The 118,023-nt window shown below is 45.6% G+C and overlaps 1 protein-coding gene across 1 annotated transcript; it reads left to right on the forward strand.

Annotated features, from left to right (window-relative positions):
* Positions 1–21,547: 21,547 nt before the first annotated feature.
* Positions 21,548–112,227, forward strand: NOL10 (nucleolar protein 10). Its single transcript, XM_030311650.2, has 21 exons — positions 21,548–21,738; positions 24,468–24,513; positions 26,968–27,066; positions 30,326–30,403; positions 31,763–31,800; positions 33,001–33,137; positions 33,901–33,966; positions 35,791–35,851; positions 40,270–40,355; positions 42,843–42,921; positions 44,672–44,821; positions 46,787–46,853; positions 53,770–53,822; positions 84,895–85,021; positions 87,464–87,543; positions 87,724–87,822; positions 89,671–89,760; positions 98,154–98,327; positions 98,581–98,828; positions 107,946–108,048; positions 111,432–112,227. Exons 1-21 carry the CDS (start codon positions 21,673–21,675, stop codon positions 111,549–111,551), a joined length of 2,067 nt encoding a protein of 688 aa, XP_030167510.1. The 5' UTR covers positions 21,548–21,672; the 3' UTR covers positions 111,552–112,227.
* The last annotated feature ends 5,796 nt before the right edge of the window (positions 112,228–118,023 follow it).

A 118,023-nucleotide genomic window follows, 5' to 3' on the forward strand; every position in this document is an offset into this window, starting at 1 on the left:
AAAGATAAAAATCTCAGAATGAGTTGTTTTTTTTTTTTTTTTTTTTTTTTGGGGGGGGGGGGCGGGTGTTGAAGAAGGTTTGGTGGCTTCCTGGAGAATGAACTGTGCCTTCCTAGATAAAACTAGGGGGACCGTCATCCTATTGCCGAGAATGCTTTCGGGTCTTCGGAAGGGAAGGGAAGGTGTCACTCCAGATGCTGGCACGAGAAGCCCCAGATGCGGAACAGAAAGGTGGTTTCTAAGATCACAACATGCTCGCACTGCAATCCTGTTGTGGGTTTGGAACCGGCAGTTCGGAACTCCCAACACCTGCGCCGTGCATCATCGTTATTGGGACACTCGTGTGCATTAGTCAGTCCTTGCAACATCTTCCCGAGGGTGGACACCTGAAACCAAGGGATGAGGAAACGCCATGGGCACAGGGAGGTTAAATGGTGATTCCAAGCGAAGGAGTGGCCTGGTTGCACATTGAACCTGGGGTCTCCAATCTTGGACTTGACCCCGTGATGCCATTCTTTCCAGCTAGGCAAAACAGAATTGTAGAGCTGGGGGCAAACCCTAAGTACAGAGAAGAGTAAGGTTGCCCCACCAGTTGCATGAATTGCTGGGTGTCGTGTCACTGGCTAATGGCAAAGCTACGCCTGGGACCGAGGGTCCTTTGCCTTGCTCCCAGCAAGCCTGCAGGACGGGGTCGTAACTCTGGGGAAGAAAGCACGTTTTCCATTTCAGATAACATTCAGAGCCACTGACCTGGCTTCTTAGAGACTGGGCAACACATTTAGAGGTGTTCCCAACTTTTGCTCATGGAACCATTCTCTCTGTAAGTATGGTTTCCTCTAACGAGCTTGTTTCGTGGAATAAAAGACAAGTCAGACACAAAATAACTCCCGGACGTCTGATAAAGAAAATATTGAGGGCCTCCAGTGTTCCTTGTCTGACTTAAAATCTTCCTACTCAAAATCTAAAATCTTTCTGGTTATTGTACATCTTGCTTGGGCTTCTTGTTAAACATCGGAAGTTGTAATGGTTGATGACTACTGTTCTAGAGATAGCATGACTTTTTTCAACTAACTTTTTTCTGCTTCTCAAGGTAATTCTATCCTGCATATAGAGGATTTGGAAACCAGAAAAGTATAAAGAAGAAAGTAAAAAATTGCCTATGTTTCCATGATCTCAAAATAACCACTGTTAACATTCTCTTTGTTACTTCTTTTTCTTCCTTTTTTTTTTTCTTTTTAGGTAGTCTTCACTACCTCCCAGCATGGAGCCCATCGTGGGGCTTGAACTCACGACCCTGAGCTCCAGACCTGAGCTGAGATCAAGAGTTGGACGCTTAACTGACCGAGCCACTCAAGCACCCCCCCCTTTGTTATTTTTTAATGCATATTCGTAAATACAGGCATGGACTTTTTGGCATGACTGAGATTACATATTATACATAAGGGTCGGCACCCTTCTGTTGATTGTTTTTTAAAGATCAAAAAATTATCAAACCTATCTTATCAGCGAAGGATAATCCAATGTCATCAGCAATTTACTACAGCTCAGAATTTGAATCAGATGCTTTGGATTTCAAAGGTAAATAGAAATCTGGTTGGACAACTTACATCTTAAAGAAAAGGAAAAAAAAAAGAACAAGAGAGAATGAAGAGGGAGAGAGAGAGAGAGAGAGAGAGATGAAAACAACAGTATGTTGCCCCAGGGGGAATCTTTTGATTTGCAGCTTTCAAAGGCAACATCTGTACTCATCAGTTTTGAATGGACTTGTGTTATTCTCTCAAGTTCCCTATAATCAGTCTTTAACACAGAAAAATAAGGAGAAATCCACCAAAAGCAGTGTACAACAGCACTCCCACTAAGGAAAGTCGTTCCCTTCCATACATCAGCCTGAAACAGCATTTAACAACCCGTGTTCGGTTCCTCCGCCTGTCCCCACACTCCCAAAGTCTCTGAAATCTACAGCTAAGCGATTGCAAGTTTATGTGCCTTGACCACTGCTTTTAAAATACCCCCTGGTTACGAAAAGTGCTTCATAGACAGAATCCCGAAAGAACCCAGGTTATAAAGAATACTCGCTCTTCCTGGGAATAAAGCCGAGGGAGGAAATACTATCAGCCTGGCATAATCTCAAGCTAATTATGAATTTGGCTTTGGCTACCTAGTCCAGAAAGGTTTCTGCAGTTGGCACTGGTTACGCATTGAGCCAGCTGGAGTCTGTACAAGGGGGAACAGTCCCATCAAGTTTGGGAACCAGAAGGACCAGGCTGGCCTAGTTGGGCTGCTGTCCTCTAGCCTCTCCCAAATGATGGCCTTGGGATCTCTTTATTGCCTAGTGTGGACACAGCCCTCATAGGATGCTCTTACCATTAGCACAGACACACCATTCCACCTGCAGGTGGCTCAGGTGGACTTTTCTAGGCTTTTCTGAGAAGAACGCAGGGAAGTTTTTCTAGAAGGACAGCTCTCTGGTGGAGACAAAGGTAAGTAGAACAGCCTGTTGCGTCAGTACCATGTTGGAGAAACAGATTAGGCTTTGGAATTGGGCAATTGGGTAAGTTACTTAGGTAGCCTTGATCGACTGCTGGCTTCCCATCTGAAAACAGGGAGCGGGGGTGCGTAATGATGTCCACCTTTCAGGCTCGTCCTGCGGGTGGGGGAGAGCCTGGGGCACCAAAGAGGGGGCTTGGAAGCTGTGGTGTGCTCAGCGAATGTTCCCTGGACTTCCCTCTCCCTCTGTTGTCTTAGATGTCCCATAGGTCTTTATACCCTAAGTGCGGGCGATTATACCAGTGGCTCAGCGATGCCCAGCATATTTCCCCATGGGCTCATCTACGTCTTCCGTCCAGCCAATACCCTTGTGATTCAAGGACAGCCATCAGGACGGCTTTCACTCTTTCACTGGATAAACTAAGGCCGTGAATTCTCACGGTCTCTTTGCCCAAGTGCACACGATTCAGGAGAACGCCAGTCTTCCTTTGCCCATTTAACCGGTTGTTATTGTTGTTTTCAGTGTCTGCAAGGCAGTGAGGGGAGCGCAAACATACATGAGAGTTTTCAGTCCAGCGATGGAGAAAAACCAGCTTGGTAAGCAGAAGTTTGAGTAGTCCCAGCTCCCTACGGTCTGAATACGAAGCTCTGGGCAGGATGTGATACATGCATAAAAATGAGGTATGAGCGTTCAAGAATGCCATGATCCTCGTTTCACAGATGAAGAAACAGGCCCAGGGAGGTTAAGTGATCTAATCAAGGGCCCAGTTAATGGTAGACCTGGAACTTGAACTTCATTCTTCTACCCCTGAGTGCATATTGCTCAACAAGGTCTATGCCACCCTCCACTGCCCTGTCCCAAGAACCAGTCACTAGCATTCCATCTGTGACTATGTTCCTGGCGGTTCTACTCATTAGCTGAGTGAACTTGACTCTGGTGGGCTGCAAAACAGGGATAAAAACGGAACCTGTCCCCTAAGGTTTTCCTGGGGACTCCATGATATGGCACAGTGACCGGCCCCTATTAAGTAATTGGTCGAGGTTGCCATGGGTATTAGCCACGGCCAACACTCTCTGTGTCTTTTCCTTCCTTTGTCTCTCCTTTCCAAGTTCCTTTTTCCCCTCACAGGGTTCTTTTGCAAGATACCGATTCTGCCCTCTTGTAAACACATGGCTCATTTGTCACTCATGCGTTCAGTCACTTCAAACATGTCTTTGATGTAGTTAGCCTTGGAGGAAGCAGAGCACAGCAAGTGCTCCGGGACGAGGCTACAGCAAAGAGCCACGCAGGGGGTGGGGCTCTGGCTGTGGAATTGAGAGGATCTGACCTCACCTCCCAGTTCTGGCGTGTATTAGCTGTGCCCTTGCCGAGTACCCCATCTTCCCGAACTCCAGTTTCCTCTGCTATAAAATGGGGGCTCCAAGGTCTAGTTAGAGAGTTATAATAAAAATGGAATGGTGGCACCTGGGTGCCTCAGTCATTCGTTAGGCCTCCGACTTGGGCTCAGGTCATGATCTCATGGTTTGTGAGTTCGAGCCCCGCGCGAGGCTCTCTGCTGTCAGCGCAGAGCCCACTTCAGATCCTCTGTCCCCACTCTCTCTCGTCCCCTCCCCTGCTCACGCGCACGCGCTCTCTCAAAACTAAATAAACTTTTTTTTTTTTTAACGTTCTTAGTGCTGAGTAGATGCTCAGGGAATATTTTTTCGATCACCTAGAGCACGGAGCTTAAATGCCAGAGACTGCTTGGACGATCGGGGGAAGCTGAGTGAGAGTTGTTTTTCCTCTTCTTAAATCTATGCTGTTTTAGAAATTTTAAATGGTTGGAAAAGGTCACGAAGAGATAACGCCGTGAGGACGCAGTGGCTATGTATGTCAAACGTGAGTGACGTCGTGCTTGCTTCGTTCGGCAGCACAAACACTAAAGCATGATGACCTCCACCGTCATTTAATCGTACTCACAAGAATGAAAATTGGAGACAACAGAGATGCCCAGCAAAGAGGGTTGGGGTGGGCAAACCAATAATGGTCTGATCGTGCTGCCATTGAAAATGTTTTAGAGGACAGTGAGCGACGTAGTCAAGATTCCAACTTTGTAAGAGATAATACGACAAATACCATGCATGTGTATATATATCCCTTTTTAGAGGAAATAAACACATTTCCTCTAATGTGTTTATTAGAGGAACACATTAGAGGAATGTGTCTCTTTTCCTTTGACCTTTGTATTTTCAACTTTTTAATAGTAAACACACCATTTTTAAACTCAAGAACAATCCTGAATGATATCGGGGTGAATGCGCAGCCATCCACCCCACCAGACATCAATTACTAAAGCGCAATAATGTCTCCACATTTTCTGCCTCCTGTTCCGAGCTCTGAAATCTCCCATCCTGTCCCGTCCCTGCCCAACTCTTCAGCTCAGAAAGTCAGAGAGAGACTGCCTTCTTTTTCTATTTCTTTCTCCTGATCCTCATAATATTCTTTTGGGCATCTGAATATTCCCATCCTATCTTTTAAAATTTTTTTAACTTTTTTTTTAGTTTATTTTTGAGAGACAGAGACAGAGCATGAGCAGGGGGGGAGGGCAGAGAGAGAGGGAGACACAGAATTCGAAGCAGGCCCCAGGCTCCAAGCTGTCAGCACAGAGCCCGATGCAGGGCTTGAACTCACAAACTCTGAGATCACGACCTGAGCCGAAGTCGGACGCTTAACCGACTGAGCCACCCAGGTGCCCCTGAAGATTCCCATCCTCTGTTCTTGGAAATGCAGTGCGTGATCCACATTTGATTCCGGGAGGCCGGGCATTTAGGCAATTTTTATCAGCTACATTGTTTTGTTTATTAGTAGTAGTAGTATTATTAAACCTTTTATTATGATTAGTTACGTATTTATCTCTTGAGAGCTAAAGTTTATGTGCCCTGAATTACCTTTTCCCGACTTTTAAAAATTGAATTTTATTTTATTTTATTTTATTTTATTTTATTTTATTGTCTTTCACCTCTCTGAGGAAATTAGTAAAGGCCTGGCATATAATAAACATTGAAAGCTTGTTAAGCAAGTATTTGTTATCACCAAAAAAGGTGCTCCCAGCTTTGCTACAATCTTTAAAAACACGAGGCAGAATATTTCCATCTGTTCTGTTCTTCAACCCTTCCTTTAAGCAGCTTTCTCACCACCAGTCCAAGGCGTGCCCTCCAGGTTCTACCTCCAGAGTGCACCTTGCACCTGACCTCTTTTCTTCTTGTCATCTCCCTGTTCTGGGCTCTCATCCCCTTTACTCCCGTCTCCTGTAGTGGTTGAATCACACTTGTCTCCCAAATGTGTCCACCCAGAACCCCAGAATGGACCTGATTTGGAAAAGGGGCCTTCGCAGATGTATTCACAGATGTGATTCGTTAAGGATATCAAAATGATATCATATTGGATTTAGGGTCGGCTCTAAATGCAACGACCGGGGTCCTTATAAGAAGAGGGGAGGAGACAGAGACACAGGGAAGAGAACCAGGCAAAGACAAAGGCGACAAAGGCAGAGATTAGAGTGATACAACTACAAGCCAAGGAAGACTGAGGATTGCCGGGGCCACCAGAAGCAGGGAGAGGCAAGGCAAGGTCCACCCTAGAGACTTCAGAGGGAGCACGACTCTGCTCACACCTTGGTTTGGAGCTTCTAGGTTCCAGAACTTGAGACAACAAATCCCTGTTGTGTTAAGCCCCCCAGTTTGTCGCACTTTGCTAAGGCAGCCCTAGGAAATGAACACATCCCCTTAGAGCCCAGAGCTGTGGTTCATAACACGTATCAGATCACATCATCACATCTCTGCTCAAAATCCTCCAACCGCTTCCCATTGCTCTTAAACTCCAAAACCCCGTTTCTCATACAGAAGGAAAAAGTTATAAATATGGAAAAGGAGAAAACTAGAAGAAACCCTGTGTTGCTGAATTGGGACTGGAAGTGTCAGTAAAGAGCTCCTAGATTGTAAGGTGGATGGATGGATGAATGGATGGATGGATGGATAGATAGACAGATAGACAGACAGACAGATTCTTTCCTAGCTCTGTTCATTGAGAGAGCCTAGAAGCACTGAAAACATCAATAGTCCAAACCTTGGCTTCTAAATACCGTTGTCCGTGAAAAGGAAGCGGGGAACCGGGGAGGAATGGGTGATTCCAGAGCTGGAATGGGGGGCAGCAAAGGGACATAACATCTTCAACTTACTCTCAAACTCTTCAAAGTAATAATAACATATATATTATATATACAGATACAGGTATATCTCTTTTTTTTACATATAGTCTCACCATATAGCTACATCTATGGAGATTCCGTGGGCTATTCTATCATTTTGAAACTGTATTACAATAAAAAGAAAATCTCCCTTTGCAGGCCTCCAGGTCTCCAGTCGGTGGAAGTGAAGAGAGAGGTCCTGTTCCCCACCTCTACTCACAGCCTGGCCCTACTCTGTGCCCTGAGGCCACTATCCCTCTATCCCTGTTCATTGGGTCACCACAGGAAGCCAGAGACCCCCAGGTCAACGTTCCCTTCTCACCCCTCCTTCTGTCCATCTTCTTATCCCTCTTCAAGGGCTCAGCCCCTGTACCTGTGCCCCCAGAAACTCACATCCCTCATCAGCAAACCCTTGGTGTTCCGACTCCTTTCCGTCTCCCTCACTTTCTTATGCTGCCCTCAACCTGGCTTCCCCTGAGGCCGCTGTTTTCCTCAGAGCTCTCTCAAGTGGAGGCTTCTTTTTGACCCCACACCTACTAGCACGGGGTCTCTAGTGGGAAGTATCCTCTCTGCTCCTTCTTGCCACTTCCAGCTGCTTCTTCCTTGATCCCCCCCCCCACACCTCTCCCCAGCTTTGAATCTCTGGGTGCCTCATCCAATGGAATTTTTCTGCGTCCAATGGAATAGAAACATTTTCTAACTGTGCTGCCTTCCCTAGGTGGTAGCCACTAGCCCCGAGTCTGTTGGGCACTTGAAATGTGGCTACTTATACTAAGGACTGGAATTTTACATTTTATTTAATTTGGGTTAACTTTAAGTTAAACAGTGACACATGGAGGGTGTCCGCCATATTGGACAGTGCAGCTTAGACGTACCTCCTGCTTCCACTTACCATGGTGATCTACAGACCCCCAAGGCACATCCTCTTACTTCCTGAAGCGTTCAGTTCCTCCCCTATTCTCTCCATCTCTACTCATGTCTTAACGCCTCGTGAGGCCACCATATACTGAAATGATTCTGGCCACACCCTGGTCTCTTGTTTCTTTGAACTCTTCTCCTTCAGTTGATGGTCCATGCCATCAACTTTTACTCCATGAGGAGCCTTTTACTCCTGCCTTTTACTCCTGAGGTCTTTAGCCTTTGTCATTACCACTGACTGGGACCCCTCACTGGTCTCAACACCCTGTGTCCCACTCTCTGACCACTGTAAAAGCCAACGATAAAGGGTCTGAACTTTTCCTATTGCCCAAAGAGAAAGAAATCTTTCCCGGCCTCCCTCCCTTTCCTTCTATTAGAGCATTTGCTGGAGAAAAGTGTGTGTGTAAACCCTACCTCTATCCTTTTGACACGTATATAAATCCTGTTTAAAGCTACAGAAGCCTCTGGCCAACATTAGCACCCGGAGAGGCTTTTCTTAAGGCTTTAGGAGCCACCTCTTTGGAATGTAAATATCAAGATACCTTTCTGTTGCTGCTTGTCATAGAAATATGAGCAGTTTTATTTTTTTCCTTTGGATAAAGGCAGTTAAGAACACAGATGGCTACCTCAGTTACCAGGTGGATTATTGCCCCCCCCACCAACACTACTACCCTATTTTCCTAGTACCCTACCTGTCCACCCCACCGGGACCAAAATCCACCGGTCCTGCCATTGCCTATCACCCCCCACCCCCGGTCATGCCCTCACTTCCCTCCTTAAACTTTACAGTCCATATAGTATCTACCCCCTTGCTCACCCTCTCCGTGCTCTTGACACTTCCTTGCTGTGTTTTATTTGATCGCCCCAAATCCAACCCTGGGAAAATCTACCTCTGCACCAGCCCTGTGCCTGTATCCTACAGCAGTATGTGGCTGGAGAAAAACACAGGACCACACTGATTGATCTTGAAGGAAACCCAGAACATGTCACCCCAAGATATGCCACTTGGCTTATTGACCGTTTTGAATTAACGGGACTTAAGAAACAGCAGGTGCAGGAAAGACACTATGACCCTTCTTCTTCTTCTTCCTAAAAACAGGTGAGAAAACTCCCTTGTGAAAGGTGCCCTCCCTGTATCAGGAGGAAGGGAAGATATTCTTATCATCAGAGACAGAGAGCTGGGAGCCAAGAAACCTGTACCGACAAGCTACTTAAACTAACCCTTCTCTTCCTGGTTGCTTCTTCACCGCTTATGACACCTAGTCCGTCATTTACTATACTCCCTTGATCCATTTTGTCTCCCATTCTTCCAGACACCTATTCAAACTCTCCTCTCCGCCTATGTTCAACTTCCCTTCCCCCCATCTCCACCCTCAGCAGAGAACTTTGCTAATTCTCTGAGAAAGGGAAAAGCATCAAAAGACAGCCTCCACAAGCCCCCATTACCAGCTACAGAAATTAACTCGAAATGGATCATAGACCTAAATGAATATGCCGAAGCCATAAAATCTTCAGAAGAAAACATAGCAGTAAATCTTTGTGATCTTGGCTTAAGAAAAAGTTTCTTAGATATGACACCAAAATCACAAATAACAGAAGAAAAATAAATTGGAGAAGTAAAAATAAAAATAACCTCTGTGCTTCAAAGGATGTCATTAGAAAATGGAAAGACAACCCACAGAACAACAGAAAATATTTGCAAAACATACTCGATAGGGAACTTGTGTCTAGAATTTATAAAGGGCTCTTCTGAACTCAATGATGAAAAGACAACCGTGGGCAATGGATCTGAGTAGATATCCTCCGAAGGAGATATACAGAAGGCCAATGAGCATATGAAAAGGTATTCAGTATCACTAGTCATTAAAGAAATACAAAAAAAAAATCACTATGAGGTACCACTTCATACCCACGGCTGTTATAAAAAAGAAAGAAAGAGTGAAAGAAAGAAAGAAAGAAAGAAGAAAGAAGGAAAGAAAGAATGAAAGAAAGAAAGAAAAAAGGAAGAAAGAAGGAAAGAAAGAAAGAAAGAAAGAAAGAAAGAAAGAAAGAAAAAGAAAGAAAGAAAAAAGAAAGAAAGAAAGAAAAGAAAGAAAGAAAAGAAAGAAAGAAGGAAAGAAAGAAAGGAAGGAAGGAGGAAGGAAGAAAACCGGTGTTGGTGAGTATGTAGATGAGCTGGAACCCTCATACACTGCTGGCGGGAATACAAAAAGGTGCAGTTTGGAAAACAGTTTGGCAACTCCTTAAACATTGAACAGTTACCAGATGACTCAGCAATTCCACCCCTATGTACATATCAAAGAAGCGAAAACACGTGACCACACAAACACTTGGCCATATGTGTTAATAACAGTGTTATTCACAATAGCCCCAAAGTGGAAAGAACCCAGATGTCCCTCAGCTGATGAAGAGAAAAGCAACATGTAGTATATCCATGCCGTGCAGTACTATTCCGCAGTGAAAAGGAATATGGTGTTGACACAGGCTTCATTGTGGGTGACCTTGGAAACATGACGCTAAGTGAAGGAAGCCAGTCACAAAAAAAAAAAAAAAAAGTGCATTAAATGATTCCCTTTATATGAAATATCTAGAATAGGCCAGTCCATTGGGCAGAAAGGAGGTTAGAAGTTGCCTAGAGCTGGGGGAGGGGGGAGGCGAGGGGCGGGGTGAGACGGGTTGGGGAAAAATGGAAAGGGACAATGGATATGGAGTTTCCTTTTGGGGTGATGAAAAGGTAAACCAATTGTGGTGATGATTGCACAACTCTATGAATATACTGAAAGAAAAAAAAAACCGCAGTGAATTGTACAGTTTAACTGGTGAATTGTATGGTATGTGAATTATATTTCAATAATGCTATTTAAAAAATAATAAAGCAGCTGCAAATACCACATGCTAAAAAAGGTAGCCTAAAAACAAACAAGCCTGCTCAAGCATGACCTGCCCGTGACACCCTTCCAGGTCCCTGTTTGGGTTTCCATACTGCCTGGTATTTCTCATCCCTCTGTGACGGTTTGCAGCGCATGAGGCTGTGGCCCTTGGTTACTCACGTGTCCCCAAGGCTGCGCTGTGAGCCCCCGGAGGCCATGAATCACTCCTCACTCTTCTGTGGGTCAACAACACCCAGCACGGTGCCTGGCACAGAGTGGGTTGCCAGTAAATGTTTGTTTCGTAAAAGTGGATTCTCGTAGTTTCTCTTGAAAAACATTACATTTCATAAGTCTATCGATCAGATAGTTAATTATTTGATACACATATATTGTTCACTTGCCGCGAATCACACAGCCTCGATTCGTACACAGCTGATACACATTGCCGGAACTATCATTCCGAGATGCACGCTGCGCTCAACTTCCGGGGTCAGGGATGTCAGGCTCGGGATGCTTGACCTCTCTCTTGATCTCAACATCGCACGGCCAACATTCGATAAAATAGAATGAACTAACGTGCCGCCTTTTTAAAACACGTCACGGTTTTTAAGGTGTGTTCCTTTGGAAACTGAGCAGCACCACCCTAGGGAATTTTTCATTTGATCTTTTTAAATAAAAAAAAAATTTTTTTTAACGTTGATTTATTTTTGAGAGGCAGGGCGGGAGCAGGGTGGAGAGAGAGGGAGACCCAGAATCGGAAGCAGGCTCCAGGTTCTGAGCGGTCAGCACAGAGCCTGACACAGGGCTCGAACCCGCGAAGCACGAGATGATGCCCTGAGCCGAAGTCGGACGCTTAACTGACTGAGCCACCCAGGTGCCCCGATCCTGGGGAATTTTGAATGAGCACGTTCTAAAGGAACAATGGCTCTCCACGGGCATGGAGGAGCAGCAGGAAATTTCCACAAGTCTCTGCTTTATGGAAGCCTGCCGAAGCCCTGCGCAAAGTAAAACGCTTCACAGTCACACACCAACTTACAAAGTGGGGCTTGCAAGGTGTTAGTAAAACTAGGGGTGAAATCTCTAGGCAAAGCCCTTGTGGTCCAGGCTGGGTAGGAGCCTGAGCCCCGTGTCCATGGGCTTGGAGAGGCCCTTGGGGACCCTCATTTCTTTGACCAGCCCCGTCGCACCCTGCAAACTTCCTGGTCATCCCTGCTTTCTCCCACCCTGCTCTCCTCTCTCTGTTCTTTCCAGAATGCTCTGCGTCCTCCCTCTGGTCCTGAAGCGTCAGGGATCCTGGGAGCCATCTTCCAAGGCAAGTAGACAAGCCGCATGTCAACCATCCTCGTTCTCCCTCCGGGGCCCTCCCCTGAAAACATTCGTGGGGGAACCGCTGCTGCCACACCAGATGCTTCCAAGACTGTGACCGCGGAGAAGCCCCTCTACCCTGACATCCGGCTGCCCCCCCCCCCCCCCCCGCCCTTCCTAGGAAGGGACGAGAGAAAGCAGACATGTGTCCTATGATAGGTGCTCAGGGATGACGAGATCCACCAGGCAAAGACCCTTGTCTGCGTGCTTCACTGCAGGGTGAGGCTAACCAGCAGTATTTCCCAAATGAATGAGTGAATGAATGAATGAATGAAATGTGATGAGTGATGAGCGAGGGAAACGTCATCATCTGGCCCCTGCCCCTGCCTCCGAGAAAACTCGGGCATCTGACTTTGGTGCAGTATTTCTCTCCAGCCCAAGACAGGGTGGCTTGAGTGTCCCCAGGGACAACGTCCACCCCCTGCGTCTAGGCTCCTGGAGCTCCCCCACCCCAAGGCTCTTCCCTTTGTGTCTTTCAGCTCCCACTCCTGTGGCCACACCCCACCCCTTGTCATCACCTGAAACTGCCCCACCTCTGAAATCTTAGATACCACTGGCCCACACAGCACAGACTACGGTCCTCCCCGCTCCCCTGCCCTGCTCCCACTGCGTGTCGCACGGCACGTGGGCACACTCACATGCACACACATGTGCTCACATGCACACCTCCACCTTCTCCTGCGCTGTCACCTTCTTGTTTTGCTTCTTTTCCTGCCAGGCCTGACTGTCTGAACTTCCGTCACGTCTGCACCCTCGTTCTCTCCTGCTCTGCTCTTGCCATGGATCACCCCCTCCCCTCCCCAGGTGCTCAGCAAACCCTTGCCTTGCTCCTCTCTAACTTCTTCACCATCTCCACCTGGCCGCTAGGTGGCGCTGGAAGGGGCCACACAAATCTGACCCGCGCTGCCTTTGGCACCTGACGTTTTCCTCGGCTCGCTGGCCCCTTCATTTATTCCACAGCTATGCACCGAGCACCTACCACAGGCCAGGACAGGTGCTGGGGACCGAGTTGTCAACAAGACAGGCCGGGTCCCTGCTCTCAGGGACCCTACCAGCTTGGGGGGGAGACAGTAAATCGATACATAATTGTCAAGGAGATTCAGCCAGGCTAGGATCTTCGCTCTCCGGGAATCCCTCCCTTGGGCTTTGCAGCCTTCGTTGTGTACATGACCTTGCCTCTTACTTCAAGAAAAGTGACACCTATCCCTTCTAATTCTCCCAGCCTGTGGATGTTTCACCCTGCACACCCCTTGCTCCCACCCCCGCCTGTTTTTTCTTGTCTCCGAGGATGTGACAGGTCCCTCCTCTCGGAGGCCAGTGCCACCACCTGCCCACAGTGACAGACCATCTCCCCCATCAGTTGCCTCCCCCCACCTTTCCTTATCCTCACATGCTCCTTGAACCATCCTACATGCTTGTGAGATTCTGTGTTCTTGGGCGTAGCGATGGTTTGTTCGTCTCAATTGACTGTATTCATTGTCAGTCATAGACATCGCATGCCGGTGACCTCGTTTCAGATTTGGGGTTATTATGAAGAATGCTGATGTGAACATTCTTGTAAGTGTCTTTTGGTCCCCACATTACACACATTGCATCGAGTATGTGTCTAGGAGTGAAATTGCTGGGTCCTCGGGTTTACACGGGTTCAACTTATGTAGATAATTCTAGATGGTGTTCCCAAAGTGATTGCACTAATTCCCACCTCCCCCGCCCTGCCCCCCAGCAACGTGTGAAACTTCCTGTGGTTCCACATTCTCACTGATACTTGTCAGTGAGTATTGTCAGAATTTTTAGTTTTAGCCATTTGGATATGTGTAGGAGGACAGCTCATTGTGGTTTTAACCTGCATTTCCCTGAGGAATAGATATATAGAGGACACTTTCATGTGCTTATCGGTCATTACTAATATATTTTTATTAGATTTTTTTCATTATTGAATTTTAGGAGCTCCATAAATATACTAGATACCCATCCTTTTTGGTAAATGTGTTGTGAACATTTCCTCCGAACTTGTATTTTGCTTATTCATTTCAACTATGTCTTTTGACGACCAGAACTTTCTAGTTTTGATGATGTCTAACTTATCAACTTTTCTTTTATGATTACAGATTTTTTTGTGGCCTAAGAGAGCTCTGCCTATCCCCCAGGTCACAAGATATCCTCCTGTGTTTCCTTTTCAAATCCTAATGTTTTAACTTTGATGTTTAGCTATATGATCTATTTTGAATTCATATCTTTTGTATGATGTGTATGGTATGAAGTAGGACTCAAAGTCCATTTTTCCCCATGTGGAGATCCAGTTACCCCAACACTGTTTGTTGAAAAGATTCCCTCTCCTCATTGGCTTGTTTTGGTGCCATTGTTGAAAATCAGACGATTCTATAAATCAGGGCTTATTAGTGGGTTTTCTGTTCTTTTCCATGATCTGTTTGCTGATTCTTACTCTAGGAACTATCTTGATTATTATGGTACATCCTGAGATGAGGTAGTACAAGTCCGCCATCTCTGTGGTTTCCCCCCAAAGTCCTTTTTTAAAATGCTTATTTATTTATTTGGAGAGCAAGGGAGCGCGAGTGGGGGGAGAAGGAGGGAGAGAGAAAGAATCACAAGCAGGCTCTGCACCGTCATTGTGGAGCCTGACACGGGACTTGGTCCCATGAGCTGTGAGATCATGACCTGAGTCAAAATTGAGAGTCAGACGCTCAACCGACTGAGCCACCCAGGCAACCCTTTCCCCAAAGTCTTTTGAAGAAAACACTTTGCACTTCTACACATTTTACACATTTTGCAATCGGGTTGTCAATTTCCACTAAAAAAAAAAACAAAAACGAACGTGAAAAAAACAAAACCCCAAACCCGAAGACTCCGCTGGGATTTTGATTAGGCTTTCATTGAATCTATAGATTATTGTGATGAGAGTTGACATCTTCACAAAAAATTCTCATCTTGAATTATTTATCTATCTCTCCCATTCCCCTCCCACCTGTTCTTATACTACATACTACATACAGAAAAGTTGAGAAAACAGTATTTTCAACAACTCACATACCCATTCCAGATATGAACAATTGTTAACACCTTTGGGTAAATTTCTTTTTTGCAAACCTAAGTCTCGTCTTCTTCATTTGTGATATTGGAAAAAATTAAAAAAAATTTTTTTTTCTTAATGTTTATTTTTGAGAGAGAGGGAGAGAGAGTGAGAGCAGGGGAGGGGCAGAGAGAGAGAGAGGGAGACATAGAATCCAAAGCAGGCTCCAGGCTCTGAGCTGTCAGCACAGAGCCTGATGTGGGGCTTGAACCCACAAACCGCGAGATCATGACCCTAGCTGAAATCAGAAGCTCAACTGGCTGAGCCACCCAGGCACCCCTGTAATATTGGAAAATTTATACTGCCTCCGCCATAAGGTTTTTTTTTTTTTTTAATTTTTAAGGTTTATTTAGTTTTCAGAGAGAGAGAGAGAGAGAGAGAGAGCGAGCAGGTGAGGAGCAGAGAGAGACACAGAATCTGAAACAGGCTCCAGGCTCTTCGCTATCAGCACAGAGCCTGATGCGGGGCTCAAACCCACGAACCGTGAGATTCTGACCTGATCCAAAGTAGGACGCTTAACTGAATGAGCCACCCAGGCACCACCCCTCCTCCCCCCACCATAAGGTGCTGATAAAGATTAAAAGAGGAAACTTGGGTAAAATATTAAATTAGAACACTTCCTGTCCACGCAGTGAACTTGGGGATTTTATTCTTTTTTTTTTAAATTTTTTTTTTTCAACGTTTATTTATTTTTGGGACAGAGAGAGACAGAGCATGAACGGGGGAGGGGCAGAGAGAGAGGGAGACACAGAATCGGAAACAGGCTCCAGGCTCTGAGCCATCAGCCCAGAGCCCGACGCGGGGCTCGAACCCATGGACCGTGAGATCGTGACCTGGCTGAAGTCCGACGCTTAACCGACTGCGCCACCCAGGCGCCCCTGGCGTAGGTTATTCTGAACAAACATTTTATTTGGAAATAATGTCAGGTGTACGGAAAAGTTGGAAACACGCCACAGAGAGTTCCCACATACACTTTCTCCAGCTCCCCCTACTCTTACCATCTTCCTCAGCCACGACACATTCATCAAAAGTAAGAAGTTAATGGGCGCCTGGGTGGCGCAGTCGGTTGAGCGTCCGACTTCAGCTCAGGTCATGATCTCACGCTTTGTGAGTTCGAGCCCCGCGTCGGGCTCCGTGCTGACAGCTCGGCGCCTGGAGCCTGCTTCGGATTCTGGGTCTCCCTCTCTCTCTGCCCCTCCCCTGCTCATACTTTGTCTCTCTCTCTCAAAAATGAATAAACTTAAAAAAACACTAAGAAGTTAACACGTGGTACGATACTATTTGCTAAACTACAGATTTTATTCAGATTTTGCTAATTCTTCCATTAACGCCCTCTTCCTGTTCCAGGAGCCAAAGCAGGACACCGCGTTGCATTTAAGACGTAATTCTTCTTAATGTCTTGCTTGAACACGTACAAGTAAACCCGGCTAAAGTTTATCGTGGTTTTAGTTCTCGTGTCACTACCCAGCAAAGCAAACTTCCGCATTATTTTCAAGCAAGACGTTGAAAGTTCACACCAGTGTAATTCAAATTAATTTAATATGGTGGTTGATACCATTTTGGTGAAAGCCATCTGCCACTTTGCCAAATGAATACGTAGCGCTGCATGAATTCTTTTGCATTCCGGGCCGCTACCTGATGGAGTCGATTCGATTTTTTCCATCGCCGTTCTCTGTTTGAACGACCGTAACACCTTCTTTCCCACGGCAGGCCATGGCATCGTCGGACTTCTGCTTGGCTCAAACTTGTCCCTATCATGTTACTTCATACCAGCCACCTCCCCTTCTAATCACTGAGGCAAGACAATAAAAGGAGTGACACGTGGCACCAGTGAACTGTAAACTTAAATGCAAACTTGGCATTGACACTGAATGGTAGTACTCTCAGGAGATGGCCAAGCAGATAATCAGATACGCTCATGTCGGGCTGTTAAAAAGACCGTCATTGAAATACAAACCCCTCTATTTCTTTGAGAATACAACTGTAAGCCCCGGTTTAAGAAACACTGCAGTGAGATTATATACAATGTTCGATGAGAAACTTAGATATTTGAAGACCTCCTGGGGATGGAGAAGAATGAATGGGAGTTACTGAGGTTTGTAGAGGGAGGGAGTTGAAAGAAGTCAGAAGAGTAGATGTGGAGGCATAAAGAGGTGGGGGGGGGGTCTTGTACTTTTCAAGCTGTAAGTAATTCAGCTTGGGGAGTGCAGTGGGTGAGGGGCTGGGTGGGAGAGGGGCTGGGGAGGGGCAGTATGATGTATGGTGATAGGAAGGCCAGAGAGGCCAGCAAAGGTGTGCAGATGTGTTCTTCTAGGTTAGGGAAGAACTGAAGAGTTCTGAGTTGGAGTGTGGTATGATCCGATTCTCCTGTTAGAGATGATTTTGTCTCCCGTGGGAGACAGAGACCAGAAAAAAGGATTACGATGGGCCAGGTGAGAGAGGATGAAGGTTTGAACTCCTACAACAACAGCGGGAGTAGAGAAGAATGGGTCTGACATCTGACAAGTAGAATGGAAAGGATTTGGGGATCGATTGGGCGTGGAGGCAAAGATTGAGAGAGGGATCTTGAACGTTACTTGCAAGTTTCTGAAATGGCAACGAATAACAGGACATGTAAGTTATTTGGAGCCTAAATTTGGCTCCTTTTTTCTTTTTTTAAATTTTTTTTTTAACATCTATTTATTTTTGAGACAGAGAGAGACAGAGCATGAACGGGGGAGGGTCAGAGAGAGGGAGACACAGAATCTGAAACAGGCTCCAGGCTCCGAGCTGCCAACACAGAGCCCGACGCGGGGCTTGAACTCACGGACCGCGAGATCGTGACCTGAGCCGAAGTCGGCCGCTCAACCGACTGAGCCACCCAGGCGCCCCGGCTCCTTTTTTTCTTAAACAGTTCTAAATATTTTGGTTCCCAGGGCTAAGTAATAATAACTAATGCATAGTTTTTACAATGTCAGGCGCTGTTCCAAGTGCTTTATCTGTATTGTATTTTATTGAATCTGAAAACGCATTAGCGATAAGATGCACCATTACCTCAAGCATCACTAGAGGAAAAAACACTGTCAACTAAACACGCATGACACACAAAACACACTGATTTCAAGGATGTAAAAAATAGAGGTCCTGGACTCAATGATTTGTGGCTTATGCTCGTTTCATCTTTACGACAGCCCCCTGATGTAGGTTCTAATATTTTTCTTTAATTTTTTTTGACGTTTATTTATTATTGAAAGACAGAGAGACATAGAGCGTGAGCAGGGGAGGGGTAGAGAGAGGGGGAGACACAGAAAATGAAGCAGGCTCCAGGCTCTGAGCTGTCAGCACAGAGCCCGACGTGGGGCTCGAGCTCACACACTGTGAGATCATGACCTGAGCCGAAGTTGGCTGCCTAACCAACTGAGCCACCCAGGCGCCCCTGTAGGTTCTAATATTATCCTCATTTTTCAAATGGGGAAACAGAGGTAGAGAGAGATTAGATTAACTCTCTGTATCAAGGCTCTCTCTGGGTAGCCAGTGGTAGAATCAGGATTTGGACCCGGGCAATCTGGCTCTAGAGTCCGTTCTCTTAGCTCCAAGCAAAGGCATCTAATAAGCACTTCATTCAAAATTCATCACATCCCAGGAACCGAGTGTTTGTGTTATAGATGATCCTAGAAACACCAGAGAAACTGCACTGAGCTTTGCCCTTCTGTTCTCAGTGGAAAACAACCCTAGAGTGTGCAGGTCAAACCCTCAGGCCAGTGACTGTGGGGAAGGAGCGGTCTTGGCACTGAGGACCAAGAACACCTTGTTTTATGTTGCAGAAAACACCGTGTTCCCTCGCGTGTGGCTCCTGACTCTAAGCTCCGACATTTCTTGTTAGAGACACAAGATGTTTACTGTTTTTTAATTTATTTGAGAGAGAGAGAGAGAGAGAGAGAGAGAGAGAGAGAGAGAGACAGAGCACGAGTGGGGGAGGAGCAGAGAGAGAGGGAGACACAGAATCCGAAACAGGCTCCAGGCTCCGAGCTGTCAGCACAGAGCCCGACGTGGGGCTCGAACCCACAAACCGTGAGATCAGGACCTGAGCCGAAGCTGGACCCTCAACCGACTGAGCCACCCAGGCTCTCCGAGACACAAGATGTTTAAATGGATGTGTTTGAAACCATAATCATCTGGAATAGAGATCTGCTGTTTTTAATATTACCAAAGGCCAAGATGTAAGGATCAAAGAATTAGGACTTTGGGTCAGGATGAGCAGTGATAAATTAATCGATTCATTTTTATTAAGGAATACTTATTGAAAGTGTGCCACCTACTAGGCATTGGTTTGGGCCCAGAGAACCCAGAGATGAATTAAGGCTCAGGGTTGCCACCAGGTCTAGATGGAGGGGGTGGTCAGACAAGTACTTTACAGCCCGCAGAGATAATTGCCACAGAATTGCTTCAAAATTATTCAAAATCACCCAAGGATGAGGGAGTGGTGAGGGTGTAAATGAAACATGATGGGCCATGTGTGCGTTGTTGAAGCTGGGTGATATATACAGGCGTTTCACATACTATTACACTTTGGGGGCCCCTGGGGGGCTCAGCCAGTTGCTCATCCAGCTCTTGATTTCAGCTCAGGTCATGACCTCACAGTCCGTGGGTTCAAGCCCTGCATCGGACTCTGCGCTGAGTGCAGATCCTGCTTGGGATTCTCTCTCTCTCTCTCTCTCCCTCTCCCTGTACCCCTTTCCCCAGCTCTTTCACTCTGTCTCTCTAAAATGAAAAAAAAATTTTTAAATCTAGCAAAAAGATATAATGGCCATAAAGTTATTTATGCAGTACAGTGAACACATAGGAGACTGAGCAAGGTGTTCAAAAGGTGAGTTTTGAGGAGCTGGTAGAATCTGGATATAAGGAGAAATGGAAGGCATTCCAGAATCCAGATTAGCGCAAGCAAAGATTCAAAACTAGAATAATGAAACCAGTACTAATGAATGAGAAGGCAAATTTAGGCGTCAGTGGGAAATCAGATTGTCTGGTGAAATGGCCTTGGGCCCTTAATTATCAAAAATTAGTACAGTAGATCTATATATCTTCTAACACATAGCACTAAGTGAGATACTATTGTGTTTTACAATCAATGGGCTTTTACAATACATTCTTGAAATAATAGAAGTAATCATTTTTGCACAAAAGTATTCAGGATTTCTTGGAAATCATCCTGCATAGTTTGGAAAATAAGTGCTTTCTTTTTTTATGACTTGCTTAGCAGACCTATTTTACGATTCTTATGAACCCATGACCTTTCCACCGTGGCATACTGCCTCCCCAAGGAGGTTTCCTGCATATTTCCTCAAAGAAACTCTCAAGCAGAAGATAGAATCTGGACGGGAACTTTGAGGACAGTTACAACAAAAACAAAATTGCGAAAGCCCCACAGAAGCCCTCGCCTTGCCATGAACTTTTAATAAAGCCTGTGCCCCAAATGACCCACCTCAGCTACAGGTAAGGGACGTGAATACTATGTTACAATTTTAAACGGACACGTTTGACTGCTGTTAACCTGCATTTTCTCCTTAAGTTTTCCTCTGAGCGGAAAATTCTGCACTTCTCACAGCTAGGCAGCAGTAAAGGCAGTTCTCTATGCAGTTGGACAATCAACAGTCTGTGAACTTTCTGAAAACGATATGTAGTGAGGGGCTGTGTCTGTCTGTCGTTGCTGTCACACACCTGTCTCAAAAGACATCAGGTTCCAAAGCACTTCACCCTTGATGTCCACTCCTTTAAAAACAAAAACAAAAACACACTTTTAAACAATGTTTATTCACTTTTGGAGCCAGAGTGTGAGCAGGGGAGGAGTAGGAGAGAGAGGGAGACACAGAATCCGAAGCAGGCTCCAGGCTCCGAGCTGTCAGCACAGAGCCTGATGTGGGGCTCGAATTCACGAGCCATGAGATCATGACCTGAGAAATCGGACGCTTAACTCACTGAGCCACCCAGGCGCCCCGACTACTCCTTCTTTTATCGTTTTCTTTTTCCTTAGTTTGCCTTGTCTTTTCTTTCACTCCTTTGTGGATGAGTGTCGAACAAATCTAGACGAAAGTAACATTAAAAAAAAAAAAAATGTTTGAGAGAGAGGGGGAGAGAGAAAGGGAAATTCTCCTAAGCAGGCTCTCAGAGCCGGGATCATGCATGACCTGAGACAAAATCATGACTTGGACGATTAACTGACTGAGCCACCCAGGCACCCCCGCAAGTAACATTTTTATACGTCAACTTTAAAGAGCACTTATTTGTAATGTAACGTTGCTGAAAGAAACACGGTGGAGGAGAGAAGAATCCACTCTGAATACTCTGGATTCGCCCAGGGGCTGGATGGGTTCCCTTGACCCAGCCCCCCAGGCCACCGGTCGCCGGCCTGCACCGCCTGCCCGCCTCGGGCGGCGACACTTCGGCCAGGACAGCGACCCCAGGAGAGTGTCAACGCACGCACCGCGCAGAGGAGACTGCGCGGCTCCCCGCCCTCGGGGTGGCCTGGCCAGAGCCCCGCCCCCAGCCGCTCCATTCCATTCGGCCACGCCCCCTCCTCCGGGAACTGGCGCAGTTCCGGCGCCGCGAGTGCGTCATCAGCCGTCGCCGGCGCCGCACGCCGCCCAGTCGCGCCGGGGACACGCTGCGGTTCGGATGCTCGCGTGTGGCGCGGGGAGAGGGGCTCGCGGAGGAACGTGGGTCGCCGCTGCTCTGTCCGGCCATGCAGGTGTCCAGCCTCAACGAGGTGAAGATTTACAGTCTCAGCTGCGGCAAGTCCCTGCCTGAGGTGAGGCACTTCGGGGTCCCCCGCCTCTCGAGGCAGCCGCCCCTCTCCTCGGCCCTGGCCTCCGTGTTAGCCTGGTCCTGGCCGGCCCCTGGCTCCGGCAGGCCCGGGGGGCAAGTGTCCGTGCGCGCGGGAGCTGGTCGGTGCCGGTCGTCGAGGACACTGCTGTCCCCGCGCCAGAAGCTGGGCGGCGGGTGATCAGGGGCGATGAGCTTCGCTGGAACTTTTGCAGAGTTCTCTAGAACAGGCGACGCGCGTCCTTTGGGGCTTCTGGGGATGTACCCAGCTTCTGCCGCACCGAGGAGGAAAGCGTGGACAGATGGGTTGCGGGCTTTTCTCCCCCATTTTAATGTCCACGCATCAGGTGTTTGTTGGATTCCTATTGTACGGCAAGTTCTAGAGATACAGCAAGTGAGCAAGAAAACCCACACAGACTTTGCACCTGCAGACTTCTGTGGTGTAGAGGACAGTGTTTCTGAACCTTGCCGACCTTAACTTGATTTCATCGGGTCTTAGGACCTCAGAGTTTGAAGGAGCTGGGAAAATAGTGATTCTTTTACAGTCGTCTTCTCATGTTTAAGGTATGCAGCAGATCCAGCGATGGCAAGAGTGAGTTGTCCAAGCTCACACATCTATGATCTGCGGCTTGTTTTTTTTAAATTTCTTATAAGCGATGAGCAAGCCTCTGTCCAGGCACCGCCAGTGGGAAGAAACGTCTAGCAGAAGCTCATTTCCATTTTAAGATTACTTGCTAGATACTGGTGTTGCAACTTGTCATTTTATAGCATGCTGGTGTTAGTTCCACTCTTGCCCTTAGAAATCTGAATAAACGAAGAGCTGTTTCTTCTTCGCTGTGCCTGCCCCCGAAAAATCTGGAGTCTGTGATTAGAGTCTGCCTTTCTCTTCAGAATTCAGGCCAGCTAATTCCTCATCTTCCGACTATTCGTCACACAGCATGATCTTTCTCGTTTTGGTCATTCTGCGCATTTGTTGAGAAGTAACTACGTGCCGGTAGCCCTGTTCTGAGTGTTGGGATACATGGTGATAAGTTTCCCTGTTGGGGGAGAGGAGAAGTGAGCAAACAGGAAGACAGCTTCGATGAATGGACTAGAAGAGAGCGTTGTGAATTTAAGAAACAAAATACATGAACATATGGGAGGGGGAAAAAAGAGAGAGGGGAACAAACCACAGAGACTCTTACGATAGAGAATTAATTGGGGGTTGCTGGAAGGAGGTGGTGGGGGGATGGGCTAGATGGGTGATGGGCACTAAGGAGGGCACTTGTTGGGATGAGCGCTGGTGTTACATGTAAGTGACTGATCACTGGGTTTTACTCCTGAAACCAATGTTACGCTGTATGTCAGCTAACTAGAATTTAAATAAAAATTGGAAAAGAAGAAAGAGTGTTGTGGCGAAAGTGGTCAGAGAATGTTTTGGATAAAGCCTTCAGGGAAGGCCTCTCTATAAGAGGTGATATTTGAGCAGAAACTTGGATAATGAAAAGACGGGGAAAGAGTTTTCAGTGTTGAGAGAACAGAAAGCGTAAATGTCCCCAACTGGGAATGCCCTTGGCATGTTGGAGAAGCCGAAGAGGCGCGGGTGTGGCTGTGGCATGCTATGGGGAGACAGTGGGGGCAGGTAAGGCTGGAGAGGTGGGCCTTGGAGGCTCAAGTGGGAAGTCAGGGTGTCCCCGCCAGTGCTGTTGGAAGCTTTCATCCGAGCTGCTTTGTGCAAACAACTGTAGCCGGGGAGGCCTCACGAATGGGGAGGAGGTAGGTAGGCCTCCTGAAAGACTTGGGCTTTAGAATTACGCCGTCTGCTAAATTGAGCTACGTTAATTTCAGAAGAAAATCTGCTCCCAGAGGTGCCTGGGTGGCTCAGTCAGTTGAGCATCTGACTCTTGGTTTTGACTCAGGTCACGATCCCGAGGGTCATGGGATGGAGCGCGAGTCAGGCTCCACGCTGAGCATGAAGCCTACTTAAGATTCTCGCTCTCCCTCTGCCGTTCACCTGGTTTGCGTGCTCGCTCGCGCTCTCTCTCTCAAAAAAAAAAAAAAAAATCTGTCAGTGAGTATGACTTAAAAGCATCATTTCCATATTATCAAGTGTCAGCTATTTGCTTAATGATCTAGTTTTGTTCTTTGTAAAAAATATGCTCAAGAAACTTTCTCCTTTTAATGGTTTGCTTTTTAATATTTGACCTAAATAAAGTTGTTCCATATATTAGTGGTAACCCTCCTAATATTTGAGGCTTATTACTTTCCCAATGAATTCGTTTTCTCTTGGGTAAAACATAGTGGTTCTAAAATGTCTAGGGGCGCCTGGGTAGCTCAGTCGGTTAAGCATCTGACTTCAGCTCAGGTCATGATCTCATGGTTTGTGGGTTTGAGCCCCATGTCCGGCTCTTTGCTGTCAGCACCTAGAGCCTGCTTTGGATTCTGTGTCTCCCTCTCTCTGCCCCTCCCCTGGCTCACGCTCTGTTTCTCTCAAAGATAAATAAACACTAAAAAAATAATAAATAAAATGAATAAGATGTATTGTCTAATATATGTAAATATATACAAGAAAAAAAAACCCGGGGGATATGTTAACAGGGTTGGGATTATAGAATCTTTTCACTTCCTCTGTTAATATATTCCTGTAAAGTTTTAACTTTTTTAATGTGAACACTTTGGTAAGCAGGAAAGCAAAGTAAATCTGTTTTAAAATAAAGTCTCTTCATTTTCTTTAAGTGGCTTTCTGACAGGAAGAAGAGAGCACTACAGAAGAAGGATGTCGGTGAGTATTTTTTCCCCACCCTGGCTACGTGCACGACCTATGCAACAGTGCTTTCACACATTTGTTATCATATTTAAGTGGAGGTTGACAAAGATACAGGGCAGATAAAAAGTGGGAAATAAACTTTTTGCCCTTTTCCTTCCTAAAAACCTTTTGTTGTGGTTGATATGTTCCTGGTGGGTGTGAGGTTGAATTCTACCTACTTAAAATGAGTTAGCCTGTTAACGATTTCACGGATAGTAGTGGAAGAGACAAGATTCCTGGGTCGGAGATGAGAACCCCAGCTTGGCACAGCAGATGGCATGAGCATCAGCGTATCTCTGCCAGCTCCCCTTGCCCTGAGTCCCACAGGGACACTCAGCACGGCCCAGGTGGCTGCAGGCACACTGGGTCTGTGTTGCAGCTGAGCCACACCTAGCTCGGGAAGTCCGCTGCTTCTGTAGCCGCAGTGAGCAAGCCTGCCGTCTGTCCAGAGGAGACACGTTCCCTTACCCATCAGGGTTCTCGGCCGCGCAGACACCCCTGAGAGATGGCTCAGGCGAAGGCGCGACCGGGGCACGGCAGTCTTGCGGGACCTAGCAAGGTGGGCGGGGATGCGGGAGACCCGAGGAAGGCCGTCTCTCCTAGCAGGGCCATGACTGCTTTGTTCTCCAGCACGTCAGCATCTTTTTCATAAAGGATAATTGCAGAAAATTTACATTCTTTAATTTATACTGGCTGGGAAGAATAGGGAAAGATAGAAGATCAGTTGTTTTTTTGAGGGAGGGGCAGATCGCAGCTCCCGGGCATCCCACCGTGTAGGTGGGTCGCCTTGTCACCTTAGGGGCGACCTTTATGCGCTCGGACGTTCGTCTCACGTTAGCTGCCAGAATTCGGGTGTCACACTGAATCGTTCTTTTCCGGGTTCATAAGTTTAAGGCATTGATCAGTTTTGTTTCGAACAGATTTTTGGCAAATTTTCTCCATTACAGCTTGTCACATGTGAAAGATGATTTATCTTTCCATAGATGTTGTTTAAATTAGTCTCTAAAAATCAAAGACTAAGGTGTCGGAAAGGATTTCTGTGCGTGAGATAAATACCCCAAGGCAAGCATAAGCATCTTGGAAGAGGCGGCTTTGTGTAGATAGCTCTAAAGTTAGAAAATGGAAACTTTGAATCCAAGGAAAACAAGAACTGCTCCTTTAGTAATGTTCACTGATTCCGATTTCTTCTGACCACTCCCCCCTCCCCCACGTTCTACCCAGTGGCCTAGAGTGTAGAAAAGAGATTCAGGTTACTTAGAGGAAAAACTGTTCATCAACCCTTTCTCTCAGCCCATCTCAAAACTATCATGTGTCTTTCATATTGAGTGGGCCATTCCTACTCAGTTGGTTTGAATCTTATATTTGGGTTTAATTTAATAAGCAAGGCAGTAATGTGCCATGGAGTCATAAATGGTCCTTGCAGTAGACACTTGTGTGGATTGTAGAAGGCAACCAGGTTTTGTGAGAGTCCAGTGTTCAAGCCTTTTGATCCAGAGAGATTGCTCTAAATCTTAATCCAGCCTGGGTCCTCTTGGCTCAGAACCCTGGTGCCAACAGAGGCAAAGTCAGCTTGCCAGCAGTTTCTTACATAAACTTAGGATTTTGAAGATTTAAATTAAAAACAATTTTTTTAATGTTTGTTTTTGAAGGAGAGAGAGAAAGAGAGAGACACAGAGCATGAGTAGGGGAGGGGCAGAGGGGGAGACGCACAATCTGGAAGCAGGCTCTAGGCTCCAAGCTGTTAGCATGGAGCCTGACATGGGGCTCGAACTCACAAGCTGTGAGATCATGACCTGAGCCGAAGTCAGACGCCCCTAAACTTATTATCTAGGAGGAAAAAAATGGTAAGATTTTTGTCTTAGCCGTGACTGAGTAATGATAGTGGTATAATATTTGTTGTGTTCCCCCCCTTATCTGGCTCTTGAAACTGGATGTTTGATGTACCACTGTGGACATTTTTTTTTTTTCTCAATTAGCGATGATACTTTTTAAAAAGTAAAAAATACTGGGGCGCCTGGGTGGCTCAGTCGGTTAAGTGTCCGACTTCGGCCCAGGTCACGATCTCACAGTTCGTGAGTTCGAGTCCCGTGTCGGTCTCTGTGCTGACAGCTTGGAGCCTGGAGCCTGCTTCGGATCCTGCGTCTCCCTCTCTCGCTGCACCTCCCCCGCTCATGCTTGCACTCTGTCTCTGTCAAAAATAAATAAAAACTTAAAAAAATTTTTTTTAAAGTAAAAAATACTAAGCTTAGAAAGCTAAGGTATGAGCTAAGAAAAAGCCTTCCTGTGTGATGGGTGGGGCTGTATTCCGAGGCTTGGAGGCACTGGGACATTGTTGACCTGTTCAAGTGACTGTTCTGCATGCTGGGTCTTAGGAGATAAAAAAATGAGCACCTTGTCGTGAAATCAGTTCTTTACTTCCTGTCTTTGCAGATGTCCGTAGGAGAATTGAACTTATTCAGGATTTTGAAATGCCTACCGTTTGTACCACTATTAAGGTGTCAAAAGATGGACAGTATATCTTAGCAACTGGTAAGCATGTTTTTGGTTACGACTTACGTACATTTCCTAGCAGGAAATGCTAGTGTGGGAAAGGTCGCTTTTTTTTTTTTTTTTCCCAACGTTTATTTATTTTTGGGACAGAGAGAGAGAGCATGAACGGGGGAGGGGCAGAGAGAGAGGGAGACACAGAATCGGAAACAGGCTCCAGGCTCTGAGCCATCAGCCCAGAGCCCGACGCGGGGCTCGAACTCACGGACCGCGAGATCGTGACCTGGCTGAAGTCGGACGCTTAACCGACTGCGCCACCCAGGCGCCCCGAAAGGTTGCTTTTTTTAATCACCTTAACGTTTTAGTATAAAAATTTTCAAACATACGGAAATACTGAAAAAATTGTAAGGTGAACATCCTTTTACCCACCACCTAGATTCTCAGTAGTATATTGCTGGATCATATCTGTCCATCTCTGTCCATCCATCAATCCGTCCTTTTTTTTTAATCCTGTTTTTTTTTTTTTTTTTTAACATTTATTTATTGCTGAGAGACAGAGCATGAGCAGGGGGAGGGGCAAAGAGGGAGGGAGACACAGAATCCAAAGCAGTCTCCTGGCTCTGAGCTGTCAGCACAGAGCCCGACGTGGGGCTCGAACCCACAAACTGCGAGATCATGACCCGAGCCGAAGTCAGATGCTTAACCGACCGAGCCCCCCAGGCACCCCCATCCCGTTTTTTGATGCATTTCAGAGCAGGTTGCAGATACCAGTATACTTTTCCCATAAATACCTCAGCATGTGTACCATTAACCAGACCGTATTTATCTACGGCTTTTCTTTTAGGTAGATTTACATGCAGTGAAACGCACAGATCTTTTGAGGAGTTTTGACAGATGCATTCACCTATGTAGGCAAAACCCCAGTTAAGATCTAGAACTTTCCTCTCACCCAGAAACTTCTTTCATGCCCCTCACAGTCCATCCTGATCCCACCCATGCACCGACAACCACTGCTCTGTGGGAAACTTGATGTAACTGTAGTCATACGCTGCGTATTCTTTTTATGTGAGATCTGTTTTCTTAGGTCTTTGAGATGCGTCCATGCTGGCACAGGTGTCCGTGGTTTTTCCTTTTTACCAAATAGTATTTCTTCATAAGAACGTACTAGAGTTTATCCATCCATTCTCCATTTGCTGGACACCTGGACTGTTTTCATTTTTTAGTATTGTTAATAAAGCACGGTGGACAATGTTACACAGGCTTGTTTTGGAGGACATTGCTGGGCTGTAGGGTAGATGTATGTTTCGCTTTAATGAGCGGCCACCGGACTTTCTCCAAGGCGGTCAAGATCATTTTACATTCCTACCAACAATGAGTGAAAGTTCCGGGAAGGGTTGCTTTTAACATAATTTTCTGTGTAATGGACTAATATTTTTTATGCCACTAACATTCTGTGTTAGTAGTGTTTATTTGTTAGTATCAAAAAGCCCTGAAACACAGGTAACTTTTAACATGTTATAATTTAGAAGAGCATTATGCAGTGTGTGTTTTGACTGTGATCGTGGCACCTAAATCCTGTGTATTGTGCACTTTTTTTTTTTTTTTTTGCTGACTTAACATTATATCCATTTATATCTCCTTTCCAAACACTTGCTTATTTGACAGAACTTTTATACATGTATATGCCAGTCTCTTTTGTTCTGTGCTGATGATTGTCTCAGTATTAACACATTTCTTAGTCTGCAGTTCATATGTATGAATTATATATACTGTATATGGTTTAAATATGTAAACAGTTATATAACATGTGTTACGTGTGTGTATATTTGTATGTTATACTGCATGACCATTAAAAAAATTTTTTTTTTGTTAATGTTTATTTTTGAGAGATAGAGACAGCATGAGCGGGAGAGGGCAGAGAGAGAGAGAGAGAAAAAGAGGGAGACCCAGAATCCGAAGCAGGCTCCAGGCTCTGAGCTGTCAGCACCGAGCCCAACACTGGGCGAACTCACGAGCTGTGAGATCATGACCTGAGCCGAAGTCCGACGCTCAACTGACTGAGCCACCCAGGCGCCCCCTACTACATATTATTTTAAAAAAAAATTTTTTTTTTTTCAACGTTTATTTATTTTTGGGACAGAGAGAGACAGAGCATGAACGGGGGAGGGGCAGAGAGAGAGGGAGACACAGAATCGGAAACAGGCTCCAGGCTCCGAGCCATCAGCCCAGAGCCCGACGCGGGGCTCGAACTCCCGGACCGCGAGATCGTGACCTGGCTGAAGTCGGACGCTTAACCGACTGCGCCACCCAGGCGCCCCTACATATTATTTTTAAATGAGGTCTCGGGGATTCGAGAACTACCTCATTCCTTTTATTTAAAAAAAAAAAAAATTTTGGCTTTAAAGACCAGTCTTTTTCTCTTTTTGATTGCAAACACGATAAACTTACAAAACATGCAAACATTATAGAATTGCAGAAGACACAATGTGAAATGCCCTAGAATTGCACTTCACGGGGATCATCACCGTGCTTCTGCCAGCTTCTGTACATGGTGCTTATGCCGTCAGTGTTGACTTATACAGACGTGGGACCCTAGGCGCCGCTCCGGGGCGCTTCCCTGTGCTCTCTGCCCTGTCTCTTGTCCTCGGTGGCATGTTGTGGTGGCTTTCCCCGTTGGCACAGGCCTGGGCCATCCTCTCGTGAGCTATGTGATGATTGACCATCATTTATTGAACCATTTCCACGTCAGTATACGTTTTATTTGCGCTCAGTTTTTGGCCAGTTGTAAACAGCGCTGCGGGAAACACTCTTTGTGTCTCTGGCACACTTGTGGGTGTGTTTCTCTAGGATAAACTTGTATCAGTTGAAATACAGATTCAAGGTGTACAAACATCACATATTTTACAGATTTGCCAGATTGTCCTCCAGAGAAGTTTATACTAATCACCAAGTGTATGAGAGTGCCTTTTTAACACTCTCACCTACACAGATATTAACCGTCTTTTAATCTTTGCCATTCTGACGGACAGTAACTGTCTCATTGTTTTTGTCTACTTAGTCAGATTATTTGTGAAGTTTAGTAGTTACGTGTATTTCATTGTCTATGACCTGCTTGTTTATCTACTTTGCTGGTTTTCACCTTGGGATGTTGGGGAGGGCTGCTTTTAAATTCTTTTTCTTTCATGTAGTTATAATGAATCCTACTTACTTCTAAACAAAAAGTGTACTTAACCTGTCTGCAGGATATTGCCAGTGAAAAGTACCTCCTGTAGGCTTTACATCACGTTAATCTTTTTTATAGGAACATATAAACCTCGGGTTCGATGTTATGACACCTATCAATTATCCTTGAAGTTTGAAAGGTGTTTAGATTCAGAAGGTAAGTAAGAGATTAAATTTGAATTCATGAAAATAGCATTTTTATATGTGGATAGTTGTCTTCTTTTTAAATTTTTTTAAAATTTATTTTGAGAGAGGGAGGGAGAGGGTGCACACGTACTAGCGGGGGAAGGGGCAGAGAGAAAGAGGGGCAGAGAGAGAATTCCAAGGAGGCCCCACACTGCTCAAACTCACACACTGAGATCATGACCTGAGCCAAAGTCAAGAGTCAGACACCTAACCCGCTGAGACACCCCGGCGCCCTAACTCTTCTGCTTTTTAAAACGGGAATGCGTTGTGTGTTAGTTTTCTTTGCTGTGTAACAAATTCCCATGAGTGTGGCAGCTTAAAACATCCATTTGTTAGCTCGTAGCCCCGTAGGTGAAGTTCATCCAGGCTGTGCCGTGTTCTGTGCTCGGCACTGACCTCTGGGTGTCAGCCAGGCCCACCTGGCTCTTACTCGGAGGCCCTGGGCAAGAACCCGCTTCGCAGCTTTCCGCTTGTGGGCAGAATGAAGTCTGTTGTGCTTGTAGGGCTGAGGCTCCCGTTTCCTGGCGGCCGCGGCCTGTGTTCCTTGCCACCTGGTCTTCGCCGCTAAGCCAGCACCTGGTCGTTGGGTCCGTCTCCTGCTTCGAGTCTCTCTCCCACTTCCCCTTCTGCCGGCAGCAGCAGAAAACTCTGATTTTAAAGGGCTCACGTGATGATAAATCCCCCCTTCGCCATCTCATGCGATGTAGTCACAGGAGGCTCCCCGTATTCATAGGCTCCGTCCACTCTGCAGAGAAGGCGACTGACTGCACAGGGGGGAGGGCAGGAAAAAGCAGGTATTTCTGTCAGGCTGCTGGGGTTTGGGGTCGAGAGAAGACAGGTAATGGGCTAAGTATTCTTCAGCTTGTTTTACCCATTCCTTTTTAAAAACAGTACAAGCTCCACATGCCGTTTGTACTCTTTATGTTTAGTGGGTGAATGAGTAAAAAGCTGCTGTTCTCTTTTTTAAAGAAATAATTTTCTTAATGTTCTTCTATGTCTGTTTTGGGCATCTCAGACAAACTGGTAGAATTTAGAAGTCGTTATGTTTTGTGAGTTTATTTAATTAGCTTCAGTTCTGCAGAAAATCTGGTTGATCTGCGTTGAAAAAATTATAAAGCTTTTAATTTTCCATTTGGTGTTTTGGGGTCAATATAATATGGCAGCTTTCTTCTTGTTTTGTAGGACAAAAAAGGGGGGGGGGATCCGGTGTTTATATATAGTTTGTACATAGTTTTTGTGTTGAATTGGAATCTTTGCCTCAGGTTTGCATTGTTATGAAGAATGTGGATTGGTAATTGTAATTTTTCTTAACTGTTTTCTTGTTTTTCAGTTGTCACCTTTGAAACTTTGTCTGATGACTATTCAAAGGTACGCTTGATAGTATTGGGTCCTCAAGAAGTCATGAGAAGTATTTTTGTGATGTTCCTGTTGTTACATTAAAAATAGCTGTGTGGTAAAATAAAACCCATTATTTTCTATGAATATATTTTTTAGTTTGACACATGTGATATATAGAATATCTTTTAAAAGGACAGTGATAGCGATAGCCTTTGGCCAGTCTAATACCAAAATAAGTTTCCTGGATCGCATATGAAACTTCATCTGTGTTGTCAAGAATTGTTAGTGGCCATCTTTTTTAGGCCATGTTAGATTGTAGATTTGTGATTTTTAATTTTTACATTGACACTGGTGTTATTTGCCAAGCTGCTTTCGTATGTGAAAAGTAAAATAACATTGTTATATGCTTAATTTTCTTAACACTGCAAATAGGTAGTTGTGGAACAGTTCTGAGACAGCTCGAAACACAGCTAAATATATATATATTTTTCTTTTCTTTTTTGGTCCCATTAGTCCGTCTCTCAACCCTTAGGTCGTTTTCGGTAGTTACAAAGTTGTCAGTAGAGTGCCTCATTCAATTTAAAATTAAAAGTTTTTGAAAGTAAAATAAAAGCTTAGTGATGTCAGATGTCATCTGGAAGGAACATTGAATTTTCTGAGCTGACGTGGCTTTATGTATTGTCCTCAGTTCGGAGACTGGAGCCCAGTTGATTCTTTTGCCTGTGGTGGTCATTAATCATGTGTTCGGGGACATGCCATTTTATAGTGTATTTTTCCCTAGATATTGATGGATTTGCTTCTAAATACCGTCTGCAGTTTCTAAGATACCTTTGTAGTATGTTAACATTAGGTTGATACAGGGAGTTTGTCAAACCCTGAGTGGTAATTGTGAGATTATTAAATTGTGTTCTTCAGGAAAGTAAGAGATTACTCTCTGAAGTTGCCAAACATTGCTCTGTGCTCTAAAGTGCCGGGGCCAGGTGCACGAAGGGCATTTGTTTTCAGTCTCTCTCAGAGGGCAAGAAAAGCTTTCCTGGGGTGCAAGAAGGCATTAAGGAGGCAGGGCAGAGGTTTGATTCTTAGTCCCGGTCCTTGGTCACCATGGAGACTTGTGCACACAGAGCGGGTGGCAGAGATCACAGTTTCTCCTGCTTTGTCAGTTCTAGTGATGATGAAATAAATGCTTTTCCTAGAAACCTCAGCAAACTGATTTTCTTCTTTCATTTTCAGATTGTTTTTTTACATAATGATAGATACATCGAATTTCACTCACAGTCGGGTTTTTACTACAAAACCAGAATACCAAAGTTCGGGAGAGATTTCTCCTACCACTATCCGTCCTGTGACTTGTACTTTGTTGGCGCGAGGTATTGGGGCTGATCACCTTTGCTTTCTCCTTTCCACCTCCAACTTCTGTTCTTAAAATCGAGGAGAGGAATCAAGAGAGGGATAAGACATGGTCCCTCAAAGGGTATAGTTCCAAAGTAACTGCTCATTTAGAAATTGACTTTTATTAGCGGCGTGCTCTGAATCTAGAGCAACATGGGTACCTAATAGCGGTCTTAGTGGTGGTGGTGAAGTCGGTTGCGGAACCCCATCGCATGACATTTTGAAACCTCATTTTTAAATACCACCTTCTATATGATGATAAAAATGATAAATCATTTTAGAAAATTGGGAGAATATTTTCAAAAGTATGAAGAAAAAAAACCCATAATCATGTCGCCTTAATAGTGTTTTATTGTATTTTTTCTAGTCTTATATATACCTATAGATCCATTTTGGATCTTGGATTCTCTGTGTTTTTAAATAATATTCTTCTTAATAAGTTCGTAATATTTCCTTGTCACATGAGTTGTTTAAATCACTTTTATACGTGAACAGACTCACAAATAAGGTGATTATTGTTTAGGCTTAAGATACATTTTGGTGTTTTTGGAGAGAAGTAATGCCTTGTAAGCCAGAAATGTATATATGTATGTGTGTGTGTGCACGTATATATATATATATATATATATATATACACGTGCACACACACACATATATATATAGGTTTCTAAAATTTATATTTACTTGAAGCAGAGTTCATTGCCATTTACCAGCTTTCTAACTTTATTCATTACTTTGCAGCTCTGAAGTTTATAGATTAAATTTAGAACAAGGACGGTACTTGAACCCTCTACAGACGGATGCTGCGTGAGTGTCTTGTCAGAATCCGGGTGTTTCTCTCAGCCAGGAGGGGGAGCCAGACGCTCAAGTTATCAGATAGCTTGTTGCATTTAAGCAGAGCTCTGGGCAACTTGGTTAAAAAGTTTCAATTTGTCTTGAACATAAAATTCACCAGAAGACCTGGTGGTTTCTTTAAACTTTTAATTTTTTCGGCATACTAGAAAGTTTTTATAACTCACTAAGAAGTCCGGTTTATTGTTTTTTGCAGTGTTCTTTATTTTTTTTTTTAATTTATTTTTTTTTTTAACATTTATTTTTGAGACAGAGAGAGACAGAGCATGAAGGGGGGAGGGTCAGAGAGAGAAGGAGACACAGAATCGGAAACAGGCTCCAGGCTCCGAGCCATCAGCCCAGAGCCTGACGCGGGGCTCGAACTCACGGACCGCGAGATCGTGACCTGAGCTGAACTCGGACGCTTAACCGACTGCGCCACCCAGGCGCCCGTGCAGTGTTCTTTAAATTCTCATGATTTTGTTCTGTGATATTAATCTCTCGTGGAGACATTTTGAATTAACTTGGAGTTTCATTTTTAAAATTTTATTTTTTGTGTTTTTGCTGGCAGACGTTTTCGGTTTTTTCAAGTTTTCCTTTGATCATACATTATAGTCTACATTTTTGTCTTATTCAAAGAGAAATCCTTAAGAATACATTTGTCGTAATCATAATATTGAGTAACAGTAAGAGTGATAATAGTGAAAATACTCTGTGCCAGATATTAGTCAGCATTTTATATGTATTAGCTCATTTTAAACTTATAACAATTTGGGGCGCCTGGGTGGCTCAGTCGGTTAAGCATCCGACTTCGGCTCAGGTCGTGATCTCGCGGTCTGGGAGTTCGAGCCCCGCATCGGGCTCTGTGCTGACAGCTCAGAGCCTGGAATCTGTTTCACATTCTGTGTCTCCCTCTCTCTCTGACCCTCCCCCATTCATGCTGTCTCAAAAATAAATAAACGTTAAAAAAAATTAAAAACTTATAACAATTTTACGGTAGGTACTACTAGTATCTCCATCTTATAGACAGGACCGCTCAGGCGCAGAGAGGATAAGACCACGGTCACATAGCTAGTAAGGGGTAGAAGCTAGATACTTCTCCAAGTGTATAAAGAACTTGTTGGGTTTTCCTTATCGCTTTGAAAAGGTTTTTAAAGGTTGGAAGGACATGTGGTGACAAAGACTAGGTAGACTCTGGCTAATGTTTTCACATTGGCTTGCAGCGCTCTTATTTTCGTTAAAAAAAAAAACAAAACTAGAGTAGCTTCATGATGTGTTGTTGAATAATAAAAAGTTGTCTGCTCTTTCGCTGCACACTTCCCTGTTTATGGTAGCTATTACTTACTTGTTGAGTGTCTTGTCTGGATGCTGTGCTGCGCGTTTTGTAAATTTTTTCATGTAACCCTCACACAACCGAAAGAGGTGGGTGAAGTGTCCGTTTTAAAGAAAAAGAAAAGGAAGCCTCGATGAGTCTCCCCGGCCCAAGCTAGTCTGGTCTCAGGACTGGCTTAGTGGTTGCCCGTGTCCTTTCTGCCGGGGGAGAAAACATGGAGAAAGTCGAAGGAGCCTTGATTCTCATGGTGGGAGATAGTATTTCAGAGGGAATTCCTCTCTTGTCTCATCTGCCTGGCAGATTGAGTGTCCTTCATTTCTGGTGTTTTTTCACGCGCAGGTGAGTGAGGAAGAACTTGCATGTTTTCTTTCTGTACAAGACTGGGCTGTTTGTGTAGAAAGTTCACCGAGTGTCCCTTCCGCCTAAAATAAATAATAAAGCTTTCCGTTGTTGCTTTCCTGTTTTAGGGAGAATAATGTGTGTGACATAAACTCAGTGCATGGCTTGTTCGCCACAGGAACAATAGAGGTAAGCATATGTTGCCTTTATTTTTTTAAATATTTGTTTCACATTTGATGACGAGTGGAGTTTTACTCAAAGAGTTGCTTGTGGAGCCCGGGGGCCCAGTCAGTTCAGCATCCGACTTCAGCTCAGGTCATGATCTCAGTGGTTCATGAGTTCGAGCCCCGTACAGGGCTCACTGCTGTCAGTGTAGAGCCCACCTTGGAGCCTCTGTCTTCCTCTCTCACTGCTCCTCCCCCTCCCTCTCTCTCAATGAATAAACACCAGAAACAAAAAAAAAGGACCGAGTTACTTGTTCTCAGCAGGGTGCCAATGGAGCCACAGGCTACTGGTTGCTGCTTGTATGGAACATTGGTACCGCTCCACGGTGTTTCTGTTGCTGCAGACTGCCCCCTCGTGCATCTCGTCTGGCTTTGACATTGATCATCAGGAGCTAGACGAGCATCACCAGCTCCATGGGACCAGCGGCTGTGCGACAGCCAGCCTTTTTCTTAACTGGAGGCACTCTGTCCCGGAGTCCCGGCTCTCTGATACTTACTGGTTTTACAACAGAATCAGTTGCCCTGAGGCTTAGTTTCCTCATCGAAGAACTGGAGGTAACACCACCTTGCCAGCTTTATAGAGGTGCTGGTGAGAACCCCGTGAGATGCGCCATGCGGAAGCACCCTACACTGTAGAGGCGAATGGGATTGTGATTTGTATATCCTGCGTAGTAGCATTCAGGAAATACGCAACATTTTCCTTTTAAACTGCAGTGCTTTTGAATCCATGTTCTTCATGCTTGTCAAGAATTTTCCTAGATTTGCTTTAAAAAAATTTTTTTTTAATGTTTAGAGAGCGAGAGAGAGGGACAGAGCACGAGTTGGGACAGGGCAGAGAGAGAGGGAGACACAGAATCCGAAGCAGGCTCCAGGCTCCGAGCTGTCGGCACAGAGCCTGACGTGGGGCTCGAACCCACGAACCGTGAGATCATGACCTGAGCTGAAGCTGGACCCTTAACAGACTGAGCCACCCAGGCGCCCCTAGATTTGCATTTTTAATTACAATAGATACTCCTAGTAAAAAAAAGGTCAGAAACATATTATTGAAAAAATGTCATCTTGTACTTTCCAGTCACGAAATCCTACAGCCAGAGTTAATTCTTTAATGTTTCTTTCTAGGTATATGCAGGTATACGTACGTGTTAGGTATTTTTAAAGTTTTTTACAAAGATGAAAGTATATACTGTAGCTCTTCATTTGCTTTTTTTTAAACATAATAGTATAGACCATGCATCTTTATACATTTGTACTTATTATAATGCTAAACTAATTTTGAAAAACTGATGGCTAGGATTCCTTTGTTAGAATGTACTATAGTTGATTAACCCAATCCCATGTGGATGAAATTTAGGTCTCTTCTCAAGTTATTTATGTATTTATTTAAAGTTTATTTATTTTGACAGAGAGAGGGAGAGACAGAGCATGAGTGGGGGAGGGACAGAGAGAGAGAGAGGGAGACAAAGAATCTGAAGCAGGCTCCAGGCTCTGAGCTGTGAGCACAGAGCCCAACGTGGGGCTCGAACTCACGAACTGTGAGATCATGACTTGAGCTGGAGGCGGACGCTCAGCCGACTGAGCCACCCAGGTGCCCCTGTTTATTTAAGTTTGTTCGTTTTGAGAGACAGAGAGAGAGAGAGAGAGAGAGTACTGTGTGCAATCTGGGGAGGGGCAGGAAGACAGGGAGAGAGAGAATCTCAAGCAGGCTCCACACTGTCAGCGCAGAGTTAACCTGGGGCTCAATCAAACAAACTGAAATCATGACCTGAGCCTAAATCAAGAGTCAGACACCCAGACTGAGCCACCCAGGCGCACCTCTCGTCACATTATTTTTATGTTAAAAGATTAGGATTCGAAATGGACACAGTTGGCCTAATGAAAATATATAAAACTGTGTTGAATGTATTATAATAGTATTGTGCCTAAATCAGGCCAATGAAGCATTCTCTTGGTAAGTACTTTTCTTGAGATCACCAAGGGGAGGTTTTAAAAGATTTTCTTCGGAAAAATAGTTTTGTTTTTTTTTAATGTTTATTTATTTTTGAGACCAAGAGAGACAGAGCATGAACGGGGGAGGGGCAGAGAGAGAGGGAGACACAGAATCAGAAGCAGGCTCCAGGCTCCGAGCTGTCGGCACAGAGCCTAATGCGGGGCTCGAACCCACGGACCGTGAGATCATGACCTGAGCCGAAGTCGGACGCTTAACCGACTGAGCCACCCAGGCGCCCCTGGAAAAGTAGTTTTTAAATAGAGTCCTCACAGACCAGTTTACTCCTGACGATACTTGCCCTGTAAGAGAAGGTATCCACCAGAGCAGGCTACTCCCTCACCAGCTGTTGGTTAAGCCTGTCCCTGAGGGGAGACTGGACCCGCTCTTGCCTGAAGGCGGGGTTCCTGAAATTCCTGGATTACCGGGGGGCTTGACATTTGGTCTGCATAGTCAGACCAGACTTCCACAGTCACTTTTACATGAAGTCGGATATTCCATGTTGGGTTTTTATTTTTGTCTGTGACAGGTGTTATTACTGTCAGAATCAAACAATAAGGGCTTGCGTTTTGTGCTTTTTGGAGTACGTAAGAGTGCGGGCTTTAGCAACAAATATTCAAGTTTAGGTCACACAGAGCCGTTATGGTTAAAAAAAAAAAAAAAGTTTGTATTTACTCTGGAATTTATCTGCATACCTGTTTTTTTGTTTTTGAAACGTGATTTTTCTTTTTTCTGTCCATAAAGTCTGTTAACTCATTCTGAGAAGGCATGAAGACCAGACCACTTGGAATTGCTTGCTGCGTGATGTCTAAGATTTCCTCTATTTATCTTTGTGACAGACACACTTGTGATAACACTAAATGACTCACGAGGTCAAGCCTTTTAAGGATGTTTGAGGTCTTACTTTTTAAGGTGGTTGTTACAGTAAACAGTTTTTTAAAAAATCTTTATTTTTTTTATCATCACAAAATTAAATAAATACAGAAGAGTAAAAAGAGAGAAGCGTAGTTCCCTTTCTGCCTACCCCAATCCTGTTTCCTTCCACTTCCTAAACACTGTTAATGATTCGTTGTGTGTCCTCTCAGGGTTTTCTGTGTTAGTACGGTCATTTTTTTAAAAAAGACAGTGGGATCATACCTTTTTTTTTTTTATGAGACCGAGGGAGAGACTCTTAAGCAGGCTCCAAGATGGGGGGCTTCAATCCCATGACCCTGCGATCATGACCTGAGCTGAAGTCAAGAGTTGGACGCATAACTCCTGGATTGAGCCACCCAGGTGCCCCCCATACTGTTTTCTTTAAGTAAACTTTTTTTTACCTGACAGATTGTGGACGCATTTCTGGTATATGCACATCTAAGTCATTCTTTTCAGTGATCACGTAGTATTCTTAGATGGGTTATGCCACTTGTTCCCTTACTCTGTTGGTTGCAGTTCTCATTTTGTTTTTTTCATGTTTTGCTTTATTTGCTCTATTTGCTTAATTTTTTGCTTTTTATTTTTAAAAAAATCTGAAAATCTGAAAACTTCACTTTCTGCAAAGTTGAAAACATAGTTCACTAATCACTTATATACATTTTGCACATTTGCTTTCTTTTGCTATAAAAATGTGCATGTGTGTTATACGAAATACGTTTTTTGAGCCATTTGGAAACAAGTTGCAGACATTATGATATTTTAGCCCTAAATACTTCTGAAATGTTTTTCTTAAAAGCAGGGGCTTTGGAGCTCCTGGGTGGTTCCGTTGGATAAGCATCCAATTCTTGGTTTTGGCTCAGGTCATGGTCTCATAGTTTGTGGGCTTGAGCCCCAGCACAGAGCCTGCTTCAGATCCTCTGTCTCCCTCTCTCTCTGACCCTCCCCTTCTCACGTGTGCACTCTCTCTCTCTCTCTCTCTCTCTCAAAAATAAACATTTAAAACAAAACAAAACCCAAGGACTCTCTCCTATAAATCATATTACTGTTATCATCCCTAAGAAATTTAAATTGATACAATAATGTTACATATTAAATACTTAATGCTGATACAGTATTCAGATATCCCCAGTTATATACCAAAGTGTCTTTTACAGCTCCTTCCCCATCCACCCTCCCAAGCAAACCAAGGTCCAGACAGGGATCATGCATTGCATTTTGGACTTCTTAACCAATCATCCATTTTCTTTTTCTTTCTTTCTTTCTTTTCTTTCTTTCTTTCTTTCTTTCTTTCTTTCTTTCTTTCTTTCAATTCTAAAACAAACTCAGCTTATCATAAAACATTTGACAGTATTAAAAAGGGTATTAAGGTAAAAAGTTAAATTCTTATCTCCCATGAGACTGTGTTAATAAGGCCTTTTTTGGTGTTTGTCTAAAAATACCTGGCAGTAGCTATTGTGTAAAATTACCACTTTTTGTGTGTTGAGGGTCGTGTGGAGTGCTGGGACCCAAGAACTCGCAGTAGAGTTGGTCTGCTAGACTGTGCACTGAGTAGCGTCACGGCAGATTCAGAGTAAGTGGGAATTGACGTACTTTTTAAATATCCATTTGCTTATGGTTTAAACGCATGTGTCAATACCAGGTTAAAATCAGTAAAGGATGAAATTCTTCAGACTCATGTCTAAGGTTGTAGTTTTGTGACTATTTTATGTAAAAATCCTTCTCTTGGAAAAGTTCACTAAGTGGGAAAGCCAGACAGAATTCCTTTCTCAGGTGCGACATAGAATGTCTTTTTTGTTAGTTGCTGTGGAATTGTATTAAAATTGATGCACTGGAGAAATTTGTATTTCCAATTCTTTAGGGTCTAGTGATAGAACTGGGAGGTCGCCACTCCTGTCAGTAAGTGAAAAGGAAAGATGTACTTTGAGTTCTACCTTGGAGGGAGGCAAGTGTTTCTGAGATTTTCTTGTTCCTGTTTGCCAGTTGCTACATTTATAACAATCAGAAAAGTAACACACTTGGGCGCTAAAAACTTCTAAATGCCTGAATTAAGTAAGAACTGCAAGCCCCCTGTCCTTCACTCACCAGAGAGGTTACTGTTTGGTACATGTTTTCAGACATTTTTCTGAGCTCCCATTAGTATGCAGTCTTATACTCTCTTGGTCAGATTCTTAACATGGGATTATTTGCTATAATCGGTTCAGGAACTTCCTTTCTCTGGGCTCTTGATATTTGCAATAATGTAACTTTATTAGCGTTTATTCATTTTAGCTGGTCAAACATTTACCTCTCTGTAGCTGTATCATGTGGGAGGTGGGGTGTTTGATGCGTAGGGTACAGAGAGAACATGGACCCTCTAAATTACTGCTGATTTGTGTGTCATTTGCGTTTTTCTGGGGGAGAGAAGAATTTATATAGTTGTATCTTTTTAAAATTTTTTTTTATGTTTATTTATTTACTTTTTGAGAGAGAGAAAGTATGGGGAGGGGCAGAGAGAGGGAGACACAGAATCCAAACCAGGCTCCAGGCTCTGAGCTCTCAGCACAGAGCCCGACATGGGGCTTGAACTCATGAACCTGTGAGATCATGACCTGAGCAGAAGTCAGACGTTTAAGTGAGCCATCCAGGCAACCCTGTATAGTTCCGTCTTTTGAAAAATCAGCTTATGTAAAGCTTGACTTGGAGAAAAGTTAAGAATCACTGATCTGGAAAGACGTCTTTTTCTAATATATATTTTTCCTGATATAAGTAAAGAATAAGTTGATTTTTTTTTCATCTGTTAATCATGACACTTAAAGGGAGTATAGGAAATTTTTGCCCTCTTGCTGAGTTTTATTAAAGTAATACTAATGAACAACTTCACTGATCACAATATGGAGTATAGTAAAGAATTTTAAAGTGGAAAATTCACTCATTTTATATTCATTTTTTTTGTTCTCAGAATCAGACATTTTTGTTGTGAAATATAACACACATACAGAGAATCTCTAAACGTTAACACACAGGTTACTGAATTACTGTGAAGCTCTATTTGTCAATGGAAGAAACCAACAAAAATGCTTCTCAACATTTCATTATATTGGTATGAAAGAAAACGAATCCAATACCTGCTTATTTTTAGAAAGTAGGGAGTCAGTTGTAAGAGAAAGCTATTTACCCACTCCCTAGGAAGCAGAAAAGTTAATTTTCTCTTACTCATAAACATTAACTTGTCTTTGAATTAAAATGGAGAGACTTGGTTTCTATTTATAAGCTCTGTCATCGACGATTTCTTCTTAGAAAAGTCATCTGAGGAAACAGGCCAGCGTTCTTTGTATTATGATTATGTCTTAAGGTTGTTTTTGCTTTAAATTTATGACTGTAATAGAAGTGAACATAGAAAATTTAAAGAAGGGATATGAAAAGATAATCTCTCCTGTGGTCTTTAGAAATATTCTTTTTTTTTTTTTTAATGGAATATTGATTCACAAATAGTTTTTAGTGGCTTCATTTGCCCTTGGTGGGGCATTTTTTTTTTTTTTTAAATGTTTGTTTATTTTTGAGACAGAGAGAGAGCATGAACAGGGGAAGGTCAGAGAGGAAGACACAGAATCTGAAGCAGGCTCCAGGCTCTGAGCTGTCAGGACAGGGCCCTATGCGAGGCTTGAACTCATGCTGTGAGATCATGACCTGACCGAAGTTGGATGCTCAACCGACTGAGCCACCCAGGCGCCCCCTGATGCAATGATTTTTTTTAAACATAAGGATAGAAGTGTGATTTCTCCTTTAGAATTGAAGATTAATAGGGGCATCTATGTGGCCCAGTTGGTTAAGCATCCAGCTTCAGCTCAGGTCATGACCTCCCGGTTCATGAATTTGAGGCCTGCATTGGGCTCTCTGCTGTCTGCATGGAGCCCACTTCGGATCCTCTGTCCCTGTTTCTCTCTGCCCTTCCCCTGCTCTTTCTCTCTCTCAATAAGTAAATAAAAACTTCCAAAAAAGAGAATTGCAGATTAATAACGACTTTTTACTTGGAAAGTTTGACCATATATATATGGAACATGAATATTTTGCCTTTCAGGATAAACAGTTTACCAACAATCTCTGCTTTGAAATTTAATGGAGCCTTGACCATGGCAGTTGGAACATCTACCGGGCAGGTAAACATGTTTAAATTGAGAACTTCGTACTTAACGTTAGTATCTCAGAGACATGTATGTATTCTGGGAAATACTTTCTGTTCACTGTGGGAACAGGAAATGAGGCATTCTTGTTTTGACCAGAGTGGAGTGGGTTCTCCAGAATCCTCTATTTTAGTACTTTGAGAAATTCTGATTCTGGCCTTCACAGTGGGTCTGAGGGGCTGTCGAGCTGGAGGTACCATGTGGGTACGCCTCAGGCATTCTCTTGACCGTGGTTTAGAACAACATTTTCCAGAGTGTGTGGAACAGAATTCTGTGGTCTGCAGAATCTGGAATTCTGCCAGACTCCTGCTCTTGGAGGCTCACAGTGCTTTTCAATATGTATTGAAGGCTCTGAGATTCCCCTAGACAAGAAATGTGTTTAACAAGTATTTCCAAAACTTATTTGTACAAGGAACCTTTTTTCTCTCTGAGCACCACTGACCACATCCCAGGCAGTAACACACCTTAGCAGAGCTGGTCTGACAGGGATGGATTGAGCGGCTACAGAGGGTTAATTTCATCCTTTCTTTCTTCCCTTCTTTACTTCAAGGCAGAATTCACACACTTGTAAGTTTGTTCTCCAGAGTGGGTCTGGACCCTGCTTCCAGTGGAGTTCACCTGTGTCATCAGGGTCTACAGAGGATCTGTCACCAGGGACTGGCAGCGAGCTTCCCCAGCCCTCTTGCCTCTAGTGACAAGGCTCAGAAGAGACCTGCCCTGCCCACCCACTTCCCTCCCCTCCCCTCCCCCAACAGTCCTAACCTCGCTACCCCCATCTGTCGCACATCTGCCAGGATCATCTTCACTAAGCCTTTTATTCTTATTTCTGTCAGTTGTTGCGACAGCGCTTGGTCCTTAGTAGGCCCTCCGCATATATATTTGGTTCAGTTCCCAAATGGCACGAGTTCTTACGAATTTTCCTTTTTGTTCCTTTCTTAATTATAGCTCAGTAGTTCTCAATCTTAGTGTGCCAGAAACTTACTTTCCAGTTAAATCAAACCATGTACTTTGGGCACCTGGGTGGCTCAGTCGGTTGAGCGTCTGACTTCGGCTCAGGTCATGATCTCATGGTTCGTGTGTTCGAGTCCCACGTCGGGCTCTGTGCTGACAGCTCGGAGCCTGGAGCCTGCTTTGGATTCTGTGGCCCCCCCCCCCCCCCCCCCCCCGCCCACTCTCTCTCTGCCCCTCCCCTGCTTGTGCTCTCTCTCTCTCAAGGATGAATAAACATTAAAAAAAATTGAACAAAAAAACCCGTGTACTCTACAGGTAAACTTAAGGGATTTTTCTAGAGTATTTTTGCTGTCTGACTTTAAAATCTTTGTGCCCTTTGGGGCGCCTGGGTGGCTCAGTCGGTTGAGCGTCCGGCTTCGGCTCAGGTCATGATCTCACGGTTTGTGAGCTTGAGCCTGGTGTTGGGCTCTGTGCTGACAGCTCGGAGCCTGGAGCCTGCTTCGGATTCTGTGTCTCCCTCTCTCTCTGCTCCTCCCCTGCTCATGCTCTGTCTCTCTGTCTCTCTCTCTCTGTCTCTCTCTCAAAAATAAATAAACATTAAAAAAATTAAAAAAAAAAATAAAATCTTTGTGCCCTGAGTAAGTGTTCACTGTGCTCATAAAAAGGCAGTGAAACAAATGGTAGCCATTATTTAAAGTTACAAAGTTGCTTTTTGAGATAAATATATTTAATTTGTTGAAACAGAAATAACTTGTTTTCTTTTTTTTTTTTTTAGGTTTTATTATATGATCTTCGATCAGATAAGCCATTGCTGGTTAAGGATCACCAGTACGGGCTGCCCATTAAGTCACTTCATTTCCAGGATTCATTAGATTTGATTTTGTCTGCAGACTCACGAATCGTCAAAATGTGGAACAAGAACTCAGTATGTACTTTTTTGTTGACATAACTTATTAGTGTATTTTCCTGAAGATTTTTTTCTTTCTGTTGCCCGTTTTGAGTTACGTGGGCTCTTGAGAAAGATGCCGTCCCTGTTTGGGAACTTAGCTGGGAGACAGGTACTTCAGCAGAGCTAATGTTCCCACTGAGATAAAGTAGTCCAGACTGCCTTCTTCCTGCTACGAAGTTTTCCCGGTTTGCTAGAACTGGCATGCCTTTTGCTTGGGTTCGTAAATCACGTTTAAAACCGTGTTTGCTTGGGTAGCGTAAATCACGTTTTAAAAACATCGCCCCATGAGAACCTCCTAGATCCTGAGGCTCTCTCACAGCCTTGGGAAAGTTTTTATGAGCAACTAATTATCTTTCCATGTCAGTGTTATTATGTATTTCAGTTTCATACCTCTTAAAACCAATCTCAAAAGAATTGGCTTTTGGAAATGACCCCTTCACGGTAATTCCTTAGAGTGTTTTTTTTTAAAAAGCAGTATTTTCTTAAAACTGTCTGTTGTTCTTTCCCCTCAGTTCCAAGTAACAGTGAAAAAGTGAAAGTAACAAAAGCCCATATTTCTGGTTTTCGTCTGCCTTGTGCTTTTCGTCTTTCATTTTAAAACTTGGGAGAAACTAGTGAAAGGTTAGTTCGTCTGCAAACTGGGAGAAAATGTATTCAGTATAGCAGTTGCTTTTAAGAGCTCTTTGCGTTTAATTAGTTACAAACTTTCGTGTCTTGAGTCAAAAAGCGTTACTTCCTTTTTATTTTTTTAACTCGTTTTTGAGGTGAAGAGGGTGCAGGGTCCAGAGGCCGCAGCGTTAGCGCCAGAGGACAGGCCCGGCCTGTCCCGGGGGCCCGCGTGTGCCCGACACAGCGGCCCTCGACGCGACCTCATCACCCCTCAGCTACGCCCTGGGGTTCCTGGCCGCTTGGAGCATAACTTCTGCGTCCACTCTTCATTTGACTAACTCGCAGAGTATTGACCGTTCCTAGCTCTGTCTCGAATTAGAATTTGGCTGCAGCTTTTCACCGAGCGTGCGGGAGCCGTCCTCCCCGTGCCTTAATTGTCCCCTCTCCTTTGCCCTGGGAGCCTCTGGTAGCGAGTTAATAAACGTGAGAGCTGGCAGACATTTTCAACACCAGCGCTTGAAATTATCCTGCCGTCGTTGCTGCAATAAGTTTTATTTTGGCGTTGTTGTTATGACTAAATACGCCCTCTTGACCAACACCCAGATTACTTGGTTTTGCTTGACTTGCTTTTCTTTGTTTATCTTTCTCATCACCTTTTCCCATTCCCATCTTCTCCTCTCTTTTGTTTCTTTTACTTTCCCTCTCTTAATTTAAAACATAGCACGTTCCTCCCCTCTCTCCCATTGAAAATAGAAGTGTGGTAGTCTTTCCTGTGTAAGTAACTCATTGCGTATTTACAGGATTTCATTTTGTAAGTTATCATTTATACCCATTGTCTTCCTTGATCCTCCTCAAGGCCTTATGGTATACAGTTGGCAGAAAGTGTCTTCGTCCTGCCGTGTTGACTCCCTCCCAGTCTTTGGTTTCTTTGAGTACGGCTTTAACTGGGGATTACGAGTTCAACGAGTTTAACTCCAGATTATGAGAGATTTCCTGAGTTGATACACAACTTTATCTTAAACTTTACCCGTTGCCGCTATGAAAACATTATCTGCGAAACTGTATTTGTTTCCTTGGTTAAGTCGCTTTTCCCCCATTCGCCTCAGTTTCTTTGTTTCTAAAGTGAAAGCATTTGATAAAGTGATAAAATGAGCTCTCTACCATAGTTTAAATTCTTTATTTTCGATCAGGTGATTTTATTTCTTTACACAGTACCATTTACACATAACCACATGGCTATGTCATACCTCCAGTTTATTTTCTTTACTCAGCATTGCCAAAAGTTGTCTTCCTTTAACTGTTTTAATAATTACTTTTTGCCTGTTCTTTTAGGGAAAAATATTTACTTCCTTGGAACCAGAACATGACATTAATGATGTCTGCCTCTATCCCAACTCAGGTATGCGGTATGTAGCGATGGGTCATTCAGTGAGATAAATCTGAGTTGTGCTTTATTGGGTTTTAAACACATTTCATTTCATTTGTTAAGACGGGGTTTGGCTTGGTCAGGACTGTTCTTGGATATTGTATTTACTGGAAGAATCAAGAGCAGGAAGTGGTGTGGATGATTCAGAAAATGGCACTCTCAGTGACTCAGCCCGTAGCCAGCCTAGCTATTAGTAGAAACTGGTAACAATATATAGGTAGGTGGCAGGTGAGATGCTATTTTAGTGTGCTCTTCACCCTTTTATGTGATTAGTAATAGCGTGTGGAAATTGAGGTTAGAGGTTTGAAGAAGGCTGGGATTGCCCGATAACCCACGAGGCTCAGGAAGCCAGGGGTTTTGGTATCTTCTGTATTGTATACTGTTTTGCGGATTACATCGTGGATTTCAAGATTTTACAATACATTTGAGACAAATTGGTGAAGAATTTGGGGGCAGGAAAGAAAATGGGAATAGTTCCCACTCTCAAGCAGTGTTGCGTTCTGAGGATAGACACACACAGCCCATTTTGATAGACGGGTACAAGGCAGAGCAGGAGAGACCTGTCATGTGTGTACAAACAGCACTTTGCCAGCGTGTTAGAGAAAGGCTCGGCCAGAGCAACTGGGGAGGGAAGATGCCAGAGGAGATGTTTGTTCAGGTGTGTTTGGAGTGGTGAGTGAGATTTGGTAGGTGGGGCGGCGAGATGAGGCACATCCCTGTGAGGGAGCAGCGTGAGAACGGCAAGAAGGATAGGCTGTGGCAGATGCAACAGGGTCCCGTTCGTGGGGCTCGTTTGGGAAAGCGATGGAGCCTTACGTGCCAGAGCCCTGGTGGCCCTCCTGGGAACCAAGGTGGAGGAGGTCCGGGAATGATGTGCTGAATGATCTGGGCTCGGTCTGTAGTCAGGACCTGTTCAGATTGTGCTGTCCGTCCTCTAAAAGGTACATTGGTTTTGAACCAAAGTTAGTAGGAGGGGATGCTCTGAGCTGATTGAGAACATAGGAGACAGAGCAGGTTTAGAGAGATTGTTTTCTTTTTTGAACATTTGAATATTATTAGGAGGCGATGGGACAGTGACAGTGTCTGGCAGAGGGTCTCAAACCTGGCCGCTGTCAGTATCACCCAGGGAGCTTTTTAAAAAGGACAGGTTCCTTGGCCCAGTCCCAGACGTACTGAGAGTATCCGGGCGGAGGGCCCAGAAGCGTGTTTCCCAAGTGCTCGTGAGGCCCTGCCCTGCCCCACCACCTTGCAGCGGGAGCCAGGTCAGGTGCACGCAGAAAGTGCCGTCTCAAGAGAAGCAGGTCTGCGGTTGCAAAGCGTGGAGGCCTGTAAACAGAGCGTCTTTCAGAGGTGGGAGTGCGTGAGATCACCATGGGAATGTGTACACAGCAGGACCCAAGTCCACTTCAGCGGGGATTGAGGGGAAGGAGGTGCCAGCTGAGAAACTTAACAGGAACGGACAGAATGGCAGTAAAAGGAGTGACCGATTTCGAAGTAGAGCAGAAGCTAAGGCACAAGCGATGCAGTGGTCCCTGCTCGGCAAGCTTGAGGGCGACTGAGGTTGAGGCGGGAAGGAGAGAACAAGTTCTTAATGCTCCTGTGCTTCCGGGCTCGGTGATGACCACGTATCATTTAATCTTTCCAGAACCCTGTGTAGTTAGTGGCACACACGTTTTTTCCTTTTTTCTTGTCTGTCTCACGTCTCAGGAGGTGAGAACTGTTGAGTAATTGGGCCGGAGTTGGTGGCTCAGCTGGCTGTGGCAGGGCCTCGGGTAGAGCCAGCCTTTCCTGGTTCTGGAGCCCATGCCCTTTCTAGTTACGTGCTGCTCTCCCGAGAAGGATGAGGCGCTGTGTGTCTGTGGTCACGGAGAGGGTCTTGTTGCAGTGGTGGGGTGACGTCCAGTGTGGACGAGTTCAGGAATAAATTGCAGATGAGGATGTTGGGGTCCCCGTTAGAGAGTATCAGACGGTCCGAAACCGGGTCTGAGCTGCCCACGAGGAGGAGTAAAGTCAGGTGGCACTGAGGTTGGCACGAGGCTGGTGAGCGGGCGGCTGGGTTAAGGGGTGAGAGGATTTTTTTTTTTAAATGTTGATTTTATTATTTTTGGAAGAGCAAGAGAGCCCGGGAGGGGCAGAGAGAGAGGGAGACAGAGGATCCGAGGCAGGCTCTGTGCTGACAGCAGAGAGCCCGACGTGGGGCTTCAGCTCACGAAGCGTGAGACGGTGACCTGAGCCGAAGTCGGATGCTTAACCCGACTGAGCCACCCAGGCGCCCCTGGGGGGTGAGAGTTTGAAGGGCAGCTGGTGCTGAGAGACGGAAGCTGCATGGTCACGTGTGGCCGCGTGTGGCCCTTGAGACCTGGCAGGGTGACTGACCTGAACTGAGTGAGGTGTGCTCTGAGTATAAACTACCCGCCAGGTTTCGAAGACATCGTGGAGACAAATCACGCGAAATAGACCTTTAATTTTTTATGTCAGTTATATATTGAAATGGAAACGTTTGGGGCATACTGGCTTAATAAGATACATTAAAATATGTTTTACCTGTTTTTGAAATAGTTTTTTTAAATCTGTCTAGTAGAAAATGCGAAATCACACGTGAGCCTCACACGATATTTATGTTGCACGGCTCTGGCCCAGACTTGGGGATCTGGCCCAGGTAGGGCGCAGCTATGGCGCGAGGGAGCTATGGAAGTCCACCGAGGGCGTGCGGCGTCCGTGTCGTCAGAGGGACTGAGGACCGCCAGCCCGTCTAATGACTCTCGGTCTCCAGTATTGTCTTACTTCCGGTCCATTCCTGCGTTTCCCCGCTTGTCCCCCAGATGCCGTTTGTAGCGCCTTGTTTGGAACCAGGCCGTAATGAAGGTTGTGTGTTACGCTGAGCTGGGGCCATCTTTAGTTTCTTTCAGTTTGCGATAGTCGTGTCCCCCCACCCGTCCTTTTTTTGTTGTTGTTGTTTTTGTTTTCTTTGATTTTTCCAAGATCAGGGCAGTAGTCGCATAGAATGTCCCTCACCCTGGATTCGTGTGGCTGGTTGTCATAATGTCATTGACCTTGTGCCTCCAGCCCGTGTATTTTTTCTCAGATAGAAGTTAAATCTGACTGTGACGCACCGTAGGTGAGATATTGTGGCCACGAGGAATGCTGGGTCCCCTGTGTCAGACCCCTTCCCAGAAGCATCCAGGGCCAGGGAGGGGCAGCGTGGTCCCTGGGTTAAGGTGACCACAGGGTCTCCCCATTGCAAAATGTACTTTCCTGAGAGGTAGACATTGTAAGAGTGATGTTTCGAACAGAAGGACAGCTTCACTGTCAAATAACTTGTAAGAAGCGAATCAAACACAAAAAGTAGCCAAATGGTTTGTTCCCTGAGCTTTGCAAGCACAGTGAGACCAGGGCCTCGGCTGCCGTGGGGGTTGCGTGTGAGTGGGTGTGATTCACGCGCTGTGCTGCTCTCCCCTGCTCCGTTCTCTTCCCTTTGACGCCGCTCTTGATGCCTTATGCTTAATCATCAGGCGCTTAATCATATTTTAGAAAAGCTAAAACGTCCTTCTTTCTTTATCTTCTCACTTACTCATTTTGAAGTAATTAGAGCCGAATCACGGTTACTGTTTTGTAATGTTTTTCTAATACGAAGATTGCTCAGAATATTGAGAAACGGCTCCGCCTTCCTGGCTGCTGTTTTGTTCCTGCTCTTGCTCACTCGGCCGACTCCGGCGTCTCTGCGCCGGGCGCCTGCCCTGCAGGTCGGCTCCGTGACGGCGTGTCGGCGTGGCGCGGCGCCTGTCGGGCTCACGGGTGTCTGAGCCCCGCCGCCGCTGGGACCCGGGATCGCTGGGTTCGAATCGCTGCTACAGAGAAAAGAAGATGGGCTTTCGGCTCAGAAAGACTGAATTCAGGCTGAATGATCGTGTAAAGCACCCAGTGTGGTTTCCCCAGCCGCCTTCCAGGCCCCTGTAGACGGCCTTCCCCGTTCAGTGTGCAGTCGCCTTCCCATCTGTGGCAAGTGTCCTCTCCCAACATGGGAAAGAGCAGCTCGAGCCGTGTGGAAACATCCTGGGTGCGCTGTACGGTAAAATCCCAAGCTCCATAGTCACATCCGCGGTTGAGCACATGGAAGAAGTGTCCTGGCCTTTCCTCCCTGACACGGTTCTGTTCTCACCGGTGCTCTGCTCTGAGCTGTTCAAGGCGGTGACCGCTGCTGTACGTTTCAGTGCAGATGTTTCTGATGGCGGAGATTGTGTTTTTCCTTTGTTTTTAAATTTCTAATCCATTTCAGACCCGATACTTTTGTAAAACGTAGTAAAAAGACGTTACAAGGGAAAGGAGCACACGTGGGGATCTCCCTGCAAGTCGCATTACTATACAGCTTTCTGAATTCTTCCTTTCCACTTCTACACTCAGCGCCTGGCCGGGGGCCAGTTTGCAGGGCGGCCCTGGGAGTGGAGTGAGTAGCACTGGCAGGGAGCATCCAATCTGGTTTTGGAACTCTGGGCTTCAGTGAATCCTTTGGCCTCTGGAGCACGTGCGCAGGAGAGTCCGAATGTTCACGCTTCCTGGGAGGGGGCTGCCAATCCATCCCATCCTCTTTGGCCGCCCTGTTCGGCCACACAGGACGCTGGATATGTCACTCTACAGTGCTGTTTCAGACTGGATGCGTGTTCTTTTGACTCTAGGCACTGTCGAGCTCTTTCTTCTCTTTTGAAATTTTTACTGTCGGGGTGCTTAAGTGGCGCAGTCGGTTAAATGTCTGATGTCAGCTCAGGGTATGATCTCGCGGTCTGTGAGTTCGAGCCCCGCGCCGGGCCCTTGCCGACAGCTCGGAGCCTGGAGCCTGCTTCCGATTCTGTGTCTCCCTCCCTCTCTGTCCCTCCCCCGCTCACACTTTGTCTTTGTCTCTCAAAAACGAATAAATGTTTAAAAAAATTTTTTTAATTGGTATTGTCATTTTAATAAGCATCACTATAAAGGAAACTTAAAGGAAAAATCATTCATAAGCCCACAGTCTCTTCACGAGTACCATTACAATTTCCATGAGAGAAGTTCTCGTATTAATCTCATGTTTGTATGTTTTCAATCATCGATCTCATGCTGTGTGTATAGTTGTCTTTTGCTTTCCAGTTGACGTGATATTAACATTTTTCCTGTTGCTGTATGGTGTTTATATTTGCACTTCTGAAATTTTTATTATTTGACCCCGCAAGAAGGCTTTTCATTTTATCTTAGTTGTTACTGTGGTTTTAGAGTCCTGCGTTGCACGGGCTTTGGAGTCCGTAGAATATCAGCTACTCTCCTTCCTAGCTATGTGGTGACCTTGAGCAAATTAATTTTGTGAGGCCACACTGTTAATCTGGAGATAAAGTTCTCCTCTCTTGCCCATGATCATCTTAATTTTTGCTGAGCTTTCTTTCACTAGTTTGATTTTTTTTTTCCTTCTTGTTCTTGGGCTTTGTTGAGGTTGCCGGTTTCTCTCGTTCATGATCGGTTTTAGTCCTGACCTTCCCCGGTTTAGTTCGGTGGTAAGTCAGCTGCTATCATTGTCCATATACGGCCAAGAAAGATCGTATTCCATGTGGAAAACAATCGCCGTGTCCAGTCTGGGTTCTTGAGAGCCATTAGATTAGAGCCCTCTCTGTGGTTTGGTGGGTAGGTGTGATTGTGTTTCCTTGTGGAATGCTCACTGCTGAATGATCTGTGTTCAGAGTCAAGCCAGTGAAGCCAGGCTTAGGGAGTATGTTTGGCAAGAACCTTCTTTCTGGTGGTAATCTGGCTCCTCAGTCCCCAGAACAACTTCTTTCACCGTGTCTGAAGGACGTAGGAGGTTTGGCTCTAAAATTCTCTGGCTTGTGACAAGGGCACTCAGTCCCTCTGAACTTTTTTTTGATCTGTAAAATAAGGATGCTGTTATTATTTCAGAGATTTTTTGCATGTGCACCAAGATAGTATCTGCGAAGGCGCTTACCAGGTTGGAAAGAACTCCCCAGACGGTGGCTGATTTCAGCTGCATTGAAAGTGCCGTCATTCTGGAACGGGCTGTGAGCACTGGAGCCGCCTCAGGAGGCTTGCGGGGAGGAGTAGGCCGCGGGTGGCAGAGGGCAAGGAACAAAGCCTGGGACATGTGCATCCTGGTGCTGTGCCACAGAGTGATGGGGTCCTGGGGTAACGGGTGCCGTCATTGAATGCCAGGAAGTTTGCCCATCTGTCAGCTCTGCTTTCTTAAAATGTGCATCCCGGGAAGACTAAATGATTAACCACTCTGTTAGTTGAGGCCGTTAGGTTCCCCGACGACGGAATTATTGGGGAGAGTAAGGGCTGTGAGACCCTGGAGAGCTCTTTGCTGGTGTAGCTGCACACAGCACCCGCTCAAGTCAGTCCCTTGGTTTTCTACTCGGACGTGAGGTTTAACGCAAACCTTAGGAACTACTTTGCCGTGGTATTTTGTGGGAGATGCTTTGCCTTGGTTCTTGGATTCCTGATTAACAGAAAGAAGCCTTTGTTCTTAATTTCTTCAGTTTATTATCATAAATGGTGTACCAGAACTACATTTTGTCCACGTACTTAAAGCTGAAAACTTGTACTGAAAGCTGAAAACCCCTCGGAGGATGATGGCAGGCTCTACGTAGGCCTGAGCACCCGACGGTGGGAACTGCTTGTGTACTTGGCTGGAGTGTTTCGCCGATGGGGATGTTGTAAAGAACTTCACGGTACTTCAGGTGCCCCATCTAGGAGGGCCGGGGACGGAAGCCCATGACCCGCCTGGTTTCCGGGTCCGGCTCTTCGCCACGCACCGTCTTCTGGGCACCTGGAGCACCGGTCCATAGTGTAAAACAACTAGAAAAGGGCACCTTCCTTTTCCCCGCCCGTTTACCCTTCTCGTTGTGCTTATTTTTAGGAATGCTTCTTACTGCCAATGAAACCCCCAAGATGGGCATCTATTACATTCCGGTAAGTAATACAAATAGGAGTTACGGTAAAAATAGGACAAGCAAAGGTAGTTTATTTTTAAACTGGGTGTACTGAGGGCCTTCGGGTCTGCCTGCGGCTGCGTAAATTAAGCACAGCGGGCTCACGGGTAGCTTCGCTTTGCTTCCTGGAGCCGGGAAAAGAATGCTTAACCATCGTTTTATGGGAAACTGCTTAATATCCCACTAAAGTAGACAGGAGTTAGTCTTTGTTCTTCAGATTTACATTTGGATTTTGTTTCCAAGTATTTCGGAATCTTGAACTTTAAGCCGTTAGCGATCAGGAGGCCTGATCCTGAACCAACAGCCTGGTGCTCTTAAGTCGCGTCATTTCTCTTACAAACAAGTTACACCTAAGAAACCTGTCTCAGGTGGACCTGCTTGGTGCTGGCACACAGCCAGTCCTGGCCCTTTGTTCTTCCTTAAAGAATTCTTCTCCTGCATATGACGGAAGCTTCCCTAACTTTACGTTTCAGATTATAGTAAGAAAGAGACGGGGAAGAGGGTCCCCTACACAGAAAACAGCATAGTACAGAGCTGGCACTCGATCACTTTATGGCCGACAAACAGCTCCGTTTCTGAGATTTGGGGAGAGGACGGGAGGGGTGAGGAGTGTTCCAGAGCAAGACTTTAGGGACGTGAATTCTGTAACTGCTGACAGCCTCCATTTCGGAACGTTCTTCATATTTACCGTGGTTCTTTTGAAATAGCTTAACGGTGTGTGTATTTCCCCCAAAAAAGTATTCTGGTGGGTGTCGACTTTCTGTGGTTTCAGGAAACCGGTAAGTTGTTGAAAGCACTTTGAGGTACTCTTGGTTGTTAGTGAAACAGGCCATTCCAGCAGCAAACTTGTCCTTTGTTCCATTTTCCCTGGCCGCTCAGACGCCGCTTCTGTCTTCCTGTCAGTTTATCCCTCTTTCCTTGTCTTCGTGGGGTCAGGGAATACATTCATCGATTGCATCAACTGTGCGTCCAGCCCCATCTAGACGCTGGCAGTGTCACGGGGTGTGGAGTGCTGTCCCCTCCCTCAAGCAGTCCCCTGGCAGGGAATGAAGAGAGGCAGTCCAGCGTGAGGGACGCCGTAACGGGACGAAGGAGGGCGCTCTGGGGCTCGGGAGGGGAGACGCACCCCCCAGCCTGGGGCTGGGAGCTGACGGGGGGGCACAGAGGGTACTGAGAAACCTGCCCGCGGGGTGGACTTCCCAGGAGAGACCTGGGGAATGGTGACGTCCACGGGAAGGAGAGGGTGGGGTGCAGAGTGCGAGAGAGGTCTTGGAAGTGGAGGGAACGCTGTGCAGACATCAGGGAGAAAGTCCCCCACGTGGCCGAGCCACAGAGAGAGAGGGGTCGGGGTCAGGAGCCCGGGGGCGCAGCGTCTGGTAAGCCCGGTGGGCGTGTCGGCGGGGAGTCCTAGACAGGCGTTAAGTGGGGGAGTGATGGGATCAGATTTGCATCTGGGGAGGATTATCTTGGCTGCCACTAGGACAGTGGCTTAGACAGGGTCTAGTAAGATGACACCATAGCCACGTGCAGGAGGGACAACGGTGCCCGCGTTACCTGGGCCGGGCTTCCCTTCTCAGGGGTCGCAGCCTTTTGGGTTCTGGGATCTGAGAGGAGTCTGAACGGGCAGGAGGTCATTTCAGAGGCTTGTTGTCCTTGCGTTGCCGCACGGCGTGTCTCAGAGGTGTCTGCTGACCAGGGCTCGTGTAGATCACAAGAGATGCCTTGCCTGGGTCCCGCGTGACGTCGTCTTCCAGACAGAATACATCCGCCCAGCCCCTAAACCTTACTTCTCGTCCTGAGAGAGGTCCTCTTTGGAGTGCTTACTGTGCTTTGGCCTTTAGCACTTGCCCGGAAGGTGTTGATGTCCCGTATACTAGAGGCATTTCCGTGTCAACTGTATGGAGACTCAACCAGTGGAGGGGGACAGAGGTCTAAGACAGAGCATGGATGGCTACATCAGGGGGCCTGCAGAAAGGGTCAGGAGCTGCAGGCCGCAGAGCCTCTTAGCATAGACGCAGGAGGGGCGGTCCTGAGCGCTCGTGCAGTAAGACCACCTTCCCGGTTTGTGCGCCGCTGGGGGCGGTGGGGAAGAATTGGAAGATAGCGCGTAGCAATTGACGGGACGTAGGGAGTCAGGAAGAGGGAAAAGCGAAGACGGCAGCCCTGTTTCTGCTTGGGTAAGTGTGTAGATGAGGAAGAGGTTGGGGGATATTAAAAATTATTCTCCCTTTGAGGGGGGCGCCCGGGTGGCTCAGTCAGTTTAGCGTCCGACTCTTGGTTCTGGCTCAGATCGTGATCCACGGTTCATGAGTTCGAGCCCCCACGTCAGGCTGTGTACTGACAGTGCAGAGACTGCTTGGGATTCTCTCTTTCCCTCTGCCCCTCCCTTGCTCATGTACGCACACTCTCTTTTCCTCTGTCTCTGAAAATAAACTTAAAATTATTTTCCCCTTGGTACATGTTGTATGCTTTATAAAGTGATCTTTAAAAGGAATGGCGCACCATTTTTTTTTATCAGACAATGAATGAATGTTTCTATTTATGCAGTGTTTTACAAAGTATAAGGAAGTAAAAACCACCCATTCCCTCTTTGTAATATTATAAATGTTGGTAATATTGAGATGCAATAACTTTTAGTTACGATGCTATCGGTGTGAAGTCCTATTTTATATAAACATCTGCATCCTGGTTTCTTGAATTCACTTCAGAAGTATTAATTCCAAGGCATTAAAATTACCTACAACATTTTGAGTTGTCTCCATTGTTTTTCCTTTTATTTTAATTGCAGTGTAGTTAACACACTGTTACATTAGTTTCAGGTGGACAGTATAGTGATTCAGCACTTTTACACATTATACTCCGTGTTCATACAAGTGTACCCTCAATCCCCTTCACCTGTTTCACCCATCCCCCCCGCCCCTCCGGCCCCGTCATCTCCACTGTTTTTCATTGCCTGGCCTGTGACATTTGTATCGTCTTAGAACTAGAGGAGACCCATTATTCACTTCTCTGTACCTCATTCTTGGGGTGGGCTTTTCTGTTCCAAGTAACGGGGATTTTAATTAGCTTGAATGATAGGGGCCAGTACCAACGAGGGGGTGAGAAACTGCCTTCTTGACAAATGTTAGTCTCTCTTCTAAGAGCTTTTTAGTTTCAGCTTTGTAACGCAGAGTTAACAGAAGCCATGAAAAAGCCCATAGGGACCATCCGCTCAGGGTGACCGCAGTGACAGCGGGTGCACGTCCTTCTTGCGCAGCTAAGCTCAGTGCTGGGACTTGTACTCGGCGCTCCTTCCCGACCTGCCTTTCTACCCTGCGCTGCCTGGTGTTTTACAGCGCCCTTGTCTTCACTTGGAAGATTCCATCAGGGCAGGGAGAGAGCCCAGGGGTCTGAAAGCCTGCCATTTGTCATAAGATTTTATCAGATTTACCAAACTGATCTTTGGCACAATGGTTTGAGGCCTATAAAAGCGGGGAAGTGTGTTTTTAATATATGATTCATGCCAAATTTAGGAGGTTTGGATTGCGATTTGTATTAATATCTTATAATAAATCAGGTATGAAAGCTCTTTTCCCCCACTTTGGGCCTGTACTAAAAAGGAAGGCAGGTTAATGTTCTTTGAGCTTGTTAAGTTTTGCGTTTCTATCTGATACCATCTTTCTTGAATAGTTGAAATCTTTATAGATTAAATGTAATTCCCGGTGTATACGCTGTGCCACATACAGAGCCCCTCAAGCAACTAATCTTTTAGGGCCAAGGTTCCTGCAGCTCCTTCCCCATTTTCTTAGTATACCCCTTTCTTCCCTCTCAGAGGCCAGGAAGTATTATTTTGCTTGTTTGTTTGTTTGCATTTTAAATTCCAGGGTCTAATTCAACTGCAGCTCCTGAGACTAATGCCAGGAATAGTTTTTCAGGTTTGGTTTTCCTCTGAAATGGAATTTAATCTTAGGGTAGTTCTTTATAATTAAGCCTTTGGCCTCTGTGTAGACTCTAGAGGGAATCCGAGTCTCCTGTGGCACCCCTCCCGAAACCCAGCCAGTGTGGTTAATATTGTTTCTGTTGGAAATGACCCTGAGTTCCAAGCTCCCAGTGTGTTAGGAGCTCCTGAAACCCCTCACGCCTGAATAGTTGATTACTTGTAAGCTCGAGGATGTATATATGGATGTGTAATCTTGAGGGAAAATGTAAGGGGAGGACACGTTATTATTTGTTTAGGAAGCTATTTGATTTAGAAGAATAAACGCCAAAAATGTAATTTTTAAAGCATGTAAATTGAAGGCACTGTAAAGATTATATGCAATATCACCGAACCCAGCAGTCAATATTGGCGGTTAGGTATTTTATTTTAAAACATTTCCTTAGGAAAAAAGATAACTCTATTGTTTTTATGGAAATGTTTTTACTATCTGTAAAAAATCGACCAAGCATTAAACATTTTAAGTTTCACTACTTATTTAACTTAAAATTGTGTTTTCAGTTTGGAAAGTATTTTGGAGCCCTGTTACCTGAAAATGTGGCAGAGCGAAAACACAAAGGACTATATTTAACCTGCATTAGCACTTGTATTTTTGCTGGGAAATAGCGCTGGAACTTATCCAGCATAACGCATAAGCCCACAAAACTCTGTCTTTGCGAAGAGAGATAACGAGGTGTTGAGAATCATAAACGCTCAAGAGTACTCGCTTCACTTGTGTACAAACCACGCACGCACGTCCTCACCAAGGCATGTAAAGCCCAAGGAAATGCAGACGTTTCTCAGCAGCCGAACGTTGTGAAATGTAATAAAAGGCTCAGACTAAGGAAAGAACGTCTCTTCGCTTCAGCGAGTTGTCACTCTGAGCTGCGCAAAGGTCTGTTGCCGGGCCAAGGGCTTCTGATACCGTCCCTGGGTTCACTTGCTCCTGTCTTCGTAAGGGTTTGGTCGCTGGTTTGGGTCACACGTCCATGCGGTGGTCCTCAGAGACACAGTCAGGAAGTGCCACGTGGTTTGCGGGGGCGGTCGGGGGGGTGCTTTGGAAACAACCCGTCGCCTCCGGAAGTCGGTTTTAGGAAGTGGCATGAAACATTTTGTAGTAGCCATATGGATACTTGCATTTGGGCACACTTGGTGTGTTGCTCAAGAACTAAAAATGGGCGTAATTTTCTCATCAGTGTTTTCGTTCTCCAGGGGCTTTTGTGACCAAGACCAAAAAATTCAGTTGCAAATAATCTTGCCTGCTCTTGTCTGTGGCAGATTGGATTTTTAGCCTATTTCTGAACTCAGCCACTTTGTCAGACTGTTGTAGAGGCATTTCCGGATACTTGTTCATCGCTACCTGGCTACTCTCAGATACAGCAGCATCTTTCTTTAAGGCCAGTATTTCAAATATTACTGCTCTGGGGCGCTTTGGCATAATTTTCCAGAAGACTTTAAGAGCATAGCTATAGAGTGCTTTCTAACCATTAGTCCTTACCTCCGCCTCTTAAGAATGTAACAAATTTTTGTCAGCTATCCAAATTATAAATAAGTTATTTTACAACGGACTTGACCATGTCTGAAAAGTAAATGCCTAAAAGTCTTAGATGGGTGGCCCTTAGCTCTTTTGCCCGTTAGTATTTTTATCATTTCCTGTATGATAAAAGTAAACGGAGGAGACCGACCAGTGGTTCTGTTTATTCAGCAAGGATACATCTTGTATGTGCTTGGAACCAGGAATGTGTTGGTGAGTGAAACCACCTTCCTGTCCTGCCTTTGTGAGTTCACGATCTGGGGGAAGATGACGGTAAACAAATGTGTAGCCAAATGCTGTGAAGGAAAGGATTGGGGTGCAGTGACAGGAATATGCTCCGGGATGGGGGGTGGTCAGAGGATCAGACCGCAATTATCAGTCTCCATTTTACATAAATATTTTATGTCTCCTTTTTTTTTTTTTTTTAAACGCTTGTTTATTTTTGAGAGCAAGAGAGAGACAGAGTGCGAGCAGGGGGAGGGGCAAAGAGAGGGGGAGACACAGAATCCGAAGCAGGCTCCAGGCTCCGAGCCATCAGCACAGAGCTCAACGTGAGGCTTAAACTCACGAACCACGAGATCATGACCTGAGCCGAAGTCAGATGCTTAACTGACTAAGCCACCCAGGCACCCCATTATGTCTCCTTTCTCCTTTCTGTATAGATGTTCTCTTCCTGGTTTAATCTTAAAGCTTAGGGTTAAAGACTTGGTCTTCTTTTTGTCTCATGATCACAGCACATATCTGGGGGCAAAATGGTGAATGACAGATCTGTTGCATGATCTCTAGAAACGAAGTGAACAGTAGAGTGAATCTGGGCCAACCGAGAAAGTGATGCTTTTCCAGGAGAGCCAGCTGTACGAATAGTCAGGTGCCCTTGCTTCCTTAATATGTATATCACACACAGATCGCTTAACTTAATCTCTAAATAACACTTGGCACAGCTGACCAGTCCTCTTTGAAACACTACCTTGGCTTCTAGAACACCGTATTCTCTTGGTTTTCTCAGTCTCACTTGGTTGCTCCTTCTGTGTGCGGTCAGGGCTCGGGCCTTACCTCTCTCCTCCTGACCTCCAAATCTTAGTGTACCCAGGAGTTTAGTCCTTGTCGCTTCTGTTTACATTCTTTCCCAAGGAGCTCATATGTCCCTAGGCTTTCTCTGACACCTGTGGGCTGATCACTTCCGAATTGCCATCTAAGTCTTTCCTTCTCGGAACTATAGTTAAGTATCCACTAACCTACGTGGGTTCTCCACTTGGAGCTCTAACAGGCATATCTATTTAATAGGTCCGCAGTGGAATTCTTGATCCCAGCTCGCCACCCTCACCCCACACCTGCCAGGTGTTCCTGTTGCGGCAGAGGAATCACCATTCACCCAGTTATCGGGGCCCAGAGTGCAGGAGCCAGGAGCCATCCTTCTCCCCACCCCTTTCCACTCACGCCCCCTCCTCCATCTGTCTGCAGGCCACATCTACGCCGCTCCTGGTGGTTCAAATCCAGCCATTTCCCAGTGCTTCGGTTCCCGTGCTCTCAGTCTGGATTGCCAGAATGGCCTCTTCACTGCTCTTTTTTTCTTCTCTCTCTTGCAGTCTGTTTTCCATATAACAGCCCGAGTGATTTAAATATAAAAATAAAGACAAAACAAACGTAAATTGGATGATAACACTCTACCGCGTAACACCTTCCAGAGGCTTATCACTCTGCTTGGCATAAGCCCTTTCATGACTTAAAATGACCTACATGCAGAAAAAGGCTAAAAATCCAGAGTCTCCATTTTCTCTCACCCATCGGAGAATAGAGATCTCTGTAACCCATTAATCCGTTTATGGAGGTCACCAAATCCCCAGCCATTGTTGCCACCAAGGGGGAGTAACATAAGTGAACCAAAACCAATACGTCAAGTTGGTAGACAGGAAAATTAAAATTAGAAAAGCAGAGTTCTGCTGTACACGCCCCCTGAGCTTCACCTCTGGGGGCCAAGGGGAAAGCTGTGCTCGAACCTAAGCAGCCCACGTGAGGGGCACTTCTCGGGCTGTCGGGGTGTGCCTGGCCGTCAGGTGAATCCGTTGCGCTTCTTGATGAGACCTCCGAAACTTAAAAGATCATTTCAGAAAAACGTGAAATCATGACTCTCACGTAGATGCCAGATAAACGTGTTACATTTTTTACTTAGCCTGTTTTTCAACGTTTATTTATTTTTGGGACAGAGAGAGACAGAGCATGAACGGGGAAGGGGCAGAGAGAGAGGGAGACACAGAATCGGAAGCAGGCTCCAGGCTCTGAGCCATCAGCCCAGAGCCTGATGCGGGGCTCGAACTCACGGACCGTGAGATCGTGACCTGTTAGCCTGTTAATTAAACGAGGGAACCGGACCCAGTTATACCAGATCAAAGGAGGAGTCTAAAAAAAGCACAGATCTACGTGGAATAAAGTTGCGTTGAGTTGGGTGCGTGCAGGTGGATACGGATCGGATTTGTCAGAGGTGTGGAGGGTCAGTCGTCCGGGACAGAACTCACGCGCAAGTCTGGTATTTTGCATTGCTGCCAGTTACCTCCATTTACAGACTTGGAAGACAGATTCCATAAAATCAGAATCACATCAGCTCGAAGGGGTTTGGCAAACTAAACACCAGCACCTGCTTTTGTAAATAGTTTTGTTGGAACACAGCACACCCATTGGTGTACGTGTTGTCCTCGGCAGCTTTCGGACTAAAATGGCAGAGCTGAGCAGTTGACACAGAGGCCGTATGCCCCACAAGCCCTGTAATAATGTACCAGGCCCAGAAAAAGTCTGCTGGCCCCTGCTTTAGGCAATGCTATAGTTTTCCATGAACACATATTTTCCCGACACTTATTTATCTACTTCAAATATTTATGTATGTCTTTCCTCCTCCTAATACAAAGCATGGGTTTCGGGGGCACATTTTGGCCTTTTCACTGCTATACTCCCAGCACCTGAAGGAGCTCCTGTTTGTTACACGGTAGGCATACAGGTAGCACGCGGTGAAAAATGAATAAAACTAAGATGTGGGAGAGTAACCCGATGACTGTGATTTGGAGAATCTTAGATAATGATTGTCAGCTTCCACAGTGGCTGGTTGGCGATGCTAATTTTTAGCTGTTTTACCAAATTCGCATTTTCCATTTGCCTTTTGCTGCTACCACTATTGAATGACAAAAGTACAAAAAGAAGAACATGGCTTCTAAGTGCCAGAGTGTAATTTTTATACAGTAGGATAAGGATCAGTTCCTTTGCTCTGACAGTGCATTCTAATCAGCCAGATCAGAACATCTTGGAGTGATGCAGTCTTTGTATTTGGGAGTACTGACAGATTTATAAAAGTAATACCCTGTCCAAAAGGTTTAATGGTGATGCCGTTAAGAGGATAAAGTCTTTCCTAGAAGAATACAAAAGGAAAATATGAAGGTAAGGACATTTAGCTTTTGTTGGACCCTTTTTGAAATTTGTGCAGAAGTTGGCTTTTCATCTGGGTAAGGAAGACTTATCTGTTTTAAAGATTGGAAACGGTGCCTTTGTTTTTCTTCCTGTGCATGCCTGTGCTTTGAAGTGGGAGTTGGCTGAAAGTGCCATGCGGGCTCCTGTCTAAGACGTGGGTTTGAATCTGGACCACGATTGGTCCGGTGGGTCCATTTCAGTTCCGAGCCAACACTGAAAGCCCTTTTGTGTCCACTGATTGCATATTTGGAAATTCCCCAGATGTGAGATCTGTCTGGCCACCTGGTGTATGGTGAAATGGCCTTGAATATACTGGTGTCCAAGTATAGGCCTCAAAGTGGCAAATCACATTTTCACCTAAGACGCTCATTCAAGGAGAGGGCTGTTAGACACAGTGGCAGAAGGAGATTTTGTTAGAAATTCCTGTCTCAGAATGCCAGTAGCAACATACTCTCTCGGTTTAGGGAGGTAGTGCCAGATGCAGAGAAAACCATCCCCCCGGGGAATTTGCTAGCACACAGCGGATGTACAAGACAGAACGTAAACAAGTAGTTGCTGAATTGTTTCCTCACTAAAGGAATTTTCAGCATGCTGTAAAGGAAAGGGGGAAGCTTTTGAAGCACAGAACACGAGAGAAGGAAGGAACTTGGGGGTCACCTAGTCCAACTCCTTAATTTATAGCTGAGGAATCAAGTTATTTGTTCAAGGTCAAATGACAAGTCGGGGGGGCAGGGCTGGCTCTACAAGGCATGTCTTTGGTCCGCGTTACAGAGTGGAAAGACATCAGATTTTGTAATTAGTCTCACCTGACTCTGAATACCAGCTTCGTCACTTAAAAATGTGGTGACCTTGAGGGAGTTACTTACCCCGTCTGAGCCTTAGTTTCTGGAACCGCGGAAGGGGAATGAGGTAAGGCGGTCGTGTGGAATAGATTTATCACGTCATTCATCACAGTGCCAGGCACGTAACAGATGTCCAGTTGATGATGACTGTTACAGCCTTCCTACAGCAGCAGAGTTCAAGGAGCCCAGTGGCAGAGAGTATCTGGCATTATGTGGCCTTCCTGTTGCTTTTGGAAGGAATGTGCTTTGAGCAAAACAGAGATATACTGAAAGGTTTGTGACAAAACCGTTAAGTACAGACTAGGAAAACGAGTTCAGAAATATGGCTTGGTATTGTTCGGTCTGTTACAGATCATATAAAATGCAGGCTGAGAAAGAGCATTTGAATGCCATGAGGTTTGCTGCTGTTGAAACAAAGCAAGGGGCGCCTGGATGGCTCAGTCGGTTAAGGGTGCGACTTCGGCTCAGGTCACGATCTCGCAGTTCGTGAGTTCGAGCCCCGAGCCGGGCTCTGTGCTGACAGCTCGGAGCCCGGAGCCTGCTTTGGATTCTGTGTCTCCCTCTCTCTCTGACCCTCCCCTGCTCACGCTCTGTCTCTGTCTCTTAAGAATGAATAAATGTTAAAACAGAGAAACAGAAAGCAGTGATGAAATCTGGTTGCTAAAATAAGAACTCTGATTTTTAAAAACTGAAGTCCATTTCCCTCCCATTTTATCATCAAAGCATGCTCTTTGTAGAAAATGGCAAATAGGGGCGCCTGGGTGGCTCGGTTGGTTGAGCGTCTGACTTCGGCTCAAGTCGTGATCTCACAGTTTGTGAGTTCGAGCCCCAGCGTTGGGCTTTGTGCTGCTGATAACGAGGAGCCTGCTTCGGATTCTGTCTCCTCTCTCTGCCCCTCCCCGACTCACTCTCAAAAATAAACAAATGTTAAAAAAATTAAAAAACAAGAAAATGGCAAGTAAAGATAAGTAGAAAGCTCAAACACCTTTCCACCACCCAAACACAAACACATTAACATTTTACTGTATTTTTCCCATTGTTTTAATCTGAAACATTGTTTCTGTGGTCTCATATCTTGCTTTCTCCCCACGTCAATATAAACTCCTGGAGATGAGTAAAAAGTGGGTTTTGTGTGTGAATATAAGAAATAATATAGAGCTATTTTTAAAAATGTTGAGATATCAGAAAAGTGAAAAGAACACTCATAGCCTCACTAGTCAGACATTCTTGCTAACATTTTGTTATATTTTCTTTGTATTTGGGAATATTTTAGTGGCCATCGATTAGGTTTATAGCACAGTCCTATAATTAAGTTCACTTAGCTTACATAAATATAAATGGAAGTCCTGTGACATGCAGAGGGCTAGTGTGATAGAGCACACGGTGTCACTTACGTGGCAGCTCATTCCGTGTGGTGGACACATGTCCTGGACTGAACTGCACAGGGGAAGAGCCTTTTGTCAACTAAGAAAATTCAGTCCTAATCCCTAAGGGGTCCACTGTATGTGATCAGTCAGTTCCCTTCTGTGCACTGAGGAAGGTACTGGTTCTGTGTCATTCTTGGGAGAATAGAGAAAGTAGTGTGCTATTTTTCATGTCACGTGGTTGAGATGAACGACACCGTTAGCAAAAGGCTGCTTGAATCTGTCATTTGCCGCAAAAGAGGTTTCCCCGGGTATCTCTCATGGTGCTGCCACGCGGAGTGTGATCCTGATAATTGGAGGTGCGGGGTTTGGGGCATGACAAGGCCACTAGATGCAGGTCGCGCATTGTATCTGCCCTGTTCCAACACTGAGAAAAATGTGCTCTTTCACTTACTGAAGGGTATCCCAAAGGGGTTTTCAAATTTTTATTTCTGCTCGTACTCCGTTTAGTCTTACCTGCTTGATGTTAGAGCCTGATCTCCATATAAGAGGTTAAACCAATGAAATTGAACTTCAGAAATATTACCATGCAGTGGATGGAGTGAGAGCAGGGAAAAGATTTTGAAAACACAGTTAGCAAGTTCAGGATGGGCAAGAGGGCTTAGCAGCAGCCTCAGTGGAAAAGAGGTCTGGGAATTCTCTCCAGCTGTAAGTCCGAGGGACGGGTGTTAAGCAGAATGTTGGCCGTGACTCCACATGTGAATGGGGCAGAGAAGGACAAGGAGGTGCAACGAAGGGGTGATCTGGGGCCTCTTCATGTGGGAATGTTCATTGAGAAATCTTTTGCAGGCGGAGGGTCAGAGCAAGCTCAGAAGAGAGTGCAGGAATCGTGTTGTCATGTACATGCAGAGAAGGCGTGTTTTTAGGATGTAGGCAAAGAGGAAGATCATGGAAGAAAGGCACGTGTGTGAGGCAGAGGAAATGGTGGGGTGTCGGACTGCAGGAGAAAATGTCTATGACTCAGAGTATGGGAAGAGCTGTCGGAATGTGGGGGGAAGTGCAAAGAAGGAAACGACAAATTTGAAGGAAAAACACCGTTCATTGTACACTGAGTTCAGTTTTCAGATCAAGATGCATGTTTTTTAGATGTCTTGATTCATAATAATGCAAATGGAACATATATTTAATTTTGTTCTCCAAGAAAAGCATTTTAAAGATAGAGCTAAGCCTTTAAGATCTAGAAGGGTAAGGTATCTTACGAAAAATAAAAGGCCTAATTTTATGGAGAAAAAAATGTGAGGCACATATAGGTTAGTGGAAGGGTTAGATCCAAAGCGTGTGTATTTTCATTACCTTTTCCCGGTGAAGAAAAGGAGAGGGATGCAGAACGGATGCCCCCTTTACTGGGGGGTGAGTTTCCTTTCCAACCCAAGTTTACAGCAAATCTGTCATAATTGAACTTCATCTTATGCGTGAAATTGTTTTATAAGGCGTGGTATGCTGTCTGTAACTTTTCCGTTATATATTCGTGACTATGAAATGGGAAATAAAAGTCAGGCAGCTGGCTAATAAGGTATTCTGTTCTAATACAGACAAGTTGTTTGCGTCTTTACGACAGGGAAGTGTGGGCTTCCTATTTTAATCTGAACACTTTCAGGCAGCAACATAGTATCTGAGGCATTTTCCCCGACAATGGAAACCCTCCAAATCATTTCCATTTTTGATGACAACTTATTTGGTTGTAAGAATGGCAGACCTGTGGGAAGCATTAACGTGCATCACTCGGGAAGTCCTCTTCCGAGCATCCCGTCACATTTGCAGAAGTTAATTGCAGTTCTGGTTAGGTTAAATGCATGTCATTTTCGTGTGGAGGTACTTGATGTGCACGTGACATATGCTTTATTATGTTAACATGTCAGATGATGCTTAGTTTTGCTTATATAGTTACATGCCTGCATGCCCACTTTCTTGAAAATAGACGACAACTTCCTATTCAGGTGCTACTTACTCAGCTTGAATCAGATGTTGACCAAAAGGCTTGTCTCCTAGAGAGACAAGTTATGTCTCTTGGGGCTTACCACCTTGATCTCTTTGCCATCCTTATTATTTTGGGCAAGATAGAGTTGGAAGTAGATCTAGTATGCCAGTGTCCTGTTGGTGTGGCCATGTAGGTGGTGGTGATGGGCTCGAGTGTCCACAACCAGGGATTGGTTTTAGCTTCTGAGTGTGCCTGACTCTTTAAATCATATGTCACTTTCTTCAGTTAATATGCCCATTGCCTGCTCTGATTTCTTGGTGTGTTTTGTTTTCTCCTTAAAAATAGAAGGCGAGCTGGGGCGCCTGGGCGGCTCAGTTGCTTAAGCGTCCATCTTTGGCCCAGGTCGTGATGCCACCGTTCGTGACTTCGAGCCACGCAGTGGACTTGCTGCTCTCAGCACAGAGCCCACTTGAGATCCTCTCACCCCCTCTCCCTGCCTCTCCCCTGCTCCCGTGCTTGTGCTCTCTCTTTGTCAAAAATAAATAATAACCATGTAAAAAAAAATACAAGGTAAGTTCTACAAATAGGCAAGAATTTTGGGCCGCATTCTTTTACATTCTGTTTTCTGACATGCACAGAAAACGGTAAGAAAGGTCTAGGACTCGCGCAGTCTTTACTTTGACTTCGTGTTCTCAAATCCCAAGAAAGTTGGTCCCCTGCTGCCATGTTCTCGGGTGTAAGCTCCACAAGGGCAGGACTTCTGTTGTTACTTTTTGTTGTGGCTCTCGTGCCTAGAACAATGGCTAGTGCTTCACAGGCTCTCACTGAATACGTGCTGACCTGAAGGAATGGATGGTATTGACTTGATTTTGAAAATTTTATTATGGAAGAATTTCAGATATGCACAAAAGCAGAAGTATAGTGAACCCCCGTGTACTTATCTCTTTGCTTCGGTATTTTCAGCTTTGGGGAGAAGTGGGGGTAGGATTGGTGTATGTTCCTAGCACTTCAGGCTGCTCCAGAAGGTAGTTGTTAAAAATTGTTAAACGGAGGGGTGCCTGGGTGGCTCAGTCGGTTCATCGGGTTATGATCTCAGTTTGTGGGTTCGAGCCCCGCATCGGGTTCTGTGCTGACAGCTCAGCCTGGAGGCTGCTTTAGATTCAGTCCCCCTCTCTCTCTGCCCCTCCCCTGCTTGCACTCTGTCTGTCTCTCAAAAATAAATAAAAAATTAAAAAAACATTTTTTTAACATTGTTAAATGGAAATGAATAATTTGACCTTCACCTTGGCTCATATGTTTTATTAGGTTATGTATTTACCTGCGTGAAGAACGGAACATTATTGTTGGTTGGAAGGAAATCACGTGTAAATGATAGTGAGGCATACTGAAAGGAAGGTTAGGTCTGCCTATCCATGTTTCTTGTGCGTCTGCACATGGTCGTGTCATTCATTCATTCATTCATTCATAATTGTACTTTTTAGAGCAGTTTTAAGTTCGCAGCCAAATTGAGTTGAAAGGACAGAGAGTTCCCACACACTCCATACACACATTCACACACAATACACTCTCCTTCATTGTCAACATCCTGTAGCGGGGTGGTACGTTTGTTACACTGGGTGAACCTGCGTTGACGCTACATTATTGTCCAAAGTTATTAGGGTTCACTCTTGGTATTGTTCGTTCTGTGTGTTTTGACAAAGGTAAAATGATGCGTATCCACCATTATGTATCATACCGTATAGTTTGCACTGCCCCCTCCCTCCCGAAAATCCCCTTGTGTTCCACCTTGTTTATCCCTCCCGATGGCTCTCGCGAAGCCCCTGGAAACCACTGAACTTTTTACTGTCCACACAGTATTGTCTTTTCTAGAATGTCATAAAGCTGGAATCGTAGACTATGTGCCTTTTCAGATGGGCTTTTTAAACTTAATACGCCTTCGATCCCTCCGTGTCTTTTTGTGGCTCAGTAGCTCATTTCTTTTTGTTGCTGAATTCTGTTCCGTTGTCTGGATGAACCACAGTTGGTTTATTTTTCCACCTGTTGAAGAGCTTCTTGTTGCCTCTAGTTTGGGCATTTATGAATAAAGCTGCTCTCAATATTTATATTGAGCATCTGACTCTAGATTTCGGCTCAGGTCTCACAGTTTGTGGGATTGAGCCCCGTGTCAGGCTCTGTGCTGACAGCGTGGAGCCTGCTTGGGATTTTCTCTCACGGGCGTGCTCTCTCTCTCTCTCTCTCTCTCTCTCTCTCTGCCCCTCCCCCTCCGGTGCTGGCACACATACCTGCGTGTGCATGCTCTCTCTCTCTCTCTCTCTCTCTCTGTCTCTCAAATAAAAATAAACGTTAAAAGAAAAAAAAAGAAATGTCAAATCAGATTGTCTTGAAATTCTTTCTCCCATGTGCAGGAGTTAAAACTCTGGAGCTTCAGGTATTATTGGGCTAAAGTGCTTCCTGGGAAGAAGTTTTGATCTTTTGGGTTTTTTTGATGCATCTCCGTGGAAAGGATCAAAGGTTGTAAGTACATTAGGTTCTTGAATTTTCTGGAAGAAAAAAAAAATCTTTCCTCAAGGTCTTATCTCCGTCCATATCACAAATACCAGTCCAGGTGTTCCCTGAGGACCTCAATCCTGAATTATGAGCTGGGCTTCAGGTCCTTTGTAAAGACTGTCAGAACCAGTTGGTGTTTCAGTTCGCTGTTGTAGGGGGCTTGCTAACCCTTCGTACCTGTATCCGCGCCTGAAGTTCTTTGAGGGGTGCTATTTGCTTGTCTTTAGAAAAAAATGTCCTAATTAAAAAAACAAACGTAAAAATAGAGACTCTAGAAAGGAAAAGTTCTTCCCAATCACCCCTCCAAGTACCGTTATTAACAAGATGGGGTACAGCTCTTTGCGGGGTCAGGTCAGTTCTCTACCTTGCTCAGCTCCCAGGCCCTACGCACGCAAGCGTGTGTACTTGAGCAGAATTGGAATCTCATTATGCGTATTATTATGAAAAGTTTTTTTGTCCTTTAACAATGTATCATTTTGATCAGCACGTAAGTCAAACCCATTCTTTTTGATCGGTGCCTGGTATGTCATTTAGAGAGTGGTGGTGGTTTATTTACTTAGTTTCCTATCCATGGATGTTTATTTATCTCATTTCTTTCAATTCTGTAAACCATGGTTCAGTAGAACATTCTGCAATGATGGAAGTGTTCTAGAATGCTCGACCCACCATAGTAGCCACTACCCATATGGGGCTCTTGAGCATTTGAAATGTGCTTAGTGTGCCTGAGGAACTGGATTTAAAATTTTATTCCATTCTAATTAAATTAAATATAAATAGCCACACGTGGCTAGCAGCTACTATATAGGACAGCATAGCTCTAAATGATTCCGGAGTCAAGTTAGGTCGTAACACCGTTTGCTTGGATCACATAACTTTGGCCTTCGTAAACACAGCTTAATGATATTTGATGTGTAACACTCCTATGACGTGTATTTTGTAAACCTCTTTTAAAGAAATATTGTTCAGTATTGGAGTCCCTTAGAGAAAGATCTCTTATTTCTTGAGTTTAGTTCCAGGAGAGAGTTTCTATTTCTAGACATGTCAGTATCAAGTAATTGGTATCTTTTTACTTTACCCTGCGTGTCTTTCTGGCTTGGTTGGCAAGGAACCCAGAGGGAAAATTTTGGTCAGCTAATGCGGGTCGTATGTTACCCTTGCCCACTCCCCTACCAGACTGCATAGTTTTCCGTTCATTCTGAGCTTACAGATTTCATGGTGGATATGGTTTTTCTTATAAAGCCCCCTTCTTTTTACAGATAGATTTTACGTGAAGTTTTTAGATCTGTCCTGACTTCACTGAAAAAAAGCTTAATGCTGTGTACACGCTGCTTCCCTCTCACAGACCCCTCCGCCAGCATCGATCCTAATCAGGTCTTTAATATTGTCTTGTGTCTCATGCCTGTTTATCATCTCAGTGGGAAATACAGATATTTGAACTCTGAAGTAGACGTTCTGCTTAGGGTTGTAGAAAGTTACTTAAATACGTAGCGGTTGGCCACACATTATTCAATTATGAGTCCATTTTGGGTTCGTTTACCCTCTTCGTTCGCTCTGCCAGTATAATGCTCTCCGTTGGCTTTTTTGAAGGATGTATGGGAAATCTTACTTTGCTTGAATTTAAAATGTCTTCAGGATTTCCTACTTCCGTGTGTGGCACTGTGTAGGTAAACGGTAACTGCAAACGGGGGACAAAATGTTTTTTGATCCTCGTGGAATAGCATTGTTGAGGCGTAGGACCTCGAGAAAAAGCGTACCTGTCATTATCAAACGTTTCCTCTTCCTTCGTTTCTGCCAAGGTCCCATTTCTAGATTTTTTTTTTTTAATTTTTTTTTTTTTTCAACGTTTATTTATTTTTGGGACAGAGAAAGACAGAGCATGAACGGGGGAGGGGCAGAGAGAGAGGGAGACACAGAATCGGAAACAGGCTCCAGGCTCTGAGCCATCAGCCCAGAGCCCGACGCAGGGCTCGAACTCACGGACCGTGAGATCGTGACCTGGCTGAAGTCGGACGCTTAACCGACTGCGCCACCCAGGCGCCCCTAGATATCTTAAATTAACGTTTATTTATTTTTGGGACAGAGAGAGACAGAGCATGAACGGGGGAGGGGCAGAGAGAGAGAGGGAGACACAGAATCGGAAGCAGGCTCCAGGCTCTGAGCCATCAGCCCAGAGCCTGACGCGGGGCTCGAACTCATGGACCGCGAGATCGTGACCTGGCTGAAGTCGGACGCTTAACCGACTGCGCCACCCAGGCGCCCCATAGATATCTTAAAATATTAATATACCGCCAGTCTTTACGTAGACTTCAGAATTACAAATTGGAAAGCATAAGAATGTGCAGAACGGTTATAAATAAATTCTTCTGCCTGCAAGGAAGTGGGATGGAACCAGGAAACTAGTGATGTGGTCACCAGGATAACACAGGACAGCCATCTGTGTGAGCCTTGGCGGGAACCGGGTGACAAAACAAGATCTGGGGGAGCGCTCACTGCCAGGTGTGTGATCAGAAAGATAAATACATTCTCACAGGATAGAACTGGCGTGGTGCCTTCAGCCCGTGGGGGGGGGGGTGTGTGTGTGTGTGCGCATGTGCGCAGACCTAGCCGTCAAGGTTGAGCATTTTTAGCGTGGTTAGGAAATTGGGAGAGGCGGAGGCTGAAGTGGCCGACATTAACACTGCCTTGCAGGTATTGTCACTGCGGACCCTGGCTGTGAGCTCTAGGAAACTTGACCCGGGGTTTCAAGTGTCGTGTGATGGTAACCGTGAAGTAGGGGCTGGGGTGCGAGGCCAGGCTCTCCAGGACAGAAGCAGTGGGAGGCCTTCAAAGAAACAGATGTTCCCTATTTAACTAGCAGTGGACTTTGAAGAAGTTTGGGACTGTAGGAAGATATTCTTCCTCTTGAGAATTTAGGGCCTTGTTGGCAATTTCACGGAAAGCAGAAGCAGAAAGCATTTTAGCATGAATTAAGAGTTGCTTAGGTTTGCAACTTAAATGCAGTTTTGACTGCTTAAGAGAGAAATTTAAGAGATTTGTGTTATTGGAGGGATTTCATGGTTTGGAATAAAGTGCTCTCTTAAATTGCAGTGGTTCGCTTGAGTGTGATTCTGTTCCTAAATTTAGCAGAAATACTGGGTTTTCGCTAAGCTTCCATGTTCTAAATGCAGTCAGTGCGTGTCCAGTGGATATATGTGTCCGGTTTTCAAAAAAAAATGGTCACTTTGGTTTCCCAGAAGCTTTCTTGACATTCCGGCACCTCAAATAAACGTTGATGGTTTTAAAAAAGAAGAGAGTGGACTGAGTTTGTGTGTCTGTGCACTTGGTGAAGTAAGGAGACAGGAGAGTGTATCTTGTCATAGAAGTTTGCTGAAAGGTAATTTCATGATAACAGCTCCTTTTGAAAAGAACTGAAGTGTGTCCCTGTCTTCAGTCTTGCTCATCTTTCCACTTGATTTGTGTATGTGTGGTGCGGGAAGAAGGGGAGGGAGCGGGACAGGTACAGTATTACTTGCATCTCTCCGGTCTCTCCTTCTGTAGTCCCAGTAGCCTCTCTGGTTCGTGGGATCTGGTCCCCAGATGAACCCTTATCGGGCCCCCTTTCCTGTAAGCTCATTTTATACCCCAAATCCAAAATACGAAGGAAAAAAAAAGTGTAAAACACATGAAGCACGTGACATTACAAATAGTAACCATACAAAGCCAAATGCTTGAGGTCGAAATAGCTTTAAGAGTTGTTCTGGGGGCGCCTGGGTGGTCAGTCGGTTGAGCGTCCGACTTCAGCTCAGGTCACGATCTCACGGTTCGTGAGTTCGAGCCCCGCATCAGGCTCTGGGCTGATGGCTCAGAGCCTGGAGCCTGCTTCCGATTCTGTGTCTCCCTCTCTCTCTCTGCCCCTCCCCCATTCATGCTCTGTCTCTCTCTGTCTCAAAAATAAATAAACATTAAAAAAAAATTTTTTTCTTAAATAAAAAAAAAAAAAAAAAAAAGAGTTGTTCTGGCACCGGCCAGCGGTGCATCCTTGTTGGCAGTGTTTGACCGAATCTGACTCTGAGAAACAATCTGTAAGATGTGGAGACCTCTCCAGATCAGCTGGCCTGAACTCGGAAAGGCAGGAGGAGCTCTTCTAGCTTAACGGAAACTGAAGAGGCATAATAAGCTAGTGCAATGTGTGATCCTTAATTAGGCTTTTAAAAATAACGGCTTCTTGGAGACACAGTTCACAAGCCGTAAGTGATAACCCTTTTAAAGCGTACGATTCAGGAGTATTTAGTGTATTCCGAGTTGTGTAATAAGCACCACCGTCAAAGTGCACGTTGTAGCACACCAGAAGGAAGCCCCATACCCGTCACTCCCTGACCCCTGACCCCCGTCCCCACCCCCTGGCAGCCACTATTCTACTTCTGTTTCTCTGGATTTGCCTGGAGTGTGGACATTTCACAGAAAAGGAGTTCGAGAGTATGTGACCTTCTGTGTTTGGCTTCTTTCACTTAGCTTCATGTTTTCCAGGTTCATCCGTGTTGTATTATGGATCAGTGCTACGTTCCTTTTTAATTGCCGAATGACATTCTCTCGTATGGGAATCTTGTTTGGGGATCTTCGTCTTGTTAATCCGCTCATCAGTCGATGGACGTTTGGGCTGCTTTCCCTTTTGAAGTAAATGTTGCCGCTCCTACACGTAATGCTGCTGTAAGCATTTCGTGTGGACGTGTACTTTTGGTTCTCCTGGGTGTGCATATTTAGGATTACACTGGCTGGATCGTATGGAAGCTCCGTGCTTAACTGAAGAGGTCACGCTGTTTTTTGCATGCCATTTTGCATTCCCACCAGCAGAATAGGAGGCTTCCAGTTTCTCCATGTCCTCAGCATTACTTGTTGCTTTCCATTTTCTTGGGTATTGCCATTCAAGTGAGTGATGTGATACCTTAATTTGGTTTTGATTAGCATTTCCCGATGACCAATGGTGTGGCACCTCTTTTCATTTGCTTTTGGCCTTCTTCAGATCTTTGGAGAAATTATTCAGATCCTTTGCCAAGTTTTTTTTTTTTTTTAATTTTTTAAATGTTTATTATTTATTTTTGAGAGAGAGAGCTCGAGCGAGCGAGCGCGGGGGAGGGGCAGAGAGAGAGGGGGACCCAGCATTCGAAGCAGGCCAGCTGTCAGCACAGAACCCAGTGTGGGGCTCAAACTCGGGAACCGTGAGATCATGACCTGAGCCAAAGTCGGAGGCTTAACCGATGAACCACCCAGGCGCCCCTCCTTTGCCAAGTTAAGATAAATTACTTATCTTTTTATTGTTGAATTGTAAGACTTCTTTATCAATTCTGTCTTTCCTTTGTTTTCCTTTCTGGAGTGTAGAGATTCTTGTTTGTTTTATTCAGTGCTGTATCTACCAGGAAGAGACAAATGTCTGATATAACTATTTGTGTAATAAATGAATGGTGATCTTAGGCGATCTATTCTTATTTAAGAATGAGGCACTAAAATACCAATTGGAAGCTCTTTGTATGTGGTGGTCTTGTCTACTGTAGTTTTCATGCTGACTGTTGAGCTAATGACTGTAGGGTGATCTTTCACTCCCTGCAGAGAAGCATCCCCCAGTGTCTTTCTTTTTTTCTTTTTTTAAAAATTTACATCCAAGTTAGCTAGCATATACTGCAACAAAGATTTCGGGACTAGATTCCTTAAGCCCCTTACCCATTTAGCCCATCCCCCCTCCACAACCCTTCCAGTAACCCTCTGTTACATGTTCTCCATATTGAAGAGTCTCTTCTGTTTTGTCCCCCTCCCTGTTTTTATATTATTTTTGTTTCCCTTCCCTTGTATTCATCTGTTCTGTGCCTTAAAGTCCTCAGATGAGTGAAGTCATAGGATATTTGTCTTTCTCTGTTCTCTAATTTCACTTAGCATAATACCCTCCGGTTCCGTCCACGTAGTTGCAAATGGCAACATTTCATTCTTTTTGATTGCCGAGTCATACTCCGTTGCATATATAGACCACATCTTCTTTATCCATTCATCGGTCAATGGACATTTGGCCTCCTTCCATACTTTGGCTGTTGTTGATCGTGCTGCTATAGACATTGGAGCATCCCCAGTTTCTTTATGGGAACATGGGGGGTTCAGGCTGGCAGCAGCACCACATCGGTGGCTTTTGGTTTTCTGGAAGATGAGAAAAGAGCTGAGGGTCCCACTGGTGGATGTGCAGACTGCCACCTAATGAACTGATTTCAGCCCCACAGTCAAGTCTCCACGCCTGCTGCCCTCTCTTGTGGAGCTGTCTCCACTTCTCTTTCTCCAGAGAATCATCCTCTGGTCTCCTAAGGGCTGGTGGGAACGTAGGCGTTCGTCGTCTCCATCGCCTCCCCTCCATTCAGACCTAGTTTCCCAGGTGAAGTCCTGGGTCTCAAGGACTCCAGGGAAGAATTTACTCCCCTTTTTCTGTTCTCTACCTCCGTAGGCCCCCAGCATTTACCACGTTAAATCCCTCGACTGCTGCATTTTCCTCTTTTGTTCTTTTTGTCCTTGAAGGTTAATGCCTCTTTATATTGATGGACTGTGAATTTTAACTAAGCTTGGGAGGGAGAGGAGACAAAAGCATGTCGTTAGCGCGCCGTTATTAACAAATCCCGGTTGTTGTCACTATGGGTCTTAATTTTGTATTTAAATATTTGCTCGGGGTATCCTGTCTCCCCCAGCCTTTGGGGGTGACAGGCATCCATATCATGCTTGTCTGTACTCCCAGAGCCTCTCATACAGAGACTGACTGTCGGTTTGGTTGGCTAATAGTGAGTAGACAGTGGCATGAGCAATCTGACATATTTGTTCCGCTCGGCCTTATTGTCTTATCATTTCCTTCCAGTGTCTAAACTGCTTTTTCAAAAACTAACTCAAAATGCAAATCATGGCAGGTAATAATTTTTCTCCTTTTTGAAATCAACGTTTTAAAATGTTGAAATTCAATTGCTCCTTTGCTCATCTGATTTTTAGGAAGGAGAGGACAAAGCACTATGAGTACCTGTAAGTGACTCATAATTACTCACGCAAATGCATGTAAACTTGGGTATGCAATTAGGCAGCTCATTATGTTGCAAATACAATTACATGCTTAAATGCATGGCCACTCCCTCGGCTCACCCAGCTGTCTCTCTGGTTTTGGGCTTACCTTCGGTTATTATTAAGCCCCAGCTGTCAGAATTTGAAAATACATGCTGGTGCCGGTGGTGCCTTTCAATTAGTAATGCAGGAAAAGTTTGAAAGGAAATTTTCCTTTAAGTGTACGTTTTGAATAGTCGGTCTTAGTTGGCAAAATCCCATTCTGCCCCTAGAGATGCAGGCCATGCAGTTAGAAAAATTAACCATCATAATATTATTTATTTATTTATTTATTTATTTATTTATCATTTTATTTATAGTACAGCATACCTCTGTTTTCTCTGATCCATGGTTCTGCGGTCCATAAACCCCTGAAAATTTTTTTATAATTCATTGGTGGGAAAACCTGACTTGACTTGCTTCATTGAGACTCAAACCTGCCATGTAATGATGAGGCTTTTTTTTTTTTTTTTTATCCCATATCACTGGTATGAATATGTATGGATTTTGCTGCAGAGATAGCAATGTGTCTGAATATGGACCGTTGACCCAGACCTCACCAAAGATTTTATATAATATACAGTATGCATACCACATTACCTTTTTCAAATGCACAAAAAATCTGAACTTCAAGTTCTTTCTGGACCCAGTAGTTTCTGATAAAGAGTTACGGCCTCCTAACAGATTTCTGGTTAAATACGACTTAAAATTCTTAAAGGGGGATGAAGAAACTCTCTGTTTGCTAAAGTGATTGTTATTTTTGCTGTTCTTGATACGATTTCCATCATTGCTCTAGCTCCAGAAACTGCTATTTATATCTACTTTAGAATGTCCTGAAAACAGTTCTCTGACAGAATCTTCTAATAGATAATTTACTTTTGGTTGTTAGACAGTAAAATTGTTGTGTCTTCACACTCTCCATTGTTGCTTGTAAGTGTAGTGCTTATCTATTCAGTGGTGTCATTATAAAATAGAGTTTAAATTGAGGTTCAAGGATTAAAGTAGTATAAGGTCACTAAAAGGTAAACCGATAATTCTAACTAGGCATCTTTTATATAATGCGTAAAATATATATTAATTTTGGTAGCATTGAATTTAAAATATTTCACACGTTAGTTAAGTTTTCCTGGACATGTAATAACCTCTTCGAATTTTTCAAGGCCTAGCTCAGAGGGCTTCTTAAAAGCTATCTTCAGTTCCTGTCTCAGTAAAGGAAGGGCTCCCTGACACCATTTGAAAATCTCTCTGCTATGATGCCAATCACATTTATATGTTGTATTTCATTGGTTTCCAAACTCGTTTTACATATGTTTGACATTTGGCACTTGACCTTTAGTAAATGCTCACTTAACCTTTTGAATGAATGAATGAGGCTGAGGAAATTGAGAATCATCTAGTCCTTCCACATAAGTATTGTTATATGTGAAACTCCTTTCCTGTGGGGTTTTATTTTGCTCCCTGTTTTTTGTTTTTGTTTTTTAATTTTTGAATTATTTTTGACAGAGTGAGCAGGGAAGGGGCAGAAAGTAAGTGGGAGGATAAAGGATCCGTAGCGGACTCTGTGCTGACAGGGGAGCACCTGATGGGGGGCTCAAACTCAGGAACTGTGAGATCATGACCTGGGCCAAAGCCAGACACTTAAGTGACTGAGCCACCCAAGTGCCCTGCTACCTGTTTTTATGGAGTGGAACATAATAAGCATGGAACTCAGTAAATATGTGATGAATGAAAAATGAATTAAGATCTGCCCTGACATTTATTGGAGCTAGTTTTATTCTCTTAACAATATACTTAAGTCATTTTTCCATGTGATGTTATGCTCTCTTATACTATCATGATTCTTTTTCCAGTTATCATTTAAAAAAAATTTTTTTTAACGTTTTATTTATTTTTGAGACAGAGAGAGACAGAGCATGAACGGGGGAGGGGCAGAGAGAGAGGGAGACACAGAATCAGAAGCAGGCTCCAGGCTCTGAGCCATCAGCCCAGAGCCCGACGTGGGGCTCGAACTCGCGGACCGCGAGATCGTGACCTGAGCTGAAGTCAGACGCTTAACCGACTGAGCCACCCAGGTGCCCCCAGTTATCATTTAAAGATACCCTACTTCACACTATGCTGCAATGCATTCTGAGAATTCTGGAACAGAATATTTTTAAAAATCAACTGTTTGTGCTGGGGTACATCCTGTACTTCTGTGTGTGCTAATGTCAGTTGAAGTTTCCCAGCTTATAAGCCCATTTTCGTTCAGAGTTATTTACTGTCTGTGGTATAGTTCTCCCAAGTAGAGTAATTAAGAATTTTCTCAGTTGCTAAAGGTTTTTTTAAATCATTAGAAATTCAAGATACTAATTTCAGGGAAAAACAAACAACGAGGTACGACCTCACACCTGTCAGAATGGCCGAACTGAACAACACAGGAAACAACAGGTGTTGGCGAAGATGTGGAGAAGGGGGACCCCTCGTGCACTGTCGGTGGCAGTGGAAACTGGTGCAGCCATACGGGAGAACACTGGAGTTTCCCCCGAAAGTGGGAAGTAAAACTACCCGATGACACGGCAATTGCACCACTAGGTATTTACCCAAATGATACAAAAATACTGAATTGAAGGGACACGTGCACCCCAATGTTTATCGCAGCATTAGCTACAAGAACTAAATTACGGAGAGAGCCTACATGTCCATCACCCAATGAATGGATAAGGAACATGTGTCTACACACAATGGAATATTACTCAGTCATAAGGAAAGAATGAAATCTTGCCATTTGCAACCACGTGGATGAACTAAAGTGTATTATGCTAAACGAGATAAGTCAGCGGAATTTAGGAAACGAAACAGAGGAGCATGGGGTGGGGGGCAGAAGAGAGACACCATAAAAGAGAACACACTGAGGGTTGTTGGAGGGTGGGGGTGGGGGATGGGCTAGATGGGGGGATGGGCCTTAGGGAGGGCACTTATGATGGCACTGAGTGTTAAGTGTAAGTGATGAATCACTAAATTCTCTTCCTAAAACTAATATTACAGTAGATGTTAACTAATTGGAACTTAAATATAAAACTTGAAATAAACAAACATAAAAGAATTTCAAATTGAACTGCCGTTATCAGTTATTTTCTTACCATTTGACGGTAGGAAGATGATGAGATTAGTTGTGCTCAGTAGCTTTGTAAGTAGATGGAAAAAATGATGAGATTTATACTGACCTACTAGTTTGGCTCTTTGTCTCTAATAATAGGAATAATACTTTGTTGTTGTTATTTTAACTGTCCTTAATCTGTTAAAAACCACCCCTTTAGAAAACTCTCAATCTTCATTTCTGCCCCAACCCAGCTTTGGGATGCGTGTGACACTGTGATTTTTCGTAAGTAGGGTGTGGGAGGGCTGCCCTCTTCTGTCAACTCCATAAGAATTTTAATAATCCATTCTCTTTTCTCCCCACTCTGTCATTTTTGTCCACTACCCGAATATATGAGAACTTTGAATTTTAATGTTTATTTTCGAGAGAGAGTGTGAGCAGGGGAGGAGCAGAGAGGGAGACCCAGAATCCGAAACAGGCTCCAGAGTCTGAGCCGTCAGCACAGAGCCCGACGCAGGTCTCGAATTCATAAACCATGAGATCATAGACCTGAGCAGAAGTCGGAGCTTAACGGACTGAGTCACCCAGGCGCCCCACGAGAACTTTGAATTTTAAAATTGAGCTTATATAAGTAACGTCTTAAAGGAAGTTCGTAGTCGTAGAGACAGATGATCTTGGGCACGTAGCGTGTGTTTTCACGTACTTTAAAATCAGTTCTTCTTGCTCACGTGGATGAGAGCAAGCAGATACTTGGCTGCATTGGAGTTGAGGCCTTCCCAGGGCATGTTGATCAAGATTGTTTCCCATTCAGGAGGACCACATGTTTCTGTTTAGATTCATTGATAAGATGGTCATTAAAGTTGCTGAGGGACCCACAGTGTCCCTTAATAGTAGCTCACAGAGTCCCTTTCCGGTTCTCTGCTGTATTGACTTGTGACTTTAGGAGATTCTTACAAATTCAAAGTAGAAGTTCATTAACAGATAACAGAAGTTCAAAATAGAACAGTCTTCACCAGCTTTCTGAAACAAACAAAACTCTTAAGGCTCATAAAAATGTAGGTAAGCAAGCAATAATCAGTTGTGGCGGAAGTACGGAATATAGCAGTCTAACGACAGTACAGAAAACCTAGAAGCTTTCGATACATAGAGTAGTAATAGGACACCAGTGGTTAAAAAGGAAGCTTTCTTCAAGTTGGAAAGCCTGAAATGTAGGAAGCAAATGAATATATTTTTAAGGATTAATTGAAGGCTTAACATATTTTGAGTGAAAACAAGGACTTTTTACACATTAATTAATATTGTGGTCATTATGGGTACCCCAGAGAGTTGTGCATATGGTTAAGTCCTCCAGAAGCCAACTACTGCTTTTACAAACTAATGGTAGACCTTTGAGGAGAGCTGTGATTTAGGTAGACCTGCAGTTTAATGCCAGTTAAATCATTAATTTCAACTTTGTTATGGTTGTTCTGATGTTTTTTTTTTTTTTTTCCTGAAGAGGAACTAGGGAAATGTGATTGATAAAATCAACCCACCCGATTAAATTTTGTTTTTGATGGAAATATTTCCTCCTATAAAATTTAATGGCCACGAATTTGATTGCAGAGTTTATTTACCGTAACCAGATCTGTCCCCTGAGAGGCCGTTTAGAACAATTCCATTAGAATCCAGTTAACTAATCAAGATGAATGTCGTGGAACATTATCAAAAAGGACTTTTGTGAAAATAAGTTCAGATCTGGGATGATATTTTGATACTCCTGCCCTTCACCACCCTCCCTCCAGAAGAGTCGGTTAGCACAGTATAATCTTACTGTCTTTGAAGCCCATGTTTATCACTGATTGAAGGTTTTTAAAGGTGAAACTGCTTTATTATGAGGTTATTTGGTAACCATTGCCCCCTCGCATAGGAGGCAAAATAGTCTGACTTTCACCAAAAAGTGTTCTCATATCCAGTAGTTTTATGGAGAAGTATTTGAGTGTTTTTTTTTTTTCTGAATAAGGAAAATTAAACAATTTAAAAAATACTCGTGCCAAACAGGACCCTTTAAGTCTTTTTTCTTTTTAATTTTTTTTACATGTTTTTTTATAATTAAGAGAGAGAAAGAGACAGAGTGCAAGTAGGGGAGGGACAGAGAGAGAGGGAGACAGAATCCAAAGCAGCTCCAGGCTCTGAGCTGTCAGCACCGAGCCCGAAGCGGGGCTTGAGCTCACGAGCTGTGAGATCATGACCTGAGCCGAAGTCAGATGCTTAACCGACAGCCACCCAGGTGCCCCAGGACCCTTTACGTCTTAGTACTTTGTGCGCGTGGAATTCATGAACACATTCATACATGATGTAAGAATAGATGTATTTGTGAAATATGTATTGAAAACAGTACTACTTGACAGGCAGTATTCTAGGTACTCGAAATTCAGCATTTAGAACAGATGAAGTTCCTACCTTCCCAAGAGGACAGTATCTTGGGGATCATATTCTGGAAAAGCGACCATAGGGTGCTTTCTGTCTAAAAGAAGAGAGGAGGTTGCTGTCTTAGGTTCTACTCCAGCAGATGGCAGAGCTTTTGCTTTATGCGTTTGCTTTTATGAACGATGGGACGCACATACCTGGAGCGTAAGTGCCCAAGCTCTCTCTTGAAGGGGCTCACGATTTTCCCAGCTTACTCAGGAGTTCGCTCCCACCCGAAGTCCCTCTGTATGTGCTTTTCGGGGTCCCAGCCTGCCGTGTATTGCAGCCCCCACCTGTCTTCCCCGCAGACTCCGTGCGATCTCAGTCTGTTGCTTTACACAACTGAATGTTGTGTGCATGTGTTCCGCTAGATTTTCTGCTCCAGCCAGATTTGATAAACTCTTCGGTTTTAGCACAGTGCTTTATATGTAGTAGCATTTATCATCGACATTTGTTGACTTCGAGCTACTGTCCTAAAATTGTTTAAAATCATAGCAGTTTCTTTAAAAAGTGTCCTACATTGAATTTTTTTTAATGCCTTGCATTTCTTGAAGGTTTTATCTTTTATGGTTAGAGTCAAACCACTCAGAGCATCAAAACCTTTATTTTTTTTATTTTATTTATTTATTTTTTTCAACGTTTATTTATTTTTGGGACAGAGAGAAACAGAGCATGAACGGGGGAGGGGCAGAGAGAGAGGGAGACACAGAATCGGAAACAGGCTCCAGGCTCTGAGCCATCAGCCCAGAGCCTGACGCGGGGCTCGAACTCACGGACTGCGAGATCGTGACCTGGCTGAAGTCGGACGCTTAAACGACTGCGCCACCCAGGCGCCCCAAAACCTTTATTTATTTATTTTTTTAAATTGCATAGATTATGCCAATATGAAACTTGTTGATAGGACTCCTTTTATGCTCATTAAACATTATTTTTCATGTTGATGAGTGCCATAACCTTTGGGGCTTGGGGGGATCACCCTTTCTAATCGAGCACAATGATACTATGCCAGTGTGGCCATATCTAACATTTACTATTTTTTTGAGTGAAGATGGTATTAGGCGCTGTTGTTCCTTGTTACGAGTCTCTTCCACCTTCCCTTCTCCAGAAAGTTTAAGCTAGGTTTCATCATTTCCATTATGATTTTTGTTTTTCTCCTGTTGAGTTGATAGCTATCAAAATACACAGGGAAGTAGTCACGGGAAGTTCCATTTTGTCAGCCCAGGGTTGTTCTTCTGAATGCCTGAAGTTCAGCAGACACTTTCAATAGCATAGCCTTCCCGCTGCGTAGCATTGTTTCATTTGGGATAAGCCTTGACCTCAGTGGGTGAGGCGTAGTGCTGGGAAAGATCTGTATCAACAGCAAAAAAGTAAAAAGCAGTCACATTTTATGGAAGCAGTTGGATTACAACTATGAATTACGAACTATTCATATTGTATTAGTGGGTTATAAATTGTATTCAACTTTTATTCCTCAGCCTATCATTGGGATTAACTTGTGGGTCCTGGTGACCCATTTTAGGTTAAGTCTGAAGGATTCTATATAGAGAATTTTAATTTTTAATGAATTAAATGAAGTGGACCACACAAGAGCAAATATAATTATCAAGTAATTATTTGAAAACCCCTGAAAAGAAGGTGATTTGCGGGGTGCCTGGGTGGCTCGGTCGGTTAAGTGTCTGACTTCAGCCCAGGTCATGATCCCATGGTTCCTGGGTTTGAGCCCCATGTCAGGCTCTGTGCTGACAGTGTGGAATCTGCTTGGGATTCTCTCTCTGTCCCTCTCTCTCTCTCTCTCTCTCTCTCTCTCTCTCTGTCTCTGCCCCTCCTCCACTTGTGCTCTCTGTTTCTCTCTCAAAATAAATAGGCTTTGGGGCGCCTGGGTGGCGCAGTCGGTTAAGCGTCTGACTTCAGCCAGGTCACGATCTCACGGTCCGTGAGTTCGAGCCCCGCATCAGGCTCTGGGCTGATGGCTCAGAGCCTGGAGCCTGTTTCCGATTCTGTGTCTCCCTCTCTCTCTGCCCCTTCCCCGTTCATGCTCTGTCTCTCTCTGTCCCAAAAATAAATAAACGTTGAAAAAAAAATTAAAAAAAAAATAAATAAATAGGCTTTAAAAAAAAGAAAGGTGATTCTCATTTTAGACTTTGTCTTCATGAGAGGTGGACTTAAAAAAAATCTCTTATGCCAAATACGCTTTTGTAGATTCTAGCACTCTTTTGAATGAAAGAGATGATAAATGGATATTATTTTAAGTACCTGCATTATTTATTTGTATTTTGATAGTGCTAATGTAAGAACGTTCATTAATATCTTTGCATCCCAGGGGCGCCTGGGTGGCTCAGTCAGTTGGGCGTCCATCTTCAGCTCAGGTCATGATCTCACGGTCCGTGGGTTCGAGCCCTGCGTCAGGCTCTGTGCTGACAGCTCAGAGCCTGGAACCTGCTTCGGATTCTGTGTCTCCCTCTCTCTGTGCCCCTCCCCTGCTCAAGCTCTGTCTCTGTCTCTCTCAAAAATAAATAAACATTAAAAAAAATTTTTTTTAAATATCTTTGCATCCCAGACTGAAATTTTTCCCTCACAAGCCTAAATTTTTCCTACTTTATTCCCTTCCATTATATACTTGTTGATTATGCATATTGTAATTAGTTTCCAACACTTCTGATACAAACAAGGATTTTTAAATTTAAGAAAATCCGGTTGTAAAGTAAGTCACCGTTGGTTGATGTGGCGAGAGTGTCCATCTGCTAACCTTTCGATCCACGCCGGTAGGTTTTGGGCCCTGCTCCCAGATGGTGCTCCTTCCTGGACAACTTGACAGAAGAACTAGAAGAGAATCCAGAAAGCACAGTTTACGATGATTACAAGTTTGTCACCAAGAAAGACCTTGAAAATTTAGGTAAAAAAAAAAAAAATTAGGATAAAATACTTATAAAATTGTTGGGGAGGGGGAGTTTTGAACATTGGGGGCAGTAGAGTCACGTTTTATCTGATTCTCCGCATCTTCTTTTCCTGCCAAAGCAGATATAACAGTCTATGTACATTGTCAAGTTGGTAATCTCTGCTTAGGACAGATTCAGATAATTCAACCTCCCCAACCTTTTTTGTGTCTTAAGTGAGGAGTAACTTTCTTGAGCACACTAGCTACGTATAGAAAAATGTCAAGAAAGCAGTGATACATTTTTTTTAGTACTGCTTTGAGTAGAAGGTTTTGAAAACATCGCAGAGACTTCGCGTAAATGATTTCTGGCTCCCTTTAAGCTTACAGAAGACCTCATCCAAAACTTAGAAACCCGATTGAATCCTCAGATACGTAGAACGTTAATAGTTCCTTTAGGCTTGAGGGTCACAGACAAGAAATGCCTTTTATCAGTGGTAGCCAGCACTCGTAGGGCTTACCATGTGCCGGGTAATATTCTGCACGTTCACATACAGCTCTTAATCCTCGCCGCTCCGTGGAGTGGCTACGGTTATGACACCATTTTGTAGACGAGGAAACTGAGGCCCAAGAAGGTGAAACGAACTTGCCAAAGACCCCAGTGATCGTGAATGTGAGGGTTTGGCTTTACACCTGGAGCACGTGCTTTTCACCTCAACCATACCGCCCCTCAGGGGAATGCGTGTTGCTCAGATGACTGGCACTACCCTGCAGGATAAGGAGAGCAGATCGTGCTGATCGAGTCGTGTCGTTAGAAAGAGGCCGCGTAAGAAATTTGCATGGAGAGCGGGCAGACTCAGAGGACCCATTCTTTACAAATCCAGGCAACTTAGGTGTCTGTGGAACAGATGGGTGCACAGCCGCAGTTAAACGTTAAGAGAAAATACAGTTGTGGCATAAATAAACAGAGAAGTTATTAAACCTTATTTTTAAGCTGTATTTGTTTTTTAATTAGCTCTAGCAGAAGGGCAGAGGGAGGGAGGGAGGGAGAGAGAATCTCAAGCAGGCTTCGAACTCAGTGTAGAGCTTGATACAGGACTGGATCCCACAACCCTGGGATCACGACCTGAGCCAAGATCAAGAGTCCGACGCTTAAGCAACTGAGCCACCGAGGAGTCCCTTAAGGTGTATTTCATAGCACAATTAATCCAGGCAGAACTCATTTTCTGCCAGTTCCCACCAAAGTAACTCTTTAAATGTTAATGTTTAAAGAGGAAAGACTTGTAGTCAGCTTTTTAAAAATGATCCCTGAATGAAATACGATGAAATAAGATTTTCCTGCTTCTGGGCCTTCCTAAGCATTTTCAGGGTAATTTTTATACTCGTGTCTGTCACACTCACCTCCATTCTTAACATGGGAGGGGAAAAGTCATTGTTGTTTTGCAGGGTTTTAAAAAGACTGTGTTTAGTTCATCTTGGGTGCTTGTTTAGTCTCTCTTACTGTGTTTACTTTGGGTGAGGAAGGCAGTTATAAAGCATGGTATTTCCCAAAACATGTTTCATGGAATATTGTGCCACAATGCTGGACAGAACGCATGGTGACTAACACCGTGAGCATCGGAGGAAGGCTGACGGGTACACATCCCCCTCTTCTGCTTCATATCCGAGGACTTGGCCAGCTTGTTTAACCCTGTTAAGCCTTGGTTTTCTCATCTATAAAATGAGAATAATGGAAAGAACATGCCCTTGCTACGTTATCATTGTGATAGCGTGCTTTGTGTTCGGAAATTATGGAAGATAATGCCCCCCGACCCCACCCCCACTGCTCCTACCTGGCACAATGAAAGTTGGCAAGTTACTGTTGATGCCAGGAGTATTTTTTAAATTAAACTGATCCGTGGAATCCAAAAATCTGAGAACCATTAGTATTAAGGATCTTTCTTTAGCAGTCTTTCATAGTTCATAAAGACTTTTTGTCACCTTTATGTTTAATATGACATTTAAAATAAGTAAGAGTGACACTGCTTAGAATGGACTAGATTTTCTCCATAGTTTATGAAAATTAGTGGTTCTGGTCTCCAGAGTGAAATCTTCTGATAATCAATCAGAAGTGAAATTTTACTATAATCCAAGAAAACCTGTTTATTTTTCATCAAGATTTCATAAGAACCTGGGGCACCTGGGTGGCTCGAGTCCGTGAAGCGTCAGACTTTGGCTCAGGTCATATTCTTACGGTTCATGAGTTCGAGCCCCACATCGGGCTCTGTGCTGACAGCTCGGAGCCTGAAGCCTGCTTCAGATTCTGTCTCTCTCTCTCTTTCTGTCTCTCTCTCTGCCCCTCCTCTGCTCTCACTCTGTATCTCTCTCTCTCTCTCAAAAAAAAAGAGTAAACATAAAAAAAAAATGGAAAAAAAAAAAAAAGATTTCATAATGACCTGCCCTCTTGTGATTAACTCTTTCCAGGGCTCACACATCTAATTGGGTCACCATTTCTCCGGGCATATATGCATGGATTTTTCATGGATATAAGACTCTATCACAAGGTAAATAGAAAACTGCCCTGATTTTATGTGATTAATGAGCCATTTCTTTTCTATTTACTTGCATTTTGCAAAACATACTTGATTTGTAAGACAATCTGTCAGCATAATAGTCATGGTGTATATGAAACATGCTCTTAAATATGACTTTCATTTGTGAACTTTTTTTTCCACTTTGAAAAGGTGAAATTGATGGTAAATCCATTTGCTTATGAAGAATACAGGAAAGATAAGATCCGACAGAAGATAGAAGAAACACGTGCACAGAGAGTCCAGTTAAAGGTAGATCTTGTGCTCACTGTTGAGTTTACCAGGGGAAAGTACTTAATTTTCATTTTGTGTGTTATTCCAAAACAACCTGCCATCCGTTTCTTTGTCTTCTCATTTTTAGTTTACATCTGTTTCTAATAGTTTTGGTGTATCTTACTGGTCATGAGGGTGGGCACTCTTTACAGGTTGATTGTAATGGATTCTGTGGTCATGACGTTGTGGGAAAGGATGCCGGAGGGACTGATAGTGGCGGCCCTTCTAAGAAAACGTGATGGAGTTTTCGGATGAGTTTTCAGTGTTTATTTAGGGTGTTGAGGCTTCGATAATTCCCATTTCTGACATTTGGCAGTACCCTAGGCTGTCTGCTTGGATCAGGGCCATCAGACTATGTCACATCAGGCCACCTAGTTACATTAATAGAATTCAACGTAAAGAATTGTCAGCCAGGTGTTAGAGAACTGAGGCATCTTGATACTGATATGGAATAAGGATATTGATAAGAGAGGCAGTGGCTGCAGGAAGCAGGTAGCACGGCTGGGTGGGGGGCGGGGAGCACCAGGAAGGAGGCGGGCCCTGAGGAGCTGGGCTGCTGAGGCTACCGCTGGGACCCGGGCTCCCCAGGAGGGCTGCAGCCGGGGCTGGCGTCCTGGGGGGTGGTCAGAAAACCCCAAACTGGAACCCCAGGCTGTGCTGACCATCTGTTTGCTGCCAGGGGGAAGAACTTTTAACTTTCGATGTTGGCCCAGCAGCCAGCAGGCAGGGACGCTGAGGCCCTCTGCTTCCCATTCTCTCTATTGCCCCGCTCGTTTGTAGCTGAACATTGGTGATAAATGGACACACAGATGCATGCATGTGTACAAATACGTACGTTTGCATAAACACACACGTATGTACACACACTCAGTACTAAAGACACATGCATACATACATACACATACGGGTGCATAAACACACATATTTGCACACAGTACTAAAGATGTACATACGTACATATACGTGCATGTGCAAAACACGTATGTACACGCACTGAGTACTAAAGACACATGCACGTGTACGTTTGCATACGTGTGCACAAACGTGCACACAGTACCAAAGACGTATGCATACGTACATACACATACGTGTGCACAAACACACGTGTACACAGTACCAAAGACACGTGCATACATACATACACATACGTGTGCATAAACACACATATGTACACACACTCAGTACTAAAGGCTAGTCGCTGGTATTTCCTTTTTCCAGATTACTTGTTTTTTGGGAGTGTCAGATGTGTGTGTGAGGGCAAGGGGGAGGCTGGGACATGGAGCACTCTTGTCCCCTTCTTTGCATTACTTGTCCAAGTTGTATTTTACAAGGGACATAAGCACTAAGTGGGGAACAATAAAGAGCTCGCAGCTTTGTCCTGAGAGCTGTCAGACTCACACCTAGAACTCCCCTTAGAAATCTGCCACTGCAGGGCAGGAGGTAGTGCATTTGGGATTATTAGTAGCGTTTTAGGGGTTCCCTGAACCCCAGCCAGGGGCCGCAGCGGCAGGCCTGCTGGCCTCCCGTTCACAGTGAGGGCCTCCCCCGGTGCGCTGACCCCCCGACACTGCTTCTCCCAGCTGGCTTCTCCGTGCACCGGAGGGGGCCGCGTGAGCTCGAGCGCTCCCGGCGCTGAGGGCTCTGTCCCTTTGTGCGTGCCTGATGGCGTCCCCTGTGTCCGCATTCTTCCCTACTCTGGGGACGACGAAAATTTAAAAATGAGAATTAGACATCACCTGTTGGTGAGATTGTACTTCTTACAGAACTGTTAACTTTTAAAGCTAAACTGTAGACATTTCATACACCTTTTTTTTTTCCTGCTGTTAGAAATTGCCGAAAGTTAACAAAGAGCTGGCACTTAAATTAATTGAGGAAGAGGAGGAAAAGCAAAAATCTACCTGGAAAAAGAAAGTTAAGGTAAGATTTTATAAGGCAGTGGGGAATTGATAAATTGTTTCTGTATTTTCCTAGTGGTAGCTTAAAATTATCTTTTCCCTTTATTCTTGAAAAATACACGTAGCTTCATCTCCCCCCTGCTTGTAGGATAGTATACACTCAATATGAGAAGTCTGGAAAATAGAAAAGAACGTAAAGCGTGTCACTTATGTAATTCTACCCAAAGAAGGCATCATTAAGATGTTACTGAATTTCCTTCCTGTTTTACTTCTCTTAAAATTCTAAGCTATGATGGCGAGATAATATTGTATACATATTTATCCTGGTTGTGTAAAATAACACAAGTGGTTTCCCATTTTATTAAAAATTCTTTGTAAATTCTTTGGAGAGCTGCATATACTCTCCTAAGGATGTATCGTTTACTTAATCCTTTTGCTGTTAAATACCTAAATTGTTGATTGTTTTTCTTTGTTCTGACTAGGTCTTTTTATAATTCCAGAAGTAGCGAATTTTTGTTTAGACTTGGCATTGTCAGGAGGTATGCACACTTCTGTGTAACTGCAGCTCAACTTCCGTTACTAGTGTGAAAATGGATGAAGATCAGCCCTGAAACGCTTCATGTAGCTGACATTATCAGGACAGGGGGAGATTTTTCTAATCTTCCCAGATACCTGAAGACTTCCTCATCACCTGCTTCGAGCAGGCAGGCAGATAACTCAGCCTTGGCTCCTTACTAGAATGAGTTGTAAAGGTCACATCTCTCAGGACCCTGCGGGACCTGACTCTGAGCAAAGGGCCTAACCTTGGGACTTTGGACCGGTTATGCTCTCGAGCGGTTCTTGTTTGCTTGTTTATTCTTTCTCTCTTCTCTGGGTAGTTTTTAAAGAGGTGAGTGAACATGAGATGAGCCAGCTCCTTGTGGGTTTATTTTTGTTCCAGTCTGTTCCAGGAATTGCCAGTGGACTACAGACGAAGGGTCACGTCGCTCACTAGTTTCTTGCTCGCTGGTTGGGTCATTCTGGGTGATCCTGGGCTTCACTGGGGCATAGTTTTTTCTTCTATAACGTGCAACGATGGGACAAGAGGGGGGCCTTCTTGGAGTGCTGTGATTTCTAAATGGACTCACACTCACTGCTTACCCTCTGCCTCCTCATCCTTGCGCACCTTCAATCCTGGCCTATTACATTGAAAAAAAAATTTTTTTTAAGTTTATTCATTTATTTTGAGAGAGAGCGAGCGAGCACGAGTGGGGGAGGGGCAGAGAGAGAGGGAGGGAATTCCAGGCAGGCTCCACACTGTCAGCACAGAGCCCAACATGGGGCTCGAACTCACAAACCGTGAGATCATGACCTGAGCCGAAGCCGGATGCTCAGCCGACTGAGCCACCCAGGCGCCCCGCTACATTTTTTTATTATATTATTTAAATCTTGATTTTCAGAAGCCCACCTTAAGTAAATACGTAGATGATGTTTATGCTTCCATTTTCAGTGTGTGAAAAATATGCCAACATTGGAACAATTATTTAAACTTACTACGTACATTTATATGCACGTGCTGTATCTACGCGCCCTCCTAACTAGCGTCAGGGCGTTAAGTGTGTACGTGTATCTTAAAGTACTAGCGACGTGAGTGCTCCCTGCACCGCTGACTCTCCTCAGGGCACTCTCCTGGGTTTTCCTGTTAGCCCAGCCTGAGCCTGACTAGGGAGCTAACTTCTCAGCTTCATAACGTCTAATGTCATTTTGTAAGCTAAATGGAAGTGATCTTTGGGTTACAGGCCCTAAAGCTTCAGGAGGAAGAGAGTGGGGCTAATGGAGGATGCGGATATATGCTTCCTATCAATGTTTTATGCTTATGGGTCTTTATCTATGTGATACATATGTAAATATTACAGAGAGTAAGACTAAATTGCAGTTTTGATACCTGTGCAGTGTGGTATGCTCAGTTCAGAAGCCTTTTAAAAAGGCCCTTGTGATTATGAAAATGTGGGAAAAGGACCCTGTCCTTGCCCCGCCATCCCCTTTCTTTCATTGAGTTTGGGGGCAGCCAGAGAAGGTTTATGACACATAGTGATAGTCCTCACTCTGCAGGGGGGGCAGGATGGTAAAAATGACTCTGTGAACGAAAGCATGCAAAATGATCATAAGAGCCAACGGGAAAAATCATGATCATCTGTGCATTTAAAATTTGTGAAAACAGTAAGAGGGTCATCCTGTGAAGAATCCTCCATCAGGCTGTGTACTATGGACAGGCTGTGTGCTGCTTCTGTTGCGGTGCAAAGAGGAACAGCCTTCAAAATTCTTATCCTCTCTCCTCAGACAGCATTGTGTCTCTAGCTGCTGGAAGTGCTGTCCTTGTAAAAGCTGTGCCACCTGATAAAATTCTGCTAGAAAGTGGAATTTGTAAAACGTGCCCCTAATTTGCTTCCTGACCCAATTTGGGGCCTATTATCAGGGCTCAGTTTCCTGCCAGAAACTCTTGAGTACAGTTTTCGAGAAATCTGAGGCTGTTCTTAGACAAAGCTTATACGATCTGTTGTTTACATTGTCATCGAATTAAAATGAAGACCTTAAAAAGCATTCATGAGCCGAGGAAAGAACCCTTCATAACGGGCAGAATACTTAAAAGGTCTGTTATATCTGTCAGCAGTTCTCCAAACCCTCAGGAGCTCGCACAGCTCTGCTGGCTCCTGATTGGAAAGTCAGTATGGTTTCGTTCTGCCTTGGCCCCAACTCGAATTTCTTGGAGGCGGACAGTGAAATATGTTTCCAGATATTGCCGCCCCTCATGACATAACTAAAGCTTAAGAAGGTGTATACTGTTCAGTTGATGATGGACCTGCGGTGGGAAGGGGCCCTCCCACCGAGTGGTTAGTGTCAAGAAGCATCGTCGCCATCTTAAGCCAAACGAAGGCACTTGGGGGCGTTAATTGTAGTTAAGTGAGAGTCAATCCATCTGTTCTCTCAACAAGTGTGAATTGACTTCCCGTGTGCACAGGCAGCTTGGAGAGATGTGGCACCGGTGAGTAACCATTTGATCGGAAAGGGTTTGAGCCATTTTCCTTACAAGTGCCATTCCCTGGCTGTTGGCCTCTTCTCCCAGTTTCTCGCTGTTGCCGTAGAGTCTTGTGTGGATGTCCTTCTGCTGGATTCCGCGGCGGTTTAGTCCCAGGTTGTCCTGCAGCACATCTCCAGGCCAGGCGTGCTCTGGCCCGGAGCCGCGGGGCAGTGTCTTAGCCCGGGGGTTATTCCATACCATTAAGAGCAGGTCTTAAAGTCATAATTCATCTCTCTAGGGAACAGAGGCAGCCATGCGTGTGTAGACACCGGCTGGATCAGATCGGCTTTAACATCCCAAATACTATTTGTAAAGTTTTTATAGGACCAGTGAAAAATTGCTCTTGGTTTTTATTACAGTTTTACACATGTAGTTTTAGGAACTAAATATTTCTCCAGGGTTTGTTAGGAACGGTGGCTCCCCCTCTGTCCTTTTCCTCCTCCACCTCCTCCCTCATTTTCTCCTGTCCAGAGATACTTTTGCCTTTTCAGCTAATTATTTTGGTGTTAGGCTCCCTTGGGTCCTAATACTGCCCACGCTGCTCCCCCCTGACTTTTAAATGCCAGGCCAGTCATCTTACCTGTTTCCATGACCTTCCCTCCCGATAAGTTCTACTGCAACTTGGGACGCTCAGCACCCGGCACTTGCGTCAGGACCATGCAGGTGCTCTTTCCGCCCAAGGCCAAGTCTGGAGGCAATTCATGGTTACATTTCCCGTCCAGCCTCCGTCTTCCCTGGACTGAGTGTTGACTTTTTGTTTGTTTTCTGTGTGGTGATCACTAGTTGGCCCTACTTAACTAGCGGTAAACTAGTTAACCAGTTTGCTGGCTCTCTACATCTCCTCGCAGGATATTTATATGAGTACCGGTTTTTACATTAATTTTTCTTTTCCTGACGGAGCGTCTTTTACATGTGTCGGTCCTGCTCCGTTCTGGACTGGTCACCTCCGGATGCTGGTGCGCTGCCGGCATCCTGGGGATTCGCTCCACTTTCTCCCCGTGTTGCATACAGGACCTTTAACCTTGAGCTTTGAAGGAATATTCTTTCCAACCCAGACAAGCAGGCAGTCAGTGTAAGGGTGTAGAGTGAAGAGATTGTTCAGACATGCATGCTGTCAGCAACAACCACACATTACATTTATGTGCTTATTTTCCTCGGGAAATTCCTTAGGATTCTCTCCTCCAAAATAAGGGAGTCGGGCAAGGAAGAGGAAGAGTGGAGAAAGTGCCCACGGGGGGGCTGAGCCTGCACCGGGGACTGCCTTCCCTCTGTTAACCCAGCCCTCAGTGCCGGCCACTGTGTGGGCCCTTTGAATCCAGAAACAGGCTCTTCGGTGCTGGCGGAATTTTGGGGGGGGGGGTTTTTTTAAGTAGTTTTTCCTCATGTGACCTCAGGTCATTTGTTTATATTTAAGAGTGAAAGGTCTAAAAAGCTGAATGGAAACTCTGAGGTGGGGAGGCGGGACTCCCCACGCACTGTGTGGTGACCTGGCCACGCTGTTTCCTCGGGGAAGCTCCAAACAGCAATGTCTTTTGGCCTTTCTCTTGGCTGGTCAGGTTCTGCTGCCTGGAGGGTGACGCCCGGCTCCTAGCATTCTGAGAACCCTAGTCACGACGGCTTGGGGGGAAGGGTGACATTAGTGTGCAGCCCCTTCGTGCCACACGCTCCCCTGGCCCTCGGAGTCCTGCTGTCCCAGAGGACACGCCTCTTCCCCTCCAGGGAAGAAGCCTCTCTGTGGACAGGGCAGGTTTGAGGCCTGCCTTTCTTCTTTCCAGAATCTCACCGCTCCTGTTTCCTTTTTTGTCCTCCTCATCCTTAAGGGTCGTGTCTTCATTTAAAGTCCATTTTCTGTTGTTTTAATGGAATTGGCAGAGATTAGAAGGAGATGTGTGTGTTCAGACCATCTTTACCCAGAAGTCTGCATCATAGCCATCGCGGCATTAATTTTATAGATATCATAGCATTAAAGGAATTGACTTGTTTTAAATATGAAGCATTCCTTGTATGTTACTGTGTTGGGACAGAATATTCAGAATAAACATCCTACTCAAATCTTGGAAGCAAGGGCTAGGAATAATGATGCTTCCAGGTGTTTTCACCTTTGAATGGCAGGTGTTGAGCATATGTACATGTATCTTCCTAGGGTAGATAGCTACCCAGACACTTACAAACTACTGTAGAATATCACTCATCTTATCCTACTCCTTTTTTTTTTTTTTTTTTTAAGTCAGCTGTGAAAACAAACAGACTAGGAAAAATCTCCAAGGAAGATATTTTTATACTAGGTCCAAAGAGTTAGTAGTTCATAATTGTTCATGCAAAACATAACTTGTCTTTAGGCAGTACAATTTATTTTTGAAGATTAAGAAAAAAAGTTAATGCTAGCAGCATATTCTTTTTTTTAAGCTTTTTTAAACTTTATTTTTGAGAGAGAGACAGAGTGTGAGTGGGGGAGGGACAGAGAGAGAGGGAGACACAGAATCCGAAGTGGGCTCCAGGCTCTGAGCTGTCAGCACAGAGCCCGACGTGGGGCTTGAACTCAACGGACCGCGAGATCGTGACCTGAGCCGAAGTTGGACGCTCAACCGACTGAGCCACCCAGGCGCCCCACAGTATATTCTTTTTTAACATGTTTCTCTGGTACTAAATATGATTATTTAATAAATACAGTAGGATGAAAAGGAAAATATTTCTTTTAGGGTTCATTCATTCATTGTGTAAATGCATGATAGGCTAACTGCTATTCATTTGAAAATATTTGGATCTTTGGCAGTGTCACCTATCCTATGTTTACAGGTAACTCTAAAAATGTGTACAATTTTGCCTCCTTCTCTCACTTGAGACTGCCGCGTTGTTCCCAGACATCTAATGGTGTTCATCAGAAACCAGATGACGTTCTCCTTAAAGACTAAATTTTTTTTTTCAGAGCAGTTTTAGGTTTACATCAAAATTTAGGGGAAGTCACAGATATTTCCCATATGCCCCCTGCTCCCACACATGCACCGCCCATCCCCCACTCCACATCCCCCACCAGAGAGGACATTTGTTACAATGGATACACCTGTGCTGACACATCAGAATCACCCAAAGTCCACAGTTGACATTAGGCTTCACTCTTGGTGTTGTCCATTCTGTAGGTCTGGACGAATGTATAATGACCTGTTTCTACCATTAGAATATCATACGGAGTATTTTCACTTCCCTAAAAATCCCATTCGTCCCTCTGTTCCCCCCGCCCCAACCCCTGGCAACCACAGACCTTTTCACTGTCTGCATTGTTTTACCTTTTCGGGAATTCCATATAGTTGGGATCATACATATGAAGTCTTTTCAGAGTGGCTTCTTTCACTTAGTAAAACGCACGTAAGATTTCTCCGTGTCTTCTCATGACTTGGTCGTTCACGTCTTTTTAGCACAGAATGCCGTTCAGTTGTCTGAATGCTCCATGGTTCATCCATGCACCTACTGGAGGACATCTTGGTTTCTGGAACATAATTTCTCGTCCTTCACTCCACCCTACACCTTTTTCTGATGATCTTCAGTGATGGGTCCCCACCCCTGGCAGCCCTGACTTTCCAGTCACTTAAGCTAGACTTCACACCCTGCTTTTCACTCTCCCCTCTCCCGGCTCCTCTGTAGCTGCATCTGCCCATTCTGATGTGGAACTGTGTCTCATGGTCACCCTTTCCTCCAACCGTACTTGTTCCCGCCCTTAGATCCCACTGCTCTAAGATAGGCCCCGTCTCTTCTCTCGGTTTCCTAAAGCGGTCTGGTAGTCACAACGTGACTGATTTCTCCCTCAGCAGTCCATCAGGCACCGCGCTGCCGAGGGCTCTCAGTGCAGAATTCTCCTTGTCACCCAGGGGTCCTGGAGCACACCTCTGTCACCTCTTTCCTCCTCCCCCTCCTCCCCTCCCGAGCAGTCCCCTCACCTATAGAATAAAGGGCACGGTCTTACAGTGTTGATTTCCGTTACAGTCTGGCCTGATCAAAACATGCTTTTCCAAATTTTGTCGTTATTCTTGTGTCATCAGACTGTTCACCACTCCTCAGTGGGCTGGAAATGCTTTCGGCTTTCCGTCTGCCGCATCCCCGATGAACCCTTCTCATGTGCCTCCTGTTGGGAGTTACCCTTTACCTCTCGCTTTCAGAGCACTTGCAACTCTGCCTAGCATCCTTCATAAGGAGCCTTGCGGCGTCCAGGCTTTTGTTTCTGTTACTGTGTTTCTGTTTCTCCTTAGATTACCTTGGGATCAGGAACTGGATCTTACCTATCTTTGTTTCTTCCTTGAACCTAAATCTGTCTTGGAAATGATATTTAATCAGGGAAGACTTGTTCGGTATATCTTAAATACGTATTCAGTGTGTCACAGAAATTTAGGTTAAGCGTTTATCAGATTTTAGGTGCCTACCAGGAACAAACAGCCAAAGTCCGTCAACATCTCACGATTTGGCAGATTTTTGTGTAGCCGTATTCTACGTACCACGCTCAGAACCCAGCTGTTTCCACCCGCCATGAATGGGTTAGCCTATTCAGCCCACGTTCGGGCTATTTACTTTACAGACCGTATTCAGTAGGTTGATTTATCTGGTTTCCAAACCTATAGCAGATAAAAAACTATAGGAGAGCCCTGAGTGTAGAGGATTGTCTTCTGTTTGCATGAACAGATACGTTTATAATACGTTCTAGAAAAGTTTCTGTTCAGAACCCTGAGCTATTCATATGAGTCTCAATAGCAGTTTTATTGTGTCAGGTTTACTCTGCGTCCGTTGTGAACAATTCAGTGGCCTACGGAAGATATGAGGAGGCCATCCTCTAAAAGGTGGAAGCTTCCCTTACGTTTCCAAATCACTCAGAGTCAGGAAGCTTCGACCAGCAGCTCCCACCATGTTAATTCTTCTTAGTATTATTAGTATTATTCCCTTCGCAGTTTTCAATGAAGTTGGAAGAGTCACTAATTTTATTTCAATATAGTAGCTCTGCCTAAAAAGCTGTGTTTCGAAACATGTATTTCCTTGAAGAGTGTTGTTCATGAAAAAAATGGTAATTGAGGAAAATTCTGTTCAATATATTAAGCATAAAGTTAAACCAAAGAGGTTTATTCTTAGCTCATCATGTTGAATGGCCAAGTAATACATACCGTCTGAAATGGATTAATAGAATTTGTTTGTGAGTAGGAGAGAAAACCCAAGGGCAGTTAGAAAGTTCTGGAAACAAGTTCTAAAGAAGTTCCCTAATAATTAAAGTAATGCCTTATGCAGCTTATTAACTTATAATTGACAAACATCTTTAGGCCATCTTTCTGGTCAGATTTTATTCATACTAACTTTACATTCCTGCATTCTTTTTCTCATAGAGCCTTCCTAATATTCTCACTGATGATCGATTTAAAGTTATGTTTGAGAACCCTGACTTCCAGGTGGACGAAGAGAGTGAAGAATTTAGGCTTTTGAATCCACTTGTCTCAAAAATTAGTGAGAAAAGGAAGAAGAAACTAAGACTCTTAGAGCAACAAGAACTTCACGAAAAAGTAACGTACTCCTTGTCCTTGTGTTTACTCGTGTTTCGTTAATAGAGTTTTCTGTGCGAGGTAGAAGAGCCTTTCAGACCCTTGCGATGTAATTTGCTTGACCTTCAGCTTAGAAGTCGATCTTTGACGAAAGGCCTTTTCTCCAATGCGCGCGATGTCACGTATCCCAGTGGGCGACTGCTGGTCACCAGAAAATAACAGGTCGGGGTTTGGCAAGGGGAAAGGAGCTGCCGCTTACTATTTTTATTTTCAGGAAGAGGAGGAAGAACCGGAAGGAAAACCAAGTGATGCAGAAAGTTCTGAGAGTTCGGATGATGAAAAAGACTGGGTCGAAGAGGTCAGGAAGCAGCGCAGACTTCTGCACCAGGAGGAAAAGGTGAAGCGGCAGGAGCAGCTCAGGGAGGACCGGCAGACGGTCCTCAAGCCCCAGTTTTACGAGATCAAAGCAGGCGAGGAATTCAGGAGCTTCAAAGATTCTGCCACAAAGCAGAAGCTGATGAAGTAAGTAACGCTGCTCTCGGTGGTGCCTCCCCGAGTTGGCCGTGTGGCCGGGGCCTTGCTTTTCCTCTCCGCCGTGTCGCCCCAAGGGTGGATTTGCATCTTTGGAGTTAATGTCAGGGAAGCGCCATAAGGCTTGAGGGGAAATAACACTATCTTTATTGAGATGACTTTTAACAGCTTTTTGGGGTGGTGTTTACATACAGTAAGACCCGGGGTCTAGCCCTCTGGGTAGTGGCCAGTATAGTGAGAACACTTGTCCACCATAAAAGTCACATTGCTTTTGTTGTCCTTGTTTTTCCCCGTTTCCCCAGCCTGCAAATATCCATTTTATTCTTTGCCCCGCAGTTCAGTAGTCTTCTGTACAGTCGTAATTAACAGGTAACACATTCTTTCCCTCTTAAAAAAAAGTTATTTTTTTAATTAGAAGTGCAATTATATTTATCCCTATCTCAGCTTACCTGATTACTGAAAAAGTCACGTGGACAATTTGGCAGAAATTTTAAGCCTTTTGCGAGAGAGCTGAGAGACGAGCAAAAGTGGTATTCTAGAATAGTCAAATACATAGAGACAGAGAGTAGCATGGTGGTCACCAGGGGCCGGGGCGAGGGGGAATGGGGAGAAATCACTTTATGAGTCGGGAGTGGTGAGGAAGTTCTGGAAATGGATAGCAGTGATGGCTGCACAGCAACGTGAATATAGTTTACCACAATAAAAAAGTCAACATGGGGAAAAAAAAAGGTATTATTTGGACAGTTTCTGTTGTAGGACATGACAACAGAATTCTGTTGTACGTATTAAAGGACAGCTTCTGTTGTGTCTAAGTAAGGAACAAGCTAGGTCCTCAGTTCTAGATTGTGTACGAGCTGTAAGTTGTGTAAGTCTCTGCTCTGAGGATTCTTGGGCTGAGTATTAATGTGTAAGATGAGAGTGTGATAGATGGTCGTGATAGGTGATCTCGAAAGAAGACCCCAAAGGTGTGGGGAGTCCGCCGGGGGCCGGGGGGGCGGGGAGCCACATGGCGAGGTGTGAGGCCCGGCTTAGTACCACTTCCGTACCTGTACTTCTCCAGCTCCTGGCTTCCCGTTTGGAAAATGTGGTTTCTCAGAGGCAGGAAGTAGGGAAAGGGTGGAGAGGACATCGTTGGACAGGCTGAATTGTTTCTGGAACGGAGATCTGGCTAGCCCTGTTTATCTCACCAACTTCTAGCGAGCATCTGAGACACCGGATGTGAAGGGACTCCTGTAACGTAGAATCCAGGAGCATCTCAAAATTCCGCTTCTGACAAACAAAAGATCTGTTGGTGAACAAAGAATCTAGTAATAGGGTTGATATCATTTGAAGATACCTTTACTGGCCTTTTTTTTTTTTTTTTTTTTTTTTTTTTTTTTTTTTTTTTTGGTAACAACTTCCTTGAGATACAATTTACATACCATCCAGTTGACCTACTTAAAGCGTGCAGCTCACCCGTGTCTAGTATAATCACTGAGCTGTGCAGCTATCCTCACAATTCATTTGAGAACGTTCTCATCTCCCAGAGGAGACCCCCACCCCCCAGTGGCAGTCGCCGCCACCTGCCCGCAGCCCACCCCGTCCCCGGGCGACCGCTGTCTGCTTTCTGCTCTGCCGTTTCCGATAACGGGGACCACGCGAGACGTGGCATTTTGTCTGGCTTCTTTTACTTAGCGCAACGTCTCCAGTGTTCATCCGTGCTGTAGCATCTGCAAGTACCTCCTTCGTTTTCTCGCCAAATAATATTCCGGCGTGTGCCTAGACCGGCCCGCGTAGCCGTTCACCCGTTCACCCGGTGGCGGACGTTTGGGTCGCTCCGCCTTTCGGTTGTTGGGAATGATGCCGTCGCGAACATCTGCGTACCAGGTTTGACACGGACGTGTTTTCATTTCTCCCGGCTGTATTCCTCGGGGTCACGTGGTAACGCGATGCTTAACCTTCCGAGAAGCTGCCACGCGGTTTCTCAAGGAAGCCGCTGCATTTCACGTCCCTGCTGGCGGCGCGTGCAGCCTGGCCCCGCGTCCCTGTTACTCTCGGGCATCTAACCTGGGGTCCGCCTCAGCAGCGGGAGGAAGGCTAGCCGTTCGTAGTGTTCCGATTCTGGGGAGGGAGTTTCTTTGTTAGACTATCTGCTGCTTTGGTCTCGCTTTGTTTACTCTATTGCTGGCTTCTGAGTCAGTACTAGACCCAAGTAAGCACTTGATGAACCTTGGCGGAAGGGGACCTTCTGTGCCTTGGCCATGTGTCGGGCATCTCGGGGAGTTACCCTCGCCAGGGCTGCTGAGAAAGAATCATTTACTCCAGCCCACCGGCCAGGGAGACCTGGGAGCGGCGGTCCCTAGCGTAAGCCTGGCAACGTGGTGATTTGGGGCCGGAGCATGAGTAAACCTTCTTGACATTTTTGCTCTGCCTGTGGATTGTAGCAGGACACTAATGTGAGAAACAAACGAGATGGAGTATTTAGTGGATAAGTAATAGCCAGGTTAATACACTGCAAGTAAACATTTCTTTCCTTTTTTTTTCTTTTTCTTTTTTTTTTTTTTTGAGTAGAGAACTATGTAAGTGACAGGACTCCATGAGCTTAAAAGGAGAGTCCCGTAGCCGAAAGTAATAACCCTTTGGTTTGAACAGCCTGCAGTTGGCTGGGCATTTTGGCACAAACTGCTTATTGAGTTCTAGTCTTGACTGGATCATTTTGGCAGATCCCGAACTTGCAATATTTTAATATTATTTAATGAAGCATTGAACCATTGTCCTTGAGAACACCAAAGCGAACGCCTTCTGTTTATTCTCTCAGTTACCACAAGGCAATCACTAAAACACAGCATCAAAACTGAGTATGTTGTGTTTTCAGTGTTCACTCGGACCCGCCCGGCTTTAAAACTGCTTCTGTGAAGGGAAAAGTGAACAATGAGTCCTAACTCAGTACTTGAGTGAGTCCCTCTCTTCGCTTGGCGTAGTGACACGGCGTCAGATAGATACATATGTCTGTCGGCACACACTTATGTGCCTTGCGGTGTGCTGTGCGTTGTGTTTATTCATCCGTCCATCAGCCTCTCTCCTCGCCCATTCTTCAGGCGGATGTTCGTTGAGTGCCTGCCTAGTGTGAGCAAAGTGCAGTCCAGAGCCGGGGGATGGAAACACAAGGCACAGCTCGCATTCTGGAGCCTTCACATTCTAGCTGGTCCTCCGTGAGCCGTGAAGAGGCGTGCGGAAAGCACGGAAGACCGAAAGGGATTGAACTTTTGGAGACTTAGGAAGTCTTTTTTTTTTTTTTTCTTTTCAACGTTTATTTTTTTTGGGACAGAGAGAGACAGAGCATGAACGGGGGAGGGGCAGAGAGAGAGGGAGACACAGAATCGGAAACAGGCTCCAGGCTCCGAGCCATCAGCCCAGAGCCCGACGCGGGGCTCGAACTCCCGGACCGCGAGATCGTGACCTGGCTGAGGTCGGACGCTTAACCGACTGCGCCACCCAGGCGCCCCAGGAAGTCTTAATAAGAGGTCATAGCGAAACTGCTCTTCTGAAAGGCAAAAAGATGAGCTCCCAAAGCAGGGTGGGAAGGATGCTGGTCCGGGAGGAGTGGCGTGCCGGCACAAGAATGCTGTGTGGAAACGGAGAGAAGCGTGATTGGTGCGGGAGGGTGACCGGGGGGAGCAGCAGACAGGCCCGCCCCCCCCCCCCCCCGGCCCAAGCACAGGAGCCCGGGAATGTCGTGACGCTAAGATTAACACCATCAAATCTGTTTCCAGCCCCCCCACCCCGTGGTGTGCATGCTTCTATACAGTAAAAGCAGTTCGTGTTTGTTGTAGAAAATAAAAATACAAAGTCCCTCTTTCTCAGAAACTATTAATGAAATATCTCAGTTTTAGGGAGAAAAGGCAGGGAGTAAGTGGGCCCCCAAGATCAGCTAACAGACTTATACAGTATCCCAGTCACAAGTGATGAAGCCTGAACTGGGGGCAGCGAGAACCAGGCCGACTTCGAGCCACGTCACTCACAGACTGTCTAAGAATGAGAAAGGAAAATGGGCGTATGCCACGGTGTTGTTCCGTTACTAATTTAATGGCAAGGGAGAAAGGAGTAGTCGGGTGATGTTGAACCGTGTGGCAGTGTTGCCACTGAGATACAGAATATGGAACAAAAACCGGGTTTCAGGCTGAAAGTACTGAGCTGGGTATCCGCACGTCAAGTGTGCGGTGCCCAGGTGTCCTCTGGGTAATGTTCAGTAGACAGAGGGAAATGGGGGGGGGGGGCGAGACACAGGGCTGAGACCCCAGCTTTTCCCGTGTGATCGAGACCGCGGTCGCGGTATGAGGAAGACCAATGTGTAGAGTGCGGCGAGGGTGACGAATGGAGCCCCTTGGGAGCAACAGAGGTTTTCTCTTGAGTCCACGATAAAAACCATCCGCCTCTCTTTAGAAAAATGCAACTGGAAGCAAAATGCTGCGTGTAAATTTAGAGATGGCACCGCACACACCAATAGCCGAGGGCGAAGAGTTCCGATTCGGAGGACAGGCTAAGGGGAAGGTAGGTAGTAAAAATTACCGAGTAGTTTTCAGAAATGGAGGAGGAAAACCGGAGAGAGCCGAGCGGGGAGGGTGTGGTGCGAGTGTCAGATGGGGCAGGAGGCCCGCGAGCCGGAGGTTTAAAAGGCCGTTAGGAAGATGTCTTGCTGGGACTCGTTTCTGAGGCATCGGCCCAGATGTCTGATTGCGATTGATTGATGAATGAATGGAGATAATAAATATTGTGAACAGTGCACATGGATGATTCTTCCAAGAAGTTTGGCAGAAAAAGGAAGGAGTCAAAGCCAGTAACTCAATGGGAAAGGTTTTTTAGGCTCGAGGGACAGAATGTGTTAGTGGGGTGGGGGGATTGACTGGCAAGCACACAGTGACCCAAGAGACATAAGTAAATTGACAGAGCTGAATTCAGTGAGCAGTCAGGAGGAAGCGGCCAGGGCACGGCTTAAGGAGACAGCCTCAGAAAGGACGGCGTCCCTCCTCAAAGACCCGAGGGGAGGCTGGCGGGATGGGTGGCAACAGTCAGGTTTGTAGCTAGAAAGTGGGGGCGTTCGTGCTGCTGGCCCCGGGCCGGGGTCTGGGCGCACCACACTTTGGTGATCAGGGCGGTAGGGTCTCGGGGAGGCTCTGGAGGCGGGGTGATGGGAGGCGCTGGAAGGGGGTACGGGGAGCCTGCAGGGGGGAGCTCCTAGAGCACAGCTTCCTCACCCCCTCCCCTCGGGGGAATACGTATTCCCTGCCAGGCGGCCCTTCAGTAGGAAAGTGTTCTTTGAAGCACCCGGCCTGTGGTCTGCCTTGGAAATTCAAAGGTTTCAAAGACATTTCCTGCCTTGGAGGAATTCACCTTGTTCACCAGGTGCTTGTAGTAGCTCTTGGGAAGCCGCTTATCACACCCACGACTTTATCCACTTTGTGGACGGACCCTCCAGCTCATTTCCCTCACTGGTCGTGGATGAGAGCGGAAGGCACGCGCTCTTCGTTTAATACAAGCATTTTTTAAATCTGATTTTGAAAGTGATTTCATTCCAAAGTTGCACTTGGTAAAAAGAATCTTACTCAAGTTGATAGGCACTCAGGTGATACATAAGCACATTTTCATTGTAATACTTAAAAAGAGTGTAGAGTAAAAGGCGAATCTCCCTTTGACCCCACACTCCCTCCCGGAGGTGACTGCTGTCACTCACGCGTGGTCAGTGTTAGCTTTTTCCTGGACGGGAATGGGCCCTGCTGTAATCACATGGCGGTTGAACTTCTCACTTCATGCAGCAGGAAGTCTTGAAAATGTTTCTTTGTAAGTACGTGTAGGCCTACCTAGAGCCGCGTCAGTCTTTCATAAGGTGGATGGGCCATCACATGGGTCACATTCCCGGATTCGGGATGGTTAGGTTGTTCCTTGCTTTCCTCTTCCCTTTTTCATGGTGATAAATATATACACACGTGCGGGAATTCCTTTAGAGGCTGTATGACCTAGTCATGGAACTTGCTGGATCAAAAGGGGTATGTGATAGATACGGCCATATCGCCCTCAAGAAAGGCCTTGAGCTCTTTGCGTCTTACCAGAGTGCCTATTGCCCCGCACTTGCGACAGCAGTGGACGTTAGGAATCTTTTTAAAGTTGAACAAAGCTGATAGATGAGGTGTCCAGACACCCTGGTTACTTCAGTTCACTTCTGCGAAGATAGGGGCCTCGAAGGAGCACCTGCAGACAGAGAGCATCAGACCGTTTTCAACAACCCATACGGTCTCTGTAAGTATCTGTCAGAGTCATTTGTTCTATAAGCAGAGTACGTAACGTCTGCCATTTATCTGTAGATTCCATTTCTCCACTGCCGCCTTATTCCCTTTGGTGTAGACTGTGGAGGAATGAGTCCTTTGTTTTCAGTTAACTCCTCTCAGTGCTGTACTAACACAACGTGCCTCCACACAAAGTGATTTTTAAAAACTCAGTTGAGGTGCATTAGTTCTGGGGCATACAATAAATATCTGATGTTTCCCCTTGTACTTTGTGCCCTCCCCCCTTTTTTTTTTTAAAGATCGCCTTGCTGAGAATTCTGGTTCTTCCCCTCATCGCCCTGTCTGTCCTGTGCTGAGTAATTTCTTTCTTTCAACCTTTAAAAGCCCACATCTGTCTTCCTCACCAGTCCCCACACATTGGTGGGACGGGGGGAAGGGGGCTGCTCAGCTTGTGACAGTGAACTTTTTTTCCCTGAAATTCTTAACCTTACTTACTGGTGACACACGGTGTGGCCCTGTGCATTTTGTGCTTCTGTTATAGTAGATGGTTTTCAGGTGTCTGCTTCTTGAATCGTCTGACTGAATTCATTCTCAAGGCGCTGGCTTAGGGATGGCTGGTTAGAGCCACGTACCGTAAACTGACTCTCAAAGGGAGGGCAGGGGCGCTTGCTTTAATGTAGAAATCTGCACGCTCAGTGCCTGTGTCTGATCTTGTGCCACGGCTCATTCTAAAACTCCGCTTGTCTTTCCAAGCAGCCCAGACAGAACAAGTTTTTACAAGTGCACATTGAAAGTACATTGAGAGGAAACCAGAATTTATAGACCCTATCATGGAGGAAATAAGGTCATTCTTAAAAGAGTAGTAATTGCCCACAATTTACTTGAAAAGTCACTTTCTGCCCAAATTAGTGTTTTCTGTGTGCCACCCTGTCTCCAAGGCTCCAGAGCTATTCAGAAGCCACGAAAGGAAAGAACAGAAAACGGCACGAACAGGCCGAGGAATGTGCTTAGGCCGACATCACTCCCATCCACGCTGGAGTCCGTGTATGCTTCACGTCGGGATTCTTATTAAAAAAAAAAAAGTAAACTAGATCTTAGCTCCGTTCCGTTTGTCGTGTGGAAGCTTGTCATTTAGGAGACCCAGTGGACACATTTCCTAACACAAAACTTTACAAATCGGGTTTGGTGTGGCACACTCCTGGAAACCAGAAATTCTCAAACCGGAATCCTGGCTTTTAGACTTGAGTCCTTGTGTGGCCTGGGGCGACCAGTTAGCTTCTCACCTCCCTTCTCGCCATCTATAAAGGATACATACTTGTGTCTCAGGGATGTTGAAAGGATTAATTAGTTCGTCTGTAAAGCGCTTTGAAGATGAAAAGTACTTTAAAAGTGCTTCTTAATAACATTATTGCTTAGAAAAGAGTGCCACTTTTATGCTAACCGCTTCACGTCTCAAATTATGTAAAGAAGACCTGTTTCGTACATCGCTACCAGTCGTAAATTGGAGATAAATCTCTCGTGGTGTGCACATCAAACGTTTCCTTCAGAATTTCAAAGGAGCATCGCTTTATCTTACGGGGCGTTTCGGAGCAGTGTTCTGCCCAGTAATTAGTGATGAAGATCGTATTTCAGGAAAAAGAAAACCCTGCACCCGGTTCAGCCGTCTTCCAATTCAGTCAGGTCGTTCAGTATTAACTTGAAAGGGAAGTGCGGTTACTTTTTTCGAGGAGGGAATAGAAGAGAGAACCACGTTCTTGCCTTCTTTCTTCCTCTGCTCCCCGCACCCGTTTCCATCACAGGCACCTGAGGGTGTTGCCGCTTTGCCGTTTCTCCAGGCGTTAGAGCTGATATTAAAACTTACGGGAAGTTTTTGTCTTTAAGCCTAACGCAGTTTTTTCCCCCTCTGAACCAAGTTAACAAAAAGGGCCGGTGTTGTGATTTTCTAATAAAACGTTACAGCAACATGCAATGAAGTGTTACATGTGCAAGATACAAATGGAACGTCTTGCTTGTAAAGCCGGGGCACAACGATGTTAATTATGCAGATGACAGAGAATTACGGGGCACAGCAAACCGTAACAGGGGCAGGAAGTACAGAAAGAGACTCTAGAAAAGTTTGGAATATATGATCAAGAAATGAAACAAAATTTGCATTTGGGGTAAAGTGCTTCGGGAAGAGTAATTCAAGTAAGAAATTGGAAGGAAAAGTCACCTGGAGAAATAGCAGTGAGTGAGTAGACTGACTCGGATAGAATTTGCCCTCGTCTGTAGTCAGACCAGTTTGCGGTTCGGGTTGTTCTTGCGACGGGTGGTGAGTGTAGTCCAGGGAGCTAAGAGTGAGCGAAGGAAAAATCAGAATTCGAGTGGCCCTTCTCCAAGCCTTGATCTGGAAGACTTGATCTGTGTGTCCGCTCCCTCGACGAGGTGAGTGCAACGCTCTCCTACCTTGTGCGTGCTTTAAATACGAAATGCTTCGGAAGCATACGTGCCGCTGACCATTACAGGAAATTACAGGCTTCAGAAATAGTGCTCCTTGGATCTTGGCTTCAGAAATGTGATTTAGTAAGATAAGCGGCGATCATTGAAAATCTATTTGGAACCACCACTTAAAATACTAAGTTCGTGGCTGTTTGGGCAGCTGTTGTTTTTACCGCGTATCTACTGGGTGTGAGCAAAGGCTGAGCGCCCTTATTTCTTCCCGCGGTTGTGTTAAATGAATGCCATTTTCTATCTTGACCACAAGGGTAAAGGATTTTCTGCATGTGAGCAGTGCTCATTAAAACTGGTTTCAAATGCTAAATCAAAACGTAATGCTAATTAACGTATCCTTCTCTTAAATTTCCCACAGTAAAACGCTTGAAGATCGTTTGAAACTTGAGGCAAAAAATGGCACGTTGAGTATATCAGACACCACAGTTGGCAGCAAACAGTTGACGTTCACGTTAAAGAGGGTAAGTTTTTAGTGTTATGTTTTTTCATTCAAGAAAGGAAACTAGGCTTCCAGTAGAGCTACGTGTGTGTGTGTGTGTCTGACCTCAGAACTGCCCTCCCTGGCTTTTCCCCTCGGAGGAACCGTGTTCCCGCTCTAGCACTTCTCCCGCAGCCACAGCCCCTCCTGGGTTCCTGGGTTCGGGGCAGGCACACAGCTTGGCCGAGGCAGAGGCAGGCGGGTCCCGGGGTCCCCGGGGGGACAGGGCGGCAGGTGTGGTGTCTGGGTCACTGGGCTCATTCTGGTCTCTGGTCCCTGGTCCCTGGTTTCCCTGTAAAGGGAAAGTCCTGACTGGGGCTTACACAGTTCATGCGAAAATGAAAATAGGATGGCTCTGAAATTATGACTATGATTGTTATTACTATTGTTTTTTTGTTTTTTTGTTTTTTGTTTTTTGTTTTTTTTTTGGCTAAAAACAAAAGCACTAAGAAATACCTAAAATGGCCCCATGGTTGAGTCAAGCAGAGGCTGTGAAACTCTTTTGGGGGATGCATCAGTTAATATTTGATTTATGCCAGTTGTATCATTTGAGTAACCAAATTTTAACTTCTTAAATCTCATTTTTACTTAGGAATAATTAAGGATCTGTGTAGTTTTTAATAGAAATCTCTTTCTCTACTAGGTGTGTGATATATTTAGGTAAAATCTCAAGTTTTCCCAAGATTTATATATATACTTTAAAAAAAAATTTTTTTTAACGTTTATTCATTTTTGAGAGACAGCATGAGCGGGGAAGGGGCAGAGGGAGGGAGACACAGAATCCGAAGCAGGCTCCGGGCTCCGAGCTGTCCGCACAGAACCCGATGCGGGGCTCGAACCCACAAACCATTGAGATCATGACCTGAGCCCAAGTCGAACGCTCAACCGACTGAGCCACCCAGGCGCCCCATTTTTTTTTAAAGTAAACTCTGCCCACAATGTGGGGCTCGACCTCACGACCCCACGATCAAGAGTCACGTGCTCTACCAACTGAGCCAGCCCGGCGCCCCTCATGTATACTTTCTAATGTGTGAATAGAATGGAAGGGGAAAGTTCATGCTTTCATATTGTTTAACATTGTGTAGTGGCAAAAGTAGGATTAGGTCCCAAATCCAGTTTGCGAATTTCCTGTGCCGTAGTTCCTCCCTCATCAGATCCTTGGCGAGGCTGCTCCGTGTGGTCTCGCCTGCGCCCGTGTCCCCCCTTTCGTTGGGCCGGCCTGCTGGTGACTGTGGGAGAGCAGCCGGGGCAGGACCGAGATGGAGAAGGAAAGGAAAACGTGGAGATGAGCTACTTGGCCCATAGATCATAAGGGGCCGCTCACGTGGTGTGGACGTCTTCCAGGACGGCCTTTCAGAGAGAGGCTGGTGCGGGTCCCTTTCTGGATGGGGCTCCGTCTGTGGGGCAGTCGTGGCTGCTTACAGACTCCTCAGGAGGCTCCTGCCTTGGTGGGGAAGGCCTGGCAGGGCCCCGCGCAGTGTGCAGCTGGCGAGGGAGGTGCTCCCGGGAGGTTGCTCTTCCGCCAGACCCGTAGGGAAACGCCTGGGACGGACGTCCGTGTTGAAGCTGCAGAAACGCTCCAGCGCACCCTGTTTACCTTTACTTGGTTCATCATTTCCCGAAATTGTTTGGATGAGACGCTTTCGGGGATTCTTTTTAACATGAAGAAACAAAATATTAGATGCCCAGTGTTGACTGCCTCTACAAGGGTCCTGATCCTGTTACCTGGTGTGCCAGTAGGCGGGTTCCCTCGGGTTTTCTGAGCTTACCGTTAACAAGTGCGTCTCAGATATCCGCTCTGGGGTGTGTGCCCGGGATACACAGAACAAGACAGATGTGGTCCTCGCCTCTCCGGTTCTCAGTCTGTCGAAAGAAGCACGCCCCCAGTTCCATCATGATGGTGGTGGCGGGGACCCCGGCGGAAGACAGAAGTGCGGTGAGAGCATCCGCCGGGGCCTGACCCACACACGGGGGCCGGGGAGGGCGAGCGATGTGCAGGGTGAGAGCCCCGAGGGGCCAGGCGGGGCTCCGGGCTCAGGGCACCACCGAGGCAGAGTCCTTGCCTGAGGAGGGAGGCAGTCGGGCACGCTCGAGGGTGCGGACGAGGGCCCGCGTGTGTAAAACGGGATCCCGGGAGGAGTGGCGTCGGATCTAGCCGGCAGCACAGGGGGCCTGGTCCTGCGGGGCCTTGTGAGTGGGCCGTGGGTTTCTCCTCGGACCTAAGTGGAACCGTGGAAAGCCGTTGACAGGTTTTAGCAGAAAACTGACCGTTTGTATTTCCAGAAACTGAGTGTGGCTGTTTTCCGAGGAGTAGTGGGCCGAAGGGGCCCGGAGCAGAGGCACGGTGGGCGTGGAGGAGCTCGGGACACACGGGACAGGAACGTGCGGCAGGATTGATTTGGAGTGGGCTCTGAGGAAACAGTGGTAATCAGAAAGAGAACTCAGGGACTCATTCGGAGCCCCCGTCTCGGAGCTTCCTAGAGCAGGGGACTCGACGCTTCGGGTCGTCTCTGCTTCCCCACCACTGGCTCACCTCTCAGCTCTGGTCGGGAAGTACTGAGTCGTACCAGCTGGGGGTGAGGACAGAGACTTCCCCTGACGAGCAGAACACAGAGGAGTATTTTCGGGGCGGAGAGCAACACGGGCCACCGTCAGGCAAGCCTCGTAGGTGTCTGTAAGGCGGCGCTTTTCAACTCGGAAAAATTAGGTCCCGGCAGCGCTTTCTCAGTTTCCCTTTTGTGCAGTCCCACCAGCTGAGAATATTTTCTGAGCTTTGCATTCAAGAGTTGGTACTGTCGGGCCCGTCAGATGTGATTTGGAAACCACACGGCTCTTCCCTCCACTGTGGATTCTGCGTCGAGGAAGCGCCGCTGAAAGCAGCGGGCCTCCCCGGGGGCCGGGGCGCCTTCGGCGCGGTCGGCCTGCTCGGCCCGCGAGCCTACCTGCGCACTCGCCCCGCCAGGAGCTCGCAGGCCACTTGTCCGCCCAGCCTTTGTCGGTGGTTAACGGTAGCAAATCTCTGGCTTCCGAGGGGAGTTTGACTCTTCGGAAACAGCCGGAAAATCTTTGGAACCGGTTCTGGCGGATGATACTTAATCGTGGGTGGGTTGAAATACACCGTTAGTACCTGTAAGTATTGTTTTGTTTTGGGTTTGGGGCCACGTAAATACGTGTTTTTGGCTTCCGAATAGGGCAGCATTGTGGGGGCAGAGTCCAGGGGCCAGACCACGTGCCCCGGGGTCCCGGGGGCAGTCTTTCCAGAGCCCCGCAGCGGGGCTGTGGCCGTTGGTGGTCTGCCGGTCCCCTTTCTGTAAAGGGGGTATTGACGTTTTCCTTCCTTCTCTCTCACTTCTCTTCCTCCTTCAGTCTGAACAGCAGAAGAAGCAGCAGGAGGCTGAGAAACTGCACCGACAGGAAAGGAAGACACTGCGTCGCTCAGCCGGTCACCTGAAGTCAAGACACAGACGGGGACGGCCATTTCACTGAATCTGGGAATGACCCTACGTGTGGTGCGGAGGGAGCGCCCGGACCGCTCGCCCTCGGGGTGCGTTGCAGACGGGGGTGCGCGCTCCGGAGGTGCCCGTGATCCCTTGGCGCCTCTGCAGGGTGAATGGCGGCCTGTCCCCCTGCTTCCGCGTCAGACTCCGCAGCCGCCCCCGCCCCCGCCGGCCAGTGGGTCGCCCCCAGGCTGCCCTCTGTAAGTCGTCGTTGCCGCAGTCGGTCCTCCCCGGGTTTTAATCAGGTGGAGCAGGTGGTGGTTCTTCCACGTTGTGAAACGTGTGCCGCGAGATGGGAAGTCACTGTGGGCTGAAACTGCAGGCTCTTCGTGGTCCCGGGACTTTCCTCCCTGCGGCACCTGCTGCCACTCACTGGCAACCCGCCCCGTCCCACCCGGTGCCCGGGTGCCGGCCGGCTTCGCGGTCAGACGTTCGGACGCTTGTGGCTTGTACGCGTGTTAGTCTGGGACTTTTAAAGAAACGTTCGTGTACCAAGAGGATATGATTTAGCGGTAATAACAACCTAAAACAGGAAACGGAAGCTACTGGTTATTCTTTTAACTTTTCACAAGAGTACAGATTTTTTCGTTTGTTTCTTAAGTGCAATTTGAGATACACTGGCTGGAGAAAACATTTGTAAAAATAAATACTTTCATTTAATGGCTCGTTTGAGACAGATCCGTTCTTTGAATTAATTTGAAAATTAAATTTGGTTTCCCTAGTTTTTCAGGTATTCGTGGGATTTTGGAAGCGTGTTTCTTTATGCACCGCCGGAACGGGGGCTCTTTGGCCCGCAAATGACAGAATCTTTCTGAAAATGCCGTAAGTGCGAAGGGAAGGTGGGACGTGCTGACGGCAGCAGGCTGCGGAGTGTCAGCTGGCCTCGGGGCCCCGGACTCAGCCCACTCTCCCCGCCTTCCTTTTCGTCCTCCTGTTGCCCACGGCTCCTCATCCCGCCGGGTCTCCCCGGCTCACGTTCCTGGCCCATCCCCCGTCCCCATCACATCTCTGTTGCTTCTGTGCGGACAGGTGCCCACTTCTGAGGCCCGAGACGTGTGGTCTGCTTCCAGAAAAAAAGGTGCCTTGTCCGTGGTGTGTGAGTCCGTGTTGTGTGTATGTGTATCTGTGGTGAATGTGTCTGTGGTGCGTGTCCGTGTGGTTTATGTGTGGGGACAGACTCTTCGCCAGACAAGAGTCTTATTTATTGCACCCAGCCCAGCTCGTGCTCTGGGACCAGAGGCTTCACCTGTTTTCATCCCTGGAGCCACTGCTCTCCTTTTCCTGCTTTTTATCCCCTGAACCCCTTTTATGAACCACCTCCTCCCGAAGGAAGGGGCCTCAGCTTTTCTGCACTTCCTTTTCTCTGTTTCCCACGTTGACCACTTCCTCAGAGAGGACTCCAGAAGTGAGGCGAGGACACTGCTGGCTGCGGGTTTTCCCCCCGGGGGGTTGAGCAGACCTATTTCCTGGGGCCGGGTGCTTTCACACCTATACCTGGCCTTCCCAGGCCTCTCTTTCCCTTCTTGGGGGACACTCCCTGGGGGTGGGGAGCCAGTGTGCCACGGGGGCTCTTCTAAGATGGGGGGTCGGGGCCTCCCCGGGGCGAGGAGCTGGGGTGCTGGCCACAGAGCTGGCCCGACCGAGGGTTCAATCCCGGCCCTGCTGCCCACCCACTCGGTAGCCTTTGACTGTTTATTTAACCTCTTTGAGTCTCACTCCCTCCTGTAAAATGAGGTTGGTGCTTCACGTTTGTGGGAATTAACTAAGGTACTTGCGTTAGGTGAGCACGAGCATGGGGCAAGGTTCGCGAGTGCCGCCCTTCCCTCACCTCTGCACATGTCCCTGTGGACTCAGCCGACTTCTTAATACCGAGGTTTTTCCAGGGCAGGGCTGCCCCTCGCTCAGCTCTTGTCCTGGGGGATCCCCGAAAGGGCAGAGGGATCTGTGATGGGTGTTCAGGGAAAACTTACTCAGCAGGTCGATGTACAGATGCCCCCTCCAGGCCCCGGGGCCCCCCTGTCAGGGCCTTAGAACAGCCCCCTCTCTTCCGGGTTGAGATTCTTCAAGTACCTGCCACAATCTTCTCCCTTCTTCGGAATGCAAGTTTCACACTTGGTAATTGTTTGGTTTGTGATGGATTACTTTCCAGCCCTACGTTGTGGGTCTCCACCAGAGAAGTACATGCAGGGCATTAGGGAGCCGGGCACAGCCTAAAGATGGGGGCTTGGTTTCCACACCAGGACCGTCCCAGGGGCTACTGAGTGGTGATTTCTCCCCTCGTCCTGCTCCAGATGCCCCTCAGTCTCTAATATCCCTGACCTGATGCCTAAATGTGAGGTTTTTACATTCTTTTTAATGTTTACTTACATTTTGAGAGAGAGAAAGAGCACAACCGGGTACAGGGCAGAGAGAGAGGGAGACACAGAATCCTGCGAGGCAGGTTCCAGGCACAGAGCCTGATGTGGGGCTCGAACCCATGAACCATGAGATCATGACCTGAGCGAAGTTGGACGTTTAACCAACTGAGCCACCCAGGCGCCCCTGTTTTGTTTTTGTTTTTTTTTAAGCTTATTTGTGTATTTTGAGAGAGTGAACAGGGGAGGGGCAGAGAGAGGGTGAGAGAGAATCCCAAGCAGGCTCCACACTGTCAGCACAGAGCCCAATGCAGGGCTCAATCCCACAAACCGTGGGCTCATGACCTGAGCCGAAATCAAGAGTCAGATGCTCAACTGAGTCACCCAGGTTCCCCCTAAACATGTTTTTAAACAACTATTTGAAAGAAAGTGAAAGGGGAAATTGATGGGCACACAGTGGGCACGATGGGGCATCTGGGCTCTGGTTGGTTCTGCCCCTTAACCTGGGTGGTAAGCTACTACCCTCACGACTGGTACACCTTTCTGTATGCATGTTATACCCCAATTACAAAATCTTATTAGAAAAGAATTGTATCAAAGTCACCTGTACCCATTATAACACGTTAGTCCCATCTGATCCCCCGAGATCACTCCTGATGCTCTAAGACACATTTTTTCAAATATTCTTCCGTCTTATAAGCAGCTATATACACATTTGTTTTGGTAATCAAATGGGATCATACTATTTATGCTGTTCCTCAGCTTGATTTTTAGAACTACTTTTCTCAAGTGAGGACCTATGCAGAGACATGTACTTCATTGCTTTTTATAAACTTCAGACTGTTTTACTGTATGGTTGATCCATAATCTGACTCTTCCCCTATTGATGGTTATGCCTAAAACTCTATGGAAAGAACCTTTTAAGAAATCACATCTGTGATAAGTGTAACCCAACTTATTTTTTCAAGAGACGTACGTAGGTAACTTTCTGGAACACCCGTGCGTGTAGCAAAGCACTGTAAATGGCAATGCTGCTTTTTCTTCTTTTTCTGTATCTCTTTTCTCTGAGATTATCTCTCTTTTTTTTTCTGAGATTATCTCTCTTTTTCTGAGATTTGAGAGAATTCGGTTCTCTAGTTAGGCTATTGTTTTAGCTCTATCCGTGGGACTCACCATCTGTCCTAAGAGCAGAAGCAGATATTTTTTTAACATAATTGGGCTACCCTTAATGACGTTCTTTTCCACACTGTTTATGGAGTGTACTGGTAGGCCTCCAACTATAATTATTACAGAGTTCCTCAGACAGTTGTGTGGGTTTTCATCTCTCGTGCGAGACCCACACCGTGTGTCCTCCGGCCGCCATGAGCAGCACAGACCTGACCTGTGAGTGCACAGGCAGGGGCACCGTGGCACTGACCTTGCTGCTTCTAGAACACTCCGGGCATTCCCTTAAGCCCAGATGCGTTCTCTTTGCAGGTGCATTTCCTGTGCTTGGAGTGCTTTTCCTCGGCCGGCCATTGGCGTGTCTGTCACACTCAGGGAGCAACCAGCCGGTGTTAAATGGTCACGCCCTTGCCCCCCGCACACCACAGTGGATACCCAAAAGGTGTAAGAGACTTTATTATGGAAATTCTCAAACATGTACTGAAGCAGAAGACAGCTTAATGTGCTCCCCGTACGTACCCATCACCCAGCTTCAGGAATTAACAACGATCTGATGTCATTTCACCGTGAACTCCTACCCGCTGGCCCCATTACTTTGAAAGATTTTGATTCCAGATACTATGTTATCCATAAATATTTGCGCTGCTTTTTTTGTTTGTTTATTGTTTGTCCCCCACCCCCATCCCGCACCAGAATGTACCCTGAAGAAGGACAGGGATTTTTTTTTTTTTTTTTTTTTTGGTCTGTTTTGTTCACTGCTGTATATCCAGCATGTAGTACGATGCTTGGCACATAGTCGCTATTTAATACATTTGTATTCAATGAATAGTTGAGTTAGATGGAACTTTGAATTCAATACCACAGGGGCGATCGTCCCTTGGCAAGAGCCGTCTCAGGGCAGAAAGGCCTCGCTGGAGTGGTTCAGGAGGGAGTTGGCAAAAGGGAGTCAGAAGGAGGGATGGTGGGCAACACTTGGAGTTTGGGGACGTACGGGAACAGAAAATAGGACGTGTGCGGTCAAGAGACGGTTTTCTTTAAAACGAGGAAATCCCAGCACGTCTGCGTGTTGCTGGGAATCCTCCAGGGGAAGGAAAAAGTGATGATGGCGGAGAGGGCCATCTCCAGAGTGACAGCACCAGTAAGTGTAGTCGTTACCTACTGCTGTGTAACAAGTTCCCTCAAAGCTTAGCGGCTTAAAAGAACAGAGTCACCTAACGGTTTGGGTGGGTCGGGAATTCAAAAGCAGCCTGGCCGGGCGGTGCGGATGCAGGGCCTCTCCCGAGGGTGCAGTCAAGGCGTCAGCCTAGGCTGCCGCCGTCGTCTGCAGGCGTGACCTGGGCTGGAGGGCACATCCCTTCCACACCCAGACACACAGTTGCAGGAGGAGGTCCCAGTTCCCCGCCACCTGGACCTCTCCGGGGGGCTGTCCTCAGGACTTGGTAGCTAACTCCCCGGAGCAGTAGATCAAGCGTGAGAGAGACCAAGATGGAGGGCACGATGCTTTCGAGCATCACCTGGAGCCAGAGGTCACGCATCAACACTTCGCTTTCTTCCGTTAAGAGTCGCGAAGTTCACCCCCCACCCCCCCACCCCCCCACCCCCCCGCTCAACTCAATTAGGTGCTGTCTTCTGAGCGTAAGGAGCATCGGTAAGGCTGCCAGATAAAATACAGGACACTTGGTGAGATGTGAATTTCAGATAAGCAAGTAATTTTTCAGAGTATGTTCCGCATATCGGATGGGCCATCCTTACCTGAAAAACTTGTGATTTATCCAAACTTCAAGTTTAATGGATGACCTATATCTTTATTTGCTAGATTGGGCCACCCTAGAAGGGATGCGTAGACGTAGTTTAGAACCGGCACAGTAGCAAAGGAGGGAATGGGGTGTAGTGCATAGATAGACGCAGTGACCTTGCACAGACACGCGGGCAGATTGTAACAAGGGAGAAGGCGAAACACACAGGCAAGTTCAGGTAGGTAGGTGACGGATAGGCAGATAGGGAGAGGGAAGCTGGTGGGCACTCCCTTGAATTGCTTCTGTTTCCTCCCTGAATTAAGAAGCAAAGCTACGGGGGCGCCTGGGTGGCGCAGTCGGTTAAGCGTCCGACTTCAGCCAGGTCACGATCTCGCGGTCCGTGAGTTCGAGCCCCGCATCAGGCTCTGGGCTGATGGCTCGGAGCCTGGAGCCTGTTTCCGATTCTGTGTCTCCCTCTCTCTCTGCCCCTCCCCCGTTCATGCTCTGTCTCTCTCTGTCCCAAAAATAAATAAACGTTGAAAAAAAAAAAATTAAAAAAAAAAAAAAAAAGAAGCAAAGCTACGGGCCAGAGTGAGCTTCTTCCCCTCAACTCCCCTCGTCCTGAACTTCTGTGCTTTGCACACCAAGCTCACTCTTGATTCAGAGCCTTTGCTCTGGTTGAATCTCTTAGTCCCCAGTTAACTGTCCGTCCTGATCCTTTTTCTCCTTCCTACCTCTCTACCCCGCCATCAGTTTTGGAGAACAACCGATTGCTTCTTCAAAGGAATAAAACCCAAGACATAGAGTTGAGAAGCATGGGCTCTGCTTTTTCTTTTCCCCTGGTTTTATTGCCTCTCTGGGTTTCCTAAGTTCTACCTCCACTGGTTTCCAAATGTTTCTTACTTTGCCCCACAGTAAGAAACACATTTGACATTGTGACCCAGAACACGTGCGTACCAAAGTGATACAAACTGGGGCGCCTGGGTGGCTTGGTCGGTTAAGCGTCCGACCTCGGCTCAGGTCATGATCTTACGGTTCATGAGTTCGAGCCCCGCGTCGGGCTCTGGGCTGATGGCTCAGAGCCTGGAGCCTGTTTCCGATTCTGTGTCTCCCTCTCTCTCTGCCCCTCCCCCGTTCATGCTCTGTCTCTCTGTCCCAAAAATAAATAAACGTTAAAAAAAATTTTTTTTAAAAAGTGATACAAACT

The sequence above is a fragment of the Lynx canadensis genome, chromosome A3 (genome assembly GCF_007474595.2).
Source record: "Lynx canadensis isolate LIC74 chromosome A3, mLynCan4.pri.v2, whole genome shotgun sequence".
NCBI lineage: Eukaryota > Metazoa > Chordata > Mammalia > Carnivora > Felidae > Lynx > Lynx canadensis.

Coding starts and splice junctions, on each gene's coding strand:
- NOL10 (XM_030311650.2), top strand. CDS start 21,673: ATGCAGGTGTCCAGCCTCAACGAGGTGAAGATTTACAGTCTCAGCTGC. Junction 30,404..31,762: donor AAGGTGTTTAGATTCAGAAG/GTAAGTAAGAGA, acceptor CTTGTTTTTCAG/TTGTCACCTTTGAAACTTTG. Junction 89,761..98,153: donor CCTGGAAAAAGAAAGTTAAG/GTAAGATTTTAT, acceptor TTTTTCTCATAG/AGCCTTCCTAATATTCTCAC.